Raw genomic sequence first — 120,296 nt, forward strand, 5'->3', positions numbered from 1 at the left:
AAGAAAATATAGTGACAACAGGTTTCGACCAACTATTGACCTTTTTTGTACTCCATTTCAAGCAGGTAATATATAAAAATGTTTGCTTTCAATTCCTTAAAGAATAAACTAAGACTTTAACCGCCTGCAGAAACCATGTCATAACAACCTTTAAAGAGCATCTACAAATTGCTAATTTGTGAATGGTGCTAGACAGAAGCCTTTTCTGTTCTACCATCACAAACGTAAACATGTTTGCTGAACTCTACTGTCACTTCAACAGGAATGGTGTGCTTTGGCCAGACGAGACTAAAGCTTCTTTCATACATCTGCAAAGACCAGCCGCCTCTGGTCGATCATAAATCTGCTCCCGCCTCTCTGCCTGCTCAGACGCTTTTCTCCTAAGCTCCCTGCTTGCTTGCATTCTTTTACTCCTAACTTTTTATCTCTTAGCCAAAATTACGGAAATATTGGACTAAAACTACTTCTAACCAGCGACTCCCAAGGATTATTGTTATTTTTATTTTTTTCTAAAGGATTTTGATGTTTTTATAATCGAACTTGAAAGCGGGACAAGTTGACGCCAGCTAATAAGCACAAAATGCCTCCCTTCACCACAGAGGACTTTGACAAACCTTTACAGAAATTGGCTGTTTTGGAGATGAAAATCCATCGACTAGAAGTGAATGTGGAGGTGAATATGGGGTACAGCGATGATTCAACTCTGCCTGTGATCCCAAACAGTGACAGCCAGCTCAACGACTCAGCCGGCAATCAGAACACTGAGGATAAACCTACCGGCAGACCCCCCTGGCATGTTTCAGGCGCATGCCCAAAAAATCAAGGTGGACGACTCATTGGATAATCTCAGCAATTAAATAAATTAGAATGGCCAGAATTACAGAGAAATGCCCCCGTTTCCCCTGGGAAAAGGAGACTTCGACAGCAAGCTGCTGTCACAACAACTGATAGGAGTGAGACAGCTGGAAATAATGGAATTCCCCTGCAAAACAGATTTGCTCCACTACAGAATGAAAACCAGGAAAATGATCCATCTTCTGAGAACAATAAAAGGTTTGAGAACAACCTTCATTCTAAACAGTCTTCTCTGAAATTGCCAGAGAAAAAGTACCCCACCAGACCAAGAACCCTAATAGTGGGCAACACAGCTGTGGATGGGATTAAAAACTTCTGCAACAAGAAAAACACAGAAGTTATGATTGGTACCAGTAACGTGGTGTCCGATATCTCAGAGAATATTCTTGCAATCACAGAAAAGCGCCCGTCTCTAGAAAACCTTATTAAAAACTGTGGAGCCATGGATGACGTGGCTAAGAAAAAATCAGAAGGATGAAGGAGGATTTCACTCGTCTTCTGAATATTGTTGGAGGTCTCAATATCAAGATGTTTCTCAGCGGACCCTTTGCACCGATTTTCTGTGGAGATTAGATTTTTTCGAGACTTCTGATGATTAATAAGTGGTTAAAAAAACATATGCTACCACACCTACCTGTGAACTTCATCGACAACTTAAATATTTTTTGGGAAAAAAGACAACTCTTCAAGCAAGATGGTTTCTGTTTGAACAAGCCAGGAGTCAGAAGTCTCACATCTAATCTCTTCTATTCAGTAAATAATCCATGAGCTGCTTCGACTTTCAGCAGAGAACATGGAGTATCAACAACAATGATAACGCTGCCTCCAACAGCTCCAGCAGAGACAACTGGCCAGTTGACTGGGAAAGAGAGGTCATCACAAAAGGTCTCCCCGTCAAAATCCACAGGAGAGGTGGACCCCCCCGTTATACCCCCCTCCCCCAAAACCCAGACCCAGTCCGACACCCCAGTAAACCCCCTCACCCCAGAAACCGACCCAGACCACACAGAACTCTTCCATCTCCCCACTGAGCCGGCTTTTTGCTTTACTGGATTCTGATAACATGAAAGGAGCTCTTAAAATCGGGACCCAAATGGCTCTGACCTCTTCTCCATTCAACACCCCCCATGGTCGAGGCCCTGCTACTAAACCAACATCTTCCAAATGTCGCAGAGCCCCACCACTTCCTAATCTATCTCCTCCTAATCAGGACCTTCAAATCACTTCTCTGTGATACAGTCTGGGCCCCAGTGGTAACTCTATCAGAAAAACTTGCACCCCTAATAGGACTCGTACTCGTCGTCATCCGCTTATCCGGGACTGGGTCGCGGGGGCGGCAGACTCAGCAGAGACACCCAGACGTCCCTCTCCCCAGACACCTCCTCCAGCTCCTCCGGGGGGAGCCCAAGGCGCTCCCAGGCCAGCCGACAGACATAGTCCCTCCAGCATGTCCTGGGCCGTCCCCTGGGCCTCCTCCTGGTGGGACGTGCCTGGAACACCTCCCGAGGAAGGCGTCCAGGAGGCATCCGGTATAGATGCCCGAGCCACCTCAATTGGCTCCTCTCGATTTGGAGGAGCAGCGGCTCTACTCCGAGCCCCTCCCGGATGGCCGAGCTCCTCACCCTATCTCTAAGGTAGAGCCCGGCCACCCTACGGAGGAAGCTCATTTCAGCCGCTTGTATCTGGGATCTTGTTCTTTCGTCATGACCCAAAGTTCATGGCCATAGGTGAGGGTAGGAAATCAGCTCTCTCTTCACCACAACGGACCAGCATAGTGCCCCCATTACTGCGGCAGCCGCACCGATCCGTCTGTCGATCTCCCGCTCCATTTTTCCCCCACTCGTGAACAAGACCCCGAGATACTTAAACTCCTCCACTTGAGGCAGGAACTCCCCTCCAACCTGAAGAGGACAAGCCACCCTTTTCCGGTCGAGAACCATGGCCTCGGACTTGGAGGAACTGATCCTCATCCCAGCCGCTTCACACCTGGCTGCGAACCGCCACAGCGCATGCTAATAGGAGATAGTTGTAAAATCTCTGTGCTTATATGTGACAGAAAGAACAAAGCCAAAAGGATAAGAAACAGAAATAAACAATCAAACAAAGCCATAAACTGTCAGGTACAACCAGACGCAGAGTTAATATAAACAACTAAGTCATATAAACTGGCTTTATTGAACATTTGATTTCTGTCAGGAAAAGCATTTTTAATCAATGACTTGATTACTGACCACGATCTTGATGTTATGTTTTTAACAGAAACATGGTTACATTAATATAATGAAGCTCCCATTCTGATAGAGCCGACGCCTCCGAATTACAATTTTCTTTGTGAGAGCAGACAGCAAAGAAAAGGTGGAGGGGTGGCCACTTTGTTTAAAGATTTATTAGAGTGTAGAAAAGTATTTCTGGGCAAATTTGACTCTTTTGAATATTTGGCTGTCCGGGTAAAGAGCCCTGTCCGAATAATGTTCTTGAATATTTACAGGCCTCCTAAGTCCAAAACAAACTTTATCAGTGATTTTAATTAGCTTTTATCTGCGATTTGTGTTTATTATGACTGTTTAATTATTGTAGGAGACTTCAACATTCACATGGACAATGCTGAAGACAGAAGTACAATAGATCTATGTGACACTTAGAAATTTTGGTTTGACTCAACATGTTAAACAGAAAACGCACAAACAGGGACATATTTTGGACTTGATCATCACTAAGGGTCTAAACATTTCCAAGGTGTCTGTAACTGATGTTGCCCTATCTGACCACTTTTCTGTTATTTTTGAAAGCATCATCTGCAATGACTCAATTAGCCAAAGCGATATTATAAGAAAAAGCATCTTTAAGGACAGTGCTGCTGAAACCTTTAACCACATTTACTCTTCTACCTCCACTTTGCCCTGTAACACTGTAGATGAGCTGGTAGATAACTTTCATTCTAAAATCTCGGACATCATTGATTCAATTGCTCCAATTAAAGTGAAAGTTGTTTCTGGGAAGAAAATGTCTCCGTGGAGAAGTGCTCCACCAGTCAGAAGTGAAAAAAAGGAGTGTCGAAAAGCTGATCGCAAGTGGCGAAAGACTGGACTCCAGGTTCACTATATTATCTATAAAGAGAGACTATAGAGATATAACCTACAAGTGAAAAATGCAAGGGAATCTTTCTTTTCTGAGATCATCAGCAAAAACATTAACAATGCTCGTGCATTATTTGCCACGGTCGACAGGTTAACAAACCCTCCTGTAACTGTAGCATCTGAACTCCACTCTATTCTAAATTCTTTACTGAAAAAACCCAAAAGATCAGAGAGGTAGTCAGCACATCCACATCAACTCCAGTACCAATGTTGTCTCCAACTAGAACTGATTTTGATAAAATGTCCCAATTTCATCAAATAAACTACAGCTCATGAAAACCCAAAATTTCTATCTCACAAAATTAGCATATTTCATCCGACCAATAAAAGAAAAGTGTTTTTAATACAAACAACGTCAACCTTCAAATAATCATGTACAGTTATGCACTCAATACTTGGTCAGGAATCCTTTTGCAGAAATGACTGCTTCAATGCGGCGTGGCATGGAGGCAATCAGCCTGTGGCACTGCTGAGGTCTTATGGAGGCCCAGGATGCTTCGATAGCGGCCTTTAGCTCATCCAGAGTGTTGGGTCTTGAGTCTCTCAACGTTCTCTTCACAATATCCCACAGATTCTCTATGGGGTTCAGGTCAGGAGAGTTGGCAGGCCAATTGAGCACAGTGATACCATGGTCAGCAAACCATTTACCAGTGGTTTTGGCACTGTGAGCAGGTGCCTGGTCGTGCTGAAAAATGAAATCTTCATTTCCATAAAGCTTTTCGGCGGATGGAAGCATGAAGTGCTCCAAAATCTCCTGATAGCTAGCTGCATTGACCCTGCCCTTGATAAAACACAGTGGACCAACACCAGCAGCTGACACGGCACCCCGGACCATCACTGACTGTGGGTACTTGACACTGGACTTCTGGCATTTTGGCATTTCCTTCTCCCCAGTCTTCCTCCAGACTCTGGCACCTTGATTTCCGAATGACATGCAGAATTTGCTTTCATCCGAAAAAAGTACTTTGGACCACTGAGCAACAGTCCAGTGCTGCTTCTCTGTAGCCCAGGTCAGGCGCTTCTGCCGCTGTTTCTGGTTCAAAAGTGGCTTGACCTGGGGAATGCGGCACCTGTAGCCCATTTCCTGCACATGCCTGTGCACGGTGGCTCTGGATGTTTCTACTCCAGACTCAGTCCACTGCTTCCGCAGGTCCCCCAAGGTCTGGAATCGGCCCTTCTCCACAATCTTCCTCAGGGTCCGGTCACCTCTTCTCGTTGTGCAGCGTTTTCTGCCACACCTTTTCCTTCCCACAGACTTCCCACTGAGGTGCCTTGATACAGCACTCTAGGAACAGCCTATTTGTTCAGAAATGTCTTTCTGTGTCTTACCCTCTTGCTTGAGGGTGTCAATAGTGGCCTTCTGGACAGCAGTCAGGTCGGCAGTCTTACCCATGATTGGGGTTTTGAGTGATGAACCAGGCTGGGAGTTTTAAAGGCCTCAGGAATCTTTTGCAGGTGTTTAGAGTTAACTCGTTGATTCAGATGATTAGGTTCATAGCTCGTTTAGAGACCCTTTTAATGATATGCTAATTTTGTGAGATAGGAATTTTGGGTTTTCATGAGCTGTATGCCAAAATCATCCGTATTAAGACAATAAAAGACCTGAAATATTTCAGTTAGTGTGCAATGAATCTAAAATATATGAATGTAAAATTTTCATCATGACATTATAGAAAATAATGAACTTTATCACAATATGCTAATATTTTGAGAAGGACCTGTATATCAAACCTCCCCTTCATCAGTAAGATTATTGAAAAATCTGTGTTTCAGCAGTTAAACAACTTCCTAACAATGACCAACCGCTTCGATGTCTTCCAGTCAGGCTTCCTGCTCACCAAAGTACAGAGACTGCTCTTGTCAAAGTGTTCAATGACATCCGTATAAATGCAGACTGTGGAAGAACCACAGTGCTGGTATTACTGGACCTTAGTGCAGCATTCGACACTGTTGATCAATCCATTTTATTAGAGCGCCTGGAAAACTGGAGTGCATCGTAGGGCCCCTCCTATTCAATATCTACATGCTCCCCCTAACTCAGATTTTAATAAACAACAACATAAGTTATCATAACTATGCAGACGACACACAGCTGTACGTTACGATGTCACCAGGTGACTATGAACCCATTCAAGCACTGGGTAAATGCTTAGAAGAAATCAATGCATGGATGGGCCTACATTTTCTTCAGCTGAATCAAAACAAAACTGAAGTAATAATCTTTGGACCAAAGGAAAAGCGTTTAAAAGTTAGCACACAGCTTCAGTTACTACAGCTAGAAACCACCAGTCAGGCTCGAAACCTGGGTGTAGTGATGGACTCAGACCTGAACCTTCAGAGGCACATAAAGGTAGTAACAAGGTCAGCCTTCTATCACCCAAATAACATCTCCAGGATTAAAGGACTAATGTCTCAGCAGGACCTTGAAAAACTAATTCATGCGTTCATCTTTAGTAGAATTGATTACTGCAATGGTGTCTTCACAGGTCTGCCTAAAAAGTCGATCAGACAGCTGCAGTTGATCCAGAATGCTGCTGCCCGCGTCCTCACTAGAACTAAGAAAGTGGAGCACATCACCCTGGTTCTGAAGTCTTTACACTGGCTTCCTGTAGCTCAGAGAATATACTTTAAAATACTTCTGTTAGTCTATAAATCACTGAATGGCTTAGCACCAAAATACATTACAGACTTGTTGTCAGTGTATCAACCACCCAGACCTCTCAGGTATTCTGGGTCAAATCTACAACCAGAACCAAACATGGAAAAGCAGCTTTTAGTTCTTATGCTCCACTAATCTGGAATAAACTCCCAGAAAACTGTAAAAGCACCAAATCCCTAAATTGCTTTAAATCAAGATTAAAAACCTATTTGTTTAGAGTGGCCTTTGACTGTGCTATCTAAACATTATTAGTTACATTTTCAGTCCAATTTTCCTTTAATTTTCTTATCCATCATTCTATTCTCTTTATTTTATTTTTTTATTTACCTCTGTTGTTTGATTTTCTGTATCATTGTAATGTTTTCCGTATGTACAGCGCCTTGAGTGCCTTGTTGCTGAAAAGCGCTACATAAATAATAGAATAATAATAATGAAAAAATCATAGGTGGAAACTGTGAGCTTTCACAAATGAAGCAGACAGTGCAGCATCACAGGAAATGCGGTGTGGCATTGACATCAGCATTCTGCATAAAATCTTTGTCAGTGGTCTCCCCGAACCATACTTTTCAAAACTATAATGGTGACGAACTCAGTGCATCTATCCTGTTTTTAGATGCTTCAAATTTTTTATTATAATTCTCACCTCATCTTATCGTTAGGAATTACTTCTGAGTCTGAATTTTAAATCCAGCAGCTGGTCAGTCGCACAAACCATACATCATCACTACATCAGTCAACCTGAGAAGTTGTCTTACAAATATTCTGTCAGGAGTAGAAGAATCGGGAAAAAAAGCTCCTTAATTCTGCTTCAGAGTCTTTTCTAGAAGGGTTTTAAGATTGTTTTTTTTTTTTCAGAAACAAACATGCCAAATGGGTTTGGCATCAAACCATGGATGAGTATGTGTTAATCTTTCAAAAGATCCTACCAACGAGATAAGAGATCAAAACACCTGGCAAACTCAACATAGAAAAAGTTCAATAAGAAGAAAACATGTGGGATGAACTACAGAAAGGAGAGCAGGACAATCTACAGAGATTACTGTAATAAAACACATCTTAGGGCTTTTGCTCACCTATAAAACAGGTGCCATTTAATCTCTTTACAAAGAAACTATCGGACATATGTGCTGGTTTTGCTGTTCTGTAATCATACTTGCAGCTCTCTAAAGTTAAAACTTAGCATAACAGCTCTTTGATAAATGTTTACCCTAATAAATGAACTCCCTGTTACATAAACAATACTTTACTAACAATTAAAATGTTAAATCTGTTTACTATTTTAATTTGTTTTTATACAACATGCACATTTGTTAACTGGAGCTAAACATCAGCTGATTATACCTTCTTTAGAGGGACAATGAATAAATGTCATGCCAGTTCAACCTAAAATATCAACCACATGGTGGCGCCTCAGGGGAAAGTGTGAACAGCTCTTTAAATGAGAATCACGTAAAATGTAGAGACAGTTAACTGAGCCATTACAGAGTTGATTGTGGTGTCTGATTAGAAACAACAAAACTCAGCGAAATTCATTGAGCAGTTAAGGTTTCTGCTGATTGAGAACACAACCAGAAGAATGGCAAGTAAAACTGCCACAAAAACAAATATGAGACACATATGAGATGTTGTGTCAAGTTTAAACGAAACGGTCCATAAATGCCTGAAAATGTGTAAATTAATCTGGACACAAACTAATCATATGCTTCAGAATAAAATCATAAAGAATAATAGATACTTTTTAGGAGTCTGAATTTTATAGTATTCATTTTCTCTCCTGTCACCAGAAAAATTAATGGCTTCTCAGGCAGCAAATAAGACATTCAATCCATTTCTCACCACACTGACCCTGTGAAGTGATCCAAGCGATGTTTGGACTGTTTCTGACAGCCCATAATTTCTGTTTTAGGATGCATCTGAAATGACTTCATACTTTGACCCATTTAATCTGTACAACCCAGAGTGAAGTAGTGACTGATCACTGGGGTCCCATTCTACTCCTTCAAAAAAAAAAAAAAAATGATAGCAGCCACAAGCCTTGATGTGTCCGACTGCTCCAACATCCCGCTGGCAGGGCCGTGCCGACATCCACGTGGAGGTGGCTATCCCTGTTATTAGTAGTCTGCCTCTGCTGCAGCTACGGCTTGATGTGCATCTTTCATCTCCAAATCCATCTCTTTTGGAGACAATGAGCAGCCCCCTCCCCTCATCCTTTTGAACTCACCAGGTGGGGGCAGTCCTGCTAGCATGAACTGAACAGATGACCCAGGGAGGGTGGAGGTTGTAGTGGTGTGTGGCTTGTTAATGCTGCATTAACACAACATGCAGCACTATCCACAGATTTACTGCTTTTTTATATGTTACGAAAGGCCAGACAGCTTTAATGAAGCTTCTTTGTAATGAAAAATCTAGCAATAGCAGATAAAGACTTTGATAGGAAATGAAAATGAATCCTCATTTTTAAAAAAGTCATCAGGCTACAGGGTCAAGACCTGGCCTTTGGAATAAACCCATCTCTGCAAGCATACTGACATCAAAAGACCACAAGATAAAACATTGATATGTCCACATTTATTGTGCAGTGACTTTTATATACATCCATTTTTTACACCTAATTTACATGACCAGTAATAAATTAATCTATTGTCTTTTGTTGTTTTTTTTAACCATATGACTGGACAAAGCAATCTTCAGGAGGAAAAAACCACAATAACTCCAAGTGACACATGAGTGACAAGGCAGTTACATGAGTAAAGGTAGAAAAACCTATTTTTTTAAGGTAGAAGAATTTTAGTGTTTATAGCTGATAATCATCAAAAGCCTAAAGTGCCACAATCTAACAAAGCTCGTCAATTATTTATATATGTGATAGTTAAACAATCTGTAATGAATACATTAAAATAAAAAAAAAGTATTTATATAAATGTGTTGTAAAGGAAACATCTGATCATTTCAGTTTTATTTAATATTTCCTGGGCTCCAGCCCATCATGAACTAGTTCAAAGAGCAAACATCTTCATATTCGAACCAGTTAACCTAAACATCTTCAAACTATCAAGCAAAAAAAGAAAAACAATCAGCTTTCCATTGCTTTTCAAAGTATACAGCTAACTTTAAAATGTAATTCTCTGAAAACGGAAAGCACTTTGAAACCTGTCCACTAAAACAGGAACATGCTGAAAGGCTGTGTGGCCGCTTGACACAAAAGGAAATGCGTATAATGTGGGCGAGTTTCGCGAAAGTAAACGCAGGTAGGGAAGACGGATTTCTCTGTTGAAAATGTTTTTTATCCCGGAGTTGTAAAACAATTCTTAAACGCAAGGAAAGCAACAACCCAAAGCTGAGGGATGTGGACACAAGGACTGTTTGATGTCTCAAACAGCCAGACCAACGAGGTCACTGAAGACATTTTTTATGAGCATCAAGTTTCAGATAAGAAAACGTTTTTTAGCCAATAATCAGTTTCAGTAGATCACGTTTTTCTTCTGTGTCTGAGCCAAATGAAAGAGCACTTGACTGCAGAAGACCGTTTTACTGTCCAGCAGTTGCTGAAAGTGACTTTCAAGGGCTACATGACATTTCGTGAGAAAACTAAATGCAGACAGACTAAAGAGTTTGAATGGTTTTTGTTCCAGTAATAATTCTCCATAGAGCACCAGATTGTCTCTGAGTTTTCCTGGCTTTACAAATGCACATTCCAGCTGGAGACTTTGCTGTTTCGTCTTGGGCAGCCATTGTGAGGTGCATTGATGCCCAATTTTGGTATCCCACCTGAAACATCGCCCTTTGGTGACTTTTGGATGTGTTGCCAGCTTCCTTGTGCTTGTTTTTTATTTTTCCCACAATTTCTTTTTTGTAATACATATTTCTTTATCTTGGACATCGAAATAAAAATAGCTATGATGAGTTTCGAGGCTTAACAGCTGAAAATGAAAAGCTGTAAAAATTATGACATTTGCCCTTTAAACTGTCACTAAGGCTCGTCAGAAAAAACGCACATGATTGATTATCCTGCAATGCAGCTTAACTGCAGATCAATTATCTTGTTAAATGGTTTTGGCTGTTAGATAAGATAAAATCATGATGTGCTGCTTCACAGGATTATAAAATAAAAAGAAATAATAAAATACTTTTATATACCTTTGAACAGTTTGATTAATAATTTCCAAAGTTTTTTAATTATGTACTATAAATTACTGAAAGATTTAAATAATTATGAGTAAATTTACTTATTTATATATTTAATGTATGCATTTCAATTGTATTTAAGCATTATATATATATATATATATATATATATATATATATATATTGAATCATTTAGAATTGTGGCAATTGTGGCCTTTAATAGACATGAGACATTAATTAAACGTCAACATTTATTGTTTATTAACACATAAAATTTCTATATATCGTTTAGGCCTGAAAGCTGTTGTTTATTATTACTTAGTTGGACGATAAATCTGACTTTAAGTTGATTAGTCTTTTTTTTTTTTTTTTTTTTACTCAGAGTTCAGTCAGAGGGTGTTGAGTTACAACCCCAGAAACTGTGGCTAAATAATTCTCTGCTGAGGTTAAAACAGCCAAAACACCTTACACACTGCATCCTCAACGTTAAGAGATGAGCATTACTATTGTGCTACATACAGTACTGATCACTTACAACAGACACAAAGGTAAAATACAACTCCGCTATTATTGTAGTCTTTATAAAAATTAAATCTAACGGGTTAACGTATAAATCGTGTTGTGTTTACGCTGTAGTGTGTGGAAAAAATAAAAATGAACCAAAACATAAACCAGAGAGGCCAGGGCCATGCGCGCACACACACAAGATAAAATATAAACCCAATTCAGGTTTCTCATTTACACAAACTGTAAATACAGACACTGACCTGCTGAGATCTTCTGAGTCTGAAGGAAGTGACAAGAGGTTTAACTCTCTAATGCTAGTTTAATGATAAACACCAACACTAACTAGTGACATGCCTATGTAACACAAAGATCACCACATCAGCTCTAACCTCCTTTTTCGATACAGAAACACAAAAAAAATATATTTATAGGTTACACTGATGGCTCTTGAGCACTACACTGCCGCAGACAGCAGTAATCTAAGCTATCAAAACATGCAGCCCGTGGTGAGATTATACAGTACTGTTCAGTCGTTGGTTGGTGGTAAAACAGTTGTGAGAAAACCCAGAGTTTGTTTCTTTATTACTATTATCATCATGAGATAATAATTTTCATCATGGCTCTGTTGTTTCCATTAAGCCCCGCATTCAATCTGCAAAAACCTGCTCATTAAAGTGGAATATAAATCACCACATGGGTGTCATCTAATCACCACATCATACGGAAACATCTGGTTATTGCACACTAGCAATGAAAATGCAAATGTTCATGCAGAATGAAAGAGAATACTATAATCCAATCAGTGGCCGTCCGCAATGTGATGGAGGATGAAGCAGTTCGTTGGAAGACTAAATTACATTGTTTGGGAGATTCGTGACTACATTGCACATGAATTATGACACCGTAAGTTGGTACAGAAAGGTCTGTGTTTGAGAAAAATCAGCGCCAGGGTCTTTAACACGACCTGCATCACATTTGCTCTTAGTAAAAAAGCAAGAGTGTTAGATGATAACTGCACTGGGGGAGGACCTGACAGAGCATTTCAGAGAGGGAATTCTTGTGTCGGCGGGTCAAATATATTACATCCATGTCAAACATTCGTAGCACTGATTGTGTTAAAAAACACAAAAGCCGCAGACACAAAGCAACAAGAAAACGTTTGATGTGAGGAGTTCGTGTGTCTGTATGAAGTAAAACAGAGCAGGAATCATTTCTGATATAATTCCCCCACAAACTACTTAACACACAACAGACTACACATGAGAGACAGTCGTAAGGCGAAACTGTGACAGAATTATTAGAGGGCAGGTGCGAGTGAGAAGGGGCTGTTGTGAAAGGATCCTGGTGTTTAATGGTCAGTAGACAATCCTTGCCCCCAGCTCATGGGGACTGAGAACCTGACCTGTAGCTCTTAAAGGTGCCCAGCAGACTCTGCACCCCTTTCTTAACCCGTCGAGCCACAGAGTCAGCGGGAGGAGTGGGCAGGCAGGAGGCCAGGCTGGGTGGGCGAGCATCCAAACATTTCTGATAGCGAAGCTGGAAAAAGAAATGAAAACAAAGCTTTACTGATGTCAAATAAAAACACAGATTAATCAGTGAATGTAGTCAACAGTGACAATTTTATAAGTTTTAGGATTAATTTAATTAGAGATCCACCCATTAGAATTTTTGCTGATTTCCAATCTGTATCTTTCTTGTAGATATCTAATTTAGCCGATTCCGATTTCTCTGCTAGCCTTCCTGCCAGGAGCGATTATTAATTATTTACATTGGAAGCAGAGATGACATCATGCCATGTGTTAGACAGAGCAGCTGTTGTTGTTAAACCAAACAAAATACATACAGAGATCTTATTTTAATCTCTCTTTAGCATTTTTGTTAGCCAATAGCACAATTATCTATAAATCATTTGATACTGGTCAGCAAGCAGGTCCTGGTGCATCCCTATAGTATACAAAAGTAAATGTGAGATACTCTCAAGGTACAGAATCCATGCTGGGTCCCTGATTAATTCGGTTCCACTTTCTTGTTTTTTGTTTTTTTTCTCCATTCCAGGAAAACCAAACATCACTAATAGATCATTTAAAATACCAGTATTCTCAAATAAAATTATTCTAGTCACATAACTAAAAGGAATTTGGCACAAGGCGCACTATTGTGACAGTTTGAGGTTAAAACTGCATGCAACACAGAGGCATGATGGCTATTTATTCAGGCTGTGTTTTTAAAGAGAGTAAGCTTTTCAGCAGATAACAGGAAGACTCAATGCATTATAGTTGGTTCATATCTGTACAGAAATGAAAGGACAGGACATTGCTTATGGTTTTACTTGGTAAACAAAGCTTAAGACCCCTGTAATTTCATAAAGAATCTCAACTAAAGGAACAGGTTTTCTTCTGCCATCCTTAGGGTCTCTTGTAGATGTTGAGTGCCTGAAGATTTCACCAAAATATAATAAAATTAGTGAAAAGTAGTGACTTTGCTGTGGGGGCTGGTAGTTTGTTTCCTATTGACCTTTTTCCACTGCCTCGATTTGGCCCTACTCGACTCCACTCGGATCGCTCTGCGAGCGTTTCCACTACAGTTTGTTCCGTACCGGTACCAACTTTTTTGGTCCCTGCTCTTGAGCAAGTACGACCGGGGCTGACTAGGGACTACATGTGACGTGACGTGACGTGACCAGACTGCTTTTCACTCATTGGCCGTGGGAGGAAGAGAAATGAGAAGGTTTTCATTGAGACAGTGCAGGGAAAATTTAATAAAACTCAGGAGCAATTACAATAATATTAAGGACCACAGTGGCCGGAGCAGGTCATACATGTAATTTGACCATTTACGGGTCAAAAACCAGCCTGAAGGCAGACAGAAAAGAAAAAGAACAAATCACCTTTCTGAATTACACGCAGGCAGAGCGCTTTATTTAATAGCATCCTAAACCAGAGGCGCAAACATTTCCCCCAAAACTCACTAAACAATACCACCATGAAACAACGTGTTTGGTTCGGAAATTTATTTACGGTCCTTTAGCAAACCAGCATCTGCAGGAGTAGGGAGCAGGAAGAGAGCAGCTGCCCGCGATCGGGCTGCCTTCCTTGGATCAAATGGGAGAAAAGCCCCGGTGAATCCGCAGAGCACGAATATCCAGCCTAAAACTAACTTCACACAGTTTTGCTCTTTGAAGTCCTTGTCCTCGTTATTGCCATAGCTGAGACAAAAACTTTTTCATAAAGCCCAAAATTGTAACTTCTTCAGGCAAACTTTGGAGCTTCACATTTCAGACAGCAGTATCTCTCCTCTCTGCTTCTCCTGCCCCACTCCTCACATCAGAACCTCTGAGCCTTATTTTTTAAAGTTCTGGCTGGGCTGTGGTTATTTTAGACATAAAAACATAAACAAGACATTCTTGCATATATATGAATACAAACGTTATTAGTATTTAGTTTATTTATGTTTTTGTTTTTCATTTATTTTTTATCATTTCACGCAGATTACTTTAATGTGACGATGTAACACAGTTACGTTAATAGCAGCACAGTGCTCTACACTCATGGCTTCAGTCGCCATAGCTGCAACCGTTGGGGGGTCAGTGGAAACACAACTGGTACCGTACCAAGTACAGCGGAACCGAGTGGTGCAGGCCGCGCCGGATAAAATGAGCCAGTGGAAAAGGGGCATATGTTTTTGCCGTAAAAGCTTTAAAACACTGTCCAAGCAGTTTAAAGTGAACAGTCATTTTTTAAACGCATCAGCCGAACCAGCCTGGCTGCAATTTGGAGGTATGCGCTCTTCTCTCAACTCAGAACCCCAGCTAGGAATGCAGTGAATGACGCTTCTTATATGCATAAAGTCCCACACCTTTTCAAAGCCCAAAAATCTACAGGGAGTAGAACATGTAGTTTCCTACAGACTCTCTCTTGCGCAGTCAGCTGACACTGAAGGTGATTATCTGTGAACGTGAGCCAGCACCTTGGATGTGTTGCTTCCAATATGTGCAACCCCTGTTTTTTGGTGCTACCAGTTTTATTGACATGGCCCCTTGTGGTTGGGTTGGGCATTTGCCTTTCATGTGCAACATAGATTGCTGATGTGGGACACCTGAGGAACCGGTAAGGCTTTGTTTCTTTAAAACCCTGACTAACTTGTGTCTGCTCTCCTCTACAGGTATGCTGCCACTTTTTGCTTTCTAGATTATTTTGGTTGCTCATTACATTTTGGCAAACATCCTCCACTCATGCACACCAAACAACACTGATTAAACTGACTTTCACACTTCATTTTAACAACTTTTGATTTTAAACCTTAGTTTTGTAGAATACATTTATATTTGAGAACTTTCATACATGGTGTGTTTCCCTTTTTGCTGTGGCCTTTGAGCTGGGTCGTAACAGACTCCCATGTGCATTGCGACTAGTTCGAAACTTTTATGAACCATTTCATCCCTTGAAAGTTTATCATTGCACTCCTGCTTCTCCGACTCACCATGCAGGCAGCCTGCACAGCCTCACTCAGACTGGCAGCGTTGGGGTCGCACCAAAACATGTGACAGGTGAACTCTTGGGGACCTTCCGCCATGATGAAAGCAAAGGTGCGGACGTCCTTCCCCACACCCATGAAAGACAGGAAACGCACCCTACACTCGGACAGGACTTCATCGTCCTGGAGGAGGGACACATCAACAGAATAAAGTCAGACGCATGTTAAATCATTCTTAATTAATTATATTACTAATTGAAAAATTATTTCTGTAAGAGGTGCCTATATGTAATACGTCCACTGTAGTACAAAATTTAATAAGTCCGGGTTTTTATTTTGAAATACTCTGAGATTAGTACTTTCACTTAAACTCTACAGTTCAAATTTCACAATTCAGTAATAATAGGTACATTTTGAAACACACCTCAGACAAATATAAACATTAATAAATAAAATCTGCTGTACCATTCTTTACCTGTTTTGAAAGTATAGTGAGGGTGGCCGGTGCAACATTGACAGAAACAGGAGTCCAGTCATTTTTATCTCTGCCAGTTATTGCAAACTCTAATGCTTCATTCAATATCTCCATTCCTGTCATAAATGCACAACAAACAAGTCATATTTAGTAAATTACTATAAAGATTTTAATAACAATGCAGATGAAATATAAAATTTTGCTCACCAACTGGTCTGGCCACCGGTATACAGCCAAGATAATAAACATGGAAGCGCTGGAAGAGCTCATTTTTTGGAGCAGGAAACTCTGTTAAGAAGGAAGAAAACCATACATTACTCTGTTCCCTGCCTTAATAATAGGAAATTATCAAACATCTAAAGGTTTCCAGCTTTACCTTCAACAGGGATGGCAAAAGGTTTACTTGGGTCCGAGTTGAGTCTGCTCACCCCTGGCTTATTTGCCTTTCTCTCCATCATGATCTAAAGCGAAATTATGTGATATGTAAGACTTTCAAGGAAGAAGTTGACATCATATAATTAAATCAGAATAAGGGCTGACCTTTGAACACATCTCGTGCAAGCTGGTGGCAATGTTCTTGGCAGGTGAGTCGCAGCGGAAAACATGACACTTCAACACTTGAGTGAGGTTGTCTCGAGCCACGTAAGCAAAATCCCTGCAGGTGGAAACAGATGGCAAAGTTCTCATTTTGAGGTTTCCTTCTATCAAACAGCTGGAAAAGAGTTACAACACATATTCTGTTTTCTAAATAGTAATTATGAATGTATACCTTTCCCTGCAAATGATGGAAAAAGCAGCATGAAAGAAAAAATAACAAAGCTGTTAGAAGTCAGACAGGCAGGTGGTGAAAAATATTAGTGGTATTTTTTTAACTGCAGTTATAAAAGCCCTCCAGCAGAGGGCAGCACAAGCATGCAAACCCTACACAAAGCACTTTCTACAAAAGATACAGTGCCTTCTTTTCAATGAATACCAAAATGGAGTCTAAGCAAAATAATAACAGAACACAGGAAACAGACAACTGTTTACAAGGTCAGGATAACCGTCTGCAAACACTGAGCACTTCAGCAAAGTTAAATGTGAACTGAGATTGTTTTCAGTTGTATTAAATCTCCTGCTATATGTAGTTTCAAATGGAAACATTTTTAAAGTACATTAATACATTAAATACAACACATCAAAAACAAATAAAATGTTAACATAATAAACTTTTTTTTTTTTGAAGCCAGTTCAGAATAATAAACATGAGCTATCTTATTGTGAAGTCTGACCTTCCATTGTCTCTGCCGACGCCCCACACACGGATGTTCCCAATCGGCTGAGAATGAAGTAGAGTCTGGCCCAGTGGGTCGATCAAGTTCATCGTGTCGTTCTCCAAGACCATTAGCATGTCCTTACCCTGTAAGTGGATGAAGACACTTGGTATGAGCAACAAGACATGATATTTTCCTGATATTGAGCATTTTGTAGCAAATAAGAAATGATAACATTCAGAGGTGATTTTGTATTGAAAAGGTTCAATATTTTTTGTCCCTCATTTCAGAAAGTGAAACTCATATATTAAATATATTTATTACACAAAGTGAAATACTTCAAGCAATGATTATAGCTTACAGATAATGTAGTCTCAGAAAATTTGTATTGAGTATTGTGAAATTTTTATAGAATATTCAAAGGAAGTTGAGTGGAAGGACAAGATCTGGTAGGAAAGGTTGTAGCACAGAAGGTTTTTAATGGATTTTCAAGCAAAGTCCATTTAAGAATTTATGGGAGCTTCATAAGTTATTCATATGTTACTATAAATGAGTCAACAACAACTAATTATTTAAATTTTCACATTTTCACATACCTGACTTTTGTGAAGTGCCTTGAGACGACATGTGTTGTGAATTGGCGCTAAATAAATAAACTGAATTGAACTGAATTGAGATTGACTGAGGCTGGAGTCAGTGCATCAAGAGCTACTACGCACAGATGTGTCAAGCCACTTCTGGCCCACAAACTGGACTGCTCAGAAGTCCAAAGTTTGTTTTTCAGATTAAATTACATTTTAGAGCACTTCATGCTTCCTTCTGCTGACAAGCTGTATGGAGATGCTGATTTAATTTTCCAGCAGGACCTTGTACCTGCCCACACTGCCAAAGATACAAAAAGCTTGTTCATTGGCCATGGTGTTACTGTGCTTGATTGGCCAGGAAACCAGCCTGACCTGAACTCCTTACAGAATCTATAAAGTGTTGTGAAGAGGAAGATGAGAGACACCAGACCCATCGATGTACATGAGCTGAAGGCCGCTATCAAAGCAACCTAGACTTCCTCTACTCCTCAGCAGAACCCCAGGCTGAGCGTCTCCATGCCATGCCGCGCTGATGTAGTAAATCATGCAAAAGGAGCCCAACTAAATATTAAGTAAAATGAACATACTTTTCCGAAGCCTGACATTGCCGTATAAAATATAATTGTTTATTGATCTAATGTAATATTCTAAGTTTCTGTTGCACTGAATTATAGGTTTTTCATTGTCTATAAGCCAGAATTATCAGAATAAAAGACATAAGGGCTTCAAATATTTCCCTCTGTATGTAACGAGTTTCATTTTCTGAAATGAGTGAAAAATTGAACATTTTGAAGATATTCAAACGTTTTTGAGCCGTACTTAAAGAGGCTGTTATAAAAGTGTCTGACGAAGACAGCAGCGTCCCCTCACCTCTCCCCAGATCCCAGCAGTGTCATGAAGGTTGTGTTTGTGATAAGAAAGCTGTCGGATGCAGTTGTTGACAGCCATACTGCTCTTGCCAGGTGCCAGGTCCTCCTCAGACATCTCCACCCAGCCCAGAGAACGCACTGCAAAACACTGAGAGGACACAAAATATCAGCGAAAAGAAAACAAAAAAACATGCTGAACCATGATGTTCTGTTAGCTTGTGGGTTTTTTTTATTTATTTATTTTACTTCTGATTAAATACTAAACATCTCTTAAACATATCTAGTATTCTGTTGCCTTTTTATGCATCTACCAAGCAGGTAAAGGATTTCTCACATTCTAGTTTAAAGCTACTTTCAGAAAAGAAATAAAATTATGTTAATCCAAGAAACTAAGCTTGACCTGAACTCATGTTATACACCTGATTAAAGGAAATGTGTTTATATCATAAAGGAGAAAATGAAATGATTCATCATTTACCTTAGTCTCCAAATCTGTACACTGTGGAGCAAGTTTTTTGTCTTCCTCTGATTGGGAGCAATTGTAGCTACACAGAAAAAGAGTGTGAAAAATGAAGGTTAAAATCCGCAGCATACAGACAATAAGCTAAGATAACAATGTACAAAATACTGCCACATACTTTAAGTTGATAGATGCATAGCGTAGAGTTGCTCCCTCAAACTCCTTCAGACTCTGATCAGATGCAGCTTCTCCCTCCTCCTGAATACAAACAGGAGAATGTATATTAATGAATTCTAGTAGCATCTGTTTGCATTGATGTGGAAGACGAAATAACATAGTCAAGCAACAACTACAGAACAGCTTCCCACAGCAATGAAAAAGTGAAATAATTAAAACAGGTTCTGTTCGAGGCACGGATTAAAATTCACTAAGCAACCGCCTTAGACATACGTGCTGCTATTTCTCCAGGTAGCAAAGCCGTTAATATGCTCAAGACATCCAAGCTGGTTTGAAATAGCCCACTTTATCTGTAAATAAGGTGTTTCTAATATTTTGTAAACCACCCACATACTGACCACGCTCTCAGAATACAGGAAACATCACATTTATTGAGGAAATTCTGGATCAATTTTTGTTCAGTGACTGTAAATTTGGCATTTACTGACCTTCCACAGTTCCCCTTCATCCCCACCATCATCTGTGCTGGAAAGCTGAGCCCAAGTTTCCTAGAAAAAGGAACATTTACCCATTAAATGTACAATTACATTTCCATGCCACCAGTCAACAAGCAAACTGTTCAGGCTCCCTCACCTCAGGTTCCTCACAGGGTGTGGTCTCCAGAGACATGGTAGAGGACATCATGGAGTCGCCAACTTTACCCAGGGGTGACGGAGGTTCCCACTGGGTGGTGCCTGTGGGAATATGCCAGTAATATGTGCCTGATGTGTCACGCACCCTCATCCACCCAGAAGGGAGGTCCGTGTCTGTCTCAAAGGCACTGGAGTCCCAAAAAGATTCTAAAAGACGAGCGACAAAATAAATACATCATTTAACAAAATACATTAAAAAAAATAAAAAAATCAAGAAATAATGAGAAAACTTGCCTGGATCTACAATAAGAGAACTAAGGGAACAGGATAGTTGCCCATATTTCAAAGAGGAGGGTATGCAGGCTCAGAATATTATACAGACGGGAACTATTAAAAACTTCCGACAGATTAACAAATAAACGTGTCTAGAAATGATTTTTATTGGTGTCTGACATGGTGACCGGCCCAAAAAAAAAAAAGACCACTAATTAATAAAATAAAACAAATCCCTTGGATGAACGGTTTCTGTTAAAACTAGCCAACTATTAGCAGTGAAATTCTTACAGCTTTTTCCAACATCACCAAGTAAGATGATTCAAATGAGAATTGCTTAGCTTAAAGAAGCCGCAGTCAAGACATAATCAACTCTGAAAGAACTACTTAGTTGTTAGTGAACTGAGCTTTATGTCGTGCACTGGCTGAGCTCTGCTGCCATAACATTTGCGTCTCTGCAGTGTGATGTAGATGTGAGTTTATTAGATCTGTCCTCTTGAGGTGCCAAACACAAACATTTTAAACGTCAATCCAACTGTGAGGTGGCGACCTGATTTCCTGGTCTGTTACACAACAAAGTCAGTAGTGAGTGATGTTTCCTGTTGGTTTTTATTAGGAATAAAGTAACATAGAAATGATCTGTACTGAAACAAGTTATTTTAGCGTAAGTGCACCACAAAAAAACCCTTTACAGTATATGCAAAATATTAAAACCTCCATAATTTAAATGAAGTGTGTATTCTTTTTACCGTCAATGTAAACATTACCTGAGTCAGGAATTCATTTTCGCTGTACGTGCAAAAATCGGAAATATGTTCTGACAAAGTGGATTCCTCTTTGATAAATATGATGTTAATTGTCAGATGGTGGATTTAATGTAAATGGGAACTGAAATTGTGTCTCTGAGTATCAGTTAATAGAGGTCTTTGAACCTTGATGCCTGGCCCAGGGGCCCCTGAGGTGTTAATCCTGGGTTGAGTATGATTATCTAAAGAAATAAGTTCCAGCAGATAATGAAGCTTAGGACTGACCAACTGATCATGTGCAGGGTCTGCTTTAAATTAAAATACGAAGAAAGAGATTTAGTAAGCTTGCAGAATATTTTCTTCATGATACCAACATTTACAGATATCTTCAGATGCTTCTGTTTTGATTCCTTTTCGTTTTACGATCGAGGTAAAGTAACACTTAATAGTGGATAAAAAATATATGTCTTAAAAATCAACTCCATGTACTTCAGGTTACCTCTGTTCCCATTTGGAGAATTGTCTGAGTGGTCCTGAGACAATGAAGGCCAGCTGGTCTCTTCATCACTTGGGGTCCCATTCATGTTGGAGAAGAGGAGGCACGCATTTCTCCCCACAACACTGGCTTCTCTATGAGACTCAATGTTACTTTGTTCTGCAGGTTTCTCTCCTCTGCCACCACCTGAAGTCTCCTCATGCACTTCAGAATGGTTATCTTTCTCTTTGTCATCCTCTTCTCTCTCTTTCTCTTCTTCAGACTCCAGTGTGTCAATAAGTAGTGGCTCATTAAGGATGTTCTTGGACTCCTCCTGACTGAGGCCAGGTGTCATTGCTATTTTGGGAGACTTTGTCTGCTCCTCATTTCCCTGTTGTTCTTCCTGAGTGATGTTCTGGAGAGGAAAGTCTTCTTTGTTACCATTCTGGTTGATATTGCAGTTGTGGTCCTGATCCTGTTGGTTCTCGGTTACTTTGCGGAGCTGGTTTTGGCCTTCTTTAACCCGTTTGGCATTGTTACCGATAGGCTCCTGGTCACACCAGTGGCTGCCTTCGTTCAGCTTGTTTTTAAGCTCTTCGTCTTGCTTTTGCTTATTTACAACATATGACACATCTTCATCATCGTGACCACCCATGGTAGCTTCCCTACCAAATGATCTGAGGGAAACAGAAGTAGAGATTTATTATAGTTACAAACAAAATGTTCTCACAATGACTAATGATTAGTGAAAAAGAAAATTCTGCCAAACACTTTGGCGATTAAGAACATTTTTTTGCCTTAATGCTACTAACATATTAGCAACTCTAAACCATCTTATTTAAAGATAACGTTTAATCTCATTATAATATGCACAGTTTTACAGGAGCAACATAACATCATGTAAAATACACAATGTTGTGAGAACAATGGATAAGCATCAGTTTTTAGACAAAAATATGCAAACACATTTACCTGAAGTACAAATGGACTGAGAGGCCGCTTTGTGACCAGAACTGGGTGGTTTTCAGCTTTACTTTCCCCAACCAGTCAGAACCTCAAAAATCCTATATTTTTCTGACCAGTGAATGCACCATAGTAAGCTCTATCAACAATACTCTTTGGTGTGGAAGCTGTTACTTAGGGAAGAAATATTAGCTAAAATTAAAGTTAGCTATTTTCAAAAATCATTTTGGGGATTAAAAATAAAGTCAGGAAGCACAAAGATCCCAGAACTTCAAGAAATTGTTTTTTATTACATGTTTGTGTTTCATTCAGGCTGCAAATGAGAGAGAGTGAGACTTTCGGCTGATAAATGGAGTACAGTATAGTCGCTCTTTTTCATCCTTTTGAGCATTCAGCCTTTTCCTTCATGGAAGATGCCGGATTTGAAAACGCTGGCAGCCTGTTGAAAAATCTCAGGACTAAAGTAAAAACCAAAGTTTTGTACCGACTACAGAGAGAAAGAGCTGTTTTTGGCCGGGCATCGTGCAGCAGGAGGAACCCAGAACCTGCTGCACCGGCGAAGGGTCTAACAATGGCTCTAGGCAATTCTTCTTGATATCTAATGTTAGACGGGGTGCCATCGTTTATCCTGTACAGGTCTGTGCATCTCTCCACGGATAGGCCTCCCCAGACCAACACTGACCCACCAGCAAACTGTTAATGCTGAACAATGTTGCAGGCAGCATAATGTTCACCGCACCTTCTCCAGACCCGTTCACGACAGTCACATGAGCTTAGAGTGAACCTGCTCTCCGTTGAGAAAAGAACAGGGCACCAGTGCCAAAGCTGCCAATTCCAGTTATCTCTGGCAAATGCCAGTTGAGCTCCACGATGCCAGGGCAGTGAGCACAGTGCCTACTAGAGGACGCCACCCTCATAAGGTCTGTTTCTAATGGTTTGGTCAGAGACATTTAAGCCAGTGGCCTGCTGGAGGTCATGTTGTAAGGCTCTGGCAGTACTCATCCTGTTCATCCTTGCACAAAGGAGCAGATACCAGTCCTGCTGCTAGGTTAAGGACCCCAGACACTCCCTGTCCAGCTCTCCTAGAATAACCACCCGTCTCCTGGAATCTGCTCCATGCTATTGAGACTATGCTGGGAGACAGAGCAAACCTTCAGGCAATGGCACGTATTCATGTGCCATCCCAGTGGAGTTGGGCTGCCTGAGCAACCTCTGTAGGGTCCAGGTATCGCCTAATGCTACCAGTAATGACATTATGGTTGCACCTGTTCAACTTTATGAACACCAAAATAGCTGAGACTGATCAATATCCCAGACGTTTAACTGACCTAATATTATATTCCGATTAAAAAGTGTTCCTTTCATATTTTTTTTTTATCAGTGTCTTACAATACATTATATTTGTTTAACAACATGTCTGCACAATCTACAAATCTATGGGCTACGTAGAGATTATAGATTTAACATGAAAGAGCTTGTTTATAAACCTTAAGTGTCGTCTGGAAACATCTGTTTTCTTAGCGTTTATCAGAGGGAGTTTGCAATGCTGTTGAAAACAGATGCTATGGCAAGTTTGTTTAGTGCAACAACCAATACAGACACTCGAGAAGGTTTGTGATCCATCATTGTGTCTTCATGGTCTCAAAAACAGTTAATCCCACCCATATCAAGGGCAAACAATTTTCAGTAGAAAGCAAAACAGATACAAGCAAAGTCAGTTAGAGGTTTGACAGCATGAAGGTATCATACAATGGAAATGTAAGTGGACTGGGGGCCACTTCTTCATAGCCAATAAATGAAGGAACTCAAATAATACCCCACCAGCCACACCTTTCTAGAAAACATTTAGCAGAGAACAGAGACAGGTCTGTGTCAGTCAGGATATTTTTACAAGGCTTAGTCTCTTGAATGCACATTAAAGTACTCCAATGCTTGGCTGCTAGCAAAGGCCTCAAGGTAAACCAAATGATGATCTGACTTTTTCTCGTGAGGTTGTGCAATGATAGGAAAAATAAAATGCAAATAAACATAACTGTAATAAACTAATCTGGGAACGTTTGGTTTAGGATGCCTTAAAAGATCTGCTAGGGAAAATTAAGACATGGACAGATAATGAAAGATGGTCTGTTGAAGGTCAAATATAATTTTCACCTTGTTTCAATTTATGTGATTAGTACAGCTGCACTATTAATTGGCAAAAACCAAGTTAGAAAACCTATTGTGTCTCTTTTGTTACAGCTTTAACCTGGAACAGCTGGGAGTGCTGATGTTTTTAAAAGCAAATAAAAAGCATCTCTTACCTGGCTTTTCTATTTTATATTCATCAAAATTTTACTTTATTTGCCGTTTCTTTTTTATCAAACTCGTTTTTCTGTGTTTAGTTCTTTTGCATTTTTATTTTTATTTAATTGCCAAATATAATTGTATCTTTTTAATTAGCTTTTAGCAACATTTTAGATTTCTGCATATATGAAATGTGATATCCTGTTGATTTTTTTTTTCCTATCATTTTTTCTATCATTTAAATGTATGAAAAGTGGTTTATAATTCCATACTTTTTCAAGTTTTCTGAGAAAACAGATCTTACTTTCGTTGTGTTAAACGTTAACATTTAAAGATGACAAATTAAGAACATGTATCCGGCTGCAGGATGAATTATTTTAATAAATAAAGGTGTTGAGATTTATAACTGGTAACGAGTCCATTTCTACTTTAAAGTCTGTGTCTGGTTGGTGTACTGGTACTGGCGGTGACTGTGGATACTTTCCCTGTTGAAGTGGCTAGTCGAATAACAAACGTACTTCACCTTCCATTTGTCAACACGATCCCTTGCGGTTTAGATAAAACGATCAACATAATCAGCGACAATCCACGAGCATAACGTTAGCTTCGGTTTTAATGCCCTGAATGCTACGTTTTTGCTACACTGATGCTATTCCGATGCCATCGCCGCAGCTGGAACTAACGGGCATCATCCGCCATCATCGCCCGTCGTCTTTGCTAGGCTAATGTTAGCTTCTAACTTAGCTAGCTGGCTAATGTTTGCAGAAACAAGCTCTAAAACGGCTTACGTAGGGCCTAGTTATCAAAACGGATGGTAAGACAATTTACTTACCAACTCCACCAAACCCTCCTGCTATCGTGATGAGACAAACTGTGCGAGTTAACTACATGTTTCCATGGGTCGTGATGGCTTGCTCGGTTTCTGGGTGTTTTCAGTCAGGGCTCGACTAGTGATGGAGGATGAACCTGCGTCACGGATTATCGTCACAGCCCGAGCCCACTGCCGCCCCTCGGGCCCGGAGCAGGAGGGGAGGTTAGGAAAACACCCAGCTGCTCCTGGCTGCTTTTGGACATAACATCCGCTGCTGCACTTCTCAGTCCGATAAGAATAAAGCTGCCATGGATTATTTTCCGGGGAAACATTATCATTGGAAACATACTTCATTTACAGCATAGAGGGGGACAATAGAAATTATATATGTTTTATTTATTTATTGAAAAACAAAAATTTGAAAAGTGTGGCGTGTATTTCTGTTCACCCCCTTCATTCTAATACCCCTAAATAAAATTCAGTGCAACCAGTTGACGTCAGAGGTCCCTTAATAAAGAAATGGAGTCCAAATGGGTGAAATCAAACACTGCTGTTTAGTAAAAAAAAATATATGTATATATTTATATTTCCGTTTATTCCCTGGTCCATTGTCTAAAAGCCGTATGGATCCATCCATTCACATCTCTATCCATCCATTCCAATGTCTTCCTGCCTTTCAGACTCTGGTTTTTGTAGGTTCTATAATTAAAGGTTGACTATGTCAGCCATAAATTTACAGTGAAATTGTGAAGCCCAGTTATAAAATGGACAAAAAGGATTGAGAACTGTTGTCGTAAGTATTGAATTTTAATTTATAAAAATGTGTTAATGTAAATATCTTTCATGTGTACTGCAGTAAAATTATATATACTTTGCTGCAATACAATGGCAAACTTTAAGTTACCTCTATGATTTATTACACACTTTAACTTGATGCTATTAATGATTAAGTCTAATTATGAAGGGACTTAATTAATATAACGTTACCCTATTCTGGAGGGAACTTGATAGAATAAGGCATCGTCAGCCAGAATACACATTTCTTATATTGCTAATACTTATATAAATACTTATATTTACTTTAAAAAATAACAGTTTTAGTATCGGTTCAGGCATAATGAAGGGTTACAGAACCAGCTAATAATTGTGACTAGAATATCTTTGGAGGAACAATAAATCGCCATAATTTTACTGAAGTTTACTACTCATAAAATTACAATTATAACAACCAAAAAGTTCAAAATTCTGCTGCTAGAAAGAAATATAGAAACCAGTTTACTTTTCTGAATCATTTACCGATTGACAAGTAATATTTCAGAATCACTATAAAGCAGAAGTTGTAGCTCAGCTGCTTAAAAGATTTCCCATGCAAGCCAATTATTTGTTCAAAACATGAATGCAATCTTAAAATGCCTTGAATATGCTTTAACTTAAACTAAAAGTATAACCCTGCCTGTATGTTTAGGGTCATTGTCCTCCTGGAAGGTGAACCCCTGTCCTAGTCCTATCTCCTTTGCAGCCTCTACCAGGTTTTCTTCCGGGATTTCCTTGTATTTAGCTCCATCCATCTCGCCATGAACTCTGACTAGCTCCCCTGTTGCTCCCTAAGAAAAACATCCCCACAGCATGACACCACCACTTTTCACTCTGGGCTTGGTGTGTTCTGTGTTTTCCGTCACACTTGGCATGTTGGCCAAAGAGGTAAACATTTGTCTAATCTGACCAGATTAGGAAAATCTTCCATGCTAACTGCCTTCTATGTCATGTGGCCAAGTGGAAATGAGACATCTTGTGGTTTTTTAATCATCATGGATGGATTTGTCAAGTGCAGAACCAGCTAGTTTTTGTGTCAACAGATTTTTCCACCAAAGCTTAGGGTATTTTTAAGTAACCTAAACCTGCTTTAAATGTCTCCAGAACATTATCCCTGATCTTTCTGGTGTGTTTATTGGTATCTATGATGATATTTATAAAAGTTATTTAACAAGCCTTTGTGGCCATCACAGTCCAGGTGTTAATACTGGGATTAAATTACAAGTAAACTTTAATCTCGAGGTTCATGAAGGGACTTGATTTAATTAAGGGGTGACAGTAAAGGGGGTTGCATACAAGCATGTTCCACTCTTTTCAGATATTTATTTCACAGAAATGTTTTTAAATCATGTATTCCTTCCCTTCCACTTCACAATTATGCACTAGCAGGTATGTCAAATAAAAGGCTAATGGAAAAAAAGTTTGGTTGTAAAGTGACTAATTAAATAGAAAAATATTCAAGGAGTATGGTTGACTTTATCTTTCTACGTTTAAAGTACATACACTAAATTCCCAAAAGTATTAGGTCATACCACCAAATCAATGAATGCCAGTGTTAAAATCATTTCATGGCTGCAGGTGTATAACGTTTGGTGTGGAAAAACTGGACTGGCCTGCAGAGTCCTGACCTCAACCTTCTTAAAACATCTTTGGGATGAATTAGAGCAAAGGCCGCAAATCTGGTTTTCTCATCTATGAACACACTCCCAAACCTTGTGGAAGATGTTTACAGAGCAGTTAAAGTTGCTGTTACTGCAACAATGGGTCCATCAACACACTGGACCTTATAGAGTAGGAATAGGATGTGCTCAAAGTTCCCATAAATGTAAGAGTAGACAGACTCTTTTGTGCTCTGTGACATGAAACTTCATCACAAATGATACATACAAGTTCTTGCTACATCTAATTTTTAATATACTTATATATAAATACATACATTTGTCTTACTCGTTCTTTATTTTGGTTTCAACCATGTGATTCAGCACAAGCAAACAAGCAGGTAGAGGCACAGAAAGGATGCAGGTAAAGGCAACAACCCATGACATTAGGTAAAATTAATTCCAGAGAAACAAACAGAAACCTAAAAATAACAGTCTCAGTAATTACACTTTGAAAGAAATAAACTTTGCCCTTAATGTCCCAGGGGTACAACAGTTTCTTAAGGTAACAACAGTGACAACAGCCATAATATACTATGAAGTGTTCATGAACTTTTGGGAGTCAAATATTTCCGTATTCAAAATAAAAGAAACACCTGAATTCGGCTGTTGGCATGTTGACAGTGGCTGACTGCTATTTGTTCAACCGCGCAGATAAATTAAAATAAACTAATACAAATGAGAGATAGGTACTGAGATTGCATTAATAAATGATAACATTTTAAACCCATGATAAACAAGTGGGTAAGAAACTGATTACATGATGGATTTAAAAGCAATCCTATGATGCATATTACACTTATTTCCCCAAACAGTTTTGGCACAGAGTTACTGCCCCAAGAGAACAAAAGGTTTGTTTGGTGAGTTTTAAATTCTTTGCAGGGTCCAGAAACAACGTCTAAGATCGTTATATATGTCTTCATGATGTCATCGCACTGACACTGAAACAAACATTCAAATGCACAACCTTTTGAGTTCAGATAATTGGCTAACATACTTAAATATTACCTTCTGATATTTGGCATGCTTGCTCATCGCATGCACTTTCTTGCTACTAAAACCAACATTAATCTTTTCCCACAGGATATGTTTTGGGTTAATCTGTTTCTTTAATCATAAATCAACCGCTGTAAAGCAGCAGTGACATTCTGAATAAAATAAATCCTTAAATCCACGGGTCTGATGCAGCAGATCATCATGTGGATCTCAACAGGTTATTTAGTGACTAGGAAAAGATTGTACTCAATCCACATGATTACAGTTTAGAAGATAAGCAGTCAATCCTGCAAAGACATATGAGGCGAAGACTGTAACAAAACATATATCACACAGAAAAAATAAAACAAATACAAAAGAAGTGGCTACAGCTCAAGTCATCTTAGAAGCAGAGGCTACAGTGGGAATGAATGTAGCGGTAAGAGTTTAAGGCAATACTGGTAAGCACCACAACACCATTTTGAGAGTCATAGTCACATCCGGGTTAAGATTATCCAGGAATTGACACTGTTTGACAAAGGACAGCAGTAGCAGTTTTTCACTTGTCCTGCATTTTATCCAAAATTGGCACAATCATGTCAAATTTGGGCCTTTTAGCCGGGTCTTCGTTCATGCAAATCTTCATGAGCTTGCATATGTGTGGAGAGATGCCAGGAGGGATTGTGGGCCTTAAACCTTCCAAAGCAATCTGAAATTCAACACATACAAGTTTAATCAATCTCTAGATCTGTATTAATTTTGAATGAATTAAGAAAATCCATCAAGCGCCAATGCTCCTGACCTTCATGCCGATCTCCATGTTGGACAAATCAGCAAATGGAACTTCTCTGGTCACCAACTCCCACAGGAGGATGGCAAAGCTCCACATGTCAGCTGACCGACGGTTAATCTCTTCTGGCTTCTTCTGCAGGGCTGAAAACCACAAAGAAAATCCAGCAAAGGTTACCCAGTGCAGTAGAGTTGGTCTACTTTTTAATAGAAGAGTTCTCAAAATAAGCGTTTTTAATTCAAAAGTTTAACAACACAAAGCAGTGTAATACTATGAAATAGAAAGAAAACCGTTTAATTTTTCTTTAAAATTAAAACCCTTAAACATCTCACAGAGCACTCTTCAATTTATGATCCGAAAATAATAAGGATATGGCAGAACTGGAAACTTTCCAAGACATGGCCGTCCACCTACACTTACAGGCCAGGCAAAGAAAGCATTGGTCAACAATGCATCCAAGAGGCATATGGGACCCTCTGGAAGACCTGAAGTGTGTTGGCTGCTAACCTCAGTAAAAGAGGTTAGAAAACAGTGTTCTACGCATAAAGCATCTTATGGAATAAATATTACATCCCTTTTAAGGAATGGCTTTAAGGAGTTTGCTAAAAAAGATCTGCAGCACCCCAAGTGAAGTGTTGGGATTTTCTTTGTAAAATGATTTCTGAATATTAGTAGGAATCCAATGCATAATACTATGTGATTTTACAGCTAATCTAGGGATCAAAACTCCTAATAGCTCCTTGTGCCTGAATACATTCTTTTCATGCACACATTTATCCTGAAACTCCTAAAAAGGAACAGAACCAAAGTCCTAATCTATCACTAAATTACAATGAATATGCAGTTGAATCTATTAGCATATACGTCTACGTTAAGACATTATAAGTGCAAATCTGATTAGCATGAAAATAGCATTCAGCAAAGTTATGTCTGCTGAGCAGTACCGGACTCAGGGCACTATTTTAGCTTCAGTAAGCCCAAACTACTCAGCTATTAAATTACTTCATTGGATTACACATCACATTTGGGATGAATATGTACAGATAATGGTTACACATTTGATTGTTCCACCTCGTGTATCATAAGGTGCATGCATTACCTTACTCAACCCCAGAACTAATAAAAAAAAACATCTGTTATGGATATCTTATATGGGTTAGTGTTATGAAAATTGTTTGCAACCAATCTAAAGTGTTCTTTAAAGTGAAAACCCTTTTTATGGGTTGCTCTTACAGTTTCCATGCCTACTGTAAACATGCCCTGCCTGTTTTTACAATTTTCTAATGACTTCATGTTTGTAAGTTGCTCAAATTTCACTGTATCTCAAGGGGAAATCAACTCCAAATTACATTACGCCTTGAAACAATGTGTAGTTTCCTGCATCTTATCATTTTCCCTTGATTTGTGTGGCTTCAGCTGTCAGTTCAGATTTGTCTTGTTATAACTGATGCCTACCCTCAGGGGCTACCCATGCAGGCGAGTACATCCTGCCAGGACACTGGAAGGAGAACTTGACGTCCGCCATGCTGATCCTTGCTGTCAAGTCTTCATCTATCTGCAAGAAAAAAACTGAGATGTCACTCCTTTTGTTGGTGGGTTTCTGTGATTTTTTTTTTAGCAACTGATTTGGTGCCAGAACAACTGAGATGTTTCATGATGCTTAACTTCTGATAAAGATAAAAGGTTCTCTTACCATGATACTTTTGCTGTTGAGATAATGGCGAGGAATCATGGGTTCAAGTGTGTGTAAGAAGGCCATTCCAGATGCAATGTCCAGAGCAAACTTGACGGCCTGTGTCTGGTCCACCACAAAGTCTGACAGCAGGACGAGTAACAAGAAATTAAAGCTTTAGGCTCCTCTGTCTTTAATCAGAAATTTTACCATCTTACCAAAATGAAAATAAAAATAGCTGTATGAAAAAAGCGATGACAACATAATGACAAACAACTAAAACAGCTCACAAACTTCTGAAAATTACCTACAGTGCCTTGCAAAAGCATTTATATCCCTTAAATATTTTTCAATGTTTTCAGGCTGTAAAACAGCAAGGATGTTTCTGTGACAGCCTAGATACCTCATAGTTGAAGGATAAATGGTTGCCAATTTTTCTACTTCAGAACAATGTAATACTTTGTGCTGCTCTACCCCTCCTATCCAATGGACATGTATTCAATTTGGTGGTTGTGGATAAAGTTCAGTATAAACGCAAGCCACTGTAAAGTAAGGACAAAATGGACTTTGTGATCACAATGAAAATACTCACTAGTGCCTTCATGGAGCACATTGTAGAGGGAGCCATAAGGCATCCAGTGTGTAATGATGATGGGGTGAGGGGCAGGAGGAGACGGACATGCTCCCAACATGGGTAGGACATTTGGGTGGGAAAAAATCCTGGGAGTAAACCAAATACAGCAGAGACAGGATAGAGAGACGGACAGAGGCAAACGAACAAACATTTTCACAAACATTTCTTGCGTGTGATTTCCTTCATAAATAAACAACAAATAAGGCTTGACAAACAGACACATGAGTGACCACAGACAAGAAATGATAGAAGCTGCTGAAATGTTTTAATGTAATAAGAACCTGAGTTTGGGGTATTCCTCGTTAAAGTCTCTGCTCTTCCTCGGAGTCCAGTCCCGAATTTTTAGCACCTTAACAGCGATTTCGTTTCCTTGCCAACGCCCTTGCCACAGCTAGACACGAGAAACAAACACAGAGAAACCTGGATAAACAACATGTGGTTTAATTTCATCATCATGTGGAGACAGATGTAAATAAAGCATGATAAAATACAGGCATGATGTAAAATACCTCTCCAGATTGGTTTTCATTTTTTTTAGCGGTGAGGGAAAGCTGTTTGTAGTCGATTCCCGCTAGTTTGTTTAAGGTACCGTTGCCTAAAAACACAAGACAGAGAAATAAACTGTAGTTGGAAGTAAAAGCCCAGACAAAAACACTTTAGTTAACATCACTTTTTGGAACAACACCAAGGAAAGAAAAGAAAACCACAGAAAAAAAAAGCTGGGAGGCTAAAGTGGAACATATTTTCCTTCATTCAGCACTTTAACTAAATCAAAGGGTGGAAACTGGTCAGCTAATAAATGGTTTATGTGTTTTTAGGACTCACGTGGTCGGGTTCTGGTGGTGCCTTTCCAGAATGAGTCCTTGAAAGGTATTTTAGTTAGGTTCTGCCCCATTTTCTCAGCCTTTTCTGAAAGGTGCAGAATTAGAAAGCTTAACTTAAACCAAGAAATATAAAAAGGGTACATCTTATACTGAAATCTTTTTAAAACTGGATAAAGGCGACAATCCAACAAGTGGTTGTTTTACCGCTGAGGAGTTCACGCAGATCAGGTTTAGCTTTATCCAGAGGTGTTTCTCCATATTTGCTACAGATGCTCACCAGAGCCCCGTTATTCACAAGGTCCTGAGCAACAAAGATAAAGGTGAGCAACATTTTAAAGCCATTTTGGATGTATCACCACCAGGGGGAGCACCTACATCAGCCACTTGATGATGTGCCCAGAAGCAGGCATAATGCAGTGGTGTGTTCCCGTGTTCATTGGCTGCATTGGTATCTGCTTTGCACTGGATCAGCTAAAAGAAGAAGAAATAAAGGATTATATCCAAAGGCAGGCTGCTCACATTATGTTTGCCCTGTATACAAACATGGAGCTGTGTAATGCCTGGGGACACATACCAAACGTATTGAGACAGATCTAATATTACACCCTAGGGAATGCCTAGCAGTTATTTTAAATGCAGACACCTTAAATAATTCTACTTGTATAATGATCCAACAAAGACATTTATTAACTGGGTATTTTAGTCCCTGTCTATGGTGCAAAACCTGACAGATGCATGGGATTAATAAAACTGCATAGTTTCATCCATATAATGCTTTAAAAACAACAGCAAAGTAGCTTTTTTATTTGCTTCACAGATGGTGGTAATAATATAGACCAAATGATTCCATGTTTAGCTGCTTCCCTTTCCGCTACCAATTGTGTAGAAATTTTACTTTTAATCAGTCAATAATTTTAACTGCTTAGAGATGCGCCAAAAAATGGACTTCAGACAAGAATCGTAAAATGTTCTGGTTAATCGGCCCTCAACAGCCATAGGGCAGCCGGTTGGAAACTAAACAATACTCTTTATTTGTAATTCCTGAATCCACCATAGTTGGTTTTATCAGGTTGCACTCTGATGTGGATGTTGTTACTGAAGGAAAAAGGCTTAATGTTATTCCAATTTTACTTTCAGTGCTTAGTTTAAAATGTAGTCAGACCAATGTCAGGATTCTAAGAAGCTTTTTAAAAGGAAGGATGTTGAAAAATGTTTGCGGTTCATTCAGGCTGCAAGAGAGAACCAAACTTGTAACACATAATAGGAAGGTAAAATGGCATTTAACCAATCTGTTTATCTCAGAGAGATAAACAGATTCCTCTTGAATATGCACAGAGATTGATATTTTTATAATGCTAGCCAGGCTAATCTCCAATATAGGATGCTAAAGCTGGTTTAAAATGTCAACTGTGTAATCATTTTGCCTTTGTTTTAAAAATAAAAGTAAAACCTTTGTACCCATTAAACCCATTGCATCTGTACAGTAAAAAGACTAGAGGAAAATATTCTTACTGCTGTTTTAAATGGTGTTATATTGCTTTGTTTAAAGAGAAAACTGAACCCAGCACTAAGCTGTACAGGAAAATCAAAGCTTAAAACAACAGGACCGGGCCGGAGGCAACACAGCTGAGGTCGGTTTATAGCGATCATTTGGCATGTGTTGAACGACAGGCACCCACCATTGTAAAAACCTCCCGGATAAAATACCTGGTTCATAATATTAACCTTATGTGAAATTTTGGGTTCATTGGGTTAAAGTATATCAGATATATTGCGGTGTGATTTTGATTAGTTTACCAACTGTGCGATGTCTGTGTCACCCAAGCATTGCCATCTGCTGAGTGAATGCACCCAGAGAAAAAGCCCACAAAGGCCTTTCCTTTCCCCCCAATGAACCCCTAGAACCAGAGGGAGACCACCTCTTTATACTAAAACGTGCTTGTTCTAGCCACAGACAGTGTGCTAATAACCAAGCCTTTTAAGCATACTACTGTGGTTTCAGCTGTTCATGGATGCAGCACAAGAATAGATAAGAACCTTTGAATTGATGACTGTTGTTCAGATTACATCATTAAAGATTTCACAATATCCTGAAGTAAGTCGAATTGCTCATACAGTGCTTCATCTCACAGTGTTTAAGAAACTGCTGTTAGTCATAATCTTAGTTCAAGTTTCCACTGTTTATAACATGTCTAGCTAGACTTCAGGGTGTGACCTTAGATTCAATGTAACATCCTACAACTAACTGAAACTCAGCACAAAGAGAATATGACCATATTCAGGAATGTTTTGCCCAACATATCAATGTTTTACCAGATATATCAGAATTAAAAGGTCAATGCTTGTGTTTACATGACCCCACCTTCCCCACAATGTCTCGGTGTCCATGACTAGCAGCCAAGTGCAGAGGTGTGTCGTCTCCACGGTTCATGACGTTGATGCGCGCTCCTCTCATAATGAGCATGTCCACCACATTGGAGCGTCCCTCCCTACATGCCCAGTGGAGGGGACTGAAACCATGATCATCTCTGCAGTGACAGAAGAACAATAGATTCAAGACAGATAAAAAATAAATAAATCGGACTGTTGGAATAAAAAGTAAAGAACAATGCAAAGTGTGTCTTAGAGTGCTTTGCAAAAGTATTTATTTCACTTTAACTTTTTTCAGATTTCTATTCTGTTAAGGCTTCAGAGGTTTGTTAGGAGAACACCGACAAACAAAAATTATAAAAGACCAAGGAGCACAACAGACCGGTCAGGGATAAAAATGTGAGGTAGCTTTGAGCGACGTTAGGTTTTTTTAACCCACCATCAGAAAATGGAAAGATTATGGCACTACTTCAAACCTGCTAAGACATGACTGCCCACCTAACCTCACAGCCTAAGCAAGGAGAGCAAAAATTGCAAAGCAGTCAAAAGGGGCACATAGTTACTCTGGAAGAACTGCAGAGATCCACAGCTCAAGTGTGAAAATCTGTTGAGGAGACAACTGTGACTTTCATGGAAACTTAATGGAAGACCAGAAAGCCATAGGAAGTCATCAAGCCTTGTTAGGAATACAAGCTAGGACACAGTAAACATGGAAGGAAGTGCTCTTATCTAATGATAGCAACATGCTGTTTATTAGTCAGGAATGTGTAGTGGAAAACTAACACATTGATCACTGTAAATCCACAATCCCCATAAAAAAACAAGGTGGTGAAAGCATCATGCTGTGGGGACACTTTCCTATAGAAGTGACAGGGCAGCTGGATAGGAAGGAGGTAAATTGAGACAATGCTGGAAGACAGCCAGTTGCAGACTGCAAAAGACTTAAGACAGGAGGTTCATCTTGAGTTAAATGGTCAAATATTTTAGTTCTCTAAATGTGCAAAGCTGGCAGAGACGTACATCTAAAAACTTGTAAGTTCTTTGTAGACAAAAGTGGTTCTACCAAGTTTCAAATACCTTTTCAAGTTTTCAACTGAGAAATCAATGCATCCTTTTTATGTTTTACTCCACACTTTTGCACAGTTTGTATCTCATAAAATACAATAAATTCAAGACGTTGGAACACTTTTGCATGGTTATGTACGTTCTGGAAACTTTAGCCGTTTAGTGAAGCCTTTGCGTTTCACCCACAGGGAAAAGAAACACTGTTATGATCATTGTCTTCTTATAAAAAAGGATCCCAGCTGATCCCGCTCAGACAGAAGAAACATCTATAAGAACTCTGGAACCCATCAATCCTCCTTGTCACACAGACATTGGCTGCAAGGACAGTGTCCTTGATGTCATGATAGAGACACTGACAGAATGTCACCTCACTGACAAAGAGATAAAGACAGAGAGACTAGGAAACAATGGCAGGTGGGTGACTCGGTGTCAATCAGAAAAAGCAAAAGAAAAAAACACCTACACTGGAGTCCTTTAAGGGCCTGATGAGGCTTCCTACACGACTACACGCTGCTAAAACAAGCTCCAGCTGCCATGTCTAAGTTTGTAATTCCTCATTTCTCTGGTCTCCGGTCACGTCCTCCTTTCTTATGAAGTGTCCTCCCTTTGCTAGTTTTTCCTCTCCCACACTCTCTCCCTTTTAATATAGAGCTAAACAGCACAGATCACATTCTTCACTCTTAGTACAAATTCCTACTGTAGTATGAGACCACAAACACAGCACAATGCCCCTGTTAATAAATTTATGTACATATCATACAGCTATAAGCAGGCAGACATCATGATAAGAGGATGTTAGAACTGAGACAGTATTATGAATTGGTAGGAATTTAAGCCTTTCGCCCCACTCCAAACATCAGTTCACAAACATGAATTCAAACATCCTGCAGAGCTCAGCTCAAATCGGCCTCAAGAGAGCCACAGTCCCCCAACAGATAGCTATCTGTGCGACCTGCTGCAATCATACCAGATCTACTCAAAGGGCAATTTCCTCTCAGACCAAAAGGCCAAATCCAGAAGACTAATTAGCCTTTGCTGGTGAAAAATACTCCCCACAGACATCTAACATTTTATTAACTTTCTGCCCCACAGTCTTTTCTATTTGGGGTCAAGAGGTAAAGTAATACACTTTTTACTTGCTCAAAGAAAGATACATTTGGAAAATTTTCCAATCATAACAAAATAAACTAAAGGAGCTCCACTTATCACTCTTGTTGAGGCAATACTGTTTTAAAACTGTAGATGTCAAGCTATGACCAATGTGGCAGTTTATTAGCTAACTGCAGGCTGGATATAACAGAGCAGATAGCCTGACTAATTACCTCTGCCAAGGAGGTAACCGACAAACCCTTATGATTTTTTTTTCAACCAGAGGTGTGTCTTAGCTTAAATACGTTGGGTGGGGGCGGTATGCATGCTGCATTCCATTTGTACTCGGAATTACACATCAGAAAGTCGGGGCAGCATAACCATATCCGACTTCTGCATTCAAGATGTTCGCTACTCGCATCAATAGTAGTAAAACGCTCTTACTGTGACTGTTTTTAGCTGTTCTTTATTATTTATGCACATTTAGTGTGCATAAATTTAGTCAGTCGTACACTGACTAGACACGTACTACTTTTCTGAATTTATGAGACGAGATGTTTCAACACTGTTTAAATGCACGAAATACCGCGTAGAACAGTGTTATTGTCATTGTTATTGTTTGAAGATGGCTGTTACAGTTGTCTAGCGATACGAACATTATCAAACAGGAAACTGGAACGCTACAACTCGGAGATGACGTAAACTCCGACATCCCAGTTCCGATTTCCGAGGGTAACAGAACGCAGCAACAGTCTCTGACTGTCTTGTTAATTAGCTGTTATTAGCTTGTTGTACTTGTGTGACTATAAAGAGCAGAACATCAAAATGGTAGAATAATCTGTGTAATTAGCAAACAACAGCTAAATTTAGCATGCGTTTATTCTGTTTAGGTGATTTTAAAATATATTTCTTGTAATAATTGTTGTTTTGTTTTATTTGAGATAAAGGTCATAAGCCTAACTCAACACAGAAATACTTTAAATTCAGGTTATCATACAGTGAGATACTCCGACGAGCTCACATCTTAGTTAAACATTTACCAAAGTCACAAAAATCGTGGCCATTCAACCGATGTCGACTCACGTGATGCCATAGCATAAATGTGTCAATGATGATAAAGTGCTCATATCTGTGTTACTCAGTGAGTTGTGGTATCTGGTAATATTTTAAATAGATTTGCACCTAAAAGTAAAGGAGCTAAAGTTGAACGTTTCCAGAATGCTTTTAATCTGCATACAAGCATTTGCGGCAGTTGTTTTTTTTTAACAGTAACATTTTCAGTTCAATTCAGTTTTATTTATATAGCGCCAGTTCACAACACGTCTCAAGGCACTTCACAAAAGTCAGGTACATACATTCCAATTAATCCTAACCATTGAACATTGCAGTCAGATTCAGTTATTTATTCAAATTGGAACATCTGGGTTTTTTTTTTTATATACACCTGAATGCAAGAATCTGGCAACAGCACCATGCAATACAACAACTCCATAAGTGATTTTAAAGATTGCACGAATTAATGGTCAGTAAAACTTAGCCAGTCAATTTTTAATTAAAAGAAATTCTTAGCAGTCCACTAAAGGTCTAATGCCTATTAAACATTTATTCAACTAATTTAGGGTTCTCATTTGCAATCACGAAGTTTAAAAGGGTGTAATAAAATAATGAGATTAAATACAAAGAATTTAGAATCTATTTAACTGAGAGCAGAAAATGACTACCAGTAATTCTGACTCACTGAGCAGGACTAATTTTCAACGCATGAGTCTATTTTGGAATACAAGTGGATTTCTCCATTCAGTAAAATAAAAACTATTGTCATTGCTCAGGTTCTAGGATTTTATCTTGATTATCCTGTAACTTCTTGCTTCGTATTGGAAGATAAAAACTGACTTTCATAAAGCTTTTAAAATGTCACCCAACGAAGGCAAAGATAAATGACTGCTTAAAAAGTTGTGACTTTTGTGGTCACATTCATGTCCTGCTGGTTTCTTCTACAGTGTGGATTTACCCAATAAGGCTGATTTTATCTGCTATACCCAGAGGCCCTCGAGTGCCTTCTCCACCTCGGCCCCCACTGCGTACTGTCTGCAGTAATTTATTTCAGGCATTTCCACCTGCTAGCACAGCTCAGCCTGGCAGTCTGAAGAGCCAGAGGAAGAGCCCCTGTCTGCACCCTGTTTGTCTCTGCACCATCATCACTGCCAGATCGCATGACAGGCCCTCAGCTAGAAGAAATATATGTTGTCCACATATAAAAAGCCATTGTCGCCAACAAGTATTTTAATATAATCTGCAGATTGTTTTGTTATTTCACTATAAATGAATCATGTTTTAATAATTTGTAACAGATATGAGCAGAAACAAAACATCAGAAGCTTAAACCTGCCAGGCTGAAAATGTATTTAGTTAACTTTGTTTTTGATTAGAATATGGAAATATGTTTTATGACGTTGGTAGAACTAGTCAGCCTTTTTTCTTATCTTAAGTGTTAACACCTTTAACTGAAGTGAATAAAGTTCATTTAGGTGCATTAAAGTATCCTATCAAACACAGGAAAACGGTCTAAAGTTTTTGTTTGCTGGTATGCCGTTGTGGATCAAACACAGATGCAGCTGAAACTGTAAAAAACAGTCCCATATTTTTTTTTCCATGTACCTTTCTCTCTCTGTCCTGTTTCACAATTTCTGTAATTCAAAGAAAGAAGAAGACAAATACCTACAATCTACTCAAATGTCTGGACTTTCTGCTTCTCTTTAGACAATAACAATCCAAACCATGTTAGGGTTTTGTTTCCCTGTTCTGACTAAAAACAGCATTTAAAGTGCTCTTAATGAGATTCCAGAGAAATTGCCAGAGCATACAGTTTTTTGTGTAACCCTGTCCAACATCCACCTGTTGCTGTGCACTGCTGGTCAGCTAGCTGAAAGAAAGCTGCTATAAGTTTTCCTTCTCTTAAAAGAAAGAAAAGCGCAATTAGGGCTTGAAGAGTACTACTGAATTGTGTGGTTGTTTATGCTATTCTTTCGATGCGTATTGAAATTAGGGCAGAAAATATTTTACTGCGATATCTTTGCTGAAAATTGTGATGACGACATTGATTATGATTACATAACATTTTCCTGAAAATGTTTTACCATTTGACATGGTCCCCACTACTCTCCATGCGTCTTTGCATCTCAGCCATGAAAGAGATCTGTGTGGTGTGAGCATCAATAAAGTCCATTCAACTGGACAAAGGGACATAAGGGGTATGATAGACTGACACTTGAAATTTAAGAGCCTACCAAACACTGTGTCCAAGCAGTCCTTTGCAGTTGTGATACTGCATGGATAGGTATTGCGGAATATTGTGGGAAAGTCCCACTGATCCATGCCTAAATTATACAGACAATTATTTGATGAAAAATGTGTCACGCCACATGAATTTAATTATGAATTAAACTTAAAATACCTTTTGAATTTAAGGGTGATGGATGTGTTAGAAAACATTCACCGAAGGCTTGGACTGATATTGTGAAGCAAATAATTAAGGGAATATGTTTAAAACAGTCCAAAGACATGCCTGTTAGGTTAATTGATCACTCTAAATTGCCCTTAGGTGTATGAATGAGTGTGTGCATGGTTGTATGTGTGCTGCCCTGCGATGGACTGGCGACCTGTCCAGGGTGAACCCCGCCTCCCACCCATAGACTGCTGGAGATAGGCACCAGCTCCCCCGCGACCCACTATGGAAGAAGCGGTAGAAAATGACTGACTGACTGTTTAAAACTTTGTAATTACATCCTCTCAGCACTGAGTAAGTATTGAGCGGAAATAACTAAGAGCTATATCAGGCCTCTGGGAGAGGAATACCGGAAACTTACTGGAGGAGAAGATTGTGAGGTGATTGCTCTTTTGAAAAGTTCAGTATTTGACTTCACATACAAACCCAGAAAGCTACTGATTTTCTCTCAGCCCCGCCCACTACTACAATCCCCTCCTCTTCTCTCAGTTTGGAAGAGGTTAAATGGTTCCCTCAAGGCCCATATTTTACTCCTTGTTAGGAGATTCAGCATTCCAGTAAACATACTGTCATCTAGAAGCAGAGACAGTACTACAGCTAAGATCCAACAGGGAAAGCTACAGCGGGTTTACTACAGACAAGAAAGTAAAAAAAGCTTCGGTAGACAAAATTAAAACACAAGAATTAATTTGCTTCCTCAAATAGTAGAGATATGCCAACCGGAAAAGGGAACGTGACATGTAATCAGCTAATGGGCCTGTGACACATACGGACGCATGTTAACACAGGCTCGCTCCAATCAGTCCTAAAACAGACAGTCAGCAAATAAGAAGTGAGGGGAAATTAAATTTTTTTGCAAAAATCAAACAAATCCATCTGGTGAGTTCACTCAACATTAACATGAATTAAATCAAAAAGAAAAATAAAGAACAAAAGAATCTGCTTCAGAGTTCCCACTGAACATTATCAAATGGAAAAATCTATTCTTTAATTTGAAAATGAACACAAGAAACAAAATATTCAACACATTATTTTTATGTGGTCAATAAAGCTGGACACAAAAACTAAAGTTTTTTCTAAACGTATGAATGATATATGAATATAAATGGTTTTCTTTTCTAGGAAGAAAAGATACATTTACTAAAAACATGTAAAAAAACAAACAAACAAAAAGCTCTAGCAAGATTGGACCTGGACACTTTTCCTGTATTCTGCTAAACCCATAAAAATATATTCGGCACAACTGTATGTATTTTTAACTCCTCTATTGGAGCATGCTTCCTGTCCAAAACCCAACTTCGGAGTTATCCTGGTACTTTTGGCTATAAACAAGCAACAGCAAGGAAATGGGTTCAGTTTTAAGCCAGAATCTCCATTGGGCCTGAAAAGGCAGGCTTTGAGCCAGCATCAGAGACTGAGTTTAAGAATGTGAGCTCTATTTCGCCAACCACCACATATTCCTGTTGTGGCATGTCTCATACAGAAAAAAAACATTTTTTTCAAATCTAAACTAAACAATAAAACATACAAAAGTACCAGAATCATAAATGGGGATTATATAATCTTAACATGGTTGTATTATTTTCCTTTTTTCTTGTCACCCTTCTCCTTTAAAATGAGAAAAACCTCCCATGGACAGGTGTTGGAAATTAGCACGTCTGCTATAACACATCTGGTTCATACCAGCATGTTTGTATCGTCCGTATGAAATAAAACAAAATCCTGCATTTAAACAAGCCTTTTATCGGAAGAGATGTCTTATCTTAGAGATGTGATTTATAAATTACTGATATTACTGGAATCCTAACGTAAGAAATGTAAACTCTAACTCACCCTTGATTGAGATCATTCTCTGTATTATCCAGCCACAAGCGGACTGCAACTGCGTTGCCTTCCCGGCACTGTGTAAAGATATCATCCATTGTGGTTGGTGGATTCGAAACTGAGGTTACAAAGATAGATGACCTGAGGAGTTCAGGCGAGTCCAGGCAAGAATTGGTCCCTCATCTAGGACCCTATCGGAAACGCTGGACAGCACCTTAAGCAACACTAGAAAAAGAGAGACAAAAAAGGTAAATGATTTGGTAAATTTTGTTTGTAACTTCTAATTTTAATGCACATAAAACTTGTAAAAGCCAGAAAACATGAATGAATAATCTCAAGCACTTTTTGGTAAGCATTATAGGGCTGCACAGCATCGAATCGCAATCCATATGGCAATATAGGGCTGCAACGATTAGTCCATGATGGACTTAATCTAAGGGGATATACAACCCAAACTATAAACTGAAATCACCTGTTTTGCTTTTCCCCCAACAGAACAAAGGCTAAACAAATCAAACTCACAGGATCATAATCAAATTCAGGTTTATCTTGAGTATTTTAGATTTTGAATTACAATGGATGAAAAGGGGGAGTAAGTATTTTCAACGTCACATTTCCTGGGTCTTTATGTTGATTTATTTTAGGTATTTACAGGTCCTTCTCAAAATATTAGCATATTGTGATAAAGTTCATTATTTTCCATAATGTCATGATGAAAATTTAACATTCATATATTTTAGATTCATTGCACACTAACTGAAATATTTTAGGTCTTTTATTGTCTTAATACGGATGATTGTGGCATACAGCTCATGAAAACCCAAAATTCCTATCTCCCAAAATTAGCATATTTCATCCGACCAATAAAAGAAAAGTGTTTTTAATACAAACAACGTCAACCTTCAAATAATCATGTACAGTTATGCACTCAATACTTGGTCGGGAATCCTTTTGCAGAAATGACTGCTTCAATGCGGCGTGGCATGGAGGCAATCAGCCTGTGGCACTGCTGAGGTCTTATGGAGGCCCAGGATGCTTCGATAGCGGCCTTTAGCTCATCCAGAGAGTTGGGTCTTGAGTCTCTCAACGTTCTCTTCACAATATCCCACAGATTCTCTATGGGGTTCAGGTCAGGAGAGTTGGCAGGCCAATTGAGCACAGTGATACCATGGTCAGTAAACCATTTACCAGTGGTTTTGGCACTGTGAGCAGGTGCCAGGTCGTGCTGAAAAATGAAATCTTCATCTCCATAAAGCTTTTCAGCAGATGGAAGCATGAAGTGCTCCAAAATCTCCTGATAGCTAGCTGCATTGACCCTGCCCTTGATAAAACACAGTGGACCAACACCAGCAGCTGACACGGCACCCCACACCATCACTGACTGTGGGTACTTGACACTGGACTTCTGGCATTTTGGCATTTCCTTCTCCCCAGTCTTCCTCCAGACTCTGGCACCTTGATTTCCGAATGACATGCAGAATTTGCTTTCATCCGAAAAAAGTACTTTGGACCACTGAGCAACAGTCCAGTGCTGCTTCTCTGTAGCCCAGGTCAGGCGCTTCTGCCGCTGTTTCTGGTTCAAAAGTGGCTTGACCTGGGGAATGCGGCACCTGTAGCCCATTTCCTGCACACGCCTGTGCACGGTGGCTCTGGATGTTTCTACTCCAGACTCAGTCCACTGCTTCCGCAGGTCCCCCAAGGTCTGGAATCGGCCCTTCTCCACAATCTTCCTCAGGGTCCGGTCACCTCTTCTCGTTGTGCAGCGTTTTCTGCCACACTTTTTCCTTCCCACAGACTTCCCACTGAGGTGCCTTGATACAGCACTCTGGGAACAGCCTATTCGTTCAGAAATTTCTTTCTGTGTCTTACCCTCTTGCTTGAGGGTGTCAATAGTGGCCTTCTGGACAGCAGTCAGGTCGGCAGTCTTACCCATGATTGGGGTTTTGAGTGATGAACCTTGCTGGGAGTTTTAAAGGCCTCAGGAATCTTTTGCAGGTGTTTAGAGTTAACTCGTTGATTCAGATGATTAGGTTCATAGCTCGTTTAGAGACCCTTTTAATGATATGCTAATTTTGTGAGATAGGAATTTTGCGTTTTCATGAGCTGTATGCCAAAATCATCCGTATTAAGACAATAAAAGACCTGAAATATTTCAGTTAGTGTGCAATGAATCTAAAATATATGAATGTTAAATTTTCATCACGACATTATGGAAAATAATGAACTTTATCACAATATGCTAATATTTTGAGAAGGACCTGTATTTGATAATGTAGAGGCATGAGGATGAAATTTACAGGTTTGCAGATTTAAGAAGGGTTAAAAAATGTGCAGATATAAAGAACAGATGTTGTGACCACAGGAAGCAGAGATGGATATAAGTAACTGCTGACTAATTGAAAAAATATAGACAGATTAGTTTGAGTAGCCAACTAATCTTTAGTTGCGGCCATAGCACAGTGTCAAAACTGCAAAGCAGTCATTGGGCTGCAGTATTTGAAAGCTAAGATTTTGCACAACTACTTGCGCCAGATGCACTCTGACTGTCCATATTTGTCCACACCCATTTTAGATGAAAGCATCCAAGATGCAAAAGCTCACAGGAGGGTTGAGAAACAGAAAAGAGCAAAGCCATGATTACTGCAATCCCCCAATCGTATGTTTCTAATATAGTGCAGGGTCATGCATAACTTCATACATGAATAAAATCAACACAAAGCACAAGATAAAGTCACTAAAAATCTATTCAACTAAAACAGTAGAGACACATGTCCATGTAGAGGTGGATGTACTTAAGACAAAGTATTGCACTAAAAAGTGTATAATGCTGATTTATTGCACTGATTTAATTGGAAAATGAATACATATCTAAATATCTTAAGACTAAATATAAGGAGAGAAAACCCAGCAGGAGTTACTTTTTCCTTCTTAACTTTTAAATCTTTATTCTGATTATAGTGAAAATGTAGGAAGAGAAATGCAAACAGAATATTGGGACAGTGTAACATTTAAGGAGGAAGTGGCCACTGACTGGGGTCGCAGGGTGCAATCATTTGAGTAACAATCGTGGAAAGTTATAATGTAAGATGCAACAACATGTAGCTGTAGTGTTAAAACAAACTGGTAACTCAGCTTTATATGTCAATTAAAACCATTCTAAAAAGACAGAATATCCTCGGACATTGAATTCGTCTGCGATTTAGTGGGTACGTTCGTAAAAAACACAAACACACAATATGCTGTCACCGTTATCAACTTACAGTAGCCACACTAGCTGCCCTGCTATCAGGCTAACACACAAGATAAAAAGCTACAGGTTAGTGGGTTATTCTGTTTTAAACACAACTAACCTGTTTTATTGCTCGATATTAAACAGAAACGGTTCCCCAACTAAGTAATATAACCAGGAAGGTGCGCTTGCTAAAATGAGACGAAGACAGGTATCTGCTAGCAAGCTAACCAACTATTCTGACGCCTTGGGCTGTTTCTGCGCTTCTTCTTCTAACACGACGCTGCCTCACTGATGACTGAAATTTACTTTTTAATTGTTCAAGTACTTTCAAACTGAAATTATTTGTTTCTGTAAGGATACACCTACCTGACAACGACCGCTTACTGTTTTGTAATGTAGTCAAAAATAAGTTATTAGCTATACAGCCTGTGGTTGTCTCCGGGTAAAATGAGACAGGTCCACACCCTCAGCGCCCCCTAGAAAGTACTGGACTGAGATAGGGTGTACTGCCCTCTACAGGCGAGAGAACGTGTTGCAACAAATTAAAATCACAGCCTCGGGTCATGTTTTCTTTTAGTTTTCCTTTTTGTTGTATGCTTTGTCAAACAGTCTAACAGGAAACGCTTACCAACACCAGTATAAATTAACTGACAGTCGCTTTGTACCAAATAAAGAATCCAACTATAGGCTTAGCATATATGGCAGTTGCATGTCTCCAGTGTGAATTATTTATTTGATGAAAACTTGCCAGAGAGGTGGTTTTCTTTTTTTTTTTTTGGCTGGGTGCGTGTGTTATTTTAATAATGCACTTGCGGCGATTCTCAGCTACTGTTTTACTTTCACAAAACAAGAAGGTAGTAAAAATTTTAATAATTGTTACTGTAAATACTAAAACTGTAAAACTGAAAACATTTGTATGTGGTTCTCTTAGACATGGGCTGTAGAAATGTGCATCTTTTTCCATCCGTTTAACTATTTTGCATCACATTGTTTATTGTTATCCTATCGCGCGAAGCATTAATAAAATGCAATAAAATTTCTGATTGTATCTTGAAAAAAATTTAAAAGTACAACTAGTATGAAGAGTTTTGCAGGACTCTGTAAATGGTACTTCCAGATAAACCTCACGCAGTACAAAAGTAAAGGACAAAGTTCATATTTTTAGATGATTATGAATTCAAAGAAATTTTCAATTTATGACTATATGGATTGTTATTATTATTGTATTATTATTACTAGTAGTAATAGTAGAAGTACCGTGTTCGGGACACAGGAAAAAACTGCATATCCCAGACATCACTAGCGCGTTGTACGTCATCGGCAGGCGTCTGTAGTTGTGTTTTTCTTCATCGACGCACATGAAATTAACCAACGTGCTCTTGCTTTCTTGACAAGAAACACTTTGCTGCAGGTACATGATCACAAACATTTAGTACAGAAACGTTTTCATGTTCATGCAGTTTTTAGCAGCACCGATTGTTTAGCCTGTATTAAATCGGGTTTTTTGTTGCAAACACTCCTTGGTTAGGACTTAGAATCAAGGAAGAGGTAGTCTTCACGATAGATCTTTGTAGGTTTTATTTCCTGTCAGGGATCCAGAAAACATGTTTAATGAGGATGAGGACTGGAGTGACGAACAAGAGGGGAAGATCCTGAGTAAAACTGTCTTTAAAAACACCCAAAAGGCGGACAGCAGCACACATTTAAAGGTACAAACGTCTACTTGTTTTCCTCAGAATATTATTTTTTTTCTCCTATGCGTTGTTCTTGTGATAAAACTTTCTTCAATTAGGAAAAAACGCATAATTAATCTTACTGCCTTGATTAGTCTAATGTTACTGGGAAAAAGAGCTTGCTGCGGACCCTGAAGACACTGGGATCAGCACCAGAATGGAAGAGCAGTGACCATGAACAGGACAGCGACAGTGAGACAGAGGTCCCTTCGTCACCCAGTAAAAAGAAGAAGAGGAGGAAAAGGAGAAAACATGAAGGGCAATCAGAGGAACAGCAAGAAGGTGCAGACACAAGTCAAACTTTCAGGGTGGAGAAACCTCAAGTGAAGAAGAAGAAGAGGGAGAACAAACCTGGTTAGTGAATCAGAGAATTAGGTCATACAACAACCACATCTATTGGCATGTGTGAAAAGCCTTTAAATAAATTCATCTTTATTGCAGACGCATGATTTGAGATAAATCCCCCAAAATATCTAAGGCCTAATTAAACATATGCTTATGCATCAGATCAGTTGATTTTTAGTGTATAGGTACTTTAAAACATAAACTAAGACCTAAAAGTATCCGTGTCTTCAGGCAAATCAAACACGGTTTTATGTTTTAATTTCAATCAAAACATATATATATATAGCACCTTCCCACAGTGCCTTGCATTGGCCAAGGTGCTTTAGAAAATAAAATAAATATATACAGAACACAACAAAACAAAACGTTGTGTTAAAGTTAATTAAAATACACTAAAAAACAAATGACAAAACCTTGTTGAATAAATAGGTCTTAAGGTTAGATTTGAATAAAAATAGGTCAGAGATGGCACGCAACTCGCGGGGAAAACTATTCCAGGTTGTTGGGCCAGCTGCTGAAACCAACCGGTCCCCATAATGCTTACACCTGGAGTGAGGCACCTCCAGCAGATGTTGACCAGCAGGCTGGTGGGTTTTCAGAAGATCAGCTAGGTAGGGCGGTGCAAGGCTGTTCAGTGCTTTAAAAACAAACAGCAGCAGTTTAAACTGTATCCTGAATTGAAGCGGAAGCCAGTGCAGAGATGGAAGGATAGGAGTGATATGTTCATGTTTACGTGAGTTAATCAATAAGCGAGCAGCAGAATTTTGTACAAGTTCTAAACGGGAAATGGAAGACTGATTGATACTGACATATAAGGCATTACAGGTATCAAGTCTAGAACTGACAAAGGCATGGATTGCCTTCTCCAGATCGCTGCGGCTAAGGATTATTTAGGTGGAGAAAGTTTTCAGAGAGCCATCGCTTAATGTCCTTAAGGCAGCTGCCAATGGGGTTTAAACTGATGATATGTTTTGGAAACTTATTCTTAAATTGGATCTTATAATTTTATGTCCGAAACCATGAAAATTGTATTTATAGTCTTGTGGTATTTCAAATGACACTCAAAGTTTCCAGGGCTTTTGGAAAAATAACAGGCCCACAGCATCACAGATCCTCCACCATACTTAACAGTGGAAATGAGATCATATGTTTTCCTATTGTTTTACACCAAACCCACCTAGAGTGCTTGTTGCCAAAAAGCTTAATATTACATTTATTTAAACAAAGCACACAGTTTTCAGTTAAAGTCTTGGTAAAGTTTGACAAACTGTGCATCTTTACATTTATAATGATAGGAAAGAAAATAATTTTTTTCTTAACATGAGATTTTTTCCTCACACTGAACATATTTATTCAAATCAAGGGACGGCTTTTTGTATTTCCTTCGCTTGTGATTATGCTGCTGCAATAAAAGATCAGCTCATTTTCTGGCTTTTTGCACATCTTTGCCATGTCAATAAATGTGGCAGCTCTGTACAACTTTGTACATCTGTTAAATAAAAAATTAAAACCGGGGAAAATAGTCACATGACATATTAACAATTCTCACTACATATTTTGTCAATTTTTAATAGTTCTTTAATTCTTTCCCTTCAGGCTTTTATTTTACCATCTATAAAACATTTAAATGTCCATATTCTTCACCATGCCAGAGTAAAGAAGTAATTAAACTCTTTTGTGTCTTCCTGAAGGAGCGTCAAAAGCACACAAGACATCTGCAGGGGAGATGGAAAGTGATAAAGTCCCAGAACCTCCACAAGAGATTGTAAACAAAGAGCAAGGCGATGAGAAACTGAGCAGAAAGCAGTGGAAAAACAAAATGAAGAATAAAAAAAGATGCAAGAACAAATTCCGCCACAATAAACATGAGAACGATGCAAACAAAGTTAAAACCACTGATAAACAGGAACAGGCAAAAAAAATCAAAATAGATCCACATAACAGCAACAGTGAAAACATCAGCCAGACAGCAAACCAGAAACACAAGCAGGAAAAAGAGACTAAAACAGTGAAAAGAAAGACAACAGAACAAGAGGCAGACAGATTTACCACAGCAACTGGAAAAAAACAGCAAAAGGTGGAAAAAGTAAAAAGTGGAGAATCTGCTGAAAGTCCATCTAAAGATTCTGCTGAGGGATTGAAACATAAAGCAGAGGAACTTCAGGTGGGGATCACACATGATCTGCAACAGTTTCCCACAAAAAGACAGAAACCTGAGCTGAGCAAAGAACAGAGTCTGAAAAGAGAGAGGCTGCAGAAAATACTCCGCAGCCAGGAAAAGGACGATGACAAGAGTCCAGTAGAGAAAACAGACACACCGGCGGTCCAAGAGGAGGTGAAGCAAAGCAGCTCAGACTCTCTCAGGTCCCGCATGGAACAGCGTCTGGAGGCGGCTCGTTTCCGCTACATTAACGAACTTCTGTACAGCACGTCAAGCGGCGAGGCTAGGCGGATGTTTCAGCAGGATCCGCAGGCCTTCTGGGTTTACCACAAAGGTTACACAACTCAGGTCCAGAGGTGGCCCGCCAACCCGGTGGACGCCATCATCTCCTACATTCAGAAAAAGTGAGACAACTTTCATTCTTTCTCCGATGTTTGTAGTTTTTTTTATTTTCACATCCTGCTTCCACCCATCCATCCGTTGCATTCATCCATTTGTTCCATTCACTGATTTGTTGATTTATTTTCGAAATCTGTCTAATTCTGTTCTTAGTGGTGAGATATTTTTTTTCCTTCACATCATATTAGAGTGTTTAGTTAGAGGGCTTTATAATCTGCGCAAGCAAACACAAACTTTATAACCAAATTGTGACATACCGTCTCAACCCCACATGAATGAGCCACTGTGTTCAAGTAAAAATAAATAAATAAATAAATAAATCCAGATTTTTTGTTTAACCAAAAAGGAGCAAATACAGATCTGAGCATTTAATGCTTGCACTTTGAATCTGGAACAATTAGATATTTTCTTGTGTTCATGTCAGACGCATGTATTTGCTGTAAAAAATAAATACGGAAGATGTACTGACAGCAGGGTGTGTTGCAGCAAATAACGCTGCTCTGTGGGTGTGTAATAGATGCTTTAGTTTTCTGCTGTGAGGAAAGAGCCTTCATCAGCAGCTTGTGAACAGAGGAGAAAGTTTCCCAGTGAAGCTAAAGTTCTTCCGGTTTCAGTAAAGATAATTTGCATTACAAACTGATTTGTGTGTTATAATTTGTTGCAGACCACCTACTCTGGTAGTGGCAGACTTTGGTTGTGGTGACTGTAAAATTGCGAGCAGCGTGAAGAATAAGGTGCACAGCTTTGACCTAGCTGCTACCTGTGAACTCGTCACCGTCTGTGACATGGCCAAAGTGAGTCTGTCTCCTTGATAACCGCCGATGCGTATGCTGTGTTTCTGTGTGAATAAACATGGAGTGTACCTTTGCAGGTGCCTCTTGGTGACGGCTCTGTGGACATCGCTGTTTTTTGTCTTTCCCTCATGGGGACCAACCTGGCAGAATTCTTAGCAGAGGCCAACCGTGTCTTAAAAATGAGGTAAATGTGGAAAAGTTGATTATATACACGTCTTCTTGTGCCTTGCATTATTCTAACATATTTAAACCACTTGAACATTTCCACATTTTGTCACAACTACAGACTTTAATGTATTTCATGTAATAGACCAGCACAGAGCAGTGCATCATTTCTACTAAAAGAAAAAGGATGCATGGTATCTACGTTTTTGTTCTCAAAAAAAATTTGAAAGGCTTTCAATTGTATTCAGTTCCTTTGAGTCAATGCTATCGCTGTGATTAGAGCTGCAAGTTTGACTAATTAGGTGTCTTCTGGAGGCAAATTGGTTGCACTGGATTTTATTTTAAGGTATCCCACAATAGGGGGCTGAATGCAAATGCACACTACACTTTTCAGATTTCTATTACCATGTATCGCTTTTTCTTAACAAATATTTACTACTTTGTGTTGGTCTGTTACAAAAAAAATCTTAATGCAATACGTAGACTTTTGTGGTTGTAACTTGAAAAGAAACAATAACAAGTTTAGGGTGAGTTAACGGTTTTGTAGGATCTGTACAATGCATGCTAGGTTGTTGTTTTTTTCTACGTCCAAATATTGCAGGGGCGTCCTGAAAATTGCAGAAGTGGCGAGCCGATTTGAAAATGTGCAGAACTTCATTTCTGCTTTGGCAGGTCTGGGATTTAAGATGACGTCGAAGGTGAGGCCTTAAACATAATATGTTCCTTCTCTTTAAAAAATAAGCAATGAGCTTAGACTTCACTGCTAAGACTTTATCATTTACTTAAGACACTGTGTGATTCGGTGGCTGTTGGCAGCATTTTTTTTTAAATAATTTATAGTTTGTGGTGCAGTGGGCAGGAAACCACAAGCTGAAGAGAACATTCTGTGCACTGGTTCATTATTGGGAACAAACAGATTGTTAAACACAGTGTGTGACGATAACCTGCAGTTCAATTTCATCAAGGTTTTGATTTTGTGAACATCTGAAGTTAAAGTATTTAGGTGAAGCTGTGGAAATAATTGATGTTTTGTCATTTTTCTTCTTTTAGGATACAGAAAACAGTCATTTCTTCTCCTTTGAGTTTGTGAAGACAGGAAATGTTCCAAAAATCGTGAAGAAATTTGGACTGCAGTTGAAGCCTTGTGTGTACAAGAAAAGATGATGTTCGTGGAAGAGTTGATTAGCACGCATGTGTGTAAAATCATTATGTAAATCAGTGGGTCAATTAACTATTCCTCTTGAATTTCTTTGTCCAGAAAGATGATTGCAGTTTTGATACAAAAACAAGAAGTGACCCAAAACCAAAACTAACATTTGCATGAATTGTCCTTTATATTCATCTTTTTAATAATGTATTATTGGAGTTTGCTGTAATTGGTTTAATTCAGATCCACAGACACAGAATATCTGCCAATTTGTTCATTTAGTTTGATGGTCTAATTTGCAGTCTTGTATTCAGGTTTCTTATTTGGACTTCTTTAAATTAGGGATTCAGCCTTATTTAAAGCTAGTTCATTCTGTTATAAGATATCTGCTAAAATAATCACTCAGATGGGTTCAGTTTGAAGTTTTATAAGACAAGTAATGTAAAATCCGTGTTGTTATAAAAAAAAGTAGTGTCAAGTTGATAAAAAACTAGCTTTTGAAATAATTTCTAGTGTTTTTTTATGTAATCTTTGCAACTTTTAAAATGATCTTTAATTTCTTTCAAGTAATCGGAGAAAGCTCTATAAAGACTTATCTTAAGTGTACTAATTTATCTGCAGAAACATTTTCCACAGGATCATGCAGCAATACTACAGTAAGTATAAATGTTAAGCAGTGGTTCATTGTGCAACTTACAGCACATTGTTTGAGAAATCAGTGCAGCATGTGACCCAACCTAATTTAGCATCCCAAAATGCCCCAAGGGGTAATGTGTAGAAATCTGCATGAATATAAAAAAAACTGCAGGAATACATGTAATTAAATGGTTTTATTAATTCTCATATTAAAAAAAATACAAAATGTGTTATACAAAATCCAAATTTCAAGTAAGGCTGAAAAGTGCAAATTCATTGCTTTTTAAACTATTAATGCCAGTCTACTACAAAGTACAGTGCATAGTCAATTTCATTTCAAAGACTACATTTACACAAAAATACACAGTGCTGCAGTTGCATTAAGACATTAAATTCACAGTTTAAGCTGAATATGTTACATCCTTTTAAGGCACACCACTCTCTCCTCACACTGTACTCTTGGCGTCAAAGACTATGGAGAAGCTGGTCAACTGAGCGTACTCCTTGCTGTCGCCCATATCTGCCAGAGGCTTCCTGACCTCAGGAGAGCCAGGCTCCTGCATGAGACTTGTCAAGGCTGAGATGGACTCTCGTTCCTTAGTTATGAACATTAAAGACAAGAAAAGAAAGAACTCAATTTATAAACCTAAAGCTTTAAGAATATGAAGATTAATTATGAATGACCTTTAAATGTACCTTGTGTTGTTTCTTCTTTGTTTTACTGCAAAACCAGAGAAAGGAAACTTAGAATCATTTTGTTAATGTTTTATATTGTTTGCCACTAGATGGCAGTGTGGTATAATTGTGAGCTCCGAATTATTTCAAACGGGTGGCTTAAAGAGGGAAATCCATTGCTAGCAAAATGAATAATAGTAGATTGAAGATTGACCTAACTCTCCATCATTGATATCTGAGAAGCAGCTTCCTTTGTCTTTAATCACCTCGAGACCTCAGTCCACAGAGATGGACATGCACCGTCATGTTCTCCTGAGCTGGTGTGGGAGGTCAGGGGGCCTGAGGTTACCTTAAAATAACTTCTCTTGGGGAATCATGTTTTCTTGTTGTTCACCGGGTGACTGACCTTCCAAAGTTAGCCTGAAAGGACCATCCCACTAATAATGACACTAAGACTGTGCCAACCAATCCCAATGTATGGGGCAGACCTCACAGGCTTATTGAAGCAATTTGTAAACCTCTGGTGTGGCTTTATTTAAAGGGGTCATCATCTGGCCGTCACAAATCTCTAGATAGATCCAGTTAGAAAGTAAAGAAACTTCAGTGAATTGGCCATAAATAGTCTTTGGGACTTTGACAGATATCCCTCCTAAGTTTTAAAAGATGTGACCCAACGACTTTTTCTAGCAGCAGCATAAAAAATGCATGTCTGGATTATTAAGACTGATGCACAGCAGCTTGAATGACATTATAATAATATTTCTGAAACACTTACCTTGTGCAACTTAGCAGTGACAATAATAGAGTAAAACTGCTTATAGCTTCTTGAAGCCAGAGCAGGAAACTAGAAAATCTGTTTTTATCTGCTGAACAATTTCTACCTGTACAACAAGCGGGACTGCGGTGGCAGAGGCACCTGTCTGCTTCAGCCACACTTTTCCTGTTTGTGAATAACTACACTGGAGTGGTTGGTTGGTGAGTTGGGTTAACGATCCACACATCCTGTTTGTCTCACATTGAATTGCGTTGGCAGCGATGCCCTCATTCGCACATCAGGGCATTACCTGCCGAGCTGACACCTGTGGAACTCACCAGCACACGCAGAGAATGACGATGAAGACGATAAAGATGGCTGAGGCTGAAGAGATGCAGATCATGATTACCAGCACTGCAACACAGAACAACAGATATCAGACATCTCAACAAAGACTGAAACTCTTAACACACTCCAGCATGCAGATAGCATCAGCAGACCTTAACTAAACATGTCAGAGAGTGCAAACACTTACTGAACTCTTCCTCTCTTAGGACTTCCACTTGAATGTTGACAGAAGCTCTGTGGTGATAAAAAGAAGCCAAGCAGGTGTACAGGCCTTCATTCTGCCCTGAAGGGTCTGACTGAAGGATCATTGCAGCCCCATCCAGTTGAACAACTGAGCCATCACTCCTAAAACACAAGTGATGCTAAAACTTAGACTCAAATGTTTGTTAACCACATCATTTTGATGTCTTTTTGATGGCTAATATCTCAAAGCTGAGACTTTTAAAAATCATTTTATTAAATTGGAAGCTAAAGCTAGGTAAAAACAGCTAGCAAAGAAGCAGCTAGGTTTGTCATCTAGGAGTAACAAAATGCCTGTGAAACTCATTTTTTTCTGTTTTTATGCATGTTGTTATATACATTTATCAAACTGACATTAAATCTATAAAAACAAGTGAGTAAAAACTTGTATGCAAGGGTAATACGTTGAGAGGCTTTGCAGCTTGTTAGCAAAATAATCCGTAGCAGCCTGGCTTTTCTGGGGATCAGATTGTGTTAAATGCATAGTAGGCGATTCCTGTGTCATTGTGTCTTACAACAGCATCAAAATTAATGGTGAATACTTAAAAGTTTGATTCAGGTAATAGTATTTACAGAGGTGGCACGTGTTATAAAAAGTTTAAGAACCACTGCTTCAGAGGGATACTCCACCTTCGACAGTCAAGGCTGTACTCTGGCACGTTTCCTTCAACTCTGAGCAGCACTTTCTGGTTTCGTTGATTCCCGTTGACAGACACTCTGTATACAACAGATTGATCTACATAGCGGTTCTGCAGAGCACTCGTTTTGTTCAGGACTTGTACTGAGAAGATATCTGCAGAAACATCAGATGAACGTCAAGTATCTTTAGAAAAATCTATGTATTTGTGTTCTTATGACCTCCAGTTGCACTCACGGTACATTGGGATGCGAACAGTCTTCTTTTTTGTGATCCCATTATGAGATTGGTACACACAGGTCAGGTCCTGGCCCTCATGAAGGACCAAAGGAAACTGATAAGTCAGCTTGGTGTTTGTTATGTGTCCTTCATATTCTGTGTGCAGGGATGTTTCACCTCTGGCATTTCCAGGAAGGTCCCATGCAAGGTTTGTCCCAACACCCTCCCCTTTGCAGTCGCACACTGCCAGCCAGAGAGGGGAGTCCTGCTGTCTCACCACAGACACACTGAGCCGAGGGAGTTCTGAAAAACAAAAATAGAGGTGGCAGGAATGAGGTGAGCAGCTGGTTTGAGCTGTATTTGTCAAGAAAAAACAATGCCACTGATAAAAAGTTAAAAAACGTACCGTGCTCCGGAATGTGTATTGTTCTTTTTTCTGGACTCTCTAAACTTGGATGTTTAACAGTGCAAGTCAAATCCTGACCCGCATACAGAGACGACAGAAAACACACAGAGCTCCAGGTCAATACCAGACCCTCAGCCTGGACCTCAGTTTCTGTCGAATAACTGATGTTGTCAGTTTTGTTTTTAGCATTCCAGGTTATTGCTGCAGGAGATGCAACACTGACTACAGAGCAGTTCACCTTTGAGTACTTGTGACCATATTTCCACTCAGAGCTGAGGCTGATGGTGATGTTTGGTCGAGCTGGGTGAGAGTAAAAAGTTGAGAAGTTGAAAATAGGAAATTAGGTGTTTCCTTTGAGTAATTGATAAAAATCTATGGTGGGGAGACATGGCCAAATATGTGCTAAGTTTTATAATAACTGATTTGTTGAACATACCGCAAAGTGGGAGTGTTATACTTCTGTTTTCTGGTTTCTTATATGCAGGGTGATTTATCACACACAGTGCTGTGAGCTCCTGAGGCGAGCATGCAGGAAGGAACAAAACAGAGTAGCTTCCATTGTAAAAAGTGGAATTGGACCAAAAGTCTTCAAAAACACCCTCTTGTGGAATCCAAGAAACGCTGGCTGCAGGAACAGCACCAAGCGCTGTGCACTCAATCATCCTGAATCCACCTTCAATTTGTGAATCGACTCTGATTGTGGGAGAAACTGAAAGAAAGAGTGTGGCAAGAAAGGTTCCACATCAAAATGTTAGAGCAATACCATGAAAGTACCATGAAGAATATCATTTAATGTCAAATAAATCTTTATACCAACCCAGCTGTGGAGGTTGAGCTCGAACTGTGACATTAAACTGCAGCTTTGCTTTTAGATGGTGGTAGGAGCAGTCACATTCATACAGACCAGCATAGTGCTGCTTTACCAGACCTCGAATTGTGAGATTTCTACCAACCAGCTCCATATCTTCAGGCAAAGGTCCATCATCTCTACAGGACAAGTACACAAAGACAAAGTCATGTTCCTGTTTTAAGAATTATCTAAAATAAACATGGTGGATAAAGAAAGTGAAATTGAAGCGTGTTATAATATGGTACTAATAATAACAACTGCAATAAAACCGATGTATCAAGATAATAGCATAGAAAGTAACCCTGGCTCAGTATGTCTTTGTTTAGCTGTCTCTTTTCTAGACAGATTCATTGATGGAGCCAATGTTGCTGCTAACATTGTGTACCCTCTCTTTTTCTTTCACATAGAAAGTATTCCAGGCCAACTGCTTTTATCTTTAGCTTTCTTTCTTTGTGAAATCTAGTGATGGAGCTATTGCTGTCATTAATTTTGTGTACTGTTTTATTATCTCTGTTTATAACTAAATTCTGGCCCTACCATATGACTGCTGCAGCCTAAATTATTGGACCAAGTAACATTTTTCCAATCAGTTCGCCTGTGAATTGTGACCTCACTTTCCTGCACTTAGCAGACAGTAGTGGTTACAGCTCATTACCACTGAAAGATTCAAAAAGGTCTTGGAAATACAATCTATTATTCATCACATGCGCTGTTGAATAATAGATTGTATTGCATTGGAACGAATTGGGTGGATTTGTAGTGAATTTGACTAGACTAAACTCCCTTGGATCTCGGCCCCTGGCTTTGGGCACCTGGTCTGCCGGCTGGGGGGGTGCCGGGCTCCGCTTGGGGGGTCTTAGCCGGCGTTTATTGGGATGTGGCCCCGCTTTGATGAAGGGGCTGGCCGGCTGGACTGCTTCGTGGCCATGCGGGGGTGCGGGTGGCTGGGGGGTTGGGTCGCCCCCGGGTTTGGGGGTGGGGTTGGCGGGATGCCCGGTAACTGGGGCCGCCGTGGCCTTCTTTCCACGGCTTCCTTCTGTGGTTCTGGCCCGGGGTGGGCGCTGTGGGATGCGGTTGGCGGTCGGGTGGGTGGGGCGGCAGAGCATGTCTTGTGACTGCACCGGGACGGCTGGCGAGGTGTGCTTGGCCTGGAGCGGTTGGCCTGCATGGCCCAGGTCCCCGGCCAGTGCATGTATCCCTCTCGTGGACTGGTGGGCTGGCACTGTCTGGGGGTGTTGGGCGGGTTTGGAGATGTGCTGCTCTCCTGACTGTCTTGTCCGAGGGGGGATCGGTGCGGTGGACTGGGGGGTGGCGTGGAGGGGCTGCGGCCTGTGGGGTGGAGGGGTTGTGTCCACTTCTAGGACGTGGGGTCACTGGCGTTTGGATCGGCTGGGCGGCGATGGTGGAGCTGAGCTGGATAGTGTTTCTCCCTGGGCGGCCGTTGCAGTGGCAGTGATGTAGTGTTTTTTGTTGTTGAGGGGGGCCTGGTGGGGTCACTGGTCCTGGGTGCCTGCCGCTGGCCAGGGACCTCTTGGTGGATGAGTTTGTTCCATCATGGTATGGGATCGGGGGTCCGGTTGTGGGTGCGGTGCTGGGTGGGGTCTGCCCTGTTGTGCCGGTGGGAGGGGGTGGCGTTGCGCGGGACCCTTGCCTTGCCGTTGCGGCGCGCTGTGTGGTGGGAATTCTTAGAGCGGGGCTGTGTGTGGAGCTTGCGCTGTGTGGCTGTGGCTTCATCGGCTTCTCGGCCACGGAGTTCACCTGTGGGGGTGTGCCGCTGTGGGGGGTGGGGATTTGTGCCGTTTGGGTTCGGGGGAATGTGTTCGATATCGGTGTCCTTGTTGCGGGTGGCCCTGTGGGGAGGTTCTTGTTGGGGTTCACTGGGGGTGGGAGACTCATGGGGTTGGGATCGGAGCTCGTTGGGGGGTCGGGACTGCTCCGTCCTGGGGCGGCTCCGGTTGGCGGGTTGCTTTGAGCCATGTGGACCCCTCTTTTATACATAGCCTCCTCTCCGGAGGTGGATGGGGGTTGTTGGGGACTGGGTTCGGGGCAGGGGGGCGGGAGCTGGGCCGGGGTCACCCGGGTCTGGGCAGTACCGGCGCTGTCTGCCTGCCTCTGTCCCAGGAGGGAAGGGGACCACCTCCTGGGTCCGGGGGCTGGTTGCCCCGAGAGGGTACCGGCACCTGGACCTGGGAGTATAGAGTATGCATGGGGAGTGTGAGTGAGTGTATGACGTCCATTGTTGTTTATCTTTACGTTGGGTGTGAGTGATTTTATGTGTATGCATGAGGGTGGTAGTGGGTGACTGTGTGTGCCTGTTTTTTTTTTTGTTTTTTTTTTTGCGACAGGTTGGGTCTTGAACTGCTCCCTCTCCTGGACCAGCTTCCTCCCCGCCACACCGCCTCCAGTGGTTGAAATCTCTGTCCGCTGGTGTACTTGTAGTTCTCGGTGTCCGCGGCCCGGTGCTTTGGTGTGGGCTGGCTCACTCCCGGTGGCTGCTTGCCGGGGCCTGGCCCCCTGGGCTCTGTCGGGCCTCTGCTTGGGGCTGGTGTGTCCCGGGCTCTTGGGCCTCTGGGTCCATGGCTGGATCTGCTCGGGCGTGGACGGCTGCCGGCGGGGCCTGTGGACTCGTCGCTGTGGCTCCCTGGGGCTTCTGCACTGTCGCTGCTGGGTGGTTCCCCTGGGACTCTCCACTGCTCTTCTCTGGGGGGGTTGCGGTAGTCCTGGCGGTGGTTCTCCTGGGGTTCCTGTGCTTTGGGGGGCCTTTAGATGTCTGTGACTCAGATCTCCTCAGTGTCCGTCCAGGGACCATGGGGCAGGCCTGTGGGTCCTCACACTCGCTATTGCATATGTGGAGAAACCTTGTAAACAAAAGCGCATCCACACCCATACTCACAGGTGTTAAGCTTCAGGTGTTGACAGATACACAGATGTTCTATTTTGGGCTGCACCTCTCACTAAGTACATTTTACATTCAGAATTACCGTGTACTATTTTGTTAAAAAAAAAAAAAACAGCTGCAAAAAAAAAAGAATTTGACTAAACTAGATCCCATATAATTTGATGTAAACTGCTGGCCAATCAAGCACAGTAACACCATGGTCATTGAAGCAGCTTTTTTTACTTTACCTTGGACCTGCAGTGTCTGCAGGTCCAAGTCCTGCTGGAAAATAAAATCAGCATCTCCATAAGGCTTGTCAGATTGACAAGTCAATAGACTGTTGACTGTGGACTTGAGAAACATAGTGGACCAACACCAGCAGATGACTTGGCACCCCAAATCATCACTGACTGTGGAAATTTCACACCAGACTTCTATTCCTCTCCACTCTTCCTTCAGACTCTGGAACGTTGATTTCCAAATGAAATGCAAACTTTACTTTCACCTGAAAAGAGGACGTTAGACCACTGAAAAACTGTCCAATTCTTTTTCTCCTTAGCCTAGGTAAGAGTCTTCAGATGTTTTTTGGTTGAGGAATGGCTTCACACAACATATGTGACATTTGTAGCCCATGTGGAAGATTCATGTGTGATTAATGGCTCTTGATGCACTGACGTCTGCCTCAGTTCACTCCTTGTAAAGCTCCCCAATTACTTCAATGGATTTTGCTTGACAATCCTCTCAAGGTTGCAGTTATCCCTGTTGCTGGTGCACCTTTTCCTACCTCACCTTTTCCTTCCATTCAACTTTCTATGAATATACTTAGATACAGCACTCTGTGAACAACCAGCTTATTTAGCAATGACCTTTTGTGGCTTACCATCCTTGTGAAGGGTGTCAATTACTGTCTTCTGGACATCTGTCCAGTTAGCAGTCTTCTCCATGATTGTTTAGGCCATACTCTTCCTAGAAGCTACATCTGGCCTGGCTATGTGTCTACCTGTGACACCTTTCTGGAGACGGGCATCGTCCGAGCTTCTGCTGGCAACAACTTAATGCTCACCCTCTACCGATGATTCACATGGCCCTGTCTTTTAGTGTTTAACCCTTTCTCTCTCCAAGACATGGCGATTGACTGAGCTTAACTGTGACTAACTCTATGTGCTCTCTTTCAGACTCTAACCTTGAAAACTGGCTCAGTTTATCTGTTCTTTCTTTCTAGGTGAAACCACTAAAGGAGCTACATCCATTAACATTTACTTTTCCTTCCCATAGAAAGTACTCCTGGATCAGTGCTTCTTTGTTCTCTTTGTGTCTCTGCTCTGTTCTCTCAAACCCCCAGTCGGTTGTGGCAGATGGCTGCTCACACTGAGCCTGGTTCTGCTTGAAGTTTCTTCCTGTTAAAAGGGAGTTTTTCCTCTCCACTGTCGCTTCATGCATGCTCAGTATGAGGGATTGCTGCAAAGTCAACGCCAGTGACTGTCCACTGTCTCTACATGTTCATCCGGGAGGAGGGAATGCTACAAATCTCTAACTCGATGCAATCTGCTGGGTTTCCGCAGACAGAAAAACTTTTTATCCAATTTGAATAAATAACTGAATCTGACTGCACTGTTCAATGGTTAGGATTAATTGGAATGTATGTACCTGACTGTTGTGAAGTGCCTTGAGACAACATGTGTTGTGAAATGGCGCTATATAAATAAATAAAAAAACTGAATAATATGGCCACTACATAACATTTATACATTAAAAATGTTTTTTTTAACTGGTGTTATGTATATTGAACCTTTTCACAATATTCAAATTTATTGAGATGTTCCTATAAACTGGACTGAATAATTAAATATGACTTATAAATATGCACACTTTATTTGAATTTACTTTATGTTGATGGGAAATCTAAAAGTTTATTTGTTAGTTTGTGCAACAGTTTTTTGTTAGTTCTGTATTTTTAAATTATGCACTATTGTTGGCATAATTTTTTTTGTTTTCTTGGTAATCTTTTAGGATGTCGTGAGAAATTATGCAAACAATAAAATAATTTTGAAAAAACACCAGAAACAGATTCATGCTGTCTGTCACTTTGCGGTTTACTGCCACCAAATGTTTCACCACATCCTCCTCAGGATGTCTAGGTTGTTTCAGTCTAAATGTGTGCGTGTAAAAGATATTAAGCTCTGATGTGTGTTATGCCTGAAAATCTCATTTTCCATCTTTGCATTAAGCTTTAGACCTGAAAAAGACATTACAGCTATAATAAATTACAGGAAAAAATCTCTACACTTGTAATGTAAGAAAATCAGACAAATCTTTATGTTTTTAAAAGATATATGTGACGCAACAAAAGAAATTCAGGTGTCGTAATAATGCCAAATAGTAAAAAGCACCTCAAACTACGACATATTGACCTCTGTTTGCTTGTGTCTAATCAATATGCTGTCAGAACGCAAACTTTGTGCATTTATACTGTGGCAGTTTACCCTGAAGCCAATGTTGTGACAAATGAAAGTGATAAGGCACCTCTTTATCACCAAATACTTCTTACTTTTTACAGATAATGCTGTAACGTGGCGCATTCCCTGTGACCTCCAAGCTGATAACAATGTTGCTGTCTCCTTCTTGCAGCTCTAAGAATTTATTCCTGTTGCTTCCCACCTCTGAGCGAAACTGAACTCCAGACAAATCTGCACATATAACAAAAGAAATTTCATGTCTGTTCCACCACAATGAAAGAAAGTTTTTCCGAAACTGAAAATCCATACTTACAAAAAGTGGGCAGGGTTATTCTTCTTGATTCAGCATATGAGAACTTTGGGTGTTTAAACACACAGGTGATGTTGTGGCCCTCGTATTCTATCACAGGGAGCCAGACGGAGAGACTTTTCATGTTTGAATTTGCACTGCTCTCTCTTTCCACCTCGTTATTCCCGTTCAAAGCCAAGGAAATCTCAGTGTCAGGTCTCCCCCCGGATGAAATGCAAGAGACCACCCAGGAATCATGTCCTCCTTGTTGTACCATCTCTGCTTTAATCATCACGTTTGGCCTCGCTGAGAAGCAGGAAGAAAAAGGAAGGATGAGTTATTCCTTCTCAAACTGTTAATGTTTTCTCCAGCAAATTAAAAAGTCAGAAAGGCTCAGAAGGAAGCTGGGGGCCGGATGAGCTGCGAAATAAGCCAAACATGGGCCAAAAGGGGGGCTTCTGCTTGTGTTTTGGAGTGCAGACCTATCGGCTTATCACCTGTCCCATCTGCTGTCTAAACTGCAGCTGAGAGCAGATGTCTGGAGCAGCTGCTGTCAAACTAAAGCCAGGAGAACCATAGGTTTTAATACCAGAAATCAACAGAGCTAGTCTATCATCAAATGAAGTTGTTTTGTGCAATACTCTGTCATCCCTAATGAGAAACAAAGGTGAGAAAAAAAACATCACAAAGGATTGGGTGTTTGGGAGTTAACTCACTTCAGCTTTAAAATGTTCCATCTGTTAACACCTCGAGTTATGTGTGATTTAGCCACAGAAGTCAGAATATTGCCTCAGCCGCAGTGTTGCAGAAAAGTGTAAATGTATTATGGACAAAGGAGCTGCCTGCCCAGACTCACAGTTACTGTACAGCTCGCCATATAAACATTCGCTGCAGCAATTTGGACGGTCTGCATCGCTTAAAGTGGGGATAGAAAAGTCACTTAAAAGCAAAATATTTTCAAAGTTTGAGCGATATTTCACGGCCACAGAGTCTAACTTACAGAATCTCATTACATTTTGTCACATCATAACCATGAACTTCACTCTATCAAGTTAGGATTTTTTGACAAATCAAAACAAAGTAGTGCCTCACTGTGAAGTCCAATGAGAGATACCTGGTTTAGATTTTTTTAGTTTTCAGCCACCAGTTACTCTGGCATTTAGAAGTCCCTTAGTTGGTAAATAGCTATGTAAATAAAGGCTGCTGTGTGAAAGCCTCAGAGTTTAGTTAAAAACAGTAGTGAAGGAAATCAGGATCTTGTAGACTAAGAAACACAGCAGGCAGTTCAGGGTTAAAGCTATAGGGAAGTTTAAAGCAGGATTAAAAATAAAGCTTTGAACATCTCATAGAGCCCTGTTCTACACATCCTGGTTGCTCCAACTGCAAACCTGCAAACTGACAGGCTAGGCCAGGACAGCATTAATCAGAAGCAGCTAATAGGCCCATGGTAACTCTGGAGGAGCTGCAAAGACCAATAGCTCAGATAGGAGAACTTGCTGACAGGATAACTATTAGTTCAGTGCTGCCTTGCAAGGGACACAGCAAACAGGTAGAAGAAGGTGCTCTGATTAGGCGAGACCCAAAATTAACCTTTTCGTCCAAATGCAAACCCCTATGTTTGGAGGAAAGCTATTGCTGCACATCACCCTGAACACACCATCCTCACAAAGAAACATGATGGTGGCAGTATTATGTGGAAGGTATAACTTTCTTCAGGAGGGATGGTGAATCTGGACAGAGTTCATGTGAAGATGGATGGTGCCAAATACAGGGCAAGGGGTTTCCTGAAAGAAAACATTTTAAAGGCTGCAAAAGACTTGACACTGGAGCTAAGGTTCACATTGTAACAGGAAAATGACACTAAACATACAGCCAAAGCTACAATGAAATTGTTTAGATGAAAGCATTATCATGTGGTAGAATAGACGAAGTCCAGAACTAAATCCAAATGAGAGTCTGTGGTTGGACTTTAAACTTGATGTTCACTGGTTTAACAAAATATGAAGGCTTTAAAGGGATGAATAGGTTTAAACAGCATTGTATAATGCTTGAATCTCAGGGCCTGTTAGTTAAGCTACAGTTTTCAGCTGCAATAGGCAACATGGGCGGGGTCAGCTGTTTATCAATGAAATATGTGTGTGTGTGTGTGTGTGTGTGTGTGTGTGTGTTCCTGTCTTGGCATCACAGTGAGAACCATTTTCCCGATTTCACCATCAAATTGAGGACCGTTTGTACCAAAGTGAGGACATTTTGATGATCCTCACGACCTATTTTGCTAACGGTTAGGTTTAGGACTAAAGTGTGAATTGAGTTTAGGTTAAGGTTAGGGTAAGGCATGCACTGGTAATAGTTAGATTTAGGGTTATTGTCAGGGTTAGGGCATAGAAAGGGTTGAAAATGACTGAAAATCAATGGAAGTGAATGGGAGTCAACAGATGGTCCTCACTACATATAGCAAAACAAGAGTGTATGTGTGTGTGTGTGTGTGTGTGTGTGTGTGTGTGTGTGTGTGTGTGTGTGTGTGTGTGTGGAGAATAACTGTTGTTTGTGAGATTACCGCCAGCTTTGAGGACCCAAATGTTTGACATTTTTGAGGGTGAACGTACAGCTGTGCACAACAAAGCATGCCTTTAATCAGGCGTAACTTCCATATTTTTTTCCTCTGATCTCTCTGTAATAGCTGCAATAAGGTTTCACTTCCTATTTTGGTTTGGTTTGCTTTGGTGTAAATAACTGGTTGCCTAATGCCACATATTGCACCTTTCTAGCAGACCCTCAGACTAAACTGAAACCCATTAGTGAGCACAAATGGGGGCCAAGAAATTAGATAAACAGTACTTTAATTTATTTTAGGTTGAAATAACAATGTTAGCTGGTTGAACGTTGCTTTTTTGCACATTCTTTGGCATTATTTAAGTATTTTGCAGTCTTGGCTATTCTTTTTTCAAGAAACACTGTTCTTAAACATTGTTTAAGTTAGGGGTGGTCAATATGATTAGATTGTATAGAAATAAGAATAAGAATGTTGCCAATCTGCAAATACAAAGAGAACGTTGGATCGTCTGTACAGGTACATCTAAAAAATGAGAATATCCTGAAAAAGTTCAAGAATTTTTGATACTTATTTCAGAAAATTTAACTCAAGACTTTCAAGACTTTATTTCTTGTAATTTTGATGCTCATGGCTTACAGATAAAACTCCAAATAAAAAAAAATTAAAAAATCACTGAATATTGCAAAAATATTTTTACTGTATAAATGTTACGTAATGGACATATTATGGCCTACACAATCGTAGAGAACAATGCTGACTTGACAAATGTTCAGAAGACAGTTGTTGAGACTCTCAACAAGGAGGGTAAGCCACAAAAAGTATACAGCTAAAGAAGCTGGTTCTTCACAGAGTGCTGTATCTAAGCATATTTATAGAGAGTTGAATGGTAGGAACTGGACTATTGTTTAGCGGTCCAACGTACTCTTTTCAGATGAAAGTAAAGTTTGCATTTCATTTGAAAATCAAGTTTCCAGAGTCTGGAGGAAGAGTGGAGAGGAAGAGAATCCATGTTGTTTTAAGTACAGCGAGACGTTTCCACAGTCAGTGATCATTTGGTGTGCCATGTCATCTGCTGGTCAATGCAGCTCTCTACCAGGACATTTTACAGCAATTCATGCTTTCTTCTGCTGACAAGCTTAATGGAGCTGCTGATTTCAATTTCCAACATTACTTGGACCTGCCCACACTGCCAAAGGTACCAAAAGCTGGTTCAGTAACCATGGTGTTACTGTGCTTTATTTGGGCAGAAAACGGACCTGACCTGAAGCCCACAGGGATTCTATGGAGTATTGTCAAGAGGAAGATGACAGACATCAGACCCAAAATACAGATCAGCTGAAGGCTGCTATCAAAGCCAACCGGGCTTCCATTATACCTCAACAGAACCACAAGCTGATCGCTTCCAGGCCACTTCGCATTTATGCAATAATTCATGCAAAAGAATCCCCAACTGAGCATTGAGTACATAGAATGAACATGCTCTCAGAAGCCTGACATTTCTGTTTAAAATATAATTGTCATTGATCTTATGATATATTCTAAGTTTCTGAGACACTGAATTGTAGGTTCTTATTATCTGAAAGCCATAATCATCAAAACAACAAGAAATAAAGGCTTGAAATGTTTCACTCTATGTGTAATGAATCTATATAACATTTGAGCTTCATTTTCTGTAATAGGTGACAAAAACCTTTCACAATATTCCTTTTTTAAGATGTACCTATAAGTAACATTGAATTGTTTTTCTGTGATGTTGCTCAAACCCATTGGTTTAATGTTTTTCATTTGTTTTACACTTCACAAAACAGCTTTTCTGTTGTCAGAATGAAATTATTATTATTATTATTTTTAGTGAGTAATACTGTTCGAAATTTCATCCACATTGGCCAAACCTGCTTTTGAATTCGTAGAGATTTTGTTGTGGCCCGTCCTTCAGTGTCTGAATGTTTTGTACGTTGCTTTCACTGCTTTCACAGAAAGCAGTGAAAGCAAAGCGGAGATAATTTAACCACCAAAGAGCACCAAGTGGTACATGCTGCATTATAGACTGGACTATGACTGCAATAGGAAGGGTTTTTTGAAGATGCATTTGTCAAGTAGTGCACTGTCTCCAGTTACCATTAGCTGCCTGTAGGCTAAGTAAGTTAACCTTTATTGGGATGTGTGCAGTTTTAAAAATGTTTGTCTGTTTAACTTATTACCCGGACTTTCACGTCTGTTGCTGAGAGTCTGCTCATAAGCAACAGGACAGCAAAAATGATCACAGGCAGCATTTTTCCTGTCTTCCGTATGGCCAAAAGGTACAATAATGACAACATTTACACTGAAGTTGCTTTTGTCCTCACAACATACAGAAAGATAACTACTCAAGTAGAGCTAGAACTAATGTTCTACCTAAATGCTCTGTTGTTTGCAGGAGCTATGCTTTTACACAAAAAATAGTAATAACATGGTCAGCGTAAATTTAATGTTTGAAAATAAACTGTATATTTTTGCCATATTGGCCAGCGATAGCTTAAATGAACCTGAATTTTTGCTAAAAATATTTGGTTCTTTGTACTGCAAAAGCTCTATGTAAAAGAGCAAAAAACAGTAATGGAAATGGGAAATGCTCAGTGGATCTAAGAAGGTGGTTTGAATTATAGAAGCAAAAAGGACATATTGTATTTACTTGTTAAAATAAGTATGAGATAATAATTGTATGATTTCCAGGACAGCCCCACCACCCTGCAGAAATGGATCCTTATTATTACCTCAGACCCCCACAGACCACCACTGTGAATATGTTTTAAAGGAATTTACTTCATCTAATTGCTTCCTGCTATTGCGTTAATTAGGTTCAAAAGTTTCATTCACATTGTTCAACGGGTGTTTGTGCACTCAATCGTTGCATTTGCAAGCACATATGCACCTGTCCACATTCTGCTTTAAATCGGTCACCAAAGTTCTGCACAGCACTGTATCCCTTTTTAAAGCTTTTTCTGCTTTTTATCTTTTCCCTTTGCTCAAATTCACTATAATACTGCATTCCCACATGAATGCGCTGCACTGCGCAGTGTGATTTATGGTCTGTCAGTTTGTACGTGGAGCAGAGTGAAAGGGAACAGCGGGATAAAGTTAAAGTGTTGTAAGCTGCTGAGTCATGACGCTTGATTGCAAACTCCTTGTGCTAGTGATGCAACGCCTCCTGGAAACTGAGCTACAAAGACTCAAACGCTGCTGATATGAGCTTACCGTATGTTTCCACACTTGCTGTGGTGGATTTGGGGTTTGGGAGGGTCTCGTGTTTGACCACACAGATCACACTCTCTTCGTCCTGAAGATGGGTGGGGAAGCGGAGGGTGCTGATCAGCGTGGCGGTGCCGTTTGAGTGAAGAGTTTTACTCTCATTCACAGTGAAGGGGAAATCGGAAGGAGGACGATCACCGACCAGCCAGATGATCTGAGGCATTGGCCTGCCTCCAACAGCAGAGCACGACACCAACTGGTAGTGAGTGTCATTTATGGTCTCTGAATTCACCTCTATCCTTATATCAGGTTTAGCTGGGAATGTTTAACATTGACATCAGTACATTGTTAGAGCAGGTTTTAAATTTAAAAAAGTACTTCTTAAAGTTTGTCTCATTAGGGATTTCTTTTGAGCAGAGATCCACTTACCAATAACAGTAACAAACACGCTGCCAAATGGATTATCCTCCTCTTCCTGAAACTCACAAATGTACTCTCCTTCTGCTTCCACACTGGATACTTTCATCCTAACTGTGAGGTTGGTGGGAGAGTCTGGTTTTGAGAAGTCACCTCGGCTAAATAATTCCCCATTTGAAAATCCGGCCAGTCGCTTGAATTTACTAGAGCTGATCCTACGTTTCCACTCGGCCTTGTTGATCTGAGCCGAACCCTGATATTCGCAGCTCAGGTACACATCCTCCTCCAGGACTCCAGTGACGTTGTGAGTGATCACAGGAATCGGTTCTTCACCTGAACCTGAGACGCAGAACAACAACACACTCAGTCATAATGAGAGATCAGAAGTTCACCTGAGCAGTACTGAAATTGTGAACACACCCAGCAAAGCAGAACTGCCTTGATAGTGAAGATAAATATTCACTGCATCCCATGAATGACCTTTCAGATGACTTCTGATTTTTCAGCAGTAATGAAACTGTGATAGATGACTCAAACGGTCTGTATTAATGGCGTTTTGTTGTTTTATCATGATTACAGTTTTCAAATTGCTTGTCAAAAGAAACAACAGAAGGGAAACATGCAAAATGCAGACATGTTTATATGTACAAAGAAATATTTTCCACATACATTGTCTTACTAATGTTAGTAATTGTTGAATATTCTGGAAAATTCAAATTTAAAGGAAAATATGCAGTTTTTTTTTACTGACCCTTTTTTAATTTTGAAATTAAGTGACATCTAGTGGCAAAGTTGTAAACTGCAATAAAGTACATTTTTAAAATATAGGAGGAAAAGTGGATAAATGGAAATATTCTTTCATCTGGGATACTGCAGTGAAATAGCCATCCAACATGGACAAAGAGACAAATTATCTACATTAAGATTAGATATCATACATTACTTGATGGTATATCAGAACTTCTTATTTACCTATAATTCCTGTTCAGGGTTTTACCAAGTAAAAAAATTCAATATAGAAAATAATAACATTTTTGTTCCACCCTTCACCTCTGGTGGCATTGGTTGATGTTTTTCCCAGCCTCACTCCCTGATTTTATAACATAATCAGATGCCTATAACAACATGAATGAATCCATCTGGTTGTCCAAGCAGTGCTGGCAGCTAGCATGTTTCCATCTGGGCAACAAGGCTGTAGGTCTGCTGTAAAACCTACATCCTGATGCTGTGGTGAATGTCTGATTTGAAACCCGATTTAATGGTAAAACCTGTTGGACTACTACCACCTATTGGCCAGGACAACAGTTGGTTACCATGGAGACTGAACACAGAGTGGTGAACAGACATTACAACTGACTAGGGAGTCAAGCTGATCTTTTAAGGGCAAAACATAGTTGTGAGTACTTGACTCCGTGGATGTACGTTCGTTGGACATGTCAAAGCTACTTGTTTACGACCGCGTACACAGCATGTAGAGCAGTTTACGCTCGGCGTAAACTGCTCGACGGGAAAAAGTCTCCAGTCAAACTGTTTTATATGAGACACACTGCTCCGAACAGCCGGTTGCAAGTATGCCCAGCGTCATGGCCACGCTCTGCCTCGCACAGACAAGCCTCTTCTTTGTCCCTAGTCTGGTTTAATGGCCTTTACATATACACTTATTTGTTTATTTAGAGGTCCCCAAACATTTCCTTCAAATCTATACCAAAGGTTTTGGTATGGGCTTTTAAAATCACCTGTGCATGTGACTGGAAAATAAAGATTAAATGAAGAAATGTTTTACAAACACCGAAACCAGGTTGTCACAGGAAAAACAAATACCAAGATATTATTTCCCCTACAAACCAGTGATGTGTGAAATGTAAATATACTAACAGACATGTAACCAATGTATGAAGATGATCAAAGTACTATAAAGATTCAAACTAAATTGGTTGGCAGTTATTTCTCTTGCTGGCTGCTAGTCTGCAGAAGTTTAAGTTGGATCTATCAACTCTCAAGAGGACAATACATTGACTTTGTTGCACTCAGCGTCTGATGAATGCCTCCTAGTTTTCATAGTGTGTATTTAACTGAGGAGTCCATTAAGTTAATGAAAACAATTTCAATTTCTGTTGGGTCTGTTTCCAGACAACAGAAAAAGTTTCCTCCACATGGTACACAAATCATCCACAGTTTGGGGGATGTTTCAGAGGATACTGACAATAATAGACACTGACAGGCATTAGCACTTACAGTCCTTCCTGCAGTGAACACTCAGCCCACTTCTCTCTGCTTCCTTTGCTGACTTCATCAAGGTGCTGTTAACGATACCATTTGTTTGATCCATCAGTTGAAGCCAAGAGCTTCTTCTCAGTTTTATATACACGATGAGTACATTGATGACAGTTTGGTGCTGCACTGTATCATGGTAAACCCAAAGAATGCATCTAGCTCTGTTACACCTGAAATACAGCTGTGCTCCCTGCATATAACAGCAAATGGAAACAATGTGGAGGGCTTCCAAAGCCTTTAAGAGGAGAAAAAAAAATAAATCTACTCCATCACTTCAGTAACGCCTTCTGGGTCCATTTGCCCTTGCAGGTTATTACCAAAATAAATGTCAGCCAAGAATGGAAAAGCTGCACCTTGAGGACACAAACAAGGTAATAACTGAGAAAAAAAACATGCATTCATTTAGTGCATCATATTTCCTAAGGCCCAGGGGCTTTTTTTTCTCACCAATTCAACAGCAACAATTTACCAGTGACACACAGCAAGTCTTCTTCTTGCAGGCTTGGGATGTGGTAAACAAATAAGTCTTTCAATGTAAGAATACAGAGCTCTTTCTCTCATTTAAACATTCATCTCAGACTGAAACTCTGTGACTTTGCATAGACAAAGACTACATATACTAGGGTCTCGGAATAAGTGGAGGTTATAGAGGGTTTTCCCCTTATGCTGAGAAAAACACATTTTTAAAACTCTCATTCATTAGTTTTAATAGGCTGTAAAGAAATTACTGGGGGTTTTAGGTGAAACAGCTGATCAATAACAATAAACTCACTGGCAGATTGACAAAGCAGCATACCATCAGAAAAAAATGCAGAAATAGTTCCATACACAGTTAATCGTTTGATTTTATAGGTTGTGTGCATTTATAATTTAACTGATAATTTAGAAAAACTGAAGCAGCCCCAGTGACTATAAATGCCACAGGTTAAATAAGACTTTAAGGTCCAGTAAAATAAGCCCATTAACAGCTGACAGACTCAGAGGGACTGTAACCCTGCAGACTTACCCTGAATTTCCAAGGAATGTGCAACAATTTGGATAAGACCCAAAATCAACAGCCATGAGCATCCCATGATGGTGTCATTTAGCAACACAGAGTTGGACGCACCAACTGTGTGTGAGGCACAGGGGTATTTAAAGTGTGTGTGTGCTTTCTGTGGTTTATGGTTATAGGTGCACACCCTTTACAGCTGATACTGACGTTTGCATGTGTGTTGCCACTTGTACACCCACATTTTGTAATTACATTTTGTATTTATATACACATATACACAAACAGCTGTGTGTGAAACTACTTCTCCTTTTTGATTTCCTTTGTAAAACAATACTTAAGCAAAGCTTTGCATGTCTCATAATTTTTCACTTCTCAGATGCCCAGACTGTTTTTCAGCACGTCTTCTTGCAGGATGTGTCAGCTCAGTTACTCAGCCGCCTCTGTCAGTCTGAGTCTGTGTGTGTGTTAGTGTATGTGCTTGTGTGTGTGTGTGTGTGTGTGTGTGTGTGTTTGGTGTTCTTGTCTTCATAATCATTCAGTGTTTCCCAGCTGGTGCTGGAGTTCTCAGGTACGCTGGATGACAGGTGTTTCCTATCTGCTGATTGCTTGGAGGAGTACTTAAGCGGGAGGCTGCCAGCACTTCGATGCCAGAGTGTTTCCCTTAGTTGTAACAAGCTCAGCCTCTACTGATCTTTGCTTCGTTTTTCAACTTCAAGTAACTTTGTATTTTGTTCCCACGCAGGTTTTTACCTCAGGCTTTCTTTACCTTGCTGAGTTCCGACTTCGTTCCAGAGTTTCTCTGAGCATCTGGATTATCAACTACTGAGTTAAGGACCCATCTTCCTGTGGATTTCTCTCTCTACCGTCTGTACCTTTCGGACACGGACCAAGCTGGCGGCTTCCCGTTTCCTCCAACTCCAGGACCCAAGCATCAGCATACCCTGTCCCTTCCTCCATCTCAAATATCGGCACCTGAGCTCCATTTGGCTGGCACCAAGATCACAACAAAAAAGACAACTGAACGATCTTCCTTCACAAGTTAAGACTCAGAATCTCTCTACCCCTGGTGGTTCAAGCTACAACAATTTAAGCCATTTCTCAGATCTAAGTAATTAGTTACTTCATTTATTCATTTGTTCACCAGTCCATTCTTCTTCCTTCCCGTACAGTTGGTGTTTCCAGTCCTCATCCCAGATTACTTTGCTGACAATAAAATCCATAAAACTTTCTCTTCTGAGTGTTCTCTGTATGTGGGTCAGATCTATATCGAAAATGACAGCCTCAGCTAGCAGGGCGCCTTGGGAAGGGTGTAAACCCATGTATTGTTCATACCATCCTGTCCCATTTGGGGCACCTCAGATATGGCCAGTCTGACAACAAAGACGCCACGCTTTTGCTTATGTCCCATATGTTGGAAATTCAAGGACACCTGGTCCTTGTTTTATGACATGTTTCTCTAATTCACGCTGGTGCTGTTTCTCTTTCAGACAGATTATTTGCACAAGTTATCATTGCTTAACAGAGTTCAAACAATATGGATGAGTAAGGCATTTTTCGCAGTGCAAAGTTGACTGTGCCATCTCTTCAACTTTAGTGTTGTGTCATTTAAACCACAGTGGGCTGACAGCCAATGAAATGACAGAATTAAAGAAGTTGACATTACATTTTTAAATGTGTGGTTTGTAACGGCTTTTTGAATGATCTCTTCTGAAACCAGGAGGCATAGTGAGAGCTACTGCAGCATGTGAAACTGGTTATTACAAAAAGGAAATACCATGGCTTACACACTTGCAGCGCACACATTCACAACTAGATGAGTTTCCTTTACTGCAGAGGACATTAGATTACAATGTTTTAAACTTATCTTAAAACTAACATCAAAATAAACATGCTGCTTAAATTTACAAGTTGATTGTAACTTAGTTTGATCTGTCAAAAATATGCTGCTTTACATGCAAGCTTTCATAAAAGCCTTTTTGTTGCACCTGAAACCCTAAGCCCCATAAAAATGTCTTAAAACGATCCCCTGAAAAATGTAAACCTTTTATTTCTCAAAGTCAGACATTTCATTCATTTTTTGACCCAAACCGATTTTTCTTTTCAAAGAATGTTACTGAACAACCTCATGAAAACCAAAAAAAAAACACACTAGACAGGTCAGGGATAACGTTGTGGAGAAGTTTGAGGCAAGGTTAGCAAATGGAGTTTAAGAGACAATAAGTGCAGTTAAGCTGTTTTTACAGTGTACAGCCAGAGCTGCAATGGATCAAAGCATGATCCATTGGAATGGCCCATTCAAAGTCCAAACTGAGACACAGTTGCGGGAATTAGATGACAGACAGATGTTGAAGGACCCCAGCCTTCTCTGGACATACAGACAGCTCTGCCCTTTTCTGTGTAAGATGTCCATATTTGCTGTCTAGTCCAGCTGATCATCCAGCTGCAGCTCCAGATATTTGTATGTTCTGACCACCTCCACATCAACCAATTAAAAGCTGATGATCAGTTGTCCTCCATCCAATGTGACTATCAATTATTTTGCAAAGATGAGCAGCTTTCTGTCTCTAGAAGTGTGATGCTGGTAGAGACAGGCCTCAAAGGACTTGCAGCTTTAATTGCAGGTAAACATAGTTCTACAAAATATTGACTCGGGGGAGATGAAGACAAATACAACGACACTTTTTATATCTTTATTTGTAATAAGTATTTGAAAATAGGGATCATCTCCTTCATGTTGCAATTATGTGACACTTTGTGGCACTTAACATTCCAATAAATAGTTTGTCATTCATGGCTATGATTTGACAAATAGTGAAAAGTTCAAGGAGTATAAATACACTTAAGACATATCAAGCATTTTCCAAGCAACATTAAAGCTTTTATTACTTCCGTTTTTCTATTCTGATTTATTTTTGACTGTTAAGGAGTGAATCACCAGAAGGTAGATCTCAGAGCAAAATTACATACCACATTGAATATTGAGGGCAAGCTCTTGACACATACTCGTGTGTCTATTCGAATCACGCGGACCTGGACATGCAGTTAATATTTCCTGGTAATCAAATTGCCTGATGTAGTTATTCCCAGTAGGTGGGTGGAGGTGGCTGGAAATTTGGAAGAGTCTGGAAACCTTCAGTCTTTTCCGGGTGTATCATTGGCAGACTCTGAGGTTGATTCGTTTTACATGACAATGAAGTGTTAACATTTCCCTGACAAAGTGTTTACAATTTTCAAAGATGTATAACAGGCTTTCCTTTTGCAATGTCTTTTTATCATTTCCTTTGTAGATGCACATCTGGAAAAATCAGCTGAAAAAAGACGGGCTGGTGATCAGCCAATAATAACCTATGTACAGTAAAGAAGCCAGCAGAGATTCCTGTCAGGGCCAGCAGTTTAACCTCTGACCTTTTTCAACCTTGTCATTCTGCAGAGGAGGAAATTATCCAATCATCCGCATCATCTCTGCCAGCCGTTGTTCATTTGGAGAAGAGCTATCACCAAAGGCTCTACTTCTCCCACACACACACACACACACTTCAAATAACGAAACACTGCTGAAGAGATACTACTCTGCCTCTAAACCTGATTGATTTGACACCCTCAATCCAAGTCACATACCAGTACTGACCTGTGACTCTACTGGCATTTGTGCACCAAACAAAAGAAACAGAAATCCAAATATAAGCGCAATCTGCATGCCATGTTCTGCAGAGAGTATGAACAAAATGCAGACAAGCAGATGGATTCTGGTTTCCAGTTGCAGGTCAGCAACGCTAAACAGTCAAGTTGGGATTTGTGTGCAAGTTGTGATGTGAGATTAGTTACTGAAAACCCAAAACTGACATTTATAGTGAGATAACACCTTTATCGTGGCATTTTAAATAGGTTCAGGCAACCAAAAAGACTAAACAGAAATCCTAAAGGCTCAGTTAGGCAACATTCCCACTGCAGGTCTTAATACTCCAATCCAAATTTTTTCAGGAATCAGAGACACTGAGACAGAGACAGAGCCAGCAATGGTGGGGCCGTGATGTTAACAACTTTACAGAGAACGAGTTTATTCAGAACTTTATCATGTCGAGGGCAATTTTTAATCATATATGTCAGCACCTCTCCTTTCAACTCCACAGGCTGAAGACTTGATGCAATCCAGTGTATTAAACTGCAGCAGAGGCAGATCATCGCATGCTCTGTAAGCTCGATAGCATTTTAAAGTCCTCTGTTTGAACGGTTGTATATGAATTTTACAATACAAACTACGTCCCACTTCCAGACGGTTCCTATGAGCCTTTCACTTAGGCTTGAATAAAGTTTTATCTCTGTTTATTAACGAGCTCTAACGTCTTGCTGTCTCTCCACGGTGCAGTACTACTCTAGTCCCCCATCTGTTTTGCTTACTGCTACCGTTTTCTGCTGGGTGGGGCAAAATTGTGATGAATGCGACAGATAGTGACGCCAAAGTCACATCTATGCGCCTTGGTCATTCCCACTGGAGTCACATTCCAAAAAATCAGATACAAGTCGGTTTCAGGACCACATATGAATGTGGCTCAAATGTGACTTGAAAAAGTCAGATATGGGCCAGATATAAAAATTCACACTTGTTCTAAAACGTCTGACCTGGTCACTTGACCCCCAAAAAAATCAGATTTGGGCCACATTTGCATGCAGTGTAAATGGGCCATACTCACGCAATTGGGTGTCACACAGAACTCTGAGGTTGTGCGAGCCTGGAGCTATAGGCATTTATACTTGATGCTGACGCTGCAGTATTCCCCCGAAGACACAGTGGACAGTATCCTAGATAACCAGTGCAAATGTAACAAAAGAAGAAGAAGTGCTTCACATAACTCTGAAAATAGCTGTGTGCATCGAAAACATTTCTTATCAAAGTGATGATTCTTGCAAAGTTTCAGATTCATTTGAGTAAAACAATGAAGATGAAACAGTGTTTGGACCTCTTTGTAAAGGATCTAAAACTGCACCTAGATACAATTTTGGATTCTTAACAAAAATAAGCCATAAAAACTTTAGGGGAGAGTAGGATGATTTGTGCCAGTGTTGTGCCACCCCCTGTTTCTAGGTAACCATAGAAAACATTGGTCATGTGAAAACTTAGCCATTTCCCTCATCCTGCAAATAGTTTCATTGCATGATAGACCAGCACATTTAAGTTCAAAAAACGGTTTTTGGTCTTCCAAAGTAAAATTTATATGATCAATGTTTTCTGATTGCTGTGTCTGAACAGTTATTGACTAGTTTGTTTTTGTGCTTTGTTAAGCTACACTATGAGTCTATACAGCGTGCATAATGTTAGCTCTAAACTGCTGGATAATAAATTTTTTCAAAAGGTGGGGTTTAGGTGATTTGTGCCAAAGGGCTTGGGTTATGTTGTGCCAGTGGCACAATGCACCCCCACTTGTGAATATTTTAAACATATTATTTTATTGTAATTGTACGCTGTATTCCTACATTTTCTAACTAAAACTATGTGATATTCCTAATGTTGGACCAAAAATAGAACAAGATGAAGACAGGCAGGGCTTCCACACCTCTGAAGAGCACTGACAGAGCAGTAAAAGAGGTAGGGAAGGGGAATTTCATTCGCCAGGTGGCGAGGTAGATGAACATATGCAGGATGATATTAAAATGTTACATGGAAAAGAAAAAGATAGATGGAAAATAAATAAGGCCAGGATAGAAAAGAATCAAATCAAACTAAACACATGAAATGGCTGTGTAGAAGAAAGTTACATTGCTATTCTATTTGACATGACTATGATTCAGATGTTCAGAATGATGATGATGATGGTGACAAGGATCTGTCCCCAGGTGACCTGTGAACTTTGCAGGCAAAACCAAATCCTACAACTACGGTGGACTGGTTGAGAAGATTGATGGTGCGGACATCAGTGCAAAGTTTCTTAGGAGAAATAGTAAGAGGTCTGTGGAAGGAAAGCCCATCTTCACTTTCAAAGAAAATGATCGAGTCATCCCAAGAAAAGAACACAAAAATTTAGTGGTACATCCAGAGGGGAGTAACAATTGATATTCCCCTGTGAGCATCAGTAAGAGGGATGTTATGTAGTAGGCCAGATCTGTGAAGTAGATTTGGTATTTATGAATTCAATTTTGTTCTGAAAATATGTTAATGTGGGGTTAGGCCTTGTTTAAGGAAACTGACCTTTCAGGTGCTCTTGTGGTGCAATAGGCTTGTAGAAAATAGGCTTTTGATGTAATATAACTTAAATAGACCTTAAATAAGTAATTTTGTACTGAACTTGTCAAACTTTTATATGGTTTTACAGTTGCTGGGATAAAAGAAAATACTATTTTATTTCAGTAATCAATGGCACAATTTACCCCAATGTATTCTCTCCAAAGGCACAACTTAACGCACAAGGGGAACAAGTTGTGCCACAAGACCACTTTTTATTAAGAAAGCTATATTTCCTTAATACAATATTTTAGATCCAGAGTGATTGTTTCCAGGGATGTACCGCATCCTGAAATATAAGTACATATTTTAGTTGGAAGCATGGACTCGCGTTAAAGCGACTTTAAGTAAAAACTGGCACAATTCACCCAACTCTCCCCTAAACACTGATAATGCATGCGATCTAACTTTGTAACTCACATTTCTCCTGCCGTTTTTGGTTTGCTTTTCTTTTCTGTTACTCTCTAAGATCTGTTCATGCAGAAGTGATTAATTTGTGTGTAAAATGTTTGCATCTTCAACTTCATTCATTCTGAATGAAAAGTGGCATGCGCAGTCCGTGCCAAGTTAAAAAAATTTGGAGGTGCACGACAAGGCACTGCAACAGTGCGCAGGGTCCTCAAGTAGGGGCAGGGATGGCGTGATTGCGTCAGTGTTGGCGAGTGCACCCTTTCGCCCTGTTAATGCATCAAGTATAAACCTAGCTTAACTCTTTCTTTCTCTGTTAGTACTATTTACTCTGTAATGTACATTATTACATATCCATGTTGCAGTCTTCATATTTCACATACAGTGACGTGACAAAAGATTACTTCTATTTACGTCATCAAACAAATGCAATCACACAAATATACCCACAGTACATACAAATGCCATTTAAAAAAAAATAATTTCACTTATTAGGAGAAAAGCTATTTAAATTAAGCTGGCCCAGTGTAAAAAAACGTTATCAACCTTTTTGTTTAATCATGAATTAACCATGTTTAAAACCATATTTAAAAAAAGTTAAGTTGAATTTCAATAGCCACACCAAGGTACAAATACTGCCTTAGCTGTAGAGTCAACAAACCACACAAACAGAACCTGTCTGACAACATGAAGTAGGCTAAAAGATAAAAAACAAACAAACACGTTGATATATGTAATTTCAACAGGTAAGAAAGTAAGTTATTGATATGAATTAACGTGGAAAGTGTTACGAAGCTATTTCTTAGGTTCTGGGACTCCAGTGAACCACAGCAAGAACCATTATTCACAAATGAAAGAAACCTAGAACAGTTAGTGACCAGGAGTGGCCAACCAATCAAAATTACTCCAAGAGTACATTAACAAAAGCAACCTGGAGGAAACAAAGAACACAAAAACATCTAAAGCACTGCAGGTCTCACTTGCCTCAGTTAAGGTTCATGATCCATCAAATAGAAATAGATTGGGCAAAAATGACATCCAATGGAGAATTTAAAAGTGAAAATGTCTGCTGTCCACAAGGTCTAGTCCAATATTTCCACAAAACATCCTGATAATCCTCAAGAGAAAAGTGGATCCTGCTCACAATACCTGCAGTCAAACACAGTGGTGGTGGCAGTGTGATCGTCGGGGACTGCTTTGATGCTGCGAGACCTGACAGACTTGCTGTAATTATTGAAACTGTGAGTTCTGCTTTCTAGCAGAAAATCATGAAGAAGAATTGAATATGTTCAAGCATACATGGGTTATGCAGCAGGACAATGATCGGAAACCCACCCAAATACATTTCTCAAAGTGTCTAAGTCAAAGTTGTAATTTTCTTCCAATTGAGATGGTGAGTCAAGACCTTAAGCAGCTATTAATGATTGAAAAGACAACAATATGGCAGAATTAAACATTTCAGCAAAGAAGAATAGGTCAAAATGTCCCCGACCTTATATAAAACAGTCATTGCCATTAATCGTCCAGAGTGGAATAACCAGTTATTAAATTTAGGCTGCATTTAGCTATTTTCCCTTAATAAATTAAGTCATCAAATTAACTTTTGTCTTTGTGCAGGTTTTTGTCTGATTTTAACATTTTTCTGATGACCAAAACATTTAAGTGTGAGAAAATAATAAACCGACAGAAGAAATCTTTGAGGGGAAAAACACTTTTGCCCAGCTCTGTATGTCTTGATTCAAATGCATCTTAAACAGAGAAGAACTCCTACTTTAACATGTTCAAATGTTGGTAGATGGTCTAAGTTTGTGTATTACTTACAACTGTTTGTCCTTTAGTTAGTTAAAACTTAATATTAGAAACAGCACTGATTTTCACCCGAGTAACACCTGTGCAATAACACACCACTTTAGAAGCAAAAACTAAAACTGCTACAGGAAAGCATCAAAGTCATGATTTAGACTCAGTTTCAGTCTTCTGCAGCACAGGTCCCATCTGTTTCTCTGTAACCTGTTGTTTGTGAGGGACGGTTTTAACTGTTTGATAGATCGTTCTGCTGATACCACTTTCTGTGGAGGCAGGTACAGCCCTGTGCAGAGACCACAATCAGCTGCACAATAACAACCAACACCTTTAGTGCAGAGTGCATTGCCTGCAACAGTTTAGACATTAGCCCCATCAAGAATAAAGAGCACTCAGGAATTAGTCAACTTTTTTGTCTCGTTTTTAGGGGTACATAATGGCCAGTGGTGCATTACCAACTCCTATAAAATGATATAGATGCCTTGATGTTCTCATAAATATTAATGACTTGTATTCCAACCTCTTAGAGCCATGGACAGTAAATGATTCTTTATAAATCATGGTGTTTTATGAGCAAGTTTTATGTGTTTGAAGCGTAAGGTGACTCATTTTGAAATACTGGCTACACTTTCTTACAACTGACAGGAAGTACCCAAAGGTCCTCATATGCAAACTGACACTGATGTGGGCATGAGACAGAAATGTTCAAGCAACTCTGAGTTTGTAAGGAACTGACATCATTCACACAATGAAAAGGTTTGCAATGAAGGAAACATATTCTTTGAGTCATAACTTCTCTAACAAATCTCCTCTTCTTAATACTCCCAAGGGGTTCCTCAGAGGGTATCAAGGGGCCTGATCACTGAGTGCCTAATGGTTATTAAGGTGGTGGAAATTACTCAAACAACGATCCGGAAGTTCTGAGGAAGATGAGTCTAATGTTCAGTTCATGGGCCATTTATGTGTTTCAACAGTCAAGGCCAGACCGCTGAGTGCTTAATGGTTATTTAGTTGATGGAAATTACTTAAACACACTCAAGTGGAGTGAAGACGCATTTCTGGTCATTACTGGGAGTATTTGATGGAGTGAGAGAGAGAAGTCACGCTTATGATTAATGATTCTGCTTGAAGTGCATTTCAGGGAAGTATACCTCTGTGTTTTGATATAAAAATCCTAAGAAAATGTGTTGCCTATAGCCAGCTTTGGTGGCTCATTTTTTGGCAAAGGGGTAGTCCCATTCCAGGGGTGAAAAATGGAAACTGCTGGCATTGTATCATGTGAGGATGTAAGTGAAATAGGCAGCAGATGGTTCTGGTTTATGCACCGGTTATTGGAACATGTTGGTCAAGAGTGGGCCTGTGCACTCCTCAAGATCTGGCACCAGGCTTCGTCCTTCTACAGAGCAACCAGCAGGTTGTGAGGCTGTGCTGAGGAAACCTAAAGAACTGCTTACAGATTAGGAAGTGATTTACTAATGCTTACTCAGGCTGAAAGTTTGATCCATTCCTCTGTTAAAATAAATTTCAAGTCTTGCCACACATATTCTTTGATCTTCTCTAGTTTCATTGCATCTCTGGGTGTTTGTTTTCCATGAAGATCAGATTTGTTGAGTCCTGTAGACAAATTCACCCTCCAGAGCTGTGGAAATCTGCAGCTTCTCTAGAGTTACAATAGGCCACTGGGCTTCTTTTCTAATCAATGCTCTCCCTGCCCTAGCCTGTCGGTTTAAGAAGTTTGCAGATGCAACATACTCTTTCCATCTTCAGGTGATAGACTGAACAGTGACGTTTACCTTGGTCTTCATGATGCTGTTTGTTTACCAGTGTTGCATAACAAACCTTCTAGGCCAGGGGTCTGCAACCTGCCCCTCCGGAGCCATTAGAGTCTCTTTGGACCTTCCACAGAGGGTCTTACTAACTTTGGCTAAAACAAAGAACCAACTAATGTTTAAAATAGAAATAAAAAGGTGGTTCTTTAAGAATGACAACAAATTTCCTATAGTAGATATTTATCGAAAATGATCAGTTGTCCTTTTTCAAATGGTCATGTAGCATTTGCAGCACTAAACTGATTTTATTCAGCTGGAGTGAAACAAAAATGACTCATTGAAACGTAAAAGTTGCAGAGCTCTGTTTTGGGCCTTTACAAAACACAGAGATCAAATTACACACAAGTTGCACTGGATTTTATTTAGGGGTGTTAGAGTAAAGAGGGGTGAATACCAAAGTACGGCACACTTTTCAGATTTTCATTTGTAAAAAAGTAATTTCCATCCAAGTCATCTCATTTTCCTTCATACTCAAACCTGTTAAGGGAGAAAATTTTTAATTCTGCACCAATCTTGTTTTGAAAACCCAAACCACGAAGCTGTCGTTGCTGCAGAACCAGAAGGACACACCTCATTAACCACATCCAACTGTGGCCATGTGACAGTGTTGTGCATGTTTGGCTGCTAGGTCTTATTCATTTTAAAATTCATCTTTTTTAGTTCTATAATCACTGTGGAAAATGTTACTGTTATGCATACTGTGACAAACATTTGAAGAACATCTGTGCTTCAGTGAAACAAGAAACTTGTTTTTCAGATGTGGCAAGAGGTGTAAATTAGGGTTGGACAGATTTGCAGAATCTAAAGTTGCTGCAATCTAACAAAAATACCACCTAACCACAACAACCTTTAGTAGTTGAGTTTTAGTCTGCCTCGAAATATTTGTTGCACACAGTCTTCTTTGTTTCTTATGGTTTCTGTCTAATTGTCATTTTGGAATATCAGGACTGATCTGTTGATTTAGTAAAACATGTCAAGAACCTAAGAGAAAACAACTCATTGCCCTGTCTATGCTAGCCGTGTTTTTACAATTCTTCCACATTTCCACATGTTTTCTAGCAACAAGAGAGCTGTTTTTGAATAATGAATCAAGCACAAATTAACCGCTCAGCACCGAAAAAGCAGACAGACACAATTAGCCAGAGTACTGCAGGATTTAGCAGCTAAGGAGTCAAAAGGCTCCCTCAGGAGTTGAGTGAGGCCAGGACAGAGCAGCAGGAGAGAGAATATTGGAAACATGTCCACAGATGAATGCAAATGTTGCTCCAAAGGATGTGTAAGTAAGCAACTGTTTACTGCTCAGAAAGGTGATGATTAGCTGTGGGGGAAACAGTGCTGTTTGAATTACTATCAGCCAGACGTCCCCAGAGTGACACATTTCATTTTATAGCTACATCACAGTGAGTGACCCCAATCTTACTGCTATTCCTCAACTTTTAAACCTGATGTTCAAGGTGTTTATAGCGCTGAAACCTTTTTAAAATCCACAAAAAGACTTCGGGACAATGTGTTCTGAGTATTTACTGCAGTTTAAAGTCCCACCTTGATGGGTGGAGCTGTAAAGCCACAGCTGAAGGGAAGTTGTGTACTGTAGCTTCAGTTACACTAAATTTAGAGCTCCACAATCTTCCTACACTGTTGTTCTGAGGTTTGGTTGTTTTTATTTGAGCTTCGGAACCAAAAAAACTGTAAATATAGTTTTTTTTTTATCTTTAAGTGCCTTTGTCTCATGATGTCCTGCCCCACCCATCCCATATAGTTATATACCCTCCATAACAGCTATAGTAAACCGCTGAAACCATCCCACCTCATAGTTTTCTGTCTTCTCCCTGCTTGTGAACAGGCTATTAACAACCACAAAATGCTGAATTTAAGGCCGTCATTATTTATAACACTATCCACTGGTGCATTTTTTCAGTAACAAATGTACACTGACAACACAAGCTTAGCTGGATAATACAGTATTTATTTCCACTGAAGGGTTTCAAAAAAAGTAAAGTTTAAAAAACACGCGGAAGAAAAAAGCTGCTTTTTTTTCCTGCTTTTTGTGTATTAAGGCCGATGACATCAAAAGAGGCATAAGAATCAAATTGCTCAGGCAGAGGCGCCACCAATAGGTGGCCAAGCAACGCCCATCCATATAAATCTGCTATCTTGTTGTGGCCAAAACGGGTATGTTGCAATTATTTTTTGTGTATTTACATTAGTGTGGTCCACCTTCAAATGATCACAAGATAACATATTTAGGTAATACAAAAAAGAATGAAGAGGACTCTTCAGGTTGGAGGGGAGTTCCTGTCTCAAGTGGAGGAGTTCAAGTATCTCGGGGTCTTGTTCACGAGTGAGGGAAGAACAGAGCGGGAGATCGACAGACAGATTGGTGCGGCTGCCGCACTAATGGGGGCACTGTGCCGGTCCGTTGTGGTGAAGAGAGAGCTGAGCCAAAAAGTGAAACTCTCTCGGTCTATGTTTCTACCCTCACCTATGGCCATGAACTTTGGGTCATGACCGAAAGAACGTGATTCCAGATACAAGGGGCTGAAATGAGCTTCCTCCCTTAGAGATAGGGTGAGGAGCTCGGCCATCCGGGAGGGGATTGTAGTAGAGCCGCTGGTCCTCCAGATCGAGAGGAGCCAATTGAGGTGGCTCGGGTATCTATACCGGATGCTCTCCTGGACGCCTTCCTTGGGAGGTGTTCCAGGCACGTCCCACCGGGAGGAGGCCCAGGGGACGGCCCAGGACACGCTGGAGAGACTATGTCTCTCGGCTGGCCTGGGAACGCCTTGGGCCCCCCCTGGAGGAGCTGGAGGAGGTGTCTGGGGAGAGGGACGTCTGGGTGTCTCTACTGAGTCTGTTGCCCCCACAACCCGGTCCCAGATAAAGCGGAAGACGACGAGTACGATTCCTAAAAAGAATGCTTCAACATGTTAAATCAGCTGAATTCTAATATCTAATAACTTGAAAACATAAAAGTACAGATTATTAGGTTCCTTAAAAAATACTTGGGATGATGGCCTATTTAACAGGTTTTTTTTAAATCAGACCGAAATTTAAAATTCTACACCAGCAAGCTCTTTTTTTGGGCCTCATCCCAAAATGATTGGTGGGCTCCATCTGGCCAGCCCTTACTTTAACAGGAGGCCCCCCTGAGATCAGCTGGCTCTTGAAAACTTTTTGTGGAAAGAGGGATTTATGACAGATTTCAACATAGATTTTGAGGCATTCAATTTGGATTTGAGGTTCAAGGGGTTCAACTTTTCAAATTTAAGCCCTAGTCTGACTCCAAAGACCCAACCGTCATGATGGAGACTGCTGCAGTTGTACAGAGAACATCTATAAAGCAGGAATTTGACTGAAAAAGACGTGCAAATAACAAGGTAAAAAACAAGAAAACTACAATCAGCATACTCAAAAAAAACTTTTTCTGTTGGCCTATGCCTTGGTTATGTCACTAAATGCTTGTTTTTGTAAGGGTAGATTTTATCTTGATTAAAAATCACTTACATAAAATTTGAAAAACAATTAGAAAAACCAAGCATTACATGTTTTTCAGTAGACGACAAACTATATCGAAAGTGAGCCTAACTAATTGTACAGAAAAACTAGGCTAATAGCTTTAATTAAACATATTTTATAGGGTATGTTACATAACTCAGAGAAGACTGAGGAAAATGAAGTAAATACCTATCAACTGTACATTTTCAAAACTGCAAGCCTATTACTCTACCCCTAAGGTATGCTTTAACCTAAATATTGCTGGCTCAAAATCCAGACCTTATGGTAGTGTACTGTATGTATCCATTGTCTTATGTTTATCCAAAGTTGAGCTGTAGATGTAGGAGATTTGTGATCCTGAGATCCTTCTGTGCTGTGACACACTCCTGCTTTTATAGTTGTATCCTGAAGAGTTCCCATACCTGAAGGAATATATACTCCCGTCAGCAGGTTTTGGGTGTTTCAGGGAATCTCTGTCCAGTGGGATGAGCCTAAAATAACTCAAAGGAAGGTATCCCAAATTTTAATGGATGGATGGATGGATGGATGGATGGATGGATGGATGGATGGATGGATGGATGGATGGCTTTTATCATAATTCTTCTGATGGCAACTCCTTGAAAAAGAGATTCCTTATTTTCAGCTGATTAAAGCCTTTAAGCTATATGAGTCACTGCAAATGGAAACTGTTTTATGCAGATATTAGTATTTACATAAAATATATTTGAAAAACCTTGCAGAAAACCCTGGAGATCTCTTCCTGAGGAACACTTTGATGGATCACAAGATACTCTGTCTCCTTGGAAGAAAATATTGAGTAATAAGTGGTGGTGGAGGACTTAGGAGCCAAGCAGCAGTTCATATTTATTTGCTTCAGATGTGTTCATGACAACCACTCGCTTTCTACTGTGAAAGATGACAAACTGCCTGTTGCAGCTTAAGGATGCCTCCTGCAGGAGGTCACAAATGAGTTAAAGATGTTGCATTTGTTGACACCAAGCTCTTAATTAAACCAGCGTGGGATAATGAGAGTTCACCTCCACTCAAGCATATGCTGCACTTACACTCAGCTGACACGACAGAAAATTCAACCTTAGACTGAAGGGGAGGGGTGGGCCAACAGATTGCTCCAGCACCAACCGGCCATCAGGGACCGTAGAGGAAGGAGAGGAGGCCAATCAATAGACTTTTAGAGACCTGAATCACAGCTAAATGTTCCTGTTTAGCTCAGCTGGCTTTGTTAATCTCTGTGCCTGATGGCTCTTCAGGAGAGCAGAGAGGTGACACTCACATTCAGACTGCCTGGTTTGAGATGACAATGTTTACATGAAGTGATGAAGCTGCTCTGACAGCTGCACCTGTTTTTATACTTGTTATGAGACCATGCCGCATTCCTCTGCTGAGTTTCAGGTTGCAGATTTAAAAGCCAAACTGTACCGGGTGGAAAGTCTGTGCAATGAGCCTGTATGTAGAAGTTCTGCATTATAAAATTCATGGCTGCCACCTATAGGAAGACTTGACAACTGATGGAAAAATGAGAGATCAGCAGCAACTGCTTTGAAACAGCACAGAAGCATCAAACTTTAGTCTGTTTCATTGGGGTTTTATGTGATAAACTAAGAAAAAGTAGAGCATAATTTCAAGAACAACAAAACGATTTTTTTGGAAATGAAAATCTGAAAAACATGTTTAGAACCTAATTTCTTTCCCGTTTTCTTTTAAAAACAGCTCAAGCCCAGTCAGATTGGACAGAGAATGTTTGTGAACATCAATTTTCAAGCCTGGCTCCAGGTTTAGTTCTGGACTTTGACTAGGTCATTCTAACAAATAAAGGTGCTTTGATCTAAACCATTCCATTTCAGCTCTGGCTGTATGTTTAGGGTTGTTGTCTCAATGGAAGGTGAACCTCGGTCCAAGTCTCAAATCTTTTGCAGCCTCTGATACTCCTTTTCAAACACTGCAATAAAATACCAGAAAGCTTAGAGCCAGTTTAGGATGCCTTTTTCTTAAGGCCCTGTTTTTAGCTTCATTCATCTTCCCATCAACTCTGACCAGCTTCCTTGTCCCTGCTGACAAAAAGCATCCCCAGGGTTCTGCCGCTACCATCATCATCATCTTTCACTGTGTTAATGATTTGTTCAGAGTAATGTGCAATTATATTATTCCACCACAGGTAACAAAGGCTTCACCACATACTGGACCAAAAGTTTAATTTTGTCCTTATTTGACCATGTTCCTCATCTTTGCATCCCATTCATGTCTTTTGGCAAACTGTAAACAGGACTTCTTCTGGCTTTCCTTTTGCCACTTTTGCATAAAAGTCAGATTTGTAAAAATATGCAACTAATTATTTTGTGGACAGATTCTCTTTCACTTTTGCTGTGAATCTCTGCAGCTCATTCAAAATTAAAATGGGCCTCTTGTTGTTTCAGCAAACAACAAACTGTCAGGGCCCCCCTCAGTTTGCTGATTACTGTGGAGTTGGAGTTGAAGATGCCATCATACACCTGCTTCAACAAACCCACTGTCATCTGGACAAAGCCAGCAGCACTGTGAGGATCATGTTCATTGATATCTCCAGTGCATTTAACACAATTCAACCTGATTTACTTTGTCAGAAACTCCAGAAGGCTCAGGTGGAGTCCTTAACAATCTCTTGGATCAAAGACTACCTGACAAACAGACCACGGTTTGCGAGACTGAAGGGTTGTGTGTCTAACCAGGAGGTCAGCAGCACAGGGGCACCACAGGAGACTGTACTCTCACCATTCTTTTTCACTCTGTACACCTCAGACGTCCAGTACAAAAAAGACTCCTGTCATCTGCAGAAATACTCGGATCATTCTGCAGTTGTGGGGTGGATCAGAGATGGACAAGAAGCTGAGTACAGGGAGCTGGTGGACCGCTTTGTGTCATGGTGTGGAAACAATCTCATAAAACAAAAGAGATTTTAAGAGAAACAGGAATAGGTCAAACACTATTTCCATCACCCCTCCTTGAACCGTCACCTTAACGTGGTGGAGGGGTTTGAGTGCTCAAATGATCCTAGAGACTATGTTGTCTGGGGCCTAAATGCCCCTGGTAGGGTCTCCCATGGCAAACAGGCTCTAGGTGATGGGTCAGACAAAGAATGGTTCAAGAACCCCTCATGAAGAACAAAATATTGAGGCACGTGACGTCGCCCGGTACGGCGGAGCCGGGGTCCCACCCTGGAGCCAGGCCTGGGGTCGGGACTCGTCGGAGAGCGCCTGGTGGCCGGGTTGCTCCTCGCGGGACCCGGCCGGGCCAAGCCCGAACGAGAGACGCGAGGCCATCCCCCAGTGGGCCCACCACCTGCAGGGGGAACCGTGAGGGACCGGTGCAAAGAGGATTGGGTGGCGGACGAAGGTGGAGACCTCAGCGGCCCGATCCCCGGATGCTTAGGCTGGCTCTAGGGACGTGGAATGTCACACCGCTGGGGGGGAAGGAGCCTGAGCTTGTGCGGGAGGTCGAGAGATATCGACTAGAAATAGTCGGGCTCGCCTCCACACACAGCGTGGGCTCTGGAACCCATCTCCTTGAGAGGGGTTGGACTCTGTTCTACTCTGGAGTGGCCCACGGGGAGAGGCGGCGGGCTGGTGTGGGTTTGCTTGTTGCCCCCCAGCTCAGCCGTCTCGTGTTGGGGTTTACCCCAGTGGATGAGAGGGTCGTATCCCTGCGCCTTCGGGTTGGGGAGAGGTCTCTGACTAACATTTCAGCCTACGGGCCGAGTGGTAGTGCAGAGTACCCGGCCTTCTTGGCGTCCCTGTCGGGGGTGCTGGATAGTGCCCATCCCGGGGACTCCGTTATTCTGCTGGGGGACTTCAACGCCACGTGGGGAACGACAGTGACACCTGGAGAGGCGTGATCGGGAAAAATGGCCTCCCCGATCTGAATCCGAGTGGTGTTTTGTTATTGGACTTCTGTGCTAGTCACGGATTGTCCATAACGAACACCATGTTCAAACATAAGGGTGTCCATCAGTGCACTTGGCACCAGGACACCCTAGGCAGGAGGTCGATGATCGACTTTGTTGTCGTATCATCAGACCTTCGGCTGCATGTGTTGGACACTCGGTGAAGAGAGGGGCTGAGCTGTCCACTGATCATCACCTGGTGGTGAGTTGGATCCGCTGGAGGAGGAGAAAGCCAGACAGACTTGGCAGGCCCAAGCGCATAGTGAGGGTCTGCTGGGAACGCCTGGCGGAGCCCTCGGCCAGGGATGTTTTCAACTCCCACCTCCGGGAGAGCTTCGACCAGATCCCGGGGGATGTTGGAGACATAGAGTCCGAGTGGACCATGTTCTCCGCATCTATTGTCGATGCTGCTGCCCATAGCTGTGGCCGTAAGGTCTGCGGTGCCTGTCGTGGCGGCAATCCCAGAACCCGGTGGTGGACACCGACAGTAAGGGATGCTGTTAAGCTGAAGAAGGAGTCCTATCGGCTGTGTTTGGCTTGTGGGACTCCTGAGGCGGCTGACGGGTACCGTGAGGCCATGCGTGCTGCGGCCCGGGCTGTGGCAGAGGCAAAAACTCGGGCCTGGGAAGAGTTCGGTGAGGCCATGGAGAAGGACTACCGGTTGGCCTCGAAGCGATTCTGGCAAACCGTCCGGCGCCTCAGGAGGGGGAAGCAGTGCTTTGCCAACATTGTTTATAGTGGGGGCGGGAGACTGCTGACCTTGACTGAGGACATTATCGGGCGGTGGAAGGAGTACTTCGAGGATATCCTCAATCCTGCCATCACGCATTCCGTGGTGGAAACAGAGGCTGGGGACTCGGGGTTGGACTCTTTCATCACCCAGGCTGAAGTCACCGAGGTGGTTAAAAAGCTCCGCGGTGGCAAGGCTTCGGGAGTGGATGAGATCCGCCCTGAGTACCTCAAGTCTCTGGATGTTGTAGGGCTGTCATGGTTGACACGCCTCTTCAACATTGCGTGGCGGTCGGGGACAGTGCCTCTGGACTGGCAGACTGGGGTGCCAGTATGTTTATAAGAAGGGGGACCGGAGGGTGTGTTCCAACTACAGGGGGATCACACTCCTCAGCCTCCCTGGTAAGGCCTACGCCAGGGTATTGGAGAGGAGAGTCCGACCAATAGTCGAATCTCGGCTTCAGGAGGAGCAGTGTGGTTTTTGTCTCAGCCGTGGAACGCTGGACCAGCTCTATACCCTCTACAGGGTGCTCGAGGGTTCATGGGAGTTTGCCCAACCGGTTCACATGTGTTTTGTGGACCTGGAGAAGGCATTCGACTGTGTCCCTCGTGATGCCCTGTGGGGGGTGCTCCAGGAGTATGGAATTGGGGGCCCTTTATTAGGGGCCATCCGGTCCCTGTACGAGCGGAGCAGGAGTTTGGTCCGCATTGCCGGCACTAAGTCGGATCTGTTCCCAGTGCATGTTGGACTCCGGCAGGGCTGCCCTTTGTCGCCGTTCCTGTTCATAACTTTTATGGACAGGATTTCTAGGCGCAGCCAAGGGCTGGAGGGGGTCTGGTTTGGGTACCAGAGGATTTCATCTCTTCTTTTTGCAGATGACGTGGTCCTCCAGATTGAGAGGAGCCAATTGAGGTGGCTCGGGCATCTATACCGGAGGCTCTCCTGGACGCCTTCCTTGGGAGGTGTTCCAGACACGTCCCACCGGGAGGAGGCCCAGGGGACGGCCCAGGACACGCTGGAGGGACTATGTCTCTCGGCTGGCCTGGGAACGCCTTGGGCTCCCCCTGGATGAACTGGAGGAGGTGTCTGGAGAGAGGGACGTCTGGGCGTCTCTGCTGAGTCTGCTGCCCCCGCGACCCGGTCCTGGATAAGCGGAAGACGACGAACGAACGAACGAACGAACTATTTCCATCATGGGAGAAGAAGGGGAGTTGGTGGAGGAGTATAAATATCTCGGTGTTCACCTGGACAACAGACTGGAGTGGAGCTGCAACTGTGAAGCCATCTACAAGAAAGGACAGAGTAGACTGTACTTATTGAGGAAGCTTAGGTCTTACAGTGTATGTAGCAAGATGCTGTATATCTTCCATAAGTCTGTTGTGGAGAGTGTGATATCTTCTGCCATCATCTACGGGTGTAGCAGCATCAGTGCTCAACAATCTAATAAAGAAGGCTGGCTTTGTTTTGGGGACTCCTCTGGAACCTCTGAAGATCATTGGATAAAGAAGGATTCTTCCTAAAATGAATATTATGGAGAAGAGACTTCTTCAGATCTGCTGTGAGACAGACCACTACAGGAGATCCTTCCTCCCCACAGCCATCAGCATCTACAATGGCTCTTTGAAGAAACCTGTATAAAATGAGCTACAACAAAATTTTATTTCACTTTGGGATTAATAAAGTATTTTTTCCATTGAATTGAATTTGAATTCCCTGAGTAATGCTCTCGTTGTCCAGTCTGTCAGTTTAGGTGAACAGCCATTTCTTGCTAGTTTGGCATTTGTGCCCTACTCTTTCCATCTTTTACTAATGGATTGAACAGTGCTCTGGGAGCTCAAAACTTGAGAATATCGCTTCAAAACCTAACTCAGCGTAACTTTGACCTTTCTGGCCTATTGCTAGTTTTCCTGTTGCTATCTGTTTACCAATGTTCTCTAACAAACTTCTGAGGCTTATACAGAACAGCTGGATTTACTCGAAAAATACATTTCACATGCATGAACCCTGTTTACTAATTGTGGGACTTCTGAGGTCAAATCTTTGCGCTGGTTTTATATATGGGTATCAGAGTAAAGGGTGTTAATGCTATGAATCAGAAAAAGGCAGACCCAAGATTCAGGGGGGCAGGCGGTGATCTCCACAGCACAGGTAAGAAGTGACTCCAGGCTGAATAATCCGAGGGCTAGACTGGCTCAATAATCCAAGGACAGAAACAGGGTCAACGATCGGAACAAGAGGCGTCAGGCAAGGGGCAGGCAGAGGCATAAACCAGATGCAGGAAACAAGGTCGACAACCAGAATCCAAATAGTCCGACAGGGAGCAGGCAGAGGCATAAATCCAAAAGGCAAGTCAAGGTCAAGAACAATGATCAGACAGGAAGGAACGCTGGATATCTACTCACACAATGGCTTTTCAAAAATCTGGCACCATCTGCTTGTCAGAGTCAGTATATATCAGGGAAGACACAGGTGCTTGGCATTCCACATATTGCACTACACTGCAGCAGCCACCAGGTGCATCTAATCTGCTGATTGCAGCCAGGGAGACAGGGTAGAGCAGACGTGCCAGAATCATAACAGTACCCCTCCCCTCTAAGGTCTGGCTCCTGACGGACCTTAGAGGGGGGCTCCACGAAGGGCTTGACCTGAGAAACGTGGAATGTGGGGTGAATCCTCATGGAGTTGGGTAATCTCAGTCGTACAGCGACAGGGTTGATGATCTTAGAGATTGGGAAAGGTCCAACAAATCGGGGTGCCAATTTCCGGGATTCTACCCTTAATGGGAGGTCCTTGGCGGAGAGCCAAACTTTCTGCCCCACCTGGTACTTAGGGGCAGGGATCCGTCTCCGGTTGGCCGTTCTTGACTAAACCAGTGACATTCTGATTATCGATCTCCTGGCCTTTCTCCATATTCTTTGGTACCTTAGGGCAGCCGCTTGGGCGGACGGAACATTAGCTTCTCTCTCCTGAACTGAAAACATGGGTGGCTGGAAACCAAACACAACATGAAAAGGGGACAAACCAGTGGCACTTGATTGCATAGAGTTCATGGCGCATTCAACCCAGGGCAAATTTTGTGACCACTTGGTCGGGTCTGACTCACATAAGATACGAAGTTTGGTTTCAGCTTCTTGGTTGGCTTTCGGTTTGGCGATCAGACTGAGGATGAAACCCTGAGGAAAGACTAACAGAAATTCACAACAAAGAACAAAATTCCTTCCAGAAACGTGACACAAATTGGGGTCCTCTATCGGAAACAATGTCATTTGGGATTCCATGGAGCCTGAAAACTTCTCGGGTCAATATCTCACCCATCTCCTTAGCAGATGGAAGCTTCTCCAATGGCACCAGATGAACCATCTTTGAAAATCTGTTAATTATGATTAGTAGTACAGAGTGACCATTAGAAACCGGTAGACCTGTCACAAAATCCATTGCAATATTTGACCATGGGCGAGGGGGAATTGGCAAAGGGTGCTACAACCCCGCAGGGGGGTGACGAGAAGGCTTAGCTTGACAACATTGAGTGCATTCAGCAACAAAGTCTTTAACAACCTTGACCAGCGATGGCCACCAAAACTGACTTCGAACTGTCTGAATAATTCTGCTGATTCCTGGATGACAAGCTAAACGAGAGCAATGACAAGACTCCAGTACCTTAGGCACAAGGCGTTCAGGGACTAAACAACGGTCAGGTGGACATGATGTTGGGATAGGCAGATCCCTAATGGCTTCCTGGACCTCCCTTTCTACCTCCACTCGGGACACAGACAACCTGACGGTTTCAGGAAGGATAAACTCCTCTTCACCCGCAGACTGAGATTCTTCAGGCTCTTGAATCCGGAATAGGGCGTCAGGTTTGCCATTTTTACTCCCTGGCCTGTAAGACAGGGAGAAATTAAAACGACTGAAAAACAGAGCCCACCTAGCCTGTCTAGGGTTTAGCCGTTTTGCTGATTTCAGGTACTCCAAGTTCTTATGGTCAGTCCACACCATAAACGACTCCTTAGTCCCCTCCAGCCAATGTCTCCACTCTGTCAATGCCAATTTGACAGCCAATAACTCTGTCTCCAACGTCGTAATTCCGCTCAGCCTGTGACAGAGTCCTTGAAAAGAAGGCACATGGGTGAACACGATCATCCTCACCTCTTTGGCTTAATACAGCTCCGACCCCAGTGCTTGAGGCATCCACCTCCACAATAAACTGTCTCTCTGGGTCAGGAGACCGTAACACTGGAGCTGACGTGAAGAGTTCCTTTAACCTATTGAAGCCCTTCTCTGCATCCTTATTCCACACAAATTTCACCTTGGAAGAGGTAAGAGCGTTTAGGGGCGTAGCAACCAGGCTGCAATTTCTAATAAACCTATGGAAGTTTGCGAAGCCAAGAAATCTTTGAAGCTGCTTGCGATCAGTTGGAACAGGCCATTCCAATACGGCCTTAACTTTGGAGGGGTCAACAAGCATTTGATCTGGGGAAATGATGAAGCCCAAAAAGGAAGTGGTAGTTATGTGGAACTCACATTTCTCTGCCTTGACGAACAACTGGTTTTGTAGAAGACACAGGAGAACAGCTCTGACATGTTTTCTGTGGGTTTCCAGATCTTGAGAATAAATCAGTATGTCATCAAGATAAACAAATATGAATTGACCCACCATGTCTCTTAGAACATCATTGACAAATGACTGAAAAACTGCAGGAGCATTAAGTAAGTCCAAATGGCATGACCTTGTATTCATAATGGTCCGTAGGCGTGTTGAAAGCCGTTTTCCACTCATCTCCTTCTCTGATTCGGACCAGATATGTATTCCTTAGATCCAGCTTAGAAAATATCTTGGCTCCCTGGATCTGATCAAAAGCTGTGTTCATGAGTGGTAAGGGATATCCATTTTTAACTGTTATCTCATTAAGGCCTCTATAATCAATGCATGGTCTCAACGAACCATCCTCCTTCCCAACAAAAAAGAAACCAGCACCTGCAGGAGAGGAAGAGGGTGCCTCATCAACATAACTCTTCATGGCCCTGTGCTCTTGACCAGACAATGAATAGGTTCCGCCTTTAGGGGGTGATGTGCCAGGACGCAATTCAATAGCACAATCATAAGGTCTATGGGGTGGCAGAGCTGTGGCCTTGATTTGATTAAAAACCTCCTTTAAATCATGGTATTCTTGCAGTACCTTGGATAAATCCGGATAGGTCTCCTCAACCTCATTCTCCACACTGACCTCCGTAACAGCAGACAAAAGACAGTCAGCGGAACATGACTCAGACCAACCCAGAACTTCTTTTTTCTTCCAGTCAATGTGAGGGTTGTGTTTCTGCAACCAGGAGGCCCCTAAGACTACAGGAAGTTCAGGTGAATTAATGATCAGGAAAGTTACTTTTTCTTGATGATTACCTCCAACTGTTAAGGTAATCTCCTCCATCCTGAGATGTGAATTGTTCATGCTGTGACCATCCAAAGCTAGCACGTTTCTTGTGTCAGCTGACGGAATAAGATTTGTGCGTTCTTATTTGCAAATGTTTCGTCCATGAATTCAGTATCTGCTCCTGAATCAATAAACATGGCCCCCTGGAGAGACAAAGAAGAGGTTTGAAAATGGGCAGGAAACAAGAAGGAGGAGGCAGATAGTTGAAAACGTTTCATAAAGATTACAAGATGCAGACCTGTTATGCCATTCAGCAGTTCCCCACTGTTTTGCCTTTCCTGCCAGCAGAGATATAACAAACGCCACCTTGGAACGTTCAGTGGGAAAGGATGACGGCTGAAGCTCAAAATGAATTTCATACTGAATTAGAAAAACTCGACATTGGTCTGAGTCTCCCCTGAACATCTCGGGCGGAGAGAGGCGTGGCTCCCTTAACTCTGCTGTTGTCTGTGTTACTTGGGCGTGGTTTCTTTGTGACGGTGGCGGCTCGAAGACAAGATTGCCAGAACGTAATGTGAAAATGATTTCCTCCATGCCAGAACCCAACCAGGAAAGGGTCTCATCAACATGGGTGCGCCACTGTTGTGCTGGCGATGGGTCCATTTTTGGCCAGATTTTTCTGCTACGAATCAGAAAAAGGCAGACCCAAGATTCAGCCAGACACAGTACTGAAAGTTTAAAAGGTTTATTCAGCTACAGGAAAACATCACACAGGTAACACTCCTCACAGCTTCCAGGAATCACTGAGGCAGAAAGAGGGATTAGTGCCCTGTAGTCTCTCCAGATTTTGCAGGAATCAGAAAAGCCACTAACCTGCTTTTGTCTGGCGTGGAACTTGAAACCCAGAGAGGGAAACCTCAGTGGGCGGCAGGCGGTGATCTCCACAGCACAGGTAAGAAGTGACTCCAGGCTGAATAATCCGAGGGCTAGGCTGGCTCAATAATCCAAGGACAGAAACAGGGTCAACGATCGGAACAAGAGGCGTCAGGCAAGGGGCAGACAGGGAGCAGGCAGAGGCACAAATCCAAAAGGCAAGGCAAGATCAAGAACAATGATCAGACAGGAAGGAACGCTGGATATCTACTCACACAATGGCTTTCAAAAATCTGGCACCGTCTGCTTGTCAGAGTCAGTATACAGGTCCTTCTCAAAATATTAGCATATTGTGATAAAGTTAATTATTTTCCATAATGTCATGATGAAAATTTAACATTCATATATTTTAGATTAATTGCACACTAACTGAAATATTTCAGGTCTTTTATTGTCTTAATACGGATGATTTTGGCATACAGCTCATGAAAACACAAAGTTCCTATCTCACAAAATTAGCATATTATTAAAAGGGTCTCTAAACGAGCTATGAACCTAATCATCTGAATCAACGAGTTAACTCTAAACACCTGCAAAAGATTCCTGAGGCCTTTAAAACTCCCAGCCTGGTTCATCACTCAAAACCCCAATCATGGGTAAGACTGCCGACCTGACTGCTGTCCAGAAGGCCACTATTGACACCCTCAAGCAAGAGGGTAAGACACAGAAAGAAATTTCTGAATGAATAGGCTGTTCCCAGAGTGCTGTATCAAGGCACCTCAGTGGGAAGTCTGTGGGAAGGAAAAAGTGTCGCAGAAAACGCTGCACAACGAGAAGAGGTGACCGGACCCTGAGGAAGATTGTGGAGAAGGGCCGATTCCAGACCTTGGGGGACCTGCGGAAGCAGTGAACTGAGTCTGGAGTAGAAACATCCACAGCCACCGTGCACAGGCGTGTGCAGGAAATGGGCTACAGGTGCCGCATTCCCCAGGTCAAGCCACTTTTGAACCAGAAACAGCGGCAGAAGCGCCTGACCTGGGCTACAGAGAAGCAGCACTGGACTGTTGCTCAGTGGTCCAAAGTACTTTTTTCGGATGAAAGCAAATTCTGCATGTCATTCGGAAATCAAGGTGCCAGAAGTCCAGTGTCAAGTACCCACAGTCAGTGATGGTCTGGGGTGCCGTGTCAGCTGCTGGTGTTGGTCCACTGTGTTTTATCAAGGGCAGGGTCAATGCAGCTAGCTATCAGGAGATTTTGGAGCACTTCATGCTTCCATCTGCTGAAAAGCTTTATGAAGATTTCATTTTTCAGCACGACCTGGCACCTGCTCACAGTGCCAAAACCACTGGTAAATGGTTTACTGACCATGGTATCACTGTGCTCAATTGGCCTGCCAAATCTCCTGACCTGAACCCCATAGAGAATCTGTGGGATATTGTGAAGAGAACGTTGAGAGACTCAAGACCCAACACTCTGGATGAGCTAAAGGCCACTATCGAAACATCCTGGGCCTCCATAAGACCTCAGCAGTGCCACAGGCTGATTGCCTCCATGCCACGCCGCATTGAAGCAGTCATTTCTGCAAAAGGATTCCCGACCAAGTATTGAGTGCATAACTGTACATGATTATTTGAAGGTTGACGTTTTTTGTATTAAAAACACTTTTCTTTTATTGGTCGGATGAAATATGCTAATTTTGCGAGATAGGAATTTTGGGTTTTCATGAGCTGTATGCCAAAATCATCCTTATTAAGACAATAAAAGACCTGAAATATTTCAGTTAGTGTGCAATGAATCTAAAATATATGAATGTTAAATTTTTGTCATTACATTATGGAAAATAATGAACTTTATCACAATATGCTAATATTTTGAGAAGGACCTGTATATCAGGGAAGACACAGGTGCTTGGCATTCCACAGATTGCACTACACTGCAGCAGCCACCAGGTGCATCTAATCTGCTGATTGCAGCCAGGGAGACAGGGTTGAGCAGACATGCCAGAATCATGACTGTTAAATGCAAATAGATGGCACATGTTTTAGATTTTTATGTGTAAAAAAATTTAGATCATTTATAGTTTTTATTCCACTTTCCATTTATGCACTTATCAGGTAAATATTATGTATAATGAGCACTTTCTGGTATTTTATTGTAATAGACTTAAAAAAAATCATCCATCCTAGATCAGGTTTTCATTATCATACAATGAAATACCTAAAATCAAAATGTATTATATTTTACAGCCAATTTATTATTTCACTGTGCTATAAATACTTGTGCAGAAGTGCATCAATATTTTTCCAGCCTTTGCCAGCAACTGAGAGACATGACATGACATGCAGTTATGCTGGGAGGAGCACCTTTCTGGAGTCCAGTGTTTTGCAATCAGTTCAATCAACCTGATCCTGTAGGAGCACAGCATGCAGCTTGTTCTTTATGTAAGAAAGCGTTTGTCATAATTTGAGAACTAACAAGGACAAATGAGCCACATACAACGAGGACAGGGGGTCACAAGACTCACTATGGCGCCTATTGTGTACACAGTGACTCTACAGCCCGTGCATTCCTGCAGCACACCGTCCTGTAGCTCTCGCAAGCTCTAATGCAGTAACAACAGAACCTAAATGACGATTCCCACATTAGAAAACGATGGACAGAAAGTGTCTATGCAGCCTTATCAGCACACATTGTTCCAGACTAGAACAAGGAAAGAAGAGCCTAATTGTTCCTCAGTTAGCAGCACTCTCTCTGAATCTGCCGCTAACACCCCCCCCCCCCCACACACACACAGGCTGACCTTCATCATGCCTACACTGACTCAGCATTTGCTCCTTGATGCTGAGTGATTATTCTGCTGCGGGCGTCTGCCTGTGAATGTGATCGGCTTTTTTTTTTTTTAGAAACGTGTCCTCTTAACTACATTTAAAATCCAAGAAAACTCTAGCTCATTAATCCAAAGCATGTGGACCAAACCATCTGACATTAATGATTCATTTAACAGGTAAAAGTTTATGATGAGAAATCAGTGTTGTCACAGATCGTTACTGCAGTGGCAAAGCCTCAATTTATATGATCTTGGCTGAGTTATGCTCCAGAGTCTGAGTTTGCCAGAATGTTTATGATTGTGAAATTAGGTTGATTGAAGAAGGTGGCTGCAAGCAGACCACAGATGAGCTGTGGGGGTAAAACACTGATGACAGAAGCATTATTTAATTAATTAAATTCATCAATGTGTCTGTCACACAAACCCTTTCCTTTTATTTGTTATTACATTTGATTGTTATGAGGTTATTTGGAGCTCAGAGACTTTGTGATCCAGGAAGTAAGTTTAATATCTGATGGTCAAGTTTCAGGAAGCTCTGCATGAAATTGATCTGTGATAAGGAAACTGAGGTCATTGGTAGGTTTCATGTTTTTGGCATTGCAGCAACAATCTGTCAATCCTGTCCCATTTCAAATATGACTTCAAGTTTAGTTTAATAATTAATGTCATACCATTCATGTTTACAGCCAGAGCTAATTTTCTACATTACTTGTTCAATCCCTCAGATTTTTGTTAAGGACTTTTTGTCCCACCCTTCCTTTCAACATTGCTTTGGATCATTGAGGTTTTTGAGATTTAAGTCTGCTCATCTCTTTTAAGGTCTAACCACAATATTTTAAATCAAGTTCAGGTAGGTCTCAGCTTTGACAAGAGCATCTTAACACCTTGATTTTGTTCTTTCTCAGTCATTTTATTGATTTGCTGCGGTTCTTAGGACCTTTACCTTGTTGAACACCCAGTGTAAACTATGTTAACAACCCTTTTTCAAAGGTTGAACCCACGTGTTAAGTGATCTTGTTTTGAAATGTTGGTGCAAGTAAAGATGGCAGACAAAGGTGAGGAGGAGTGGTGAAAGATCCCAATGGCAGGAAGTAATGCATGGTTGGTACAAAATATCTTATGGTAGATGATACCATTGCAACAGTTTGGCATGGCAAAGTGACAAATGACCAGTACCCGCTGTCACAGCAGCAGCAGCCACAACGGCAGCATTTAGCAAAACAAAAAAATCTAGAGGCGGTTCATTTATTTGGGAACACTTTGGATTCCAAGACACAGATGTGGATCAAAGAGTCACGCAATGATTATGTGCTAGACTTGTTACTCTGTGGTGTCTGCACCACTCGGGAACGCAGCAGATCGATCCCACAGGCTGGAATTTAAACACAGAGTGATCTATAATCAACTAATACAGAAAGTGGCTGTATTTTTAATATTATATAAACCTAAAATAGAAATACACGTACAGGATCTTTCTGTGAACCTAGTTCACTAAACTTTGGGCAAATTTCTATAGTGAAAATAAATAAACTGGTGTTTTTTATGAATTTACTTTGCATTACATTTTAACTTTATATTATTTATGTATCACACTAACTAAACTTTTGGCCAAGCTTCAGCTGTCAGACATGCATTCTGACAACTGAAGGACCTTAACCAGTGGGTTGCCATTTCAAACCCCCGCTCCATCCGTCTCAGTCGTTGTGCCCTTGGGCGAGACACTTCACTCGACTTGACTGTGGATGGTGGTCATAGGGCCCGGTGGCACTGATTGTATGGCTGCCCCATTTCTGTTAGTCTGCCCCAGGGCAGCTGTGGCTACAATGTAGCTCACCACTGTCAATGTGTGAATGTGTGTATGAATGGGTGAATAACTGATTGTAGTGTAAAGTGGTTTGGAGTCCTCGGACTTGATAAAGCGCTGTACAAGTGCAGGCCATTTACCATTCTCACATTTAATGCCAGAGTACTCATGCAGAGGAATTTATGGACACAATGACTTCAAGATGCCCAGGTCCTTTGACTGCAAACCATTCCCAAATAGTCAACCTTCCTCTCCTGTGCTTGACAGTTGCATTGAAGTGTGTGCGTTGATCTACTTTGGTTTCATCTGTCTCATGGACATTGTTCCAGGAGTCTTGGGGATGATTCAGGTGTAACTTTGCAAACTTAATCATTTAGAGATATTTGTCCCGGAAACACTTCCAAACAAGCTTTCGTTGTTTAATCTTTTTCTAATTGTAGTCATAAATTTAAACGTTAACATGTCATCTAAGGCCTGTAGAGTGTGTGATTGAGCTCCTTGGGTTTTTATTTATTTATGTAGATATTGGTAACTTCTGACTGAGCATGGCACAGTCTGGTTTTGGAGTGAATCTGTTGGAACGTCACCTCCTGGGAAGATTGGCATCTGTCTAAAACGTGAATAATTGTGAATAATGTTTCTTACTGTAGAATGATGGACTCAACCCTTCCCATATTGATTATCATTGCTGATGTCTTTCTTCCCATGACATCCATGATCTATTTTACTTGTTTTATCTGGAAATTTGTTTTACTTCTTCTCTTCAGTTAGCTTTTTAGAAGTTACTGTTGGTTCTGTTAAGATTCTGTTTCATGTCCAACTAGTAGTTCATAACATTTTCCTTTGTAATCTGTAAGAGCTGCTGTATCATCGTTCCCCTCTGTCTTTTTTATCATCTGTGTCATATTACTTGTCTGTGTTTTTTCTTGATTTGTTTCCATTTTCATTTGCCAGTTTCTTGTTGCAGATTTCTGTCCTGTATCTCACTTTGTGTAGTTTTTCCAGTAAGGGTATTATTGTCAGCTTATTCCTCCTTCAGTGAGGTAACGTTTCTTTGTTTCATGTCTGCTTGATTCCTTTGAGCTCAAATTACAAAGCACCATCTTAAATACTGCATCTTGCTGATTACAGAACACAAACAATACTACTTAAAGCCTTATAAATATTTCACTAAAGTCTGTTGTTGGGACCCCAGCCATAGGTACAAAATTAAAGGGCAGTACAAACTTTTCTGGAACTTTCAAAATAAATGGCATTACTTCCAGCACAGCCAGAAACGGGGTAACAGCGGACTTCCTGTGACGTCACTGTCCGAATGAAAACACCGCTTTTGCAACAAACTGACCTCTTCCACGCAGGTCCCCAGTGGAACTGGACAGAGGGACACAGTGCACTAATGTCTCTTTGCTGGTAAACAGACATAACTCTTCAAACTGGATCCAAGGGTTTCATACGATCACGCAATCATATGCACTGAGTTAAGTAGAAATGAATTGCTGTTTGTGTATCCGGTATTCATTCATGAACGGGGTAATTAAGGTACAAGCGTTGCTTGACTTTCTCTCTGAGGTTTACAGAACCAAACTGTGTTCCAGAGACTTCCCAGCAGAGACCCTGTCTCTATGACGCCGAGTGGAGCAGTTTTCCCGGTCTGAAGGAAGGACAACGGTACCGCATCACCGTGGTTACAGCAGTAACGTGCAGTTTGGCCAGCCCAGCAGAACTAGGCGCCCCACCCCACAGCTACGGAGGTTAGCAAGTTAACCTTTTGTTCACTGTGGAGGCTTCCTTCAACTTTGTCAACCCGGACAACTTTTCCTCAGCACGGTTCACGTAAGAGGTTGTGTGATGGGCAGAGAGAAGTAGTTTAGAATGAAATTATCTAAACATTTTTCGTTTTATGACGTTTGGTTTTGTTTATGTTTAAAACTCAGCCATTTTAGCAGATTATCTGCTCAGCACATGAGCTCAGTTTATGTGTTCTGTGTTTGTGTTTTTTTTAAAGTTGAGACGAACTTTATTTAAAGGGTAATTTTAAACACAGAAGATCGGCCATAACGCACCATCCACGCTTATGCATTTATCCCTTTTATTAGTGGTATTTTAAAGGTATGTGTTTGATTCTGATGATAAGCTATAAGCTTCTTTTGTTAGCTTCAACTGCTAACAGCTAAAATTGTGTGAATTCATTCTGTGTGTGAGCGGTTTTGCTGTTCAATAATATCAGAGCTTGGCTCATCCCTTTCAATTTTTTTCCTAATACCACCGCCTTATTGGGCTGGTATTCACAGGACAACCCTTAACAGATCGGAATATGTTCATATTCATAACCACAACCTTCAACAATCATTTTGCCTTTTGGTTTGTAATCCCCCTATCAGATCAATGATTTAATTTTCTTTGGAAAAAAATCTAATATCTTTTCTTGGATAAATTATACAACATTTGTTCTAGAAATCTATGCCAAATTTTGGATGAGGAAAACATTTTTCCAACCTGCTCACATTGTAAGAACCCCTCAGTCTGGATGAAGACGCTCAAATATGATTAAAATTTATTGAAATAGCTTATTTTGGCTGTGTTGTGTCCTGAAATGACTTTTACTGTAAATTGGATCAGTAGATAAACTCAATTTAAACAAACAAATGTTTGTGGCACACTTATGAAATCTTCCACCACAGTTGTGGTTGGCCCAGTTCGGGAATGAGCAGAGGGAAAATCTGTTTGAGTAGGAAGAGGGCCGTGCATTCTGCCAAATCAAACGGAAGAAGCGGTCTCAAAAATCCCTTGGTTCCCAGGCTACTTTATCACTCAATACCTGGAAAAAAATAACAAAATCAACCACAGATCCCCTGTGTAAATGACAGCATCGACCATCGATCCACAGTGCTGTGCATGTGTTTCCTGCTCATCTGCAAATAGTAACACATTAACAAATCTGAGAAAACACTTCTGCACAAAGATTCAGTAGGTGTTTTAGTCATACACATAATGCAAGTTCATAAAATGACACACAAGATTAAATAGGGCTCTGCAAAAGCTATTTGTTTGTTTTGAAAACTTAACCAAAGCAGCTGTGAGATAGAGCCTCAATGCTTGAGCCTTTCTGCACGAAGCTGCAGCTGCTTCGCCAACAAAAACACAGCCAACTTCTTTGCAGCGACCTTTGACCCTGCTGGTGTCCTTCTTTACAGGAGATGCTCTTCCTTATTCTGACACACTATTCTCTCTTTGTGTAAAATTACTGACTCTGTCTTTGCCAGAAGTCGTTGAGTGACACTAAAGTTTAAGAGGAAAAAAACAAACTGTGAAACATTTTGAGATTTACATTCCACTTAATAATACTGCGTGGGGTTGGGACATTTTTGTGAGTAAACTTGGTCTGACTGGAGCCAGACACAGAGGCCAGACAGTTTTATTGCATTGTGGGATTACGAGTTGGCTGAAATGAAAGTGTATCTTTACGGCTACCAGGCTCGTGATCTTCAGGACTGCTGACAGGCCGGTGCGTGGCCTCTGAAGGTAACACAGCCTGGGGAGATTATTTTTTTTACCCCTGAACAAACGCGTACATCAACTGAAGGAATGATGCCCCGTGACATTCGTTCTAATATCACCACAGGAGACACCCAGATATTTGGCTAATTAGGAAGGAAATTAGTTCTGAGTGTGCAGAGTGATGTGGAGTTCAAGTCAGTACAAACCTTTTTAATCCACTAACTTGATAAAATTATAAACAGTCCTAACAATAAGAGCAGATGAACCAAAAAATAAATCCCAGAAAAACTACTGACCATAATTTTTAGTTACACAGTGGTGTAATGACTCACATTGTTGCCTCCCATTTAAAAGGTATGTGCTAATGTGCATTCTAAAATCATTTATTTAGAATTCAACATTAAATATTAAGTAAAAATAATAAAAAATAGACCTAAAAGTAGATATTAAGAGATTCATAATGACACATGGTCATGTCACCTTTTTTTATTTTACATTTAGTATTAAAAAAGAAACTCAGTTTAGTACAGTGGGGGCAGTATGTGGAAAGGTTTGACCTCTTGCGGTCCCATATTTTTATACCTGTAAACACATGCAATAAAGCTTTAAACTAAACCTAATGGGAAGCTAGACCAAAACAGGTGATGCCCTAACATTCCAACAACCTGCAACAAAACAAAACATCCATCCATTTATTTTTAATATCCTTTACATACTTACCAGGTCGCAGGGGGGCCTTGGTCCCTATGTCCAGCAGTCATTGGTAGGTAGGCAGGGTACACCTTGGACAGGTCACCACTCCATGTCTGTCCAACACAGAAAGACACAGGACAAACAACCGTTTTGTCCTGCGTCTAAACAACAGTTACTCTCCACACACACGCACACACACACAAATTCATATATATGGGAAATTTAGTGTAAACTGAGTACACAGAGATAACCCATGCATGCACAGGGAGAACATAAAGAAAGACCCTGGCTGGGATTTGAGCCCCGAACCTTCTTGCTGCAAGGCAACAATGCTAACAATTGCAACACAATGGGAACATGCCTGAGAACATAGAAAAGTCTGGGGCCCAAAATGAAGCCTTGATGCATTTTGTAAGACAGGACACAGTGTAACAATAATCCTTAAACTGACAATTGAAGCTCTTTTTGTACAACTGGAACCATCTAACTGTAAATATAAAGTTGTTAAATAAAAATAGAAATTTAACTACTATTTTGTAACTAATGAAAATTGAAAGCTGCCAATAATGTGAATTCGGCTCTTCAGTTTTTAGTATATCTCTACTGCTTGTATATCTTGTAAAAATGACTTCTTAGTCATAGACCCTTAACTTGTGATCAATCATTTTTTTTCTCCTCGTATTCATCTGAACAGAAGGCAAGAACGTGATTGTTGGATCCTTAGTGCCATTAAACAGCATTCAATCTGACAGCGTGGATAAAAGATAAGAAGAGCACAGTTTGAGAATCTTGGTTGGACATAATCTTTTTCATTAAGCGATCTTGAAATGATATGGAGTTTACCCAACATTAGTTTTCCTTTCTCAAGCTGACAGAAATGATCTAAATATTCTGTTATGGTGGTGGTTGTCGGCCTCCTCTCTTTCCTCTGAAGCTGTAGGGGGTGGAGGTGACAGCCTCCAATTCCTGACCATCGCAGCGTGAGCGCAGAGCTGGACAGGGTTAGGTCTCACTAATTAAGACTTCACGCTGTTCAACTTTAAAAGCTCCTAAATGGGCCTCCAGCCTCCCTCTGGCCATCCAGTTCAAAGTAATTTATTTGATTTGAAGTGAGTTATGCTTCATTTCATTCCTCACTCTAGCAACACATGCAAGTGATGTGGTGGAACAATGGAGTTCCTCTCCTCCTTCTGTCTGTTTGTGGTTTTGTTCTCCCTGCTTCTGTGTATGATCATGGTTGTGTTTAATTAAGTCGAAAGTGCCTCAATTTTAAACATGGAGGCAGATGATTACTAAGTCAAGCAGTCAAACATAAAAGACTTAAAAGCGAGAGGAAGTCGTAGGAAATGAGAAAATAGATTGATGTGCTTTTTGTGAAAATGGCTGTCTCACACTTACTTTACACTTAGTGATGTAAGTTTAAGCTTCTTGATGCACTGAAAAGTTTAGAACTTCATGTAAAGCTGCTGATGCAAAATAACATTTGCAAAGTTTATACATTTGTGGAATTTGTGGATTATGCTTTGTGCATCATGTCTATACACTGTGTAAAATTTCTTGTAGATTGTATGTATGGATTATTGTGAGGGTGACCATTGGATGAACATATTGTAACTGGTTTCATTGCATTGTGCCATTGTTTACCAGTGAATCAATTTATATTTTATTGTAATGTGTTATAACATATTGTATCAAATCTTATATCTTACATCAAATGGTATTTTGTTATCATGTTGTATCATATCAAATGTTCCTGCTTAGTATTAAATACTGCATTGTAACTGTCATTTTGTATTGCGCTGTATCATATCATATCATATCATATTGTATGAAATTGTATTGTATGAAATGTTATCAAATTGTATCGTTCTGTATTTTATCACATTGTATAATAGCACATTGTATCTGGTCATGTTACACTGTATTGTATCATATCATATTGTGCTGTATTGTATCGCATTGTATCAAATCATTTCAAATGTTATTGATTGTATTTGAGCAATATTCTATCAAACTGTTGTGCATTTTATTGTAATGGATTGCACCATATTACAGCTAAATGATCAGTTCCCCGTCTGTCTTCATTTTATTCCTGGAAGTATTCTCAGTTAATACAACTTAAGTACTCTTCCTGGCTATAATGACTGCAGGAAGCCATTGTGCTGCTTTGTTTACTTCTAGGTTTTCTTCCCCTCGTTATGCTGCACTCCCCTTCAGCTAATATAGGAGAGTGTGTGGCTATTTTCATATCCATGTCAATTTTTCTGTTACTTGTACACTAAGATTTGAACAAGTGTCAAAATCATATTCTACGCAAAAAGTAAACAAATCATTGGAAGGTGAATGATGATGAGATAAGGCCTTTGAATAATCTGGCAAATCTAAAAAAAAAAAAATTTGTTGATTTATTAAAAGTATTTGTTTATATACAGTTTATGAGATTACCATGTATGTTCTATTAATTAAGCATCAACATTGTTCGACCTCAAGCAACACAGGACCATGGCAACCGGATTTATACATGGATCTGTGACCCGAGCCTAGCATCTCATTGAAGAATGACGTCACTATCGGGTTCAAAAATAATATTTTTGAAATATTATCTCTGGATAAAATATCTCACACATAACATAACCTGTGACAAAATACTGATACCTGGGACCCTGAATTATCCTTGCTAAACTATGAGCAACCATAATATGAACACATTTGGATTTTAAGAATTGTAATGCAACTTTTGCAACTTTTTTTTATGCTTTCTCTTATGTGCTGAATCCGAACATATAAAGAAGACTCTATACTATTCTTTAGGAAACAGTGTCAGGTCTGTTTCAGAGTCAGCACACGTCTTCGATTACTGACATAGCTGATTGGGTCAGGCATATTGCGCTTGGTGTATTGTTTGGTGTGTCAGCCCCTCAGTTTAATCTGGATGCTCTTTACTGTGTCATTTCTGATTTATTCTAACACAGGCGTGTCCGCACCTTTTCAGCTTGAGAGCTACTTATAAAATGACCAAGTCACAAAGATCTACCATAAAAATGCATCATTTATATATATATTTTTTATTATTATATTGCATATTTTTTATTGTTCTTTTTATTTATTCTTTAAATAAAATGTAACTAAATCTAAGCTATTTGTGTTTGACAAAAAAACAAAACAAAAGATGAACATGACTTTACATCTCTGCACATAACAGATTAAATAACTTTCAAAACAGGTTGGTTACACTTGCATTCCATTTTATTATTTTTTTTGTACTTACCTGCTCAGGAAAAGTAACTGCTAATAGCCAGCCTCAATCAGATCATCAGTCACGGTGGAAGGATATTTGGACTTTATTATCTTCATGTGAGAAAACGCTGACTCGCATAAATAAGTGGGGCCGAATAATGCAGTCATCTAATCCTTCAACTTGTATGTTAGACCAAATCCCCAAAAAATATTTAATAAAGTGTTCCCTTTGATTACCACCGCTATTTCAAATAAGTACCACAGACTTTGAAGGTTGCTGTAATTAAACCTTTACTTTAAACATCAGGGTTACATGCTTGGGCTGATTCTGTTTACTATATATATATATATATGCTTCCAATAGGTGAAATTGTCCGCCAGCTTGGGATAAACTTCCATTGTTATGCTGATGATACTCAGCTTCATTTATCCTTAAATCCTGATGAATTGAACCAGTTAGATAGACTACAGGCATGTAACTACGACTAACTACTGCTCTACAATTTTGTATTATTTGCATTAGAGCTGAAATAACAGCAAATAATGCACAACTGGAGAGTAGCAGGTGAATGTAGCAGATTAGGCTGCTGGAGCACATAATGACCACTTTTCGCTCACTCTCACACAATTTTGCAATATTTGCTGTTATTTTAGCTTTAAACTTTAGGTTCTCTCTCTGCTTTCTTCTCTTTCTAGAAGCTACACCTGGCCTGGCTCTGTGTTTAGCTGTTACACCTTCCTGGAAAGGTACTGCTGCCAACAGCTTAATGTTCACCTTCCACAGATGATACACCTGCCCTGTCTTTTAATATTTAACCCTGTCTCTCTCCTAGACGTAGCTACTGGTTGAGCTTATCCAGGAGGAATGAATACTGCAAGTCAGAGAAAACTAGAAAACTTAGAGAGAAAACTATTTAACCAATTTTAATAATACATGGAATTTGTCTGTATTGTTTGATAACCCGGATCAGTTGGAATGTATGTACCTGACTTGAAATCTGTATGATTCGACTGAATCGACTTTGTAAAGTGCCTTGCGATTGCATGTGTTGTGAATTGTTGCTGTATAAATAATATGAACTGAATTTATTTGTTGAGAAAAAAAATTTATATTCTCCCTTTTCCAATGCTTCAAAAAAGTAAAAAGAGCAAAACAATTTTTTTTGTCTCTTTTGCAATAATAATGGCAATAAAATCCTCTAATTTGAGGTTTTAGAGAAGAAAGCAAAATCATTACATGCTACAGGTAGTATTGAAATATTGTTGACAAATTCTGGGTAAATATTGAAGATAAATAAACTTGTCCTAATTAACTGGACGGATCTCCTGATGGTGCGTGCAGGCTTCTGCCTGCTTTTGATAAACTAGACCAATACATTTGACACATAATAGCCCTACTGATACTGTAACAAAGAGCCACATGTCCTGATTGTGAGCCTGGGCCTGATGATACATCATCCAGCTGAACAGCTGACTGTGACAAGCTCATCGGTCCCAGTCAGGAGAAGTCTGTCTGCCTGAAGACTTAAGAGGAAACCGCTGCAAAATAAAGGCAGCATACACAAATCACAGCTAAACAGATGATTAAAAATTATAATACCCAAAGTTGCTGACTGATTCAAAAAATGCTGAGCTGGCAGGGGCTTAATGCAAAGTATAATGGCCACTCCTCTGCTCCACGGACTTGGAACTAACTAAAACAGCTTCTCTGGTGGTGGTCTGCAAACTGCAGAGCACTGACACCATGGCAAGCAGACAGGAATCACATGACGAGCCCCATACCATGTACAAATGCACACAAAGCTGAGAGCGGACGGGCCGTCTGCGGCTGTCAGGCTACATCCACACGACCATGTCCAGCTGCTTACTGGGAGCACGCACTGGGATCTGCCGACTGTCTGGTCAGTCAGATCAGAAGCTGCTTATTGAGCCCTGTAGGAGCCGCAGACTGACAGACATAGACAGGTGAAGGAAACAGAACATCAAAACTAAAAATAACAACAACAGGGGAAGCAGAGAATAACAAGCATGAAAACAGACAGATGGGAACTGACACCAGAAAAGGACACAGAAAGTATATTTGTTTTTTAACCACCTTAACAGTAAGACAAAGGGAGCCAGGCTATCTGTTTAACTTACTGTGGGATCAGACATGTTCCAAAGTAGATAGTTTTCTTTAAGCACCGCTGAATAGGAAGGAAGTGTCTTGATATATTTGGAAAAGTGTTTGTGAAAATAGCCACAAAAATGGAAGAATCCTAAATATTATTCATGTTTCAAGCATCACAGGGCCTCAGATGTGCCGAATGAAATTATTTGACACTAGACAACAAACTTTAAGTCCTCCAGGAGGCAACAGAGTCCAATTCTGGTCAAAGACCATAAGCGAGAAGTTACTGAAAGTTTTGGTGAAAGATAAGTATGATAAAAAGTTCAGCCTCCCTAATGGTGTTTAAATACACTATTCAGTGTTAATTGGGTAAATGCATAAATTTTGCCAAAAAGTGGCAAAGGTTGGGCAAGAGGACACAGTCATTTAAAATTGCGTTCCAGCATTTTGATTTAAAAACTATGTAAATGTTTTCTCCTTAACGAACCATTACCTTGGTATCTGCTAAGTGCATTCCTTGTCAAAGAGGAGATTGTTTTAAACAATATTTATAAAATAATAAAAATGTATAAGATACAGTGAAATAAGTATTTGCTCCTTTACAGATTTTTCTATTTTTTATTTTTATTTTGTTTGTCACATTTAAATGTATCAGATCATCAAAGTTTGACATCAGACAAATAAATCCTAAATAAATCTTAGCTAAACTTCTGCCCTTTGGATGAGAGGTGAAAATTCTTCAGGAAACAAGAGAAGTCCAGTTGCCTTCAACTTGAGCACTTAGGACTGTCATCTCCTGGATGACGGTGAAGCTACACCAGTTTGTGAAAGTAACAAACACCACAAATATCCACAATTATGAGTCCTTCTGCAAAAAAGGACATTGAATTCCCTTCTAAATGAAGGATTTACAGCTTTCAGCTTAGACTTCACACATTAGCTCCTTTTGAGATTTATCTGGCAACATTTTCTATCAGCAACAATGTCTGATAGATTTGTTAGTGTTTATTAGTAGATACTAAATTAGATTGACAGAATCACATTCGACTATTAAGTTTGTGGGGCTTTTTTTTGTTTTTTTTTTAATTATATGCACCAAATCTAGAATCTGCATAGTTAAACTTTCTTTGCTCCACAAATCTTTCAACTGTTGCACAAAGAAACATGCCGGTCAGTTTATGGCTCTATTCAAGAGTGTCTTGTTGTTTCCTTTTCTACGTATCCCTCACAGATATTTCCCAGGGAACACAGCATTGTTTTGTGGGGATTAAAATTCACTGAAGATTATATCTGCTTGAGCACTGCGGAACAATGCAGAAGGATGTGGGGGTCCCACTTGTCACCGCTCAGTAAGGAGACTGCCCACCCATCCTGATCAGAGCCTGTGGCATGCCATGAGCCCAATTAGCAGCTGACCCATTGCAAAAACTGTCTACCTGCTTGCACTTTTCGCTTTGATAAAGATGAATGTTACAGCTCTGAGTGTTGCTGATGGTCAGACATGGATATTTTCCTTTGGTTTGTAAAAAAAAAAAAAAGGAAAAAGATTATCTTGGTTTGATTTTATATTGTGGAAAAAGTAACTTGCTGCTCTCAGAACTTTTGTCTGTGGAAAACGTTTTGAGTCAGCAGAGAGATATGCACCCTAAGTTTTCCGTGGCTGGAGAGTGGGCTGGGAAGCAGCTCACAGGAACTGCTGTGTGAATGGCCCGTGGTGCTATCTAGAGTAACAATGGGGCTCATCGATGAAAACACTCATTGTCTTTGCTCTCAGTCTCACAGGAGACCCTGCACAAAGGGGATTTTGTCACAGCAGCCTGATCTGTCGTCTCTGTCGGCAGCGATGCCATTTATACTGCAGACACGTTAAATGTGCAGCGTGAAGGTAATACAGCAGGCCTTCTAAACGGCTCCTCCATGGAGCTCTTGTAAGAGCTTGTAAGATATTTGCCTTCTTAACTTTAGCAGAAGGCAAATAAACATCTGCCATTTGACCTGCCATGCTGATTAAATACTCTACTGTTTAAGTGCTGCTTTATACATCATAATGCAAACCTGCTTTGTGCCAGCAGATAGGAAACCAGATCACTTTGAACGACCACATGCTGGAAGAAAATCTTCAACAAAGACCTGAAGTTTTGTCTTCATCTTTTGTTGCTGGACAAAGGACTGTGTCAAGGGAATAATTAGGTGTCTGGAGATGTCTTTCTCCTCTAAGTTACTGGAGAGTTGCTTGAAATGATGCTAAAGTTAGGATGTTTACTATCTGGTTTTAATGAATTCTACAGGTATCACCAAAATGTCAGTCAGTCAGTCATTTTCTACCGCTTATTCCATAGTGGGTCGCGGGGGAGCTGGTGCCTATCTCCAGCAGTCTATGGGCGAGAGGCAGGGTACAAAAATGTACAAAATGTATTTCAGTAAATCTGTTCAAACAGGTGATGTATTTCAATAATTTATTTATGCTAGTTCTGACTATTATTATGGTTTACAGAGTAAAACAAGAATTCAGTTCTTTAGAATATCTGGATACTACATGAGATTAGCAAAAAAAAAGTTCTTTGAACACAGAGCAACAGTCTTGTCTATTTTTCTCCTTAGTCCACGTGAAATGTTTCTGTCTGTTAACGAGTGACAAGAAATTGCAGCTCATGTCTTGGATACAAGTCATGTGAACAAATTAGAAAAGTCCTATAAAAGTCCATGTGTCTAACATATTCAGAAATTTGGATATTTAAAATAACTTTTAAAAATACAAATAATTTAATCAAGCAATTAAAACTGAAGAAAAAAAACACTACATTTGTTCTCACTCAAAGCGGTTAAAATTACGCACATGCATATCACATCAGGTGCATTTGAAAACTGAGAATGAATACCAAGGTAAGATCCAAAGCTATCTGATGCCTTCAGAAAGGAAATAGAGACTGGTAAGGGAACAAACAAGGTCTTAAAATATATAAAAATCTGCTGTTCAGGTGTACTGAAAGCAGTCTTTAAGTGGAGAACATTCAAAACAACTGCCAACATGCTCAGGTCTGATAGTTCAAGCAAGTTCACCATTACAGCAGACCTCAAGATGCTGTAAGGGGTCTCCAAAAACCTTAAATGTCCACATGGGATTTACAGCAGATTCTTGCAACTGTTGATGTGAAAGAGTATGTCTGTACAATCAGAAAGAGACTGCACAAGTTTAACATTTGTGGGAAGTGTGCAAGGAGAAATCTTTGCTCTCTAAGAAAAATATGAGGATTGTCTGGGAGGAAGTAGCCAAAGACCATGACTTCAGAATAGTTTTCTTTGGACAGATGAGTCTAACACTAAATAATTCCAAAAACAATTCGGGATCCCTGGTGAAGAACCTCATACTAATTGTGAAGCAATGAGTTGCCATTATCTGTGAGGCAGGAGCTGGACCAAAACACAGACAGGACAGTGGAAACAGCATTATGAGTTGCAGTTATTTAAAAAAAGAACAACTTACAAACAGACAAAAAGGAAACAAACCGCAGAGCACAGACTGAAATCTGGGTTGACCAGTGAGGAAAAATGGGCATAGTAACGATGGGAAGGATCCAGTGGAAAACAATGAAAATCCTGAGGCAGGTTTGGAGGAATGACAAACAAACCAGAAGAGCTGATCAGATGAAATGAGGAGCAGCTGGTTGAAGCAAAGCAGGAAGGGTTAGGGACTAATTAACACAGACAGAGCTGAACAGAGAATCCAGAAACCCAGGGGAAATATCTAACAGAGATCTAACAGAAAATACTTTAAAGTATAATGAACACAAAAATAAACTAGGAAGCTAAATACATAGAATAGAATAACATGGAGACACCTACTCACAATAATAAACAGAGAAATTAACTGAATAAAAACACAACAAAGAAATTATCAGAATGCAAACACAAAAGAAAATCAAACACCTCAGGAGAGTGACAGGAGGTGGGAGAGTCATGCTTATATCGATGCTTTCCTGTAGAAGGACTTGGCCAGCTCAAATCACAGGATCGATCCCCCATGAATTCAAGACTATTTGTAAAAAGTGACAGATGAAGCAGGACCGGATCTTGTGACACAACAATGACCCACAACCTTCAAGTAAATCCATCAAGGACTGGCTGGGAATTAAGAAAGGATAATTCCTGAACCGAGTCAGAGCGTAGATCTCACTGAGCTGCTGTGCGGTCACCTGAAACAGGCTGCACAAGAAGCTCTTCAAACATCTCACATCTGGATCTAATGTCAGAGACTGGTAGATGGGTACAAGAAGGTCCTGACTGGAGCTATTTTAGCCAAAAGGGTGACCCCTGCTATAAGGGGGTGAGGTGCCCCAACCTTTCTTCAGCTGGAAAACTTTTTTTTTTAAATTACTTTCTTTCCCTGTGATAAATTAAAAGCAAGACTGGACATCAATATGGAAACCATTTAAATAAAGATGATGTGTCCTTATTTTTTGTGTGGTGGATCTTGAAACACCAACTCCAGCCACACTGTAATCCCCGTTGTTTGTGCAACTTGTGCTACCACGCTTTTTCCTTCCACTCGACTTTCCATTAATATACTAAGATACAGTGCTCTGAACAACCAGCTTTGTTGGCAACGATCCTTGTGGTTTACCCTGCATGTGGTCAAAATCAGTGATTATTTGCTGGACAACTTGATGAGTCAGTAGTATTCCCCGTGATTGTGTCAGCCATAAAATATGTCTTTATTGGTCTGATGCAATAGTCAGATTTTCATAGAAAATAGTTCCGGGGTATTAACAGTAAGCCATAATCATCAAAATTAGCAATAAATTGTTGAAATAAGTCACCTGATGTGTCGAATTACTGAAATCAGTCTGTGGTTTCTCAACATTATTCTAATTTATTGGGTTAGGTGTAGAAACAGATCTACCGAGGGATCTATAAAAATAAGACACTTGCTCACATAAACAGATACTAAACTTCTGACAGAGACTGAATTTTTCCCCCAGAAGCCTCCTCTCCTCATACAGGTGGCTGCAGTCCTAGCCTCGCATGTTTCACACCAAGACAAAGGCCAGGGGAGACCACTGGCCATGTGACAACATTTTTGTTTTCGCTGCTCTGCACTCTCCCACCCTCTGCAACATTTCATTATTTCCAAACCTATGAGCTCAAACAACTTGCCGGCGCAGCTCAGTCAGCTAGGGCCTTTGATGGGAACTCCCTGGTGCTTTGGTCCTGTTTGGTGGCTTCAGATTTTGGAGTGGAGGACTTCACTTTTTCTCAGTTGAATGTGAATGACATGGAGCGAAAAAAGCAGGTGCTTCAGTTCAATCGAGATCTGACGCTGATGTTCCTATTTTAGGGTGGGGTCTTCAAAGCTCGCTGAAAGGACCTGCTGCTCTTTTACGAGGCAACAAACCAAACACATTTGCTGACTGATTCATTGCCTGTGAAAAAATGCCCCCTTGTAGCCATCTGCCCAAAACTTAAGAAAAAGGAAAAACAATCAGTAACCCAAGCCCACCAAGACAGCCTTGTTTACCCACTCTGCCTGCACAAACATGCAGATGCTAACAGTGATGGATTAGGCCGGGGTTATCCCAGTCAGCCAATGCGGTGATAACAGAGTGAGTGCTTTTGAGCTGGGCAGAGGTGGACACTGAAATCGATTAAGGTGAAGTCCAAAAAGAGGGGAGATTTATCTCCAGCATGCCACAACGGATTAGGTATCTGGTTTCTTCTCCTGCCTCCTAATCTGGACCGGAGGGGACGATTGTCACTTTCCTAAGCAACTCGTATTGATATTATGTGTGAGCACCTCCAAAGCCAGGTTAACTCTGGGGATTAAAGCCATGCACTTAGAGCAGGAGGACCTGGATTTGGAATGCCATAGTGAATTCCTTTGTGAATGTTCTCAGGGCATAATTTCAGTGTAAGAAGTCCACCATTTAAAAAAAACAAAAAGACATCTGGCTCTCTGAGGAGTGAGGGGTGACGGGTGGAGGAGGGGGAGATGTGGGTGGTCACTGCAAGTGCGACAGATCCCTTTGAGCTGCTATTGAAGAGGGTGTTGATTTGGACGTAATGGAGAGTCTCGTCGGATGGGTCACTTAGTCTCTACACAGGTGAGGACAGTAGAAGAGGCAGAAGCGGACCGAGACTGATGCTTTCTGGACCCAGTGACTTTTACTTCAAACAAAGGCAAAGGCACCCACTTTCTGTTTTTACTATCATTCTGTCAGCTTTTGTTCGAAACCACCAGCATTCAACACTCCAGACAGAGTCCGGTGTTTCTATTAGAAACAACTTTCGAAACAAGTTTTAGCTGTTGGACAGCTGACAAAATCCCGCTTCAAACAATATTAGACTGGGTGTCACAGTTGATAATTGTGACACATTTACTCTGATAAATAAATCTTTATACTTCAGTGAGATGAGGTCCAGCCAACATTAGATGTTTTCTACAGGAACTGTAAATCACAGCTGAATAAAAGTATTAACATTCACACATTCATTACAACAATAAAAAAAAAAAAAAAATTAATCTCAGCTAAAAAATAGATTAAACTAATCTGAGATAACAGATTGTGGACATTAAAACATCTGTCAGATCTTCTGAATAAATTCTAATTTTGACTTTTCTTTAATTTCCATCTTACCATATGCTGGACTTGACCATCTGGGCTATTTTCAAAAGAATGGCAACATAATAACATTATCAGACAGACGAATGCATTCCATGAATGGTATTGGATTTTATTAAATGCTGCAAGGAATGTTTGACTTTGTGCACGCTGACTCTTCTGTTCACACAGCCATAAAATAGAGATTTAGCAATATCAATCATTAGTCTATCAACCCAAGTGAAATCAATAGCGCAGTCACCAGACTGGATTAATGTTTCAGCAATGCTTTAATCTATTAAAAAACCAAACATGCTTGATGCTGCAGTGACCCGGAATATATCCTCAGCGCTATTAGTGAGAACTGAGTTTTATTGTGTTTTAAGCTCCACTGTTAAAGGGACATGGTTAGGCATAGCCATACAGAGTGCACCCTCCTTTGATTCCAGCGTCTTACATATCATCTGGTCTGTCCCAGGTTGTAAAATTACTTATATCCAACCTCAAGTGTACAAAAAAACACAACTGGTTCAATACTAGGGCTCTGCAGAAACTAATAACATTCTAAGGAGGTCGGCCACTTGCATCAGCTGTGATTTGAGCAGGTATCCACCTGAAGCATGCAGGGCACCAGCCCTTGAGGACCAGAGTTGGACACCCCTGTTTTTAAGCAGGAGCGTAGCTGCCAGGTGCTGTTAATCAAATGCACTGTATTAACTGATTGTCAGTGGAACCATCTCTATGAAAGCAGGAGTGTGGACCTGGAACATACAGGGTGTGTGTTAACACAAAGTCAAGTAGAAAATACGCCAGGAATAAGTTTAGAGGTGCAGCTGATGCAGCCCATCAATCTGGGATCATAAGGTCATTCTCAAACCCACAATGATTCCAGGACATTGTTCTACAGTACAAGAGGGAGAAGCTGAACAAGTGGAAAACATGGACCGCTGCCAATCTTGCCAGGAGATGACATCCTAGCAAACACTCCAAGATCAAACAGCAGCGATGAGAAAAACGTATTTGAAAGCAAAACTGCACTATGTGCAATTAAAGTTTATTGTTTTGCAAATTCCTGGAAATCCTTTTTGATTGACTGCATAATAAAGGAATATACAGGGGTTGGACAATGAAACTGAAACACCTGTCATTTTAGTGTGGGAGGTTTCATGGCTAAATTGGACCAGCCTGGTAGCCAGTCTTCATTGATTGCACATTGCACCAGTAAGAGCAGAGTGTGAAGGTTCAATTAGCAGGGTAAGAGCACAGTTTTGCTCAAAATATTGAAACTCACACAACATTAATGGTGACATACCAGAGTTCAAAAGAGGACAAATTGTTGGTGCACGTCTTGCTGGCGCATCTGTGACCAAGACAGCAAGTCTTTGTGATGTATCAAGAGCCACAGTATCCAGGGTAATGTCAGCATACCACCAAGAAGGACGAACCACATCCAACAGGATTAACTGTGGACGCAAGAGGAAGCTGTCTGAAAGGGATGTTCGGGTGCTAACCCGGATTGTATCCAAAAAACATAAAACCACGGCTGCCCAAATCATGGCAGAATTCAATGTGCACCTCAACTCTCCTGTTTCCACCAGAACTGTCCGTCTGGAGCTCCACAGGGTCAATATACACGGCCTGGCTGCTTTAACCTTTGGTCACTCATGCCAATGCCAAACGTCGGTTTCAATGGTGCAAGGAGCACAAATCTTGGGCTGTGGACAATGTGAAACATGTATTGTTCTCTGATGAGTCCACCTTTACTGTTTTCCCCACATCCGGGAGAGTTACGGTGTGGAGAAGCCCCAAAGAAACGTACCACCCAGACTATTGCATGCCCAGAGTGAAGCATGGGGGTGGATCAGTGATGGTTTGGGCTGCCATATCATGGCATTCTCTTGGCCCAATACTTGTGCTAGATGGGCGCGTCACTGCCAAGGACTACCGAACCATTCTTGAGGACCATGTGCATCCAATGGTTCAAACATTGTATCCTGAAGGCGGTGCCGTGTATCAGGATGACAATGCACCAATACACACAGCAAGACTGGTGAAAGATTGGTTTG

At 40.6% G+C, this 120,296-nt stretch overlaps 4 protein-coding genes and 1 long non-coding RNA gene across 8 annotated transcripts; 2 read left to right on the top strand and 3 right to left on the bottom strand.

The window, feature by feature from the left end:
- Window positions 1-9,204: 9,204 nt before the first annotated feature.
- apbb1 (amyloid beta (A4) precursor protein-binding, family B, member 1 (Fe65)) lies at window positions 9,205-25,928 on the bottom strand. Of its 2 annotated transcripts, XM_047391599.1 has the most exons (15): window positions 25,779-25,927; window positions 21,725-22,377; window positions 20,208-20,413; window positions 20,063-20,122; window positions 19,576-19,655; window positions 19,416-19,482; window positions 18,939-19,085; window positions 17,503-17,630; window positions 17,001-17,006; window positions 16,772-16,886; window positions 16,608-16,692; window positions 16,439-16,519; window positions 16,232-16,347; window positions 15,763-15,939; window positions 9,205-12,819 (listed from the first exon to the last, which is right to left on the bottom strand). In XM_047391599.1, the coding sequence occupies exons 2-15, from the start codon at window positions 22,353-22,355 to the stop codon at window positions 12,664-12,666; spliced, it is 2,055 nt and encodes a 684-aa protein (XP_047247555.1). In that variant the 5' UTR covers window positions 22,356-22,377; window positions 25,779-25,927; the 3' UTR covers window positions 9,205-12,663. The 2 variants fall into 2 exon arrangements, with proteins under 2 accessions (XP_047247555.1, XP_047247556.1); XM_047391600.1 differs by lacking the exon at window positions 17,001-17,006 and having other exon boundaries at window positions 25,779-25,928.
- Window positions 25,929-28,460: 2,532 nt separating this feature from the next.
- Window positions 28,461-46,712, bottom strand: LOC124883803 (integrin-linked protein kinase). 2 transcript variants are annotated; one of them, XM_047391149.1, is made up of 13 exons: window positions 46,575-46,712; window positions 42,986-43,201; window positions 35,486-35,651; window positions 33,499-33,594; window positions 33,328-33,424; window positions 33,125-33,208; window positions 32,809-32,894; window positions 32,581-32,690; window positions 32,258-32,385; window positions 31,687-31,808; window positions 31,449-31,548; window positions 30,006-30,136; window positions 28,461-29,912 (listed from the first exon to the last, which is right to left on the bottom strand). In XM_047391149.1, exons 2-13 carry the CDS (start codon window positions 43,072-43,074, stop codon window positions 29,763-29,765), a joined length of 1,359 nt encoding a protein of 452 aa, XP_047247105.1. In that variant the 5' UTR covers window positions 43,075-43,201; window positions 46,575-46,712; the 3' UTR covers window positions 28,461-29,762. The 2 variants fall into 2 exon arrangements, with proteins under 2 accessions (XP_047247105.1, XP_047247106.1); XM_047391150.1 differs by lacking the exon at window positions 46,575-46,712 and adding an exon at window positions 46,327-46,456.
- An 809-nt stretch (window positions 46,713-47,521) lies between these two features.
- rrp8 (ribosomal RNA processing 8) lies at window positions 47,522-53,458 on the top strand. 2 transcript variants are annotated; one of them, XM_047391147.1, is made up of 8 exons: window positions 47,522-47,619; window positions 47,800-47,917; window positions 48,037-48,295; window positions 49,978-50,851; window positions 51,511-51,640; window positions 51,718-51,824; window positions 52,407-52,503; window positions 52,856-53,458. In XM_047391147.1, the coding sequence occupies exons 2-8, from the start codon at window positions 47,813-47,815 to the stop codon at window positions 52,967-52,969; spliced, it is 1,686 nt and encodes a 561-aa protein (XP_047247103.1). In that variant the 5' UTR covers window positions 47,522-47,619; window positions 47,800-47,812; the 3' UTR covers window positions 52,970-53,458. The 2 variants fall into 2 exon arrangements, with proteins under 2 accessions (XP_047247103.1, XP_047247104.1); XM_047391148.1 differs by having other exon boundaries at window positions 47,535-47,917; window positions 48,037-48,223.
- A 309-nt stretch (window positions 53,459-53,767) lies between these two features.
- si:ch211-149e23.4 lies at window positions 53,768-73,488 on the bottom strand. Its single transcript, XM_047391146.1, has 14 exons — window positions 72,820-73,488; window positions 69,552-69,878; window positions 69,129-69,437; window positions 63,365-63,646; window positions 63,144-63,282; window positions 57,685-57,854; window positions 57,304-57,576; window positions 56,868-57,167; window positions 56,480-56,764; window positions 56,236-56,398; window positions 55,553-55,710; window positions 55,356-55,431; window positions 54,285-54,309; window positions 53,768-54,184 (listed from the first exon to the last, which is right to left on the bottom strand). The coding sequence occupies exons 1-14, from the start codon at window positions 72,884-72,886 to the stop codon at window positions 54,035-54,037; spliced, it is 2,724 nt and encodes a 907-aa protein (XP_047247102.1). The 5' UTR covers window positions 72,887-73,488; the 3' UTR covers window positions 53,768-54,034.
- Window positions 69,248-74,469, top strand: LOC124883804. Its single transcript, XR_007042319.1, has 2 exons — window positions 69,248-69,384; window positions 73,550-74,469. It is a non-coding gene; the product is annotated as an uncharacterized LOC124883804 (long non-coding RNA).
- The last annotated feature ends 45,827 nt before the right edge of the window (window positions 74,470-120,296 follow it).

The sequence above is a fragment of the Girardinichthys multiradiatus genome, chromosome 18 (genome assembly GCF_021462225.1).
Source record: "Girardinichthys multiradiatus isolate DD_20200921_A chromosome 18, DD_fGirMul_XY1, whole genome shotgun sequence".
Lineage (NCBI taxonomy): Eukaryota > Metazoa > Chordata > Actinopteri > Cyprinodontiformes > Goodeidae > Girardinichthys > Girardinichthys multiradiatus.

Bases quoted from the DNA above. Each gene is read 5' to 3' on its own strand.
- apbb1 (XM_047391599.1), bottom strand. From the start codon at position 22,355: ATGGGTGGTCACGATGATGAAGATGTGTCATATGTTGTAAATAAGCAA. The intron at 19,483-19,575 runs GTATGTGGCAGT...TTTTCTGTGTAG, and splicing joins TATGCATCTATCAACTTAAA to CTACAATTGCTCCCAATCAG. The intron at 16,520-16,607 runs GTAAAGCTGGAA...CCTTCTTAACAG, and splicing joins TTTTGCCATCCCTGTTGAAG to AGTTTCCTGCTCCAAAAAAT.
- LOC124883803 (XM_047391149.1), bottom strand. From the start codon at position 43,074: ATGGATGATATCTTTACACAGTGCCGGGAAGGCAACGCAGTTGCAGTC. The intron at 31,809-32,257 runs GTGAGTATTTTC...TCCTGCTGTCAG, and splicing joins TGTGCTCCATGAAGGCACTA to ACTTTGTGGTGGACCAGACA. The intron at 31,549-31,686 runs GTAAGAGAACCT...TTTTTCTTGCAG, and splicing joins TCAACAGCAAAAGTATCATG to ATAGATGAAGACTTGACAGC.
- rrp8 (XM_047391147.1), top strand. From the start codon at position 47,813: ATGTTTAATGAGGATGAGGACTGGAGTGACGAACAAGAGGGGAAGATC. The intron at 48,296-49,977 runs GTTAGTGAATCA...GTCTTCCTGAAG, and splicing joins GAAGAGGGAGAACAAACCTG to GAGCGTCAAAAGCACACAAG. The intron at 51,641-51,717 runs GTGAGTCTGTCT...GTACCTTTGCAG, and splicing joins CCGTCTGTGACATGGCCAAA to GTGCCTCTTGGTGACGGCTC.
- si:ch211-149e23.4 (XM_047391146.1), bottom strand. From the start codon at position 72,886: ATGGGATGCTCATGGCTGTTGATTTTGGGTCTTATCCAAATTGTTGCA. The intron at 57,577-57,684 runs GTTGGTATAAAG...TCTTTCTTTCAG, and splicing joins AGCTCAACCTCCACAGCTGG to TTTCTCCCACAATCAGAGTC. The intron at 56,399-56,479 runs GTGAGTGCAACT...ATGTTTCTGCAG, and splicing joins TGTTCGCATCCCAATGTACC to ATATCTTCTCAGTACAAGTC.